Source organism: Pyxicephalus adspersus, chromosome 6 (genome assembly GCF_032062135.1).
Source record: "Pyxicephalus adspersus chromosome 6, UCB_Pads_2.0, whole genome shotgun sequence".
Taxonomy (NCBI): domain Eukaryota; kingdom Metazoa; phylum Chordata; class Amphibia; order Anura; family Pyxicephalidae; genus Pyxicephalus; species Pyxicephalus adspersus.
Window position 1 is genome coordinate 85,799,789 of NC_092863.1, and position 144,179 is coordinate 85,943,967.

Here is a 144,179-nt window from a genome sequence, read left to right on the forward strand (position 1 = left end):
TCCTGGGAGTGCATTCTACAAAATATATACAAACGGCAGCCAGCATTTTCAGGAGAGCCCAGTAATGGCAGCCAAAGTAATTTCTCTTTTAAAAATTAATAAAATGTCATAATGATTTAGGATTTCCTGATTGCTTTACTTTGTGATGTGTGCTCAGATATTAACATATAACATAGCGCACTATTCCTTTTCCGCGCAGTTCCCGCATTCGATGGCAATGTCGCAGGATGTTCAGCATTCCATGGAATCTTTTATCCACCTTCAATTGGGTGAATTCTTTGATGTCTTGCTCAACAATAAAAAACTGACCTGAGGGAAATAAAGATGAATCACAAATCGTTATGTACTCGGTTTGTTTATGTAACTGGCTAGGAGGAATCTGAAATACTCTAATGTACAAAGATTCCTGGGGCGCCACACACACTTTGGCTTGAAAAAAAACTTCTGCTGTTTGAAGAGTCTCTGTCACAAAGGCAATTCAGAACAAAATGACAACACCCCTTGACAATCCTCGCACCCACTTACACTGGCGCTTTCCCACTGCACATTCTTCATGCATGTTTGGATCCAGCCTGTGTCAGGTTGCATCCAAGCTTAGACAGAGTTGGCGCCGGCATTCATTTCCTACTATGTCGCTACCATTTTTTACTTTCCATACTCATTATATTATTATCCTGTATTTATACAGCACTGAAGCAGAGCTTTACAAAGTCCATAGTCATGTCACTAGCTGTCCCCCAAAGGGGCTCACAATATAATGTCTCTACCATAGTCAAATGTCATTAGTCTAAGACAATTTTGTGGGGAAGCCAATTAACCTAATGACATGTTTTTTGGAATGTGGGAGGAATCCATAGTACCCCATGGAAACCCACAAAAACACGGGGAGAACCTGCAAACTCCATGCAGATAGTGTCCTGGCCAAGATAGGAACCTGGGTGGTAGCGCTGCAGAGGCCAGAGTGCTAACCTCTGAGCCACTGTGCTGTCCGTATGAAGATGAACCAAAGCCCTCCTGACAAAGATGGTATGGCATCGGCTAGACTCGAACTTCTTACAGAATATTTTGTGACCTTCATCCAGTGTAAAGTATTGGCATTCACTACTCCACTTCTTCCTACAGTCAACACACCACTACATTATCATAGACAATACTTTTTTCAGTAAGCTGGATTAACGCTGGATATGTCCGGCCCTTTAGGTAGCTGGAAGCAGTTGCTGCATTTTTCCCCCCCTCTTAAACAAGAAAGTCTCTACTAATTTAGGAGTTGCTTGCCTATTTCCGGCACAGACTAGACATGACCTACCTTTTGTGTCTTTTGATTCCTCCTCTTTAAACCGTCCGAGCTGCTTCCTGGCAAAATTATTGAGAGTTTTTAGTGGCTGCTGCATGATTTTGTATTTACCAACAACGGCCTTGTTGATTTCCTCAATAAGACTGTTAATCTGATCGTATGTCAGACGGTTCTTCATATATCTGTCAAACAGAAACAAATTAAAAAGCAGGTATACTGACGGGAGGTGAATTTACGCATCAAAAGGTTTCAGTTTACTGCAAGATAGGCTCTGCCACAGCCTTGACTGCCTCACATCATATCCACCACGGGTTCATACACTAAGCTCAGGTGGTGGGCCAAGTGAAGATTGATGATAAATATAAATGATAAATAGTAAGTCTTCCCCACAGAAATCAGTGAAAGGCTAACACTCCCGTAGGTGATTTAACTTTTCAAAGTCACTGAAATCAGATTCCTAAAGTTAGGTTGGGCACATACTTCAAAAAACAGGTCCACCTAAATTTTTTTTTTACAAGTTAGGTGAACAGCTACTTTCCTGCTGTTCAAAAGTCTTTGCTTCATTTGCACCAATCTAAATAGAATAGAAAGCACTATAAAGCATCCTTTAGCAACTAGGAATGTTAACAGGTGCTGGATGGAAAAACTGACTGCAGATAAACAGTCCAGATGATCAGAGTCCCCTACAACTAAAGCAGAGGTGACCTGATGTCCTTTGGCTTGCTTTTACACACTGAAAGCCATCCAGGCTAGCAGAGAGCAGTATGACAAAGCAAGTAAGAGTAGAACGTGATTGGAAGAAGCCCTTTCAAAGCTTTATTAACAAACAGAAGGAGGAGTGAACACCAGAAGCCTTTACACCCTGAGATACTGGATGGCAAGCAAAAGGCAAGCATGTCTCTTTACGGATGGAGTTGCTGCTCTTTAATTTTTATTTCTACTTACGCAGGGACACCGTTAAATTCCTGAACGGTTATCAGCTCCATCTCCTTGATTACATGTTTTTCCTTGGTTGGTTTCTTTATTGGCTCTGGAGCAGCAACCTTTACTTCCACTGGAGCTTCTTCATTTGCAGCTGGACTGCTATGAAACAAGTAACAGAAAATATTAGAGCCATCAAGGTGTAAAGTGAATTATATGAATGGTTCTATGTACCAAGCTGCTGAATGTAATTACAAAGTAATAAATACTTGTAACAATACATGCATATTTACGTTCTATGTAAACTGCTGAAGAAAATTGTAAAATATTGCAGCTTCTTAGTCCTTGTGGTGGTGGCATTATTCCTATATTTTTCAGTTCCTTTATTTTCACCTAGTGATTTTGCCAGTTGCACAGTTCCTGTACTAGCGTGCTAATGCACATACACTGTACAGTATCTAGAGAGAAGACGTATTATCACATTAGGATAGAACTGCAAAATACACCCCCTTCTCCATTCAATAAAGGATGTGTTCTGTAGTCTTAGGGGCAACAGTGATAGAGCACATAAAGATATCATCTCTCTAGGTTTCTGTGAGGATCAACATGTATTTAGTTGCATTTTTTTATCTTGCTATATAGTTCATATAAATAAAATGTGAACATGCGTGCTATGTCCACTAGATGGCAGCAACATACATAAACACAATTGTATTTGTACCAAGCTGCACAGATCAATCTTGTGAATTCCTTGAAGATATGCAATATCTGTAGGTCAGACTGTCCATTCTTGTCATCTCTGCACTGCACTTTATCATCTCGTCAGTCTGAATAAATTAGTTTGGAAATATCTGTAGACCTTATCAGCTTAACTGTCACACTGTCAGCAAAGCTTGGAAAAACTTCATTGATGGCGCAGTCTTACTTAGCTTAGCTGTTTGTGTCATTAATGACTCTGCCATATAACATAGCCGATTGCAGAGTGGCCATGCCACATACAAGTCCCGACCGAAACTCTTGCCTTGGCCAATGAACACAGCTGCAGTCCCACAAGCAAATTTGCAGATGTCACATTCTTGGTGCATAGGTGAGTAGAGATCCAATTTAATGTCAAGTTGTAAAAAGTCCAATTAAATCTGCAAATATGATAATATATTTAGTGATCCTGCCAGAAAGGTCAAGCACTTCCCACTATAGTGTGATGGCTGTCTCTGAATTGTGTTCAGGTATTGTCACCCTGTCAATGTAAGACCCTGGTATAGACCATAGGCAGTTGTGCTGGCACAATGACATGATGGTAGTGTTAGAGGAATTGTATGTAATTTACAAAAGTTGAATGAGCATGGACATTGGGAAAATGTATTCTTAAACCATATCCTGAAAAAATAGATGGCTGTTTGTAACACACTGTGCTTTATCAAACTGAATGTCATGCAGATGGGGGGTTAAAGTACCTAAACCAATTATTTATGGTATTTATACAGTGAGAAGAAACAGTTACAACTGGAAGACACCTGGAAATAACCAAAATCATTTGTGGGAACAGAACAGAGTCCCATTGCTGACTACACAATTTATTATATTGGTCTCTTTCCTTTCATTATACCTGCTGGAGACTTTCTTAGGCAGGTGCACTGGAATGTTCTCATTCAGATGAGCTGCTTCTTTGAAATCTTTCTCAAGAGTGGTTTGTAGCTCCTAAATAAGGATAAAATAGGAAATTTTTACCCAAAAAATAGTAAATGTATAGCACTGGGTCCTTATATGCAGAATAAAAAAAAAACGGCATTGAAATATTTTCAGAAGATCACTGGCATAAATAATCAATTCACAAGATTTGAGGCTTTGTACATCCTAAGGTGAGGTACGATCAGATGTGAAGTTAGACTTTTGTCCAGCCCTAAGGGGTTCATCTGCTTCTGCAGTCCATGAAATGATCAGACATGTACAGTACCTCCGATTAGGATTTACCTACATGTGATTATGAGTTACTGTGCTGTAACATTATGTGCTTGTATTGTAGATGAGGGACAAAGCCAGCGTGTGACAGGACTTGACATGTGTTTTGATACAGGCCAGTGAATTTATTATTTTTAATATTACTATCAATAAACAGGATTCATAAAGCGCCAACATATTACACAGTGCTGTACATTAAATAGGGTTTGAAAATGACAGACGAATACAGACAGTGACACAGGAGGAGGAGAGGACTCTGCCCCGAAGAGCTTACAGTCTAGGAGAATGTGAGTATATGTGGTCTGTATAGTAAAACATAATGAGCTCCTTTACCATGCCAGCTTAGCCCCTCAGCAATGATGGAAACACATTACAATGGCATATTATATATTACAAGTCTGCGCGCTGGTTTGGGGTTTCTAATAATGTTGATCACAAAATCACAGCAGATCAATCAAGGTGTACCAGCCCTTGTTCCCTAAACACTGGGCTGAATAATTTTTAGTAACCATTTACACTTTTATTTCAATGGGGTTTTACAAACAGACGCAACTCACCTACAAAGCGCCTAAACCCAAAAATATTGAGAGCACCCAGAGGTGCCTATATGAGCCAACCAGGGTCACCATCTAATTCTAGCACCAAGATTTTGGCTCAGAGAGGTCATAAAAACATCAATCCTGTTTTAACCTTAGTGTTTTAAACAGCAGTTTAACCATTAAGTATTGATTTTAATTATTATTATCATTATAATTAAGCAGTATTAATATAGCGCAATATATTATGCAGCGCTGTACATTAAATAGGGGTTGTAAATGACAGGCAGATACAGACAGTGACACAGGAGGAGAGGACCCTGCAACAAAGAGCTTTCAATCTAAGAGATTGGACATATACATAATATTAGCTAAACCTGATAACCAGAAATTATCTTACCTTTAAAGAGTTGGCAACTGATTCTTGATACTGAACTTCTGTTTCTAGTTTATTGAGGAGATCACACAGTAAATGAAGTTCATAGGCCACTTTATTGAGTGTATTCCTCAGTGGTGGATCCTGTCCTATTCACAAGAAGACAAACAAGAAGATGAGAATAAATCAAATCACAAAGAGAGGTCCAAATGTATTCTAGAATGAACGTTTATTGCAAAATATTAAAAAATACGGTATGCCCTACTGTCATTGGTAGGAGTTTGAGGTTTTTTTCTTTAGAAAAAGCTGCAATTGAAATCTCTTTGCACGTATATTGCAAAGTACATGTCACATGTCAACAGAACCAGGGACAATGTAATTTATATGTGTATGCAGCAATTTTATTATCAGTGAATGCTCCATGGTTAAGGATTAGCATTGCTTAAAATGGAATCTTTGCAGGAGCAGCGGCTGGAGACTTTACACATCACCGATAGAGAAAGGAACATTATACTTCCCAGATGGTGGGCTGATATTTTTTATTTCCAGTTGGTACCAACTCTCAGATGTTTAGGTGGCTCTGTGTTAATAGTGATCAGATGATTCCCATTTTGTTCAGTGTTGCAATATAAAAGACTATTCTAAGGCTGCATTTGACCTGCTTAATAAAACTCAGGATGCACTGTGCATATTTTCATTGATAACTTAAGGTTTTAACAATCTTCATTTGTTTCTTAGGCTACGTACACATGTGCAATAATTATCATTGGAAACGAACAACTAACGACCAATCATCCGATAATCTTTAACAAAAAGAGTGAACAACTGGCCAAGGACGCCAATGAACGAAGAATGTCGCTGGAAACGAACGACCGTTACCGGCTGATCTGATTGGGCGACAATCGTTAGCTATCTGTTGTGTACAGTCGTTCAGTGATAGTGGATGGCTCTGCAGTACACTTTCTCCAGTACACGTCACTTCCTGCATCGTTTAAACAATCATATCTAGTGTGTGTATATTATTGGTGTATTATCTTTGAACACAGAATCGTGTACTATGTGATCATTCAAAATAATCGTGAATAATCATTGATCTGTCATTAATTGTTTATTTTCCAACAATAATTATTGCATGTGTGTACGTAGCATTAGACTACATAGACACGTCAGATGATTCTTGGATAATTGACTCAGTGCTAGTATCAGATGAGAATGTGACATATGTACAGCGGACGGCCTACGTCATTCATGGATGAAGATTAATTTAGGTGAAGGGGCAGCTCGGTGGCTCAGTGGTGCCTTTGCAGTGCTAGGTCCCAGGTTCGAATCCCAGCTGGAACACTATACGCATGGAGTTTGCAGGTTCTCCCTGTGTCTGTGTGGGATTCCTCCAGTTTTCTACCACATCTCAAAAACATGCAGTTAGGTTAATTGGCTTCCCCTCAAAAATGACCTTTGACTACAATAATCACGTATGACTATGGTAGGAACATTAGATCGTGAGATCCCTTGAGGGACAGTTAGTGACATGACTATGGACTTTGTACAGCGCTGCGTAATATGATGGCGCTATATAAATACTGTGTAATAATAATAATAAAGGGGAGAGAGCACAGCGGGGTGCCGCTCCATCGTTCTCCCTCCCCTCTTCTCCATAGAGCAGAACAGCGCTGTATGTTCTGCTCTATGGAGAAGAGGATCTTTTCCAACAACAATTATTGCACGTGTGTACCCAGCCTTAGAAGCATGCTAGGAAAACATAAAGACTTTAATAACAATGAAATATTCTGCTTGGATAAAAATCATACCAATGTGTCGGAGCTGTAGAGTCTTCTTGATAATAGAAATCTTCGAATTAAAATGAGAACACAAATCTTCCAATTCTGCGGCATCCATTCTCAGGAAATTCTGCAAGGATGAGGAGAGGTCAGCACAGAGGTAAATACGCCTATGGTACAATATATGGGTCAGTCCAAACTAGTGCCATATGTATTATAGAGTGAGCAGAACCATGAAAAACACATCTAGGTATTAAAGCGTACCTAAACTCAGAATTTCCACCTTACATAAAAGGGTAGACAACCCTTTAACCACCTGAGCGTTACACTGAGGTCTAGATTTCTGTACCAAAAGTGATCCACTGTTTTTCATGATTTTTTTTTTTTAAATTGTAGACCTGTAACTTACAGAAATATGTCCGAACAGGGGTTCTAGTAGATAATATGAATATAAAAAATGTATTTATAGATTTTTTTCATTAGAACACCGGATAGGGAATCCCCCTCCTCCGCAGTGTCCTGGGAGGAAGGGGATCCCCCATCAGAGATCTCCCCGCGGCAGCCAAAGGGAGCCACAACAAGGAGGCTGAAGAGCCGCATGCGACTCCGGAGCCGCAGGTTGCAGACCCCTGACCCCTAGGTAATGGAGAATGAATGGGAGTGCAGAGCCTCCCAGAATATCTACATCACGCATCCCAGGAGCCTCTTGGCTGCTCTTTCTGCACACGCCCGACCATCTCAGGCATGGGCAGAAAGAGCCTTTTTTTTCATGAAAAGGGAAAAAAAAGCTGATTTTACGCATCCGCAGTTTCGGGTGAAACACCGACATGTGCACAGCACTCCCCTGATCATCAATCTACATTGATATCACTGGATATCCTCCGCTGGCCACTGCGTCAAATGATCAGGACAGAGGTCTGTAACCATAGCGACGGCGCTCTTTAAATACATATGATTGGTTGCAGCTCTGTACGTTAGCTTTTAGCTGTTACTGCTTCAAACATCATCATTACATTATAAGCTGCAAATCTGTCATTGCGACTGAAAAGCCCAGGGGAGGGCAGACAGACCTTTTAAATCTGCATTTTATTAATAAAATTGGTATTGTTGGTTATAAATAAAGCATTGTTTATACAAAATAAGTAGCTACAGTGATTGTTCTAGTGACAGGGCCTCTTTAACCATTGACACGTAGCTTTGGGGAAGCTAAAGTCTGAATACCGAAATCAATCACTATTACCCGCCCTCCCCTTCACTCTATAGAACCGGAGAGACCTGTCACACGGAATTACCAGAGTTCCAGCACCGACCTGCCAGCCACAGCCTTCCGATACAAACAATCCCGCCAGTCACCTCCAACCAATCATCGTCACAGCGCCAAGTGCGACCACCAATCACCGCTCTCCAAACACCAGAGCGCCAACTGCACTACTCAAATATTGTCTCCACTACCGACTCAGCAATATAACCAGTCAGCCATCTTTGTGGAGACCAATTGGCTGGTTCTTACAAGGCGCACGCAAAGACAGTAGATGAGGACACCTAGATGCAGAAGTGTTCGATTTGTACCGTAACAATATAAAACGTTATCAAAACTATGTCAAACATTACAGTGACAGCAATGGCTGTAATACCTCACCCCTAAAATCATCAACAATGAATAATATAGCAGTAGTTTTTTTTTGTGGTCCAATGTTAAACTTTTTCAATTGTACTTCAGAAATGATCACTGTATATACAAAACTTGTATAAAACATATGTGGATTACATTACACACGGTATACTATAAACAGGTGAAGATAGCAACACTGGCCAAACTATTGATGTTAATTGTCACCACCTACGCGTTTTATATAGTATCTTCATCAGGAGGTGTGCATAGGCACACAAGGATTTTATATCAAATTGTGACAATTAGAAAATATAAGTTAATAAAAGTTTTTGAAATTGTCATTAAAAATACATTACATAAGTAATATTTTCTCTAATGTTGTGAAAAAGTGCACACTGCTATCTGTTCCCTTGGTAGCACCTAAAGACCTGGTAGGACAATCTGATGCCTGAGCCTGTCAGACTGTGCTACCTGCTCCACAATATCAGCTAATGGGCATGGTAGGACAATCTGATGGCCATATTTTTAATAAGTCTGTCAGATTGTGCTACCTGTGCCACAATATCAGCTAATGGGCATGGTAGGACAATCTGATAAACATATTTTTTATGAGCCTGTCAGATTGTGCTACCTGCTCCACAATATCAGCTAATGGGCATGGTAGGACAATCTGATAAACATATTTTTTATGAGCCTGTCAGATTGTGCTACCTGCTCCACAATATCAGCTAATGGGCATGGTAGGACAATCTGATGGCCATATTTTTAACGAGTCTGTCAGATTGTGCTACCTGGTCCACAATATCAGCTAATGGGTATGGTAGGACAATCTGATGTGCAGCAATCATCAAAATCATTAAATAAAATGTCAGATCATCCAATGTAATAAGCACAGATTGCAATGCATGCATTCCAAAAGATACAAATGTAACATATCCTAGTAAAAATGTTCAGGGTTTCCCAAATTTTATTACATTTTTTTTTCATAGCTCAATTCACTTGAAAAATACAATAAATTTGTAGAAAGAAGAGGAGCAGGGTAAAAGTTGAGGGTAAATTCTCCCCAAAGTACCCTGCAATACCAATGTCCACCTGGTGTCACTAGAACCACATTTGTATTTACACTGCACAGAAGAAATAGAAAAGAATAGGAAAGCCACACTAATATCAATGTTTATGGTTAAGGAATAAGCTAACTCCCCCAAAACAGCTATTTTCCCCCATTTCACTCTGAGGCCTGGTTAAGATTGGCCTCATAGCCGATCCAGCTGCAAGCTCCATACGCATATACATGGCCTAAAGTATTATTATTATTATTATTATTATTAATAATAATAATAATAATAAACAGTATTTATATATCACCGACATATTACGCAGCACTTTACATTAAATAGGGGTTGCAAATGACAGACAGATACAGACAGTGACACAGGAGGAGGAGAGGACACCACCCCGAAGAGTTCACAATAAATATGCAGTGATTAGATTTCCCATGACCTTCCTCCTTATTGGAGATAAAGACCTAATAAATACCTGAATAACTATTTCTCCCCCAGAAAACTACAAATAATACAACTTGCTTTAAACTGGATTATAATAACAAAGTATAGGAATGTGCTACTTACCCGTTATTACATGCTCAGGTAGCTGATGTATGTATTGCATATGTCCAAGTCAGGTTACTGTCCAAATGCAAAAATATCAGAACCAGCTAGGTAATAGACAAGCTTTAACATTAAAAACCTTTCATTACTTTAAAGTGAAACTTTTTATTGCATGCAATGTCTCTGCTGCAAAAACAACTTACTCGCCAGTTTCTGCTGTTCTGTAGAATGTACACTGAGTTTGGTGCTGGAAAGACTGCAGTCCTGTGAGCATGTGCAAAATTTGTTATCCTGACCTTAATAATCAAAATGGCTGCAGATCCCAAACCCAGGAAAGGACTGTAATTTACCTAAAACACATCAGGGTATTTCACATTTTCCCTTAGGACTGATAGATGGGTATATGTACTATACCTGGTACCACCTGTAGCACTAAGCATGGCACCTAGGTTTATTTATTGTCACTTTGAGGACCATTAGACAAACTTCATCCATTTCAGTAATTATTCAGTAAGTAATTATTTTGTCTTCATGTTGATCCTCGTACATAGGCTTTTAATTCTGTTCAAGCAGAACTCCACCCTCACATATTACTGTCCCATTGTATGATGCTTGGTATGATAACTGTGTCGCCCGTTCTCTTCCTTATGCACACTGAATTATGCAACTCCTCTACATTATGTTGCACAGATTAGTGTTTTATGTTGTGCTTTGAGATTTGGACTGCAAATACAGATAACACACCAAGCCTGATTTATTAAAGTTCTCCAAGACAGAGGATATATTATTATGGGAGGACCTGGGTGATCCTGCAAACCTGGACTGGATTTTTAAAAATCGTTTGCTATTATTTGGCAAATGTTTTCAATCCCAGATTAGATCCATTCTACATTTATTGAATCACCCAGGTTCATCCATGATAGTTTATCTTTTCCAGTCTTGGAGAGCTTTAATAAATCAGACCCATTGCATCTGGTTTACTGCCTTGTACTGTTAACATTAGATAACCTATGTCTCAATACAGGCTGACACAGAATCACAAAATGAAAACATTTAAAGGATGTGATTTGCATGGCACATGTAAAACTTTAGGGTGTATATGTTCAACATAAGCATGTACACCACTGATTTTACCCATTTAACCATTGGTATAACCTTGGCTCTGTATATCTTTGGTAAAATATTCATGTTTCTAAGGCAGAATTTGTCATTCTAACTTCTAAAATGTCATCCACATCAATAAATGGTGTAAAATGCTATTTAAAATACACAATTGCATGGTTGCTTCCAGACCATTCAGCTGCTGTAACAAATCACAATTTTAAAGTCACCTAAAAATAATATACAAGACAAGTTGTGCCAAAACATTCTCCCTGATTTGCAGAGCCAGCAAATTATTGATTTCAAACCTTTGTCAAGATAGTGATTGTGCACTTCATTGCCAAATCTTTTCATAAACATTTTTAAACTCACATATCACCTGTACAGATTTTTAGGAAGTTACAAATATTGGCTTTATAAAGTTTGTTAGACGTTTCACAAATTTAAAGGTTCTGTATGACCCTTTCCAAAGTCTTTTCAAACTTTTCTCCAATGTTTCCATAGGTTGAGATCAACAGATGCTACATTTGTGTCAGGAATGGTCAGCCACGGGTTTATTCTCTTCTCTACCTGTTTCCATTTGTCCATTGCTTTTTGTGGTATTCTGCTTCCTCCTGACTGACCCAAAGATAAATTCTTCAAATCACTAAATCCATTTGAGCACAGTGCTGAAATAGTGGCATTTGTCTGATGTAATTTGTAACAAAAGCAGAAGATAATATACCATCATTCTTCCATCTTTAAGTTTGGTGATCATGTTTTTATTATTTACAATCATAATAATCATCATCATATAAGTCTTTCATGGCTAACTATTATTCATGCAATACTACAAAATACCCCCGTTACCTTTTCTAATCTGCTCACTGACTGGGTTTGTGCAGTAGTGGAGAGCTGAATTCAAATTTGGATCACCTAGATTCCCCATGTTCTCCACAATGAAGCCTTGTTCGTTGATCTCCACATCTGATTGTGATCTTGATGTAGTAACTAGAAACTCTGAAATATCACTTATCATTTTCATCCCTAGGAACAAGGTTAGAAGTTTGTTATATATGTCCAGGATGTTCTGTGAGAGCTATTTCACTGCTGGAAGCACATTCTCCAGTGCCATTGTGACTACATCCAACTTTTTCTTCAAGTACTTGTTCCTTCTGATGATGGCCATGTCAAGACTGCACAATTCTCACCTTTTACAAAGCAGCCACTTTAGCTTCAGCTTTCCTCTTCTTTCTGTGCTATTCCTGTCTCTTCAGCACATTACAGCGATATATCAGTATCTTTAGGATTGTCTGAGGACACAGCCCTATAGAGGTTTATGGGGCTGTAATGTGCAGTGCAACCAGGACAGTTGACCAGTGGAACAGCGGCATTGGGTCACAACAGGTATACATGTACATACAAATTGCATTTAATCTACATGCCCCTATTTGCAAAAATGCAGTTATCCTTTAACACAATGCACCTTACCACACTAAAGATGTAAAGGGTATGAATGTAAATCTGCACATAAAACACAGAATGGCAAGCTTAGTAAGAATTGATTCATATCACACTTCCCATCAGGTTAATGCTACCAGAATTATTTCTAAATGTTTGCTTGCTGAAAATATAATTTCTCTTTTAATTTCAAAACACCACTATATACCACCAGAAGTTGTGTGAGCCCTGAGAAGGGCCATGGTGCAGAGTCTAAGCGGCATCCAGGTCTTCTCCAGAGCCTCTAGTGGTGAGGATGTTGCACTGCTGGTTACTGCCAGGTTGCGGTCCTTGGGCACAACAGGCTAGGCATGATAAAACATGGTACCAAATCACTAAGCAGAAGAATTGTCAAGGAAGACCAGGGTCAAGGCAGGCAGCACGCAAGAGAGGCCAGGTCACAAGCCAGAGGTCAAATACCAGGGATCCAGGAAACAGACACCAGTGACACAGGGGCTACTGCGGGCACAGGGAACACAGGAGACACTGGAAGCAACAGGAGGCACAGGTGACACAGGGATATCCAGAGACAGGGAGGAACACTGGAACAATACAAGGGAATTGGCTGGGAAACAACAGACTGGGCATTAAGGGGTAACACAGGAGTTGGAAAGGGAAAGCACTGAAATAACCAACAGATGTACAGAAACTAGATCAGCAGAGCTAGGGGGCTCACCACTGGTGGAGACACGTTCCATGAACGCAGAGTGCAGTGTCTGAGGTAGCTAAATAGCTAGAGATGGTTAGGAGGCTAATTCCTGATTGGCCGGGAGGATGGGCGAAACTGATAAAACTTGGAAGAGCAGGGGCACCTAGGGTCAGTACTGCCCGCATGCACAGGAGAGGCTTATCTGCGCTTTAGTGAGGAAGTGTGACATAGAGAGTGGTACAGAAGGGTGTTTTTTAACCTGATTAAAGCCATTCTGAATAAGGAAGAAAAACAGCATACTGGAATTAGGTTTAAAATATGTCTGAACACATTTGAAACATATAGAAACATCTAATCTTAGGAAATTACATTTGAAAAAGTAATTTCTCTGGATTTACTCCAGTATCTGGATAAATCATTGAGCAACAGCAGGTGTGTAAAGTGGTTTGGCCAAGGAGCAACTTTTAATGCAGCATTGAACAATAACCATTATATAGAAGCAATATAAATCCACCCCAGCGAGATAATATTGGATTGGTATTATGACACACCCCATATTGCTCACACAATATTATACAGACGTGTTTCAAATATAATAATATTAACATATATATATATATAGTATTACTAGTAAAAAGAAGGAATATTTTTATCTTAGAAAGAAGTTAAGTTAATTAAATCTGCCAGTTTGGAGATGACCAGTTTTGTGTTATTTCTGCATATTGTCATATCACTAACTGACCCTCAAAGGGCTCACAATCTAATGTCCCTACCATAGTCATATGTCATTACATAGTCCAAGGACAATTTTTGAGGGAAAGCCATTTAACCTAACTGCATGTTTTTTGAGATGAGGACCAGAGTAGCCAGAGGAAACCCTTGCAAACACAGGGAGAACATACAACCTCCTTTCAGATAAAGTCCTGGCTGGGATACACTGCATACACTGGCTGGGATACACCCCTCTCTCAACTACAGTATCATTTTTGTGGGATTAGACTACATGATCTAGCCCAGTGGTCCCCAACCTTTCCTACAGTGGGACCTGGCAACACAGCACACAATTTTGCCATGGCCCGGTATATGTACAGCCTACACCTCTCTGACACCCCCAACAGCTCTGTCTTCTGCTAGCACAGCAACTGAGAACAGAAGAGCATAGTAGGACAGCTGGCATGCTGTCAAGCGGCAGAGCCGCCGGGAATGGCAGAGGAGTGCAAGCCCCACATACTCTGCCACCTGCCAGGGGTTGGGGACCACTGGTCTAGCCCACACAAACCCATGCACACAAAAGTAAACTATAGGTACCCATGATCCGGCCCTTCCCTTAGCTATTTAGCTACTTTAGCTACCAACCAAAACATAATGAACATCCAACAAGTACTGCCATTGTGAAGATGCTCTCACACAGACCATTACAGTTTAGATCTTATGAAAATCACTTACCCATTTACCTTGTTTTCCTGCTTCCAACACATCACTCCTGATTTATAACCTTTATTACAGCTCTCCAATATTGGAGATGATAGACTATCATGGATGAACCCGGGCAACTCATCAAATCTGGAATGGATTAACTAAAATAATTTGATATTAGTTGGCAAATATTTTTAGATCATTTCCAGGTATACAGGATCACTTAGGTTCTCCCAAGATATCTATCTTCTCCAGTCTTGAAGAGCGTTAATAAATCAGGCTCATTATCTCCAGGAACTGACTAATATATCCTCTACCTCTGTCATTTGCGTTTGTAGCGAGAGAATCAATGTTAATTTACTTTACCTGCCAGTGATTTAATGCTTTGGCTTATTGGTGTATTTATCTATGAATTTAATTCTAAATGTTTTCTGTAATATATTTGTAATGCTCTACCCCGATCTTACTTTGTTTTACAAAAATGCTAAATATAATGTAACCACGAGAGCTATTGATCCTTTGAAGTCTTACATACTTCCCATTATCTGTTAGAAATATAGCGTGATTCAAGAGCCAGTAATAGACGACTCGATAAAGTGCAAAGAGCAATAGATAACCAATATGGTCTGAAGTCATTTTATGTTCTGTACTCACAATATATTCTATGCTGTTTTCTCATTCTGAAACTTTCTGACTGATAAAAGCAGCTGATGATCACACAATGATCAATTAAAGTTATAAACTGACTGCAGACATCTGCAGTATTGTTATTTTCTGTTATTTTGCAGTATTATGAACCCTAGGGAGCCAGCAACTGTCAGATATGTGGCTTCTGACCCTTGATACTTTAACTTAATTTGTGTTTCTCAACCAGAATTTCTGGGGTTCCTCCAGAGGTTGCTGGGGGTTCCCTGAGCAATAAGCAATGTGCACATCTCAGCTCAATCACCACTGACACCAATGATCTTTTTGACATTCTTCCCACTGACCACCACAGAAGTACTGTGAGCTGTGTATATAGTGATTAGAGCTGGGGTTCCCTGAAGACCCGAAAGTTATTTCAAGGAGATCCCCATGTTAAAGAGGTTGGGAAACACTGCTTTACCTAGCTGATCTCCAGCTCTGCATTCAGTCTTGCACCGTGGTTCAGTCTCCTCTGCTCTACTGAAATTGTTTACTCTGATTTCTCTGTGTGCATTAGAAGCTGCAGCTAGTCAAACAGGAGTCTCATTTCCTGACTGTATGAAGTCCAGCATCATCTAGGTCAGTGAGGTTCACAATCACATGAGGGCATTACCTAGATATTCTCAACGCAGCATGCTTAGGAATGCCAAATCCTTTAGACGGGCATCCACCCATTAAGGCATTTTTTGATATCTTTCTATTTTCTACCAAAAGCTAGCCCACTGTTCTGGGTGGAGGACTCCTGAATGGAGTGCTGAGATGCTATGTACAGTATCCTACTGCCTCTCTCATGACCAGCCAACATCTTAATAGATGAGCATACAAACCTGAAAAAAATCAATTAGCACAATGTTTTCCAGACGGGGATCTTTCAGACATTATAGGGGTTCTTGAGCAATGAGCAGTCAGTTACCACTTCTTTAAGACTGAATATTAAGTTGGGGATGTTGGGATGGACAATTGAAGAATAGCAGGCCTTAAATATTTACCTTTTCAAGAATAAAAGATGCTTCAGGTTCCTTCCAGTTCTTATTTACACCTGAAATCTAGCCATGTTATACTTCACTATAGGTTGGTGCATCATCCCCAGTGAGACTCCTTTTGTTACTGCCCTCAGACCCCTCCAACCAACATAAAATACCAGCTATGGGGTTAAAAAAAAAAATAATGTTCTGGCATATAAATATAATCAGCTGTAGCCAATTTTTATGTCTCGGGTAGAAGATTATTTCCTGTGAATATTGATTTGGTATATTGTTTGGTAATGTATTTGTTATCAGACACAAACGTTGCCATCAGCTTTGTGAATAATGATACTTTCACACCACATTAAACAATAAATAATCAAGAAGCTCAGAGTGAAAAGAAGGGTGTAAAAAAAAAAGTTCAGACACATTCATGAGAAACCTGGATTTCTTGCTGGTGGGTTAACTTCACAATGACCACAGAACAGCCCAGCTGTGACTTTGGGATGATAGAAACAAATGATAGACATAAGAACTGTAAACCTGTTTTTCCCTGCCAGTCCTCCTGCCACCATTTAAACACAGGGTGTTCCCAGTATTGCAAAAATATTGCTTGTATACAAAGCCTTTCTCCAGCCCTGTGATGTCACCACTGCCCAGTGCCAATGTAAATGATGGGTTGCCTGGCTTCTCATTAGATTGAGGTTATTGGTGATGTCAATTAGTCAATGAGGTTAACCAATGGTCAGGTCCGGAAGGCAGGACAGACCCTAGCATAAGAAGAATGCCTATACCTGTCACATACCTATCACTTTCTAAACATTTTAACATACGGGAACCCTTGAAATAACTTTCAGGTCTTCAGGGAACCCCTTCAATAATTGTATATTCACAGCTCACACACAGTAAATTAGTGTGGTGGTCAATAGGAAAAATTCTTCATACATTGATGGTGATTAGGAAGAATGTCACCCTTACAGATAGCCAAATGGATCATTGGTGTTATTTAACCTGACTTGAGAGGTCCTAATTGCTCAAGGAACCCCTAGCAACCCCTGGAGAAACCCTGATTCAGAAACACTAGTCTAGATCGAATCCCAGCCAGGACACTATCTGCATGGAGTTTGCAGGTTCTCCCGGTATCTGCGTGGGTTTCCTCTGGGTACTCCCGTTTCCTCTCACATCCCAAAAACATGCAGTTAGGTTAATTGGCTTCCCCCTAAATTGACCTTAGACAACATTAATGACATCTGTCTATAGTAGACTATAACTGCATAGTTATTTAATGTATTACCTATTTAATGTACAGCACTGTGTAATATGTTGGTGCTAAAAAAATCCTGGTTGTTAATATTATTATTAATAATAATAATAATAATAATAATAGTTCCTGAATCAACACCACTTGGCAAAACCAGCAACATGCCACCAGAGATCATCTTAGCTGACATTAAGGATGGCATTCAGATTGTCACTGTAAGGGGGACATTCTGATCAACTGACCATTTATCTATGGGGTATTTTTGCAACTAACACCCAATGCATTGGTTTTACCAGGGTTCCCCTTGGACCTGGACATTATTTTAGGGGTTCCTCTGAGTTCAAATGCTGAGAAAGTCTGTTCCAGGTCCTACTGAATTTGAGGCAGATATATATTTATTGCAGTTCTTTAATAATACATCATTACATTTTATAGGTGTCATTAGAGTAATTGCCTGCTTTTGAATTATTATCAGCCTAATGCAGTCCTATATAAAGCAACACTGAGATAGGAAGGTACAATATTTTGAATTAGGAAAGCTGCATGCATGCTTGCTGACAAAGAACATTCTGATAGGAGAGGAGAGCAAAGTGAGCAGGGAGATTACTTCTTCATTCTGTTACTGCTCCATCATTATCCAGTCGGCAGGCTGGGGGTGAGCAAATTGCACCACTGTGTCAGCTACCTGGCTGTAATGTCTGGCAGAGCTTTGTAATTCTCAGGATTGAATAAACAGAAATACAAATCCCCTAGAGCCCCTTATATGTATTTCATGTATTTCGCTGTAGCGTTCAGCTGATATACTTTTTTTAATCCATTTTGGAGCCCTACAACCCACATTAAGATATTTTATTATAGGAAGCTATACTATCTAATCTCATCCGGCAATGAAATGGATCCTGCCGCACATCGCAAAGCAATGACAGCGAATGGCCTTCATTTCTCACATTTTAATTAAGTAGAAAAATAATATGGCATGGGAGATTCTCTGAGGAAAAGCCTTCATGGTTTATACCCAGCCTGACTTGCGTGCAGAATAATAATTTATTCCAATCAATAAGAGCCTGAGGAGAGAGGAAAAGTAAGAAAGAGAAGTAACGGGCATTGCAGATGTGGTTTGTACCTAGGATAGTAACATTTCACCCCACAGAATGGACAGAATACCCAATAATACAGCTACAGCCACCAAAATGTCTTCACATGGGGGTACAGGGCACAACAGTTCTGGGTCAATGCTCCGTGCCAGGTCAGATGCCAACCAACCTTCCAGTTCTCTAAAATCCAACTCAACAGCCCAGACATATATAGACCAGCAAGCAGCATCTCACAGCTCTCTATCTGCATTTTTATTCCTTTGAGTCCCTTTTACTTGCAGGCTTGTACGTGGTATTCTGAAATATTTTGTGTCTGTGCCAACCTCTCAAATACACAATGCTGACTAAGAGCACAGCAAAGCTCATACTGCATCCTCAGCTGTAATTGTGTTATTTTACTGGTTCAGACCTGCTCAGCCATGACTTGCTGTGAATGAGCCTCATAAAGCTCTTGTTATTCTTCTATTTTTAGTTTAATCCGATTATATCTGCTTCAGTTTTGGCACTGGGTATTGGGTCCAAAAGGTCAGGCCATTAGGTAAATTAAATATAAATCCCAAATAAAATCTTCGATTCTGCCTTCTCATTTACCCTCATATTCAGAACATCTCCAAAGTCCGCCCCTAACTGTCCCCAGAGACCACCAAACTCCTTGTACACACTCTTATCATCTCCTGTCTGGACTACTGTAACCTCCTCCTCTCTGGTATTTCACTTACCTGACTATCTCCTCTACAATCTATTATGAATGCTGCAGCCAGACTCATCAATCCTTCCCACCTCTCCTCTTCTGTTCCATCTCTTTGTAGTTCTCTTCATTGGATTCCATTTCACATGAGAATCAAATTCAAGCTCCTGTGCTTTGTCTTCAAATCCCTCCACAGTTCTTGTCCCACTTACCTTTCTAACTGATAGAAAAATATTCCTATAGCCGCTCTCTCCGCTACTCCAATTACCTACTAATGACTTCCTCACCCGTAACCTCATCACACGCACGGCTCCAAGACTTCTCTAGAGCTGCCCCAACTCCCCGGAATGGTCTTCCTCGTCCTATTTGGCTTGCTCCTGCTTTCCGAACATTTAAAAGAGCCCTTAAATTCATCTTTTCAAACTTGCCTACCCATCTTCTTCTGTCTCCTCAAACCCTCACTACTTACCCACCATTCCATATCCCCCTTCTATTTTGTGCTGCTAGATTGTAAGCTCTTTGGGGCAGAGTCCTCTCCTCCTTGTGTCACTGTCTGTATCTCTCTGTCATTTGCAACCTCTATTTAATGTACAGCACTGCATATTATGTTAGTGCTATATAAATACTCTTTATTAATAATAATAGTTTTACCCAGTCAGCTCCAAAAAAGAGTTTAGGTTGAAGCATAAAGACTCTGTAACTTTGCCAGGAGCAAGGGTACAGAGGCCGTCTTTTAACAACTTCCTTCTCTCCATTGGAATCCTCAGGAAATGCCCAAGCCTTCCATGTGTGAAGGATCCCAAAGCTGTTATATAGGAATGAGAAGGAAGTAACGGACAGTTGTTTTTTCTCAGCAGTAAAGGATGTGAAAAGATAAAGGACACTCTTAAAAAATATTCATTTTTGTGATATAAATGTTTAGCTGTAAATTTTGCCTTGGGGTATTTATAATATTACATATCTTACACCCACTTTGGTATAGTCTGGGAATTGTCTGTGAATAGAGCTGTGTCCAGTGGAGCATAGCTTTTGGTGCATTTCAGGTTAATTTACACTTTGCTTTTCAATATCTTAAGATGGCCGGTATAATTACAAATATCCAGTACTCTAATTATTCCATAGAACCCTCTGCACGAGTCCTGCAATAACATTAATCATTTTTAGAGATGCATGGCTGCACACCTAATTACAGTCCGCTCTACAAGTGTCTTCCTCCCAGGGAATTGGGCTCTTCTAATGACTGCGCTGCTTTCTTTTATAGTACTGAGCTACATCAAGAAATGGCATTTCTGCTTTTATATTTTTTATCTTTAGAAAATATATTGTTATAAATAACAGAAAGAGAATACAGTGGTACCTCGGTATAAGTTTTGGAATAAGTCCAACTTGGTATAAGTCCTGTTTGGATACGAAAATTGTGCTCAGTATACTACCTTTGTGCTAGAAATTGTATGGGTCAAAATGAGTCATAACACCGCACACTACCCTTATTTACCTCTCAAAGCCACGACTGCCCACGAGGGTCAGTACGCCAGTTGCTACCATTCAGTGAACAACCCGCGCTATAACTCTCTGTGCATTACATAACATCTCCTCCTCCTCCCTTCTTAGCACCATCCTAGTAGGCACTCGACTCTTCTCAGCAAGGTAAAGTGAGGTTAAATTTTTATTTATTTAGGCTAATTGCTTTTATATTTATGTATTTTAGTATTAACCAGTGTTTATTTTTTTTTAACAGCCCCATCAATGTATAATATTACAATAACAATAGGATTTATTTTCATGGGAATGGATAATTCATTTTCCTTCTAGTTTCTATGGGAAATATGTGTTTCGTATAAGTCTTGTTTGGTATAAGGATCTGGATCTGGAACGGATTAGGGACTTATACCAAGGTACCACTGTATTTACATTTTCTGGTTTCCATGTAATGTATTTGGGTATGGTTCGATGTTGTCATCATCAGGAAATAATGTTAGGCTGATGCAGAAGCAGATGGAAAGTGATAAAAAGGGTGGAGGAGATTAGTCAAGCCGAAATGCAACAAAGGATGGAAAAACAATGGAAATAAATATTAATATTATTTTTTACTTTTTTTTTTTAGAATACACCAAGCTCTAACTAAGAGATCATCACACAGTTTCACACTCATCTGTCCCCATTTTATCACGAATGCCTCCCATCTTTTTCCTTTTTTGTTTGCAATTTTGGTTGGCCTGGCCGACTTACCTCATACAAGAGTTCAATCAGACCTGGCAATCACAGGGAAGGCTCAGCGATTGTGACAAATGAAGAGAGTGACCAGGCAGGTAAGAATGCTTTTTGCAGAAGGGACATCGCCTATTCCTGTCTGAAATAAAACCCTGCCTGGTTGCAAATTTTTAAAGTTCTAAATATTTATTAATATATGACTTGCCAGAAAGACAACATAAAAATCAAAATATTGCACCCCAGAGCTTTGCCCCATAGATTAATAATTCTGCAATCCAGTGCCAGTATTTTAAAGGCAAATAACCCCCCTACCACCACCACCACTTCTTGGCCTGGTATCCCTTTGGCAAATATTACACCTGTGGTTGTTTTGCATAACTGGCCACCATTCATTAATTTATCCAACAGTTGCAAGTTGTTTGTGTTTTGCCATTACCCCCCCCCCCCCCATCATTGGGATGCAAATCAGGCCAGTCTATAAACTCTAATTTCTTCACAGGTGGATTTAGCATTGTGCTTTGGATCATTATTGCATGATAAAATCAATTTACAGTTTAACCTCCTCTTTTATACAAATGACCTTGCATACTCCTCAAGGACACATTGATACAATGCAGAAGTTATAGCTGACTCCATTGCCTTAAGTTGCCCAGGCCTTGAAGCAGCAAAGGAGCCCCGGATTGTAACATTTCCACCACTGTTCTTTACAGCTGGCATGAGGAGCTTTTCCTAAAATGCTTTGCACCAAACATATTTACTATTACTGCAGCAAGCACATTTATATTTCATTCATCAGTCCACACCACAATGTTCCTGACTTTAAGTCTTTACCAACATGTTGAATAGCAAACTATAGCCTTGCTCTAATATTCACCTTATACACTAAATTATTTTTTATTGGCCTCCCCTTGTATAATCCCAATCCCGTGTCATTTTTGGGATTCTTGGACACCACTTGTAGCATCAAATGGTCAGCAATTTACTTAATTTGGGATTGCCAGACTCGGCACTTCTCATTCTGTTCTACCATGTCACGTTCCAATTTCATTTGTGTTTGTCCTACGTGCATGGGTAAAAAATATGTATTTTTCTGGCACTCATTTGAACTAAAAATATAGCCTGGACAGCCTATATAAATGTCCCTAACATTTGAAGAATATTGAATAATAACTACTAAAATACATACCATGAGCTCCTATACAAGAAAGCTGCATTTCTTGTCATCATTACTTGCAAAAGATTTCCTTAACTCTAATAATAATCCTATGGGTGGGGTAAAAAGCATTGTATATCTTGTGTATGGATTGTATCATGTCTCCATGTTTGTGGAACAGCAGCCCAATAATACAAACTTTTCCAAGTAAAGCTGCGTACACACGTCAGATTTTTATCGCCCGATAATCGGCATTGGCCAGATATCGGGCAAAAATCTGGCGTGTGTACAGTCGGCGTCGTCCATCGTCCGAACGACCGTCCTGGCGGATCCACGGACGATGAACGACGACCGATCCTAATGAAAGGGAAGGGGGAGAGTGCGCAGCAGGGTGCCGCTCCGTCGTTCCCCCCCTCCCCTCTCCATAGAGCAGAACTGTGCTGTATGTACAGCACCGTTCATACATCGTGTAGTCCTTTGTCGTTGGAAAGGATCGTGAAAGATCCTTTCCAACGACAAAAATTGCAAGTGTGTACGCAGCTTAAGGGACTGCAGATTTCTTGTATAGGTAATTGATATTCAGAGAAGTGGATGTGCCTTGTTGCCAGCATTAGCAGCGTGTTTAAGCTATTTAAGTCCTTGGCCAAGGTACAGCATAAGAAACCTCGCTGCAGCCACCGATACACAAAAACCTCTCCCAAAAAACCCCTTCACTTAAAACCATATAAATAAAAGAAAACCATACACAATACTTTGGAATAAATTGGCCACAGCAGCCCCTTTTATTAATACAAAATAACAGCTTTATTATGATGGTATTAACTTAACAATCTCTATAGGTCCATGAAAGTCACCACCCCACTTTTTCCACTGTACCCGATCTACCACCAGGCCCCCAGGCGCCCTACCCCGCCTCGGGGACAGTTAGCAGATCTTTTTACACTCCAACTCCGCCTCCACAACAACCAAGTGTCATGCCACCAATACAATCCTCACAACCTTCCCGCATTTTTCATATCCCCACGCATTTTTTTTTTTTTTTAACTTCTGACCCCTTTACCAACATTCCTCCACGTGCCCCCTGCCACGAGGCACCTTCCAGCCTTATGCTTCCCTTCACTTCCTTACTTGAACTTTTAACCCCCCAACCATGCTTGCTTGTCTATGCCCCCCCTGTCATGAGGCCTTTCGCCCATTTTTTTGCTTCAGGCCTGCTTTTTTAGCAGCACCTTCAGGATTTCTAGACAAATCATTACCTGGATAAATTAAAAATTTCACAGACAATTTCCTTTACTTTTTCATATGATTGTATTTCCTCTAATGTTATATAATCTTTATCTTCAGAACAGATTTTTTCCCACCTAATGTTGTTATTCAGCTCTGTTTCGTATTTTCAAGCTAAAAATATGTGACTTTAAAATATTTGGAAAAGACATCTGTTTTTGTTTTTTGTTATAACCAGCCGGTGTTAAAGCATACCTAAACTCAGAAATTTCACTTTACATTAAAGGGTAGACAACCCTTTTACATTAGGTAAAAATTCTGTTTGTTTTTTCTTTTTAGGTGCAACACCTTTTTTTTTTTTTAAAAAAAAGGGTGCAGCACCGCCCCTTAATTATGAATGGGAGCGCAGAGTCTCCCAGGTTACCTACGTAACGCATCCCAGGAGGCTCTTGGGTGCTCCTTCTTTGCATGCCAGAGCCTCCCAGGAGTGCAGAGCCTCCCGGAGCCCTCAAGGTGCCCTTTTGACAAAAGGAAAAAAAATTGCTGATCTCACACATGTGCAGTGAGATTGGCAAGTTTTTTCCCACCTACGTCACTTGATCTCGCGCCTGGGTCGGGTGATGTAGGAAGAAGAAGCCGGGGAAGGGGAAGATGGCAGCGCCCGGAGCGCCGGCCCGAAGATGGATGCCAGGATGACACGGGTCCCGATGGAAGAGACCCCTGAATTGATCGGACTGCCCTGTGGGATTGAAGGTAAGTGTGTTTTTGATGTTTAGGGGAATTTTGAGTTTAGTTCCTCTTTAAGTTCTGTGCTTTCAGTTATGCAAATCACTTTTTGTTTTTCATTTTTATTTTTAAGCAAAATATATGGGCTCTGTATACTGATACTAATACATGCAAATAGATTACATGCAAACCCTGATATATTTAGGTAAGCAAGCATGCACGATATTTGGTAAACACATATGCAGGATATCTTTGCTTTAGTCAGTTTGAGCTTAGTCAGCAAAATAATAAAAAAATGTTTAACACTGAAGGTAATGTCAATATTTCAATAAGGGAGAATGGTGGGTGACAAAGACTACAGAGTGGTGCAGAATTCAGAAATGCCTGGTTTTATAGGTTATAACTGCAAACAAACATTTTATAGAAATGCTGTCTGCACACAAGACAGCATGTAAAAGAAGAAGTAATATACTTACGTACATTTTTGTCAGCTCATATGTTGAAAGGCTGATGCACTCTAGTTTCTGCAAACATTCAACCCTTATAGATGTGTAGAATACCTGTTCCCTTGTCTCATGCAGTATAGCGGAAATGGTAAGCATTAGTGTTGGTTGAACAGCTGAGTGTTCGATTCAGCAGCTATTCGATTGAATGGGCCGATATTTTTCGGGTGATCGAATGCCGAATTCTAACACCATTAAAGTCTATAAGGGGGAATTCGGGTTTTCATCGGGACTGTGTAGAACTGCAAAAGCAATCAGAGGAGCGGAGCTGACCTGCTTTTGCAGCCCTAGCATAACTAGTATTTGTTCTTGGATAGAGATTCTCTATCCAAGAACACAGTGTTCTTGCATAGAGAATCTCTTTGACCGCAAAGTTCCTTACTTATCAGCCTGGTGACCGTGGGAACTGAACTGCAGATAAACTCTCAATGAAGAAACTCCTCCAGGACTGCAAGGGAATCCTCCTGTTTGTGATCCTCGGGCAGTTAATAAACCTCTAGTGCCCAGGGATCGCAGTGCAACTGCAGATGAACTCTCAATGGAGTTTCTCTATTGAGAGTTTATCTGCAGTCACAGCTGATTGAAAGCACTCTATGCCGCCTATCAACTGTGACTGCAAGTTCCCATGCTACCTTATCAATGACAAGTACAGCCGGGTGATTGTGGAAACTGAACTCCTTTGAGAGTTCATCTGGAGTTCGGCTTTCTTTTTTTAAACATATTTTTAAACATGAATTCGCAAAGTCGAAATCTGTGTTTTTCGGGTCAGGTCTGCCCGAATTCGAACCGCCATTTTCGGGTCGAATATAGGGACAACCCAGATTCGAACACCAACACTAGTAAGGATTTCTGATGCTACTTTGACTATTTTTAAGCAAGTTAAATACAAAAACATAGAATACTAAATATTGCGGATGTACAGGTAGCTTTGTGTAAACATTCTAGTCGGTGCCCTTGTGATCATCAAGTGTTCTCCTTCCCACACTTGTTTTGGTGGGAGTGACCTGAAAAGAAGAAAGTTGTGGTTGAAGAGAAAGAAAGCAACTGGTATACAAAATATAATTAATCATTACTGCATGTTTTTATTATAATATATTGTAACAAAGAGGTTTGGCCAAAATGAGCTAGCAATGGTCATTTAACAATCTGATAGGTGGTGATCAGTTTATATTTGTTAACTGCGGATATCATAGAATTGAGTGCTGATGATGACATTTTTGGGATAAGCATAAAGAAATGCCAACTTCCTCCCTAGAGGATACAAAAAACTGGCACTTTCTGGGGTTAACCTGGGACGTGTGATCTTGCTGCTGGAACTGTTGTTGTTTTGGACCATTGCCTGCATCCAATAAAGATAAGTACTAACTTTTAATTAAGCAGCACTTGAGTGTTTTTTTGTCATTTTTTAACCTTTCCTGACACTTGTAGCCCCACAAATACTTCCATCAATGGAGGATTTACATAAATATACATAAATACCTGCAACGGCCGGAGAACAGTGAATCAGATTTTCAATGCATACCAACCTAAAAGGTAATTAAATCGCTTCTTCTTTGACAGGCTGCTTTGTGTGTAGATGAGCCCCTCTGGTAATATGGTTTCAGCTGGAGCAAATAAGTGTTTGACACCAGCAAAGTCAGGGAAAGATGACCATGGGCTGGGCAATACCCAAAAAAATCTATAGTGTTCCTAGCACACTTTCAAGCTAGCCAGCAAGAAATAATTACCTAATCTGTTATAACTACTGGGTAAAAAACAGAGGTTTTAGTTCTTTATTGTAGATTGGCACCTTTTTGATAATTTTGGCCCTACCTATAAACTAAGTTCTCAGCTATAATTTACATAAATATATCATGGCAGCAGTAAAAAGAAAGTCCAAGTGTCGGCTTACTTGACGGCACAGCGTGCCAAGTTTTTGTTGGCTGGGTCACGTGCCGTGTTGAGTTCCAGATAATGGATATCATTGCAAAAACAGAGATCATGTTCACCTGGAGGCAGCCCTCTCCTTATTAAATGTCTCCAGATAGGTCTCAAGAATTTTTGTGCTCTTTTGTGTATTTGACCCTACAAGCTTTCCTATGCTATGGGCAGGACATCACCAGGTGTAAATTTATTCCCTTTTTACAGCTAGCCAGGTAAGGCATTTGACTGTGAAGATGAAGGTTTTTAAGACTGGCAGATTGTAGGTTTTGTGGTCATTTCTCTTCTTTTAGTGGTCTGGTCTATCTCTGTATTCTTGACCTCTGTAGCTTTTATCAACCCCTTTCCTGTAATGAAGTGTTTGCAATAACTTTAGGAAAGAGGGTCCTCTACCAGATCAATTATATGATTTATGTCTACAGAACTATCGTCAACTTTTGAACTTTCTGTGTAGAACAAAAACAGCAAATGGAAAAATGTACAAAGCACCAACAGGACATCCCAAATAGAGAACTGTATAGGGACCCATTTACAAGACCTGGGCAGCATAGTGGCTCAGTGGTTAGCACTCTGGCCTTTGGAGCACTAGGTCACAGATTCAAATCCCGACCAGGGCAATATCTGCAAGGTGTGTGTATGTTCTCCCTGTCTCTGCATGGGCTTCCTACCTGGTTTTCACCATATCCCAAAAAACATGCATTAAGGGTAATTGGTTTTCTCATTGTCCTTAGACTATGTTAGTGACCTATAACTATGATAGGGATATTAGATTGTGAGTTTCTTTGAGGGACAGTTAAGGTGCGTACACACTTCCAATTTTTATCGTTCCAATCGAACGACGAACGATCGATTGGGCAAAAAATCGTTCGTAAAAAAGTAACCAACGACGCCAACGAACGAGGAAAGTCGCTGGAAACGAACGACCGGACCGACGGATCGGATTGGACGACGATCGTTGAACATCGTTCGTGTGTACGGTCGTTCGTTGATCGTCCATGTTCAGAGCATGCGTGATGAACGAACGTCCGTTCACTTTCCTGTCGTGCACATAGTTCCTCTATCGCTCAAACGATCGTATCTATTGTGTGTACAATATCTACGAACGATCGTGTCGTTAACTCTATGTGCAGGATCGGTGCTATACGATCGTTCGTATATATCGTGCATGAACGTTCGTCGTTCGTTTTCCAACGATAATAATTGGAAGTGTGTATGTAGCTTTAGTGACATGACTGTGGACTTTTTAAAGCAGTGGTTGCCAACCATTTTGGTCCCACGGACCACTACAATTACCAGCTCCTAAATGCGTGGGGAGCTGGGTGTCACTCAAGGGGGGAAAAACTCCCTAATAATGATGTCACAATGGCATAACCCCGCCCACTTCCCATAGAAGATCTGAGCCTGCGATGGGAGAATGGGCGGGTTGTGTCCTGGGACAAACGGTTGGCGACCGATGTTGTAAAGCACTGAGCAATATGTCAGATCTTTATAAATACAAGGTAATAATAAGACACTGCTTGCTGGTTAGTAAAAACTTCTGAATGAATCCTCAAAATGAACCATCAGACATCTTCACCTGCTGTCTTATAAAAACTTGAAATATTAATAAAAAAACATATACCTACCAGACCAAAAAGACAAAAAAATATTATTAGTCTCAAACATAATCAGGAAAATATTTACCAAATCAATACACATTTCCTTTACAGCTCAACTCTAGGCAAAAATTAATGCAACCCTTTCATTTATCATATGTATTTTTTAAATTCAAGCAATGCTTGAACCTAGTCCCAGTTTTTTGCAATCTTCCATACATTCTGTACTGTAGAGCTCAGAAATAGGGAGGGAGAAGCAGCAAAAAGAAACAACAACAGGGAATAGAGAGAATAGCAGATCAGTGTGTTTCTTCTCATTTCACTACCTAGTCACTTACCACAAATAATGGCCACTTACACGGCTAATGATTGTTTCAGATATCTGCAGCTCCCTGTTGCCTGCTTATAACCCCTTCTCAAATGCTGTGTTACCAACATGTCACTTAGGCTTAGTCTACATGAGTGTACTAGATTGTAAGCTCTTCGGGGCAGGGTCCTCTCCTCCTTTATTACTGTCTGTATTAGTCTGTCATTTGCAACCCCTATTTAATGTACAGCGCTGCATAATATGTTGGCACTATATAAATCCTGTTTATTAATAATAATAATAATAAAAGCCAATGTTTGAAATTCCCATGGGCTAATCTATACCAGGACCTTTCCTTAAGGCACATTTATGAGCGTTATCTATGAGCAATCTCTGCTTGCAATGTTTAAGAAATTAAAATGTGGGGTTAAGCTGGAAAACACCCAAAAACATGGGTAAACGCTTCCATTAATTTCAATGGGGTGTTTCCTGCGTTTTTGGGGGTTGATAAGCACTTGTTAAAAAAACGGGAAAAGGCGGTATAGACGTTTTGGATGCTTAAGATTCTATCAGTGCCCTTAGCTTTGTGAGTGATCTAAGAATGGAGTCATTGCCGGTAGAACTGTGTTACTAACTTTAGTGACAAAGTTACTTTATTAACTTATTACGTATGCTCTATACGTTGAGCCAGGTCATTAAAGAACTCTATGCAGAGTATACTTTCCATTATCTCTGTGGTCTGCAACACTCTGGAGAGTATTTCAGTTACCAGATTATTCTACTGATAATGTGTATAATCCCAGCCATGTGGCTATTTTCGTTGGAAGATCTCATAGGGGAATTAAGGATGAAGGGAAGGTGATTACTTCACAACTGTTTCCAGCTTGGAAATTCCGGAGAAAACGTCAGAGAATTGTTCATGTAGGACAAATACAGCAAAATGATAGCGAGATCCACCATATAATAGGTAAAAAAATATTCCTCTGATTTCCAGAAAAAACTGGCTGATAGCATGAATGTTATATAAGGACAGCGGCAAAGCTTTTCCTGCAGACAGTACAGACGTTATAAAGCAGCGGTCGCCAACCAGCGGTTCGCGAGAAGATTTTGGTGGTCCACAGAAAAATTTGGACATTATTTGCAATTTTCATGTTTTATTAATAATAAAACAAAAATAGTATTCCAATATTTCTCATATTCTGAATGAAAATGTTCTCCTTTATATTGCACTGAATTCACAAACTGTACTAGAGACGGAAAAACAGGAGGCTCAGTGTGACGTCAGTGTATTGTTAAGTTGTATGAGGCAACCATTGCCGAGCTGTACGCTTCAGTATTGTTTCCACCAATACAACAGTCACCACGCTCCGCGAATACCGATTCTCATCCGATTGTTTTATTTTATTTGTTTATTTCTCAGATGATCTTTTAGGTAAGTATGACCTTAACTGTGTATTTTCTTTACCTGTTATATTTAATGGCATCAAATAGTTTGAGTTTGGTAACTATCATACATGGTCTTAGATTGGAATGAAATAGAAAAAGCAAACAAATATTTTGCATTTATTTAGTCATACCAAAGATAATACAACTAATGATAATAGCAACAATAGTAATACTTCAGCATGAGCAGATCAGTGAATCAGAGCCCCTACAGTCCTTGTCAGACACCATTAGGAAGATCATTATTTTACAAATGTATTAAACTTTAAACTTTAAACTTGGTCTACAGGATTTAAAATTATGAATTTAGTGGTCCGTGAGGTCCGAAAAACGATTTAAAATTTTTAGGTTCACATGCCTATAAAAGAAGCATTGTTTTTTTTGTTCATCAAAAATTGATAGTCCTTTAAAAGATAAAGAACAAAATAATTTTAGAGAAAAGCCTGAAGTTTAATTGAAGGAACTGAAGCCCCAGTAACACTATAACAAGTAGGTTGGCAGTTTAGTTTTTTATCAGCTGTGATTTGTGCTATTTAAGGTTCAGAACACAAGCAGATATGCTGCCAGTTTTTTGCTCGACCAAAATAAATGTTTAATCTGTTTGAAGTCCTAAAACATGGAACATACATGTACAATATTGTGCCCTCCTGATCAGGCAAATAATTATTCGAATTGATCTGATTTATAAATACAATCTAACGTGTGCACTTTTGATCACAAATTAAAAACACATTCCAAAATATGGTTGTTTAATTAGATCAGAAATCAGATCAGAAGTAAAAACTATATGTGTTAGGGCTAAAAGTGGAGATCCCAGCCTTCCCTGCCTCTCCTAGTAGTCTGAAACCACAAAAAGCAAACTGTACTGCACAAGTGTTGGGGAAGAGAAATATAAATACATAAAAATATAAATAAGCAGCAGGTTTGGGAGTTCTGCAGATACATGTTGTAGAGAACCAATGGGACCTTATAGCCATACTCCTGAGATCTGCTCCGGAGCCTGGTTTCCCCCCTATAACCTTTTCCATTTGCAAATCAATGATGAAGTGTAGTCATCTTTCAAGGACAGAAATACCTTTAAATAACAAGACGTAACGTAACTGCCTGCATAAAAAAAGAGAGCATTTTGAGGACATGCCCCCTTACTAAGGGGGATCTGTCATGTCTTGAATGTCCAATACATGTGATATTACACATTAGGAAGCTGTAAAGTGTTAAAATGTTTATTGTAACAGAATTCGCCGAGGGGTTATCACACCCTATAATAATCAGGATTGGCCCAATCCAAGGTTGGCCCATTAGGTTTTAGGTGGGATGGCATAGTTATGTGGAAGCGATGGTAAGCAGAGGCATTCACTATCAATAGATTTCCGCGTTTTTTTTAATCTCTACAACCTTCTAATTCTCTAGCTAGGTGAGTCACCTGGCAATGATAACTAGGGTCTGGGACATCCATATCACTCCATGTCTTGAGTAGGGTCATTAAGTTTTATGACAATTTGTTAAACAGAACATCATAGAATCATAGAGAGTCCATCCAATTCTATCCTAGATTAGAAACATTTAAAGTATTGAAACATTCATTTTAGAATAGCAGTTCATCCAAACTATGTTACCATTATCCCAAATTTATTTTGATTGGAGGAAGAAAAGGAGGACAGCTTAGTGAGAATACCTTAAGGCAAACTCCAGCCTTTAGGCCAGATAGGGCCTAGCCGGTAGTTCAATCCAGCTCAATGCCCCCTGGCCGATCTGGCCCAATTGCAGGCTGGAACTGCCAGGGGCCGTTAGGAACTGCCGGAGCTCCGTTGCCGCCTTTGTGCTGTTGCTCCCCTTTTTACCGTGGCCGGCGTTGATATTTCGCCGGTACGGTAAATAGGGAAGGCTCCTTGAAGGGAAATCCCTCTCCTCCGCAATGCATACGGGGACTCAGAGTCTGGCCTAATGTACTCCCGCTCACCCCTGAAATGGCCTAGTGGCTATAAAAGTTTGCCGACCCCTGACTTAATGGTTATGGTGGTAAATTTTGTTCCAAGGTAGGAAAGTGGCCATTTAAGAAAGATAGTAGTAGTCTAGATGAAATGAGTGAAATGTTTAGGAAATTTGATTTGTGAAGGTTTTTTTTTTTTATAAAAGATGAATTTAGGTTTGGTGACAAGAAATAAAAGGTCATCTGTAAAGACTGCAACTTTGTGATGATGGGAATATGCCTAAAGACATGTTATATTCTGGTTTATGTCTAAGAATAGATTCTAGTATGAGAACACAAATATTAGGAGATATGAAGCATTTGTTGTCTCATTGGGCCTGATTTTTTAAAGCTGTCCAAGACTTTCATCAGAAAAGCTGGGTGATCCAGGAAACCTGGAATGGATCTTGTCCAGGATTGAAAACATGTTCCAACAAATAACAAATTACTTTTGATAAAATCTATTCCAGGTTTGCTGGATCACTCATCTTCACAGATTAAAGTGTATCTTCTCCAACCTTGGAGATCCTAATAAATCAGGCCAAGTTTTATAGTGTCACTTTAACAACTAACATCATATAAATCAGGTAAAATTATGTATTGTTTGATATCACCCTTTTAACAGAAAAGGGAAACATAAAAAACAAAACAACTGTATTCTATTTAGCTCAATATAATGATTTTAATAGGAGAAATATAAGCTGTCTTTAAGTACAGTACAAAAACTCCATAGGTTATTTGAGAAAGAGATTGCTATATTAATGTTAAAAAATTATGTTTTAATTCCCAGCTGTGCTCTATATTCTCACGCACAGAAATGTTCTGGATAAAACAGATTGCACAATTACACATATACATTACTGACCCTCCACAATGACACACTTTCATGGGAAGCTGAAAAAATAATGCTTTGTAAAAGCACAACAAAGCGCATTTAGCCACCGAAGAATTTCAAACTGGAGCAATAGGGTAGTTTAAATCTGACATTAATCAAGTTTGTTTTTGTATAAAATGCCCTGTATGTCACTACATTATCAACTAATCTCATAGTAATCCTCTAGTTTTTTTGGCTAATTCCAGGAAAACTGGAGACATCTGGATAGCACTTTCTATACCATTAGGTCAGGTTTCATCCTACAATGAGTCTGGCTCTCTAGTGCAGCATTCACCATCACTGGTGGTCCACACTGGCTCTGGCTGGTGCGCCCCCAGTGGCGTCAGGAGAAGAACCCCGCTGGGTGGGGGTGCACCGGCCAGAGCCGCGGACCATGTCTCCTGTACAGGTTGCAGGCTCAGGGAGGGGGGCGGTTTACGTCTCTGGACACAACCCACAACTCTCCCATCACAGGCTCAGACCTGCGATGGAGAGCGGGTGGGTTCTGGCATCATGATGTTACTATGAGGGAAGTTTCTTCCCCTTTAAGTGACACACGGCTCCCCGTGCATGCGTGGTCCGGAGATCATGAAAAAAGTGGTCCATGACATCCAAAAGATTGGAGACCACTGCTCTATAGGATGAAAGACTGTTTGGCCCTGATTCATTAAAGCTCTCCAAGGCTGGGGATAATACACTTTCACCAGTGAAGCTGGGTGATCCAGCAAATCTGGAATGGATTTCTTCAATGTCATTTGCTATTTGCTAGCAAATGCTTTGAATCCATCCCAGGTTTGTTGGATCACCCAGCTTCACTGGTGAAAGTGTATTATCCCCAGCCTTGGAGAGCTTTAATGAATCAGGGCCTTTGTCTTTAGAAAATGTGAATATTTGTGTCTTATAATATTGTTACTAATTTTATATTAATACATATTTCATTTTTTTGTGTGGTTTGACATGGAACCCAACAAAGTATGGCACAATATTATAAATACCTTATGGCAGCGTTTCTCCACCTTTTTTTTTTTTAGCATGGAGGAACCCTTTGACGTCTTCAGGGACCCCGTGTTATATTTACTATATCCACAGCTCAAAGTACATTAGCATAGTGGTCAGAATCCCACTTACATTACTGGCAAGTAAGAGGAATGTCACCCTTACAAATAGCCAAAAATACCAACTGACCTGATAGAAACAAACTGCTCATTGACCAAGGAACCCCTAACAACCTCTGGAGGAACCCTGGGTCAGAAACACTGCCTTTAGAGGCTCTGTAATTTTAAAGCAGAACTTTCAGTAAAATAAGAAAATCACAATTACCTTTACTTCCACAGAGCCCTTGATCCCTCCAGGGCTGCAATCCTCCTTTGTCCTGGCACAGAGGTTGTGCCGGACATTACCATCTTCTTTCTTCTTCTGCTATGTCACCCAATCTCGCACTGTGCAGGCATGAGAACAGGTGATGTAGTCTGCTGTAAATGTAATAATAAGTGTGCCAATCTCACTGTGCATGCGTAAGGAGCAAGCAGGAGATTGAGCATGCACAGAAGGAGTAGCCTTAAGCCTCCTGGAATCCCAGGAGGCTCTGCGCTCCAAAATATTATTTTCTGCCGTGGCAGTAAATACAGAAGGGGAGGGGCTTAATCTTTTCTGTTTTTTCAGCTGGCCAACCCTTGATGGGTTTTGGGGTTGAACTTAGCATTGATAAAAGAGAGAAGCAATGTTCTAGTTATAGTTCTCCTAGATTGTAAGCTCTTCTTAGCAGGGTCCTCTCCTCCTCCTGTGTCACTGTCTGTATCTGTCAGTCATTTGCAACCCCTATTTAATGTACAGCACTGCATATTATGTTGGCGCTATAAAAATCCTGTTTATTATAATAATAATAGAAGGGCCTTTTGGACAAATCTTATCTTTAATGTGACTGTACCCCCTTTGTGTGATCAGGCTGTATATCCAGAGGCCATGCGTGTCTGAAAAGATTTTCAGAGAGAGCATACCTGTACCCCTTGTCTGTGCCTGGAAGGACACTAACGACCAGGGAAGAGGTAAAAAGATCCAAGACCAGGATATTATGGCCTATTCATTCCTCACCTCCATCAAACTTGTGCCCATAGACAATGCACTCAAAGATCTTTATCATCCTGCTAACCTTGATCCAAAGAGGCTTGAGGAAGAACATAGGTATGGACGGGTATCTATATGTGGAAATCAAGTTACATAGAATAAAAATAAAATAATCTTTACCTTAGCTATAAAATATTGGCCACATTATTCCACATCCACATGAATGTCCTAAATCTCTATTCTTGACAAAATACATTCCATTTGTTGTCATTTTCTTCTGACGTCTTTGCCGTCATTACGTGCTCATTACGTAAATTGCGTTACCTTCATAATGTATTCTGGCATCTAGAGCAAAATAAAGAGCTTCTAGTGTAAAGGTCAAAGTAGCAGCATTAATTCCCAAATTATAAAGCGTGGCAGGAATCTCTGATATTTCCAACAATGCCTGAAATCCTGAACCTGAAAACCCTTCTGACAGCCTTTGTAGCTGTGAATCCAAATTGACGCTTTTAAATGTCACCTCAGCCTGTCATTTCTCTTGTGCACAATGAAGCACACCCTCCTCCCCATGACTTGGTGCAAGCTGCCTATAGATCTGCATGTCTGATCATTCTTTCCTAGGAGGATATTAAACTTCTGTCAATGGGTCTGATTTATTATCAGCTCTCCAAGGCTGGAGAGAATACACTTTTATCTGTGAAGTTGGGTGATCCAGCAAATTTAAGAAATTTATATTAATATAAAAATTATATTATTAATAAAAATTAAATAATACGCACAAGATAACCAATATATCATTCATTATTATTATTATTTTATTACTATTATATATATATATATATATATATATATATATATATATATATATATAAATATATTAAATGGGATTTATATAGCGCCAACATATTACGCAGTCCTGTACATTATAATTATTAATTTAAAGTTAACGTTTTATTGTTGTTATTATTACATAGTAACTTTCCAATATTTACTTTATAAAAACATAAATACTTAAACTAACATATTGTATTTGTTTTCCTTAAATAATATTAAAAAGTACAGGCAGGTCACTAATTTCTATTATCACAGAATAATTTAATAGTACCTTATGAAGATATTACAAAATATTATTATAATTATTATTAAGAACTGTAAGGCCTCTATTTATAATGCAGTAAATGTGCCATTCACTGAAATTTTCCCTGATGGAGAAAGTTCCAGATCCACCTGTTTCAATGGTACAAATTAAATCTCTTCCAGGGAATGTTTCAGTGACTGTCAGAGTAACTTGTATTATATTATAATTATTATTTTTATTCACGCAAGTAATATTATTAATATTTATCATAAAGCATTCAATGTATAAATTGTGTTATTTTTGTTCATATGAATATTATTTTTACTATTTAACAACCCCTGCAGCTCTGCATAATATGTTGGTGCTATAAAAATCCTGTTTAATAAAATTAATAATAATAATATTAACATAATTTATTGTACTATTATTTTTTTTTTTTAACATACTATTTTCATAAAGTGGAATGTAATATTATCATTATTATTCATATGAATATTATTTTGAATTTAAAATAATATGTAACATTTGTTAATTATATGATGATGGGTATTATAAATAGTTATATTTTTGTTAGCAGCATATATCATTACTTGTATTATTATTATAAAATGCCTGTTTTATTTAATTTATAAACATATAAATATTTTAAAATATATTAAAAAATGTATAAATATACAAATATCTGTGTATATGTATGTTTGTATATATTTTTTCTTTATTTTGTTTGTGTTATTTATCGTTTGGTTGTTGTTATTGGTAATATTATCATTAATAATAATCAGATTCTTTTTTTTTTCATTATTTCATCTATGATATATCTTACGTGATATTGAGAAAATGAACTGATGTCTTTCAATGCTTGCAGCAAGAACAACTATTATTATAACAACAGCAGCAAGTAAAAGATTAAATTATGGGGTTTTCTTGTAAGAACACATTGGTTATGTATCATTCTCTCTTGGCTGTTGTATGTGATGATATTTCTAGATTGTAAGCTCTTTGGGGCAGGGTCCTCTCCTATTCATGTGTTACTGTCTGTCATTTGCAACCCCTATATAATGTACAGCATTGCATAATATGTTGGCTCTATATAAATCATGTTTATTATTATTAATATTATTATTATTATTATTAATAATAATAATAATAATAATAATAATAATAGTAATTTGCACCATAGCCCCAGTCCACAGTAGTGGTGCAGTTTGTGCAGCCTGCTTATTATTATTCATAATAATAATAATAATAATAGTAGTGGTAATAATAATAACAATAATAATAATGATGAAAATAATATTGCATTGCATGCATTGACCCCCCCGCCCCATGCAGCTCTCCTGCCCAGGTGATAGCTCTAGCTCTGCAGCTGTGTTGCCAGCAGTGATTGACAGCTGGCTGTGATGTCACGAAGTGGGCGTGTCCCAGAGGAGTTCCCTGGGAAGGCAGGCAGGCTGACTCCAGTGTGTGACCTGGGAGAGAATGGGCTGATCAGATGCTCATAGACACAGGAGCTGCCAGGCTGCAGGATCAGGGCTGCTGGGGAGGATGCAATGTGCAGCAGAGGCAGCCTGAAGAACAAAGCATGGATGAGGAGGAAGGGCTAGCAGCCTGGATCTGGGATTGCCACTGTCATAATAATGGTAAGTGCCAGATAAAGATGCTCTCCAGCCTTGCAGCACAATTACCCTGCTGCTACCCTGTGTACACCTTTCCTATTGTGCTGCACAATGGGATCAGCTGCAGCATCAGCTCCCAGCTAATCCTCCTGTGTTCTGCACAAAGCTTCATTTTACAGATCTGCAAAAGTGCAGTAACCCATGGCAACCGGTATTCGGCATCCTATAGGTCAGGACAGTTAGGAGGTGATGCCTGATTGGTCGGTTATGGCTTGCACTTTGCCGCTGGCTGACCCTCTTTGTAATGCACCTGAAAGTGTTGCTGACTATGGATAGATGCTGAATTTCTTGCTGATATTTAAGTACATAAATCCAAGGATAGTTTTATGCTGATGGTATTTTAGAAAGGTTGATTATTATTTATTAGTTTGTTGATCTACATGTCCATTTGTTTTTATAAATGAGTGAAATAATATAATCTAATTAGATGGATGACTAGAGAATGAAGACATTTCCAGGGACAAAGCGCAGAAACTTGGAGGGGTCCCTGGAAGAGTGGATGGTTACACATTGGCTGATTAATCTTAGTAATTGGTGGGATTCTTAGCAGAGGAACTACAAACACCAGCATGGCCTGTACTGTGACATGCTTGGAGTTGTAGTTCTTCACCCGCTGTAAATTGCTTCATTCACACCTAATCTATCATTTTCACTGATAGATGTCAATTAATTATTGGATCATCAAAGTTCTGATTGGCTGCCTGAATAAATAGAAAGCTGTCAGGAATTCCTAGAAATATAAGGAGGGAGATTTTACCAGGTAGGAGCTGGATGTGAAATGATAGGACAAGGAAAGGGAATTGTATAGGTAGCTCTATAGGTAGAACACATTACCTTCATGGCTGTACAGTCACCTAGAGAGACGGAGGATGGGGGCTGTCTTCTGACCCCTTCTGAAAATGATCTTAAACACCTATGCAGATCGGTAGATACGTTTTGGGTTGGACCCCTTAAAAAGCAATTTGCCTGAACTGGTCTTACTTCTGTAGAAGCTTGAGACATGCATGGGAAAAGTCAGAACTCCTCCATATGTTCCAGTAATTGACAAGTATTGAAGTCGGTGGATCAGTTTAACAGCCAGGTATTTTGCACCCTCCAGAGCTCTTCCTATTTTCTCTTTCATATAAATTAATGTCCATTCCTGTTCCAGGTCAGTGGCAGAAAATATTGAACCCATGACCCAGATGATTAGCATTTTCAGAATGTGATCAACGATGGCAGTCATGGTATTGATCACCATATACGTGCCCTTTAAAGAGACCCTGACACTAGATCTTTTAATTCGTCCCATACCTTACTCCATGCATGGTATTACCTGTAAAAGACTTGTAGACATCCACAAATCCTGAGATCGCTGTTGGGTGCAGAAATCTTGCATGTGATATCAGCAGCCCCAGCAGACTCAAATTATTTGTATGGCTTGGCTGACATGTTGGTGAACGTGTCTTTTCTTGGGTTCCAACATGGTAGCAATATTCCTTTTGTGTCCAAAGGTTCCTAGTGACAAGTGGGACAATTCATTTTTCACATTGAATAAATTGGCAACCTACAGAACCTTGAGACAGGTAAAGGATAATCATTTCAGAACTGATTATTTTTTTGCCTAAGCGTACAATATCAGATAAAGAAAATCTGGAATCGTGAAAACTTCCAGTGCCCTTTCCCTTATGTTTTTGCCAGAAAAAAAAATATGACCTGGATTTATCTCCATAGATAGACAACTTTAAAGAAGGCTGCCACTGCTGAACTCTTCATGAAAATACCCATTGCCTGGCTGCATGTTGATCTCAAGGCTTTATTACATTTTGGGTCACTGCCCCAGAACAACCATACAGATCAGTTGTTCTGTGATTTCACTAATCTCAGCCTTGTTCCAGGTCAGGTCCAGGTGTTAACCCCAGCAACTAGCATTCTTATAAGGGGTTCAGCAATGGGGGCCCATGCATTTCCTGGGCATAAGTTTTTTTAAGATTTAAAAATTTTATAGCGTACCTAAACCTAGACAACCCTTTTATGTAAGGAAAAAATTATTTGTTTGTTTTTTAAGTGCAACACCCTTTTTGAAGCACCGCCCCATAATTAGGTGCCTAGGTAATTGAGAATGAATGGGAGCTCTTGGGTGCTCCTTTTGTGCATGCTCGAGCATCTCAGGCATGCGCAGAAGGAGCCCTTTCGTCAAAAGGGAAAAAAAATTGCCGATCTCACGCATGCTCAGTGAGATCAGCCAGTTTTTTCCCCATCTACGTCACCCCATCTTGCACCTGGGTTGGGTGACGTAGGAAGAACCCGGAATAAGAGGAGAAGACAGCGACACCAGGAGTGCCTTTGTGAGATGCTCACGCATGTGCAGAAGGAGCACCCAAGAGCCTCCTGGGATGCGTGACGTTGGTAGCCCGGGAGGCTTTACACTTTTTACCTTACATAAAAGGGTTGTCTATCCTTTTATGTAAAGTGACATTTCTGAGTTTAGGTACCCTTAGAACAGGACAAAGTAACTTTGTTGCCATGATGTAGTTGCATGTTGTAGATGCATTCCCTATGGGGCTTATCATGTAGGGTGGAGGGCAGGGATAGACAGATTTTTTTAGGAAGTCAGGTACTGGACTACAAATTAGCTGCTATTTTATTGTAAAGAAAATAGGTAAAATGATTTAAGCTATGTATGTTCAGGCCGGAAATGGGAGCAAACTTTCCTATGTGGCTCCTGAGGGCAGGTACCTTGCCAGTCACTTGGCCACCCACTATGCTGCACTGGCACATTTGATGATTTAACCTCTCAATGCCACCTCTATTCATTCTATATGGGTGACCACAGGTGAGATGCTACATGTTCAGAGGTAACTGCATAGCATCCTCACTGCCAGTCTGATCACAACCCTAATGATTATTCCTACTTTTAATAATATATTCCTTCTACACCATATGGCCAATCACACCTATGTAAACTTGATGAACATCCCGTTTCACCACAAACCATGAGCATTGATATGGATTTGTCCTCCTCCCTATAATGCTACTATAGCCTCCACCCTTCTATGAAGGCTTTCTCAAGATGTTGGAAGGTATCTGTGGGGGATTTTTGCTATTCACCCAAAAAATGGTGAACTTAGGAACTGATGTTGTATTAGTTGGTGCTCCAATCTATTTTAAAGTTGTTGAGTAGGGTTGAAGTCAGGTCTCTCGAGCTCCTCCATACCAAACCCATGATACCATATCTTTATGGAGCTTCCAAGTCATACTAGAAGAGAAAATGACCTTCTTCAAATTGTTATCAGGTTGGAAGCTCACAATTTTCTGAAATGTTCTGTGTGCTGTAACATCATCATTACATTTCCTTTTGAAGACCTGAACACAATCCTTTGGCAGTGTTCTCCCCAGCCCCATTTAGCCGGGTGCACCGTTCAACAATTTTCAGTCATCACCCAACTGTTTTTGGGTGGTTACTGAAGAGTTGGGTCACAATACAGTGGGTTGCCACCCCCCTACTATTTCTTCCCACCCAGCTAAAAAAAAAAAAAATCTGGGTTGAACACTGCTTTTGAGAGGTGACCACCTATTTGGCCATTTAGCGGGTGTGATTGATGGGTGACCACCATTATTTGGCCGTATTATGTATTTGTACTGATGCATCAGGTACTCCATGTCTCACCAACAAATACCAAAAAATGAACATGTTGGGTTTTGTAGTTCTAAGGAAAACGGCTCCTGTGGCCTCGGCGCTCCGACATAATTACCTGACTGACGTGTTATCTCGAGCTCGTATCTCACTGTGTAGAATGTCAGTCTGCCAAGGATTTTTTTTTTCATTCAGAGATCCTCACCATTGATGTCTCTATTTCTAGTCTCTGAGTTATCTGTTTGTTAATCACACTTCTAATTAGATCTGTCATCAGGTTGATTCATCCAAGTCTACAGATTTGCGTGTGCGTTTGTTTCTTTTCTTTCTGTATAGTACGAGGACTAGAAACTTCTGAAGGGACGTCGTTGCTCATTCATAAACGGTTCAACGAGGAGATGCATTATGTTGTATGAGGATACATAATGCCTAACTCATCCATGTAGATGTGAAGAAAGACTACTGAAGAGGGTTGTGGCATTTTCATGCCAAGGGGATCAAGGTGAATTCCACCTGAGCTTTCGGTGGCAGCTGGTTATGTCAACAGTTGCTTATTATATCCAGGGGGCATTTGTAAGATATTGCTACTATATTTTGTGTTCCCAAGCCTTGCATATGACCACAGTGTTGCTGTCACTGTTTTGCAATGGCTTTGGTTTAGGCATTACAGAAAATGTAATATTATGATTATTAACCTAAAGCACACAGCACTGTACAACAAATAGGGGTTCCAGATGACAAACATGTACCTAAGAGGTGTGGGACAATAGTATACAATTAGAGGGGGTATGGAATATTGCCTGATTAGTGGTTGAGGCAGAGGACAGGTAGACAAATTTGAAAAAGTAGGTTTTAAGGGCTTGTTTAAATCTGCTAAAGGAAAGTGCCAAATTGTGAATTGGAAGTGGTTATAAGTGAGGAAGTTATTAGTAGGTCATTGGAGAAGTGGAAAGGATGGCTAGGGGTGTGTTTGTGTATCTGGTCAGAAATATAGAAGGGACAAGGGCTGTCAAATGATTTAAGAGCATTGAATTTTTTTCTTAGGTGGAATGGAAGCCAATGTAGCGATGTGCAGAGACACAGCAGGTGAGGAGGAGCAAAGGGAAGAATAGATACTGTAAGTGTACCTGCAACATTCATGATAGATTATAGAGGAGAGAGTTTGGGTAGTGGAATACCAGAGAAGAGGATGTTATAGTAGTCCAGACGAGAAATGATAAGAATATGTACTAAGAGTTTGATGGTCTCTGGGGACAGGAAGAGGTGTATTTTGGATGTGTTGCACAGGTGGAAGTGATAGGACCTGGAGATGTTCTGGATGTGGGGAGTGAAGGGTAAGTCCATCCACAAGATGGAGCCTGATGGAGGGAGACTTTCCTTGCTATGTAATAGAAAATGACTGCTCCAACCGTGAGATCCCTTACAACCGTGAGATTTTCTTATATACTCTGTCCATTTGGGTGTTGTGGGTGTTCTCACCCAACTTTGTGTGTCCAAGGTTTTCTTGTTACTCTTTTCATAATAATAAATCTCTGCAGTTAAATTAATTCCTTTCCCTCTTTTCCTACTGATCCTGTTCTGATAACACATCAACATTTTATGTTTTTACTTATTTCAGTTCCCAGTATACCGCCATGGTCATGGTCACCATGATACAAAGAAAGAATGAAACTCCTCAACCAAAACATAGTCAGTGAACCTGACATGGTTCTTACACTTCTATTCTCCATCCAAACCAAGGAAAAAGTCCCGGTTTATGATTTCATTATATCTAATTTATTAAAAAGCAGTTATAATAGCTCCTATTGAACTAATTACCCAATCAGAACGTGGGAACTAAACCGTGACAATTTCTTATGATCTCCTAGTCCACTTGCACTGTGGTGGTAGTAATCCTTGGATTACATTCAGGTGGAGGTGGAAAATATTATTTCTTTGGGTCTAAGGATTTGATATTGATGTACATATTTATAAATAGTATAAGAATTGAGCATTTAGCTAGAATTAAGCACATGCACACTTTTGTGTTGTTCGCTAGGCTCAGAAAATCCACAATTACTATTATTTGAATTTTTGATTTCAATAATGTTTTAATAAAATAAACAAGTATGCACAATCCAGCTTATAAAACAGACATTCTTACTATTATTAGAATTTTTTGGTTGTAGCGCCATACTGATTCCAACATAAATAATTTTCAATAGTAATATATTTGTATATTAATATATAGTAAAATTAATAGTATATAAATATATAATATAATATTAGTGTGCAACAATATGTTAACTGCCCATAACCTATACAATAGCAATGTATTCCTATTTGCTTTTTCTCAGATTTATTATCCTGGGAATTATAACAAGTGTGCGAAAAGTGTCTCCAAACCCACTGTCCAAAAATCCACCCCTACCTCACACATACCCCCATTCTCCCTACTACTCGGTTAATTTTGTATGCCACTTTATGGGTGAGAACCCTCAATGCCAATTACAGCATTGATAATTAACACACCAGTGTTAAAAGATTACAAGTTGCTGAATAAATAACTTGATTTTGCTCGTTCTTGGGTAGTCACATGACCACAAACCCCTGCAATGTGTAATACACAGATCGCCCGGTGACTGGTGAAGAAGAGTTTTTTTTATTTCCTAAATTACACTTTAATATGCAATGAATCATACTTGCCAGGAAAATAAATTAAATTGGTAATTTTTCCAAAATAGGTAAAAGACCCTCAATGTGCCAGGGGCTGGATTGGTCTCTATAGACAGCCAACGTTAAAGAAAATGCTGGTAATATTCCTTTTCTTGTTTCTGTAAGCAGACTTACGTGGGTGACATAACGGCTGTATAAACATCCGGGCCGGCTCTGCTGCCTTTTTCTTTGGTCTCTGCTAATAGAATAACATTCCCAACGCTTGTGACTGGGGCGTGTGAGTCAGTCTGTGTACATTTCCCTGCTATAGACAAGTGAGGGAATCTTCCGATGGAGTATGATGGGTGAGTGAGATACAATATTCAGATCAGTACAGTATATGGTTTGAATTATATCTGAAATAATGGGAAATTTAACAAGCCCAATGAATGGCTTTTACTATTCCAAAACACTTCTTGTGTGCTGTGTGCAACGTAGTTGTCTAAATCTGAAAGGCTTATTATGTAGAAAAGCCGTTTATGGGACGGTGTCTATGCCACCGGGAACTTCACATTGGAGTTTAGAGGAGTCCGTGCATGAGCTGGCCACAAAACAGGCCAAGCTCTGCATTGAAAATTCTATTTGGTTCTTATGCTGGTCCTCTGGTTTTATTGAGCCACTGACCCAGGACAGTCTCACAGATCTGTATTTTTGCATACATTTTAAAATAGCGCCACCTAATATGTTGGCACTATATAAATACTGTTTGAAAAAAAACGAATAATAAATAGAAGCAAAAAGGTAAGAATGAAAACCGGGCAACCAGCATTTTAGAGAGGTCAGCAGCGGCAACTTTCATGTTTTTCTTATAAGATGTTTCATTTAAAGCCCAAATGGACCCTCATGTTTTGGTTCTGTAATACAGCCAGGATCCATATACAATAATAAATCTGATTTACTTTACTTTTTATTAAACAGGTAGGTTCTACAAGGAGGGTAAAATATTTTGTTTTGCAGCATCCTAGCTAGTCAGACCGCAGCTTTCACAAAAAGTAGCGACCTGGCTCCCAGTAGTCAGACACTCCTTTACCCAACAATATAATAATCAAGAATGGTCCTTGGGTAGTGGGAATGTTGTTGATTGGTGCTCTGTTTGGGCAGTCATATGACTGTATCAGAGCCACAAATGTAATATAAGGTCATATTTATTATGGAATGTGCAGTGCGTCTTCAATAAATTAGCAAATTGTAGGGATTCATTGAAATGTTTAATGAATTTGTGAAAAAATATAATTTACCACTGTGTTTTTTTATGGTTTGGTTTTACTGTTTTTGGCGAGGAACTTCTTTTATTCTCCAGCCACTCTATTGATGAGGTCTGCTACACCTGCCGTTCCCATTATTTGGAAAATCCCATCAACCCTGCTTGATTTTGTATTTGTTTTATATTATGAAGGGTTATAAAGAAGTTGGAACACACAAAGGTGGATCGGAGGACTCAAAACTTCCAGGGGGACATAAGATAGGAAACAACGGCAGGGAGATCTCAGTGTTGGACCATCCAAGCTATATTGGAAGCCAAGGGCAGACACAACCAACCAAGGCCAACCTATACCCACAATATCCCATTGGATTGATGTGACCCTCTAACATCAGCACAGTGGCATTTTATAAGCTTAATTCCCAGCATGTATCAGTAAAGTTCCATCAGATCACGATGCAGAATATAAATGCATAAACTAGTAAATACTTGAGCGATGGACAGCTCCAACTCTGGTTTATTGTGTCTATTTCCGCCATAGTCAATCAAGCCTGTAACATTTTGTCCTCCTCCTCGTGTTGTTGGTGATATCTCATTATTTTTTCTTCTCACCTGTGAGAAAAATGTATTTGTGGCTGGCAGGCTTCCCCGGCTGGTGTTAATGGAAATGTCATATCTGGACAGAGTTTGTGAATGCGAGAAACCGATTATGTTTGTCACCCGGTACGGCAGACAATGCGGGGGAGAATATTTCTATGTATGAAAATAATTCTACTTTCCTTAAAGGATAAGTCCTGCCAAAATAGATTCAGCCTTTTTAGACCAGTGCCGGACAAAATCAATATTCTGATATGGGTGGTCTCCAGCAGACATAATGACCAATTATTCCTTTATCCTTTGAAAACTTTACGGCCCAGATTTCCCCTCTTGCCTTGGTCATGCACACTGCTACATTGGTTCTTAAAGAACCAGAATCTGCAGATTTGTCCACAGGCAGCAGTGAGCTGTACTGTACTGGTCACTGTCATCCCCATTCATCCTCAATAGGGCTGTTGTGGATAGAAACTCTTTGTATCATCTCCCCAAAGACAGCAGTTCACTGGTATGAGGAAACAGTAATCACACCGCAACCTTATTGCCTCAATATACAGTTGGCTGGGTCTTCTCTTTGGAGACATAGGTTGTGGGGAGTCTCCCTGCTCCCCACCTCCTTTAGGGAAGATGACTTTAAGAGGTAGGCTATAAACTCTATAGACTATAAAGAGATGTCTATTTTGAACTTAAATATAAAATTAAGTTTGGAACAAACAGTGTTTGTGAGCAATATTGCACCACAGGAAATTATTAAAAAAAGAAAATCAGAGCAATGTAACTTTTATGTTTAGACTTTAGATAAAAAAACACAGCATTTACAATTCCCTGGTACCTGGTGGCTGCCAGTAGGCACCCGGGAGTAGTAACCACTAGAAGTTTGTAAATACTTAAGCAGCTTTGCTTGTGGTTGGAAGCGGTGTGTGTTTTTTCTAACTTATAACTAACTTAAAACGAAAATTTTTCTAACTATATGAAATGACTTAATTATTCAGAGTAGAGGAGCTCATGAATATTGTATGTAGCATCAAAAAACCACATTGCAACACTACCACAATGAAACGCCTAAAAAACAATAGGGAAATGGATGAATCCATTCATTCCAATTTAAAATAGTCAACAGCAGTGGTACCACAGAAAATGTTCTGAATTTGGAATTCAAGTTCATATTAGAGAAAAATGAAAATATATATAGTACTTTTCTACAATCCATGCCCATATCTATGTGTTTTAACCTAATAAAAAACCCTGCAAGCGCAGCAATATACCGGTTGACCTGCCAGGAAAGTGCTCAGCTTTTGAGCCATGTTTTATCCTGAGAAGATAATGGATTTTTGTGCACCACGTTTTGTTTGAGCCCCTTATATTTTGCTAAACTACTTCATCACTCCAACTTAACCTTGCTGGCAGTATGAAAAATTAGTATTTTTAAATGTAAAAAAGTTACATTTAAAAATCCTCATTATTTTAAATTTCCTGCCTCATCCCGCCTACCTGCCCCATGGTCCCGCCATCCAGCCTAAGGCTCCCAAGCAGATGCCCAGCCGGCATCTGCTTCCCCTGGCCTTGCGTCCCCAACATTAACACGCCGGAGACGCAGATGCTAGACGGCATCTGTGTAGCCTGGTGATGCCCGGCCGGCATTTTCAGGTGAAGAAGAGGGCGCCAGGCATCGCTGGAGGGCGCTGTGGGCACTGCTGGAGGATGCCGCTCTGGAACTTGGTAACCAGGTGGGACTTTAAAACTCCCTGGCAATTCCACCTCCGGTGTAGGGTTACCACTTTTGGCACTGAAAATTATCCCTTAACCACACTCGGGAATACTGCCAGGGAGGTTAAGCTATGTACACATGGCAGATAGTAGTTGCCTAGAGGAACGATCATGATCACCTTGGGCCAAAAGTGGTCCCCTGGCCTAGTTCTTAGGTCCCCCACAGTAGATTGATGAATGACCAGTTGAAACCATACCCGTTTACTCCTATGTAGGAAAGCACAGCGGGGTGCCACTCGCTCATCCATCGTCCTCCCCTGTCCATAGAACAGAATGGTGCTGTGTGCACTGTGATAAAGGATCATTCCCTCATTCTGTAGTCCAAGATAAGACCTAGCAGGGGTCCTTAAAGTGGAATTAAACTAAAAACAAAAAAAACACTCACCTTTAGTCCGGCAGATCCCTCGATGGAGCTGGTCCTTCCCACAATCCAGTTCTGCATCATCCTGGAATTCCTCTTCATCCAGGTGCTGAGGAAACGTCGGGCCCCGTAATCTTTGATCTTCAGTTTCGTCTTCTTCTTCGGTCTTCTTTCTTCATCACCCGATCTTGCACCTGCGACGTAGCCACTCTGAAAAAGCAAGACAATCTCACTGCACATGCAGGAGATCAGCATCTCTAGAAGGAAAAATGCCCGGGATAAGGGCATGCACAGAAGGAGCAGCCAGAGCCTCCCGGGATACGTACATCATGCATCCTGACATCAGGGCATGCACAGAAGGAGCAGCCAGAGCCTCCCGGGATGCGTGACGTAGGTATCTGCGTAGGACGTAGGACTCTACCCTCCCATTAAGTCCTGATCACCACAAGAAAAAAACAACATTTTTACCTTACATAGAGGGGTTGTCTACCCTTCTATGTAAAGTAAAAATGTTGAGTTTAGGTACACTTTACGTTAACATAAGAAGTGCATATGGAAGCTCTGAATTTCTGACAAGCCTAACAACTTTTTTTTTGCACTCGAACATTGTTATGGTTCATATAGCTTTAAATATAAAGGTCCTTAGAGGAAATTACATAGCAAGCCAAGGTGTCAGTGAGTTTAGTTTCCTACATCATCCAAAGTCATCTTCAAACTGGAGAAAACTGTCATGAGCAGGATTTGGCAGATCGAAAGCCACAACAGAATCATAGGACACTTTCCCAAGCGTGCTTGCTGTTATATCTGTCACTACTTCCATCAGCAAAAAAAATGCAGTTGAAATTTTGCTAAATGAAATGATTCCATTCTTTATTTGCAGTTGTTTTGTTGATCTGTGCTTTGAGTTTAGAAATTAAATTGAGAAATCCACTTATTGTATTGAGAAATCGAACAAAAACTGGAAGAATTGGGTAATTTCAGAACATTAGACTGATAGTGTAGACTGAAAATGATATAAGGTCATAGCTGGTCTGAGATACATAATAACCGGCAGCTTAGATTGTACTCTCTGCGGTAATGGGAAACGATTAGTCACATGGCCTTAGTCACTGACGCTGCTATTTATTGCACGCTTAAAAGCACTGAAGACTTAAGTGCCCAGGATTAGATCTGTCACTCAGCCCTGGATGGCTCTGTAGACCATCACACCCTTTCCTGATGATGTTTTTAATGAATTTTCTTTTTTTACACAGAAATGATTTTCTATTGGTAGCTAATGAACTGTCACAGACAATTTTTGCAATGATTAGTTGTCAGGCTGCAGGAGTTAATGACCTGGTTATAAAGCCATTATATATATATATATATATATATATATATATATATACAGTTAGGTCCATAAATATGCAGACTTTCAGCTTTAATTCAGTGGGTTGAACAAAAAGATTGCATAAATGTGAGGAACTAAAGCCTTTTTTTACACAATGTGCTGTGCTTTCTAGACATGTTAGCCATACATATTACTTAGTATGTATGCACTTTAAAATGCTATCATGCCTCTTGGTATTGTACTGACCCTATGGTCCCAGTGCCTAAATTATTGGAAGAAATTGATATGGAGGTTTGTGGTTGTGGCATGCTGTACATATGCTCAAGATATCGAATCCAGTGACTGCCAAGCATCCAGCATTTTCAGAAGAAACTGACAAACCATTGACAGGCCTGCATTAAAATGAGCCCAGTGTGCAGAAAGGGAGTCTAGGTGTTGGCTGCCCATCTTCCATGTTACATGAAATTGATGCAGATGATAAATGTACTCTGCACTTTTCCCTGGCGTTCTCTCCCCTCCAATATATCCTCTTGTTATTAGCTGGGAGACGTCTGGTACTTGTAGCAGGAGCTGCGATAATGTCTACAAGCAATCTGCGTTCTCCTATACATCAGCAGAATCCATTTACATAGTAATTTCGGCTCCTCTTCCCAGTACGGCAGAAACATTTCAGCTTTAAACAAACTACCTTATTTTTAAAAACAATTTTTAGTGCATTTAATAAAAATGATTAACGACCCTTTCAGAAGTTTACGTTGCGGTAATGCAAATGTGCCATGGCACCACAATGCAGTGTTAGAGTAATGGGCAGCGCACTCTGTGTGTGTCTGCAATGCTAAAAATAGGGGTAAGGATTTCATGTTAAAGTGGAACTAAACCTATATGAGAAAAAATGTGATCATTACTAGACAAGCGATAACCCTTTTGCAGTGAATTACCTGTCTGTTCTTAATGGACACTGCACACGCCGGGTATTCTGGCATGCCTCTGAAAGCTGGGAATGAATAGACTCTCATGTGCATGCGTAGGAAATGCATTGTTCTAGCCTGATCAATCAAGAGGCCTAAAGATCTGGAACCTGGAAGAAGACCGGGTGAAGATGGTGGTTGTGCCTGCGCTGGTCCAAAGACTGCGAGCCGGGAGGTAAGTTGATTTTATTGCAGAAGAGACATTACCAATGTCACATCATCGCCTATTGCATGTCTTTCTTTATATGATTCTACTTTGTTCCACTGTAGCCTAGAAAGCAGAGATCATTTTCAGTGGAGGGTGCTGCCAATGTGGTTTCAGGCACTGGTGGGGGAGCTTTAAGTATATGTCTAGCTAAAACTTTTTAGAAACTCCTATTCGATTTGTATTGCATCCTCCTAGATTGATTTACTTTCTCTTTCTGGTCGCTATCACTGAATAAGTAATTAAGGGCAAATCTAAAAACTTTTAAGGCCAACTAAGATTTCTTCCTTGCAGTAAAGTGTGTGTTACTGTAATGCACATTACATACAATGCTGCAATTCGTATCTTAGTATAAATGGCACCCCAATCCCTATAGCAACGTACTGCACATTTCCTGTTTCTAGCCAATGAAATCCAACCAATTTCAAAAAAGCTTACTTAAATTGAGACTAAATAAAAAAAAAATGGAACAAAGCAGATCCTTTATTGCAGAAGAGATAGGCAATGTCCCTTCTGCAATAATATAACTTTACCTGCTCCAAAATCAGCAGCAGGACATAGTGGTGTCATCTTCAGGCTATAAAATATGTTGTTTGAATCACAAGACTGGCTAAACAAAATGTCTAATATTTTGTCAGGTGTATCCGTTCCCATATATGCATTTCAGCTTTATATTCAGATGCCTGCAGGAATTTCTACCTTAAAATAGACCTTGCATGAAAATACAATACCATGTAGCTCCCCAGGGGAAGAAAACACCAACTGAAAGCAATAAAAGAATAAAACATCTGAAAAATGTTGCATTTCTGTGAAACGGATCTGCTGGATGTTTTTTTACAGACAGCAGTGATATTACTCACTGAAGGATCCTGGTAAAGCTGAGGATATTGCAGGAATGTACAGGAGCAAATCTTTTCCGGATTTGAGGTCATCAGCTTTACCAGGTTTCATCAAGGCAACCCAGCAATGTAAGGTGCATAGGAGATTTTTAATTAACTTTTTTCTTGCTTTCGGTTTGCTTTTTTTATATAAACGGGGTGAGGGTATTGTTTACTAATACACAAGATTCACTAAATTCTCTCAATAGCTGTTCATGACAAATGACTGTAAGGGTAAAGTCTTGTAGATGGGACAACATACATACAAAAACGTAATTCATGTTATATTTTTAATATTTCGTTTTTTATGTTTTTATTATTTAAACCCAAAATTCCAACAATTGTCAACATTTTACATGCACGTATAAAATGTGCAAAAACTTGTAATTCTATAGATTTTATACATTTTTCTAATAAAATCGTGCATGAGCAGTATGTGAATTTCGGACCAGTTTTGTATTTGCTTTTACAATTCACTAAATGAATATATCACTCCCGCTGATCACCTGAATTTACTGTGCAAATATTATTCTATTGATTCAAATGGAATATGGCTTTTTCTGCTACAGTTGTGTTCAGGGAGCTCCAATGAGATGTCATAATAGGTGAGAAGTATTAGGAGCTGTATGAAATGGTAATAGAACAGCTGCGTCCTCCCCAAAGGAAAACAACAACGGATCAATAAATAGGGGTGCGGCTATACACTAGACCCAAAATCTATGAAACTAAAATTCTAGCATCTGTACACAGGATTTATGGAACTAGTTTACAGGATGCCATTTAGACTCTGATACCCCCTGTTCCTCCGCCATTGCTGTCCCCCCATGAAATGCCACTTGCCTGGCAGTCCATGGCTTCCAAGAAGATGAAATACATATATGAGAGATCCGGAGATATGACTAAGAAAAAATTTTAGCCATTGGATCAGCATGTTAGCCAGCCAACTAAGGTTTTGAAAAGGTAGTGGTGGGTGGGGGGGTTTGCGGTTGATATTTTCGCAGTGCCAGATTAGGTTGACCTTACATTTTTTTTTTCTTTTTTAGATCTATCATCTGTGTATTGTGATACCAAGCGGTTCATTAGCTAGGCCCTCCCCAATGTAGTTTTTTTAAAAATTGTGACCCATTAAACAAATGATTATTGTCAGTCTTCAAGGATGAATAACAATCATTACCATTCAATTCAATTTCTTTAGGTTGAGCTGTCATGAACCTACCCCTAGCCTATGACGGCACCATGATAGAGAAGCAGCACAGTAATTATCTCCATGTCAGCCTGTTCTCTTTTCCTATCTGCCCCTTTATGGTGTGCAGAGATTGGCTCTGTTTGTGGGTTTTTTTTCTAGCCGTGCCAGTATATTTGTTTTTTTCAGGGAAGATTTGTGGTCCTTTGTAACATTTGTCTTTAGCTTCAGTTTTGGCCCAGTGGCCCCGCACACACATGATACAGTACTGTAATAAGGACTAATAGAAGGTTCTAATGAGCAGCGGGTGAATGGGGGCCGGAGGCAGCTTCTTTAAAATAAATATAAGTGTAGATGAATGGAATCTGGTTAATTGCCATTACAACTCTGCTGTTATGACATGGAGTGATCTGGCTGCACCTGCACAGGTGATCTGGGTGCACTAAAACCATTAACGGAGAATGGCAGACAGAATAAATGTCCCAAAAAAACCTGCACTCAAGGTTGCACTTCAATTCCCACAAGATGAGGGCAAGTATCTAGTTTGTATATATTTGTGAAGGTGGCACTGTGTGTAATACTTTGTAGGAAACCTTTGGAGTAAGGATTTGGCAACACCCTGATTATTTTTTGCCATTTATGTCCCACTGGGGAGATTTGTTCTGAACACACACCAAGAGGATTTTTATTCATATGCAGAGAAATGCCTTTTTCCTATCACAGGAACAAGTATCACCATTGAAAACTCTTCCATGGAAAGGCAAGTGGACACAGTCAGCATTTTACCTAATGGGGGTTATACCCCTAATCACTTATTTCAATGTTAATAAAATAAAAGCTAAATACAGTTTATTAGAAAACTCCTATATGAGTATTCTGCCTATTAGCTCTGCTGAATGAGCAGCTCTGGAGGAATCCCTTGATATCTGCCATGATGTAAAAATATTTTGTGCACACTTCGACATTATGGTTACTTTTGGGCACCTGGTAAGTTTTGGCTATATTGGGCAAATGTGCAAAAGTGTGGAAGGTTAAATTCAACTTTATTGCACAAAAAGGTTCATATACTATGTTTTGTAAGCCATGGGCACTGGCAAGGTGAGTTGGGTGCCATTAGGAATAAACGGTGACACTCAAAACACGCATATTTGTGTGTGATTTGCATCTTGATCATTGAAAGTTCACATGGGTTTTAATGGCCTAGCTGAATTCTTCCTATACAATGGATTAGGGTCCCTAAGGCTAGGTTCAGACCCATCTCAGAATCTTGAGATCCTGCGTGGCTCCCAGCAGTTAGCACCTTGCCATTAACTGGCATTTTGGACTAAAGGGCTTTTTTTTTTATTCAGCAAGGCACTTTTTAGAGCAAAAATTGATCACCGTGTACTGTTTGACAGGTTATCTTTATGAGTCTTCAGTTTCAGCACCTGGCTGTGAAATTCTTATGTCTTATTCATCTACATCAGTCACTGTACACACTGATGGAGAGTCTGACCTTTCACTTCACCGGGATCTAAGGAGGATCAGGGTAGCCATGGCACTTATCAAAGCCTCTCCCTGATCTCCAGGCAGCACCATCCAACAAACTGCACGGAAAGCAGCAAAGATTAGATTTGTTGCTAAGAGATATAATCACAATGTGCAGAAGATTGTTTACTGATGTGTTTGCTGCTCAGGGTCCAGACTGGAACATGCTGGGGAACGTCTCCTACACATTATGCTGGATGCTCATTAAATGCTTTGAAGTCTTGTTTGTAAACCCGGTATTAATAAATGACCTGCAGAAATGGATGAGGGAGGAATGGAACGGGAGGAGTGTAACATTGGATCACAGTGTCTCCATCAACAAGACCTTGCTTTATCTGACCCCAATCACGGCATCCTACGCTACAACACAACAACTGCTGCTGAGCCTCTAGGGATAAAAATGAAAGTCTAGGAAAGCAATGTATCTGAAATTAAAGCTAAATACAAAGATTACTGGTCCGCTGGCTGTAATCGACTTTAATAAAGCAATAGAATCTGGTCTAGTCTGTTGTAGCGCAATAAAGGAGCACCCCCACCCCCCCACCCCACACCTCCTGTGAGTGCAGTCAATGTTAGACTGACAACATTGTGCAAAATATATAGATATATGATTGGGAATTGCACAAGGCTGATACCAAGTCAGAACCTGATTTTTCTATTTCTACGTAAAATCTATTTTTGGTAGGGTGCATGCTCAGTGTTGTGTTTGGTAATGTGACCATTAAACTGGAACTTTCACAAACAAAAAAAAAAATCACCAGTGAAAAGCCCTCAAACTATGGACAAACCCAACCAGGCAAGTCCCGCATTGTCTGAGCTTCCTTCTTCTTTTGCGGCACTGGGCAAATTAGCGTGTGCAGCCATCTTCCGGGTTTTTCTTCACCTCACCCAAACTCACACTGCACAGGCCCTTCTTTTTTACATTCCAGGAAAGCCCCTTGATGATGCCGTGCCAGATCATGAGCAGTTGGAGCAGACCACAAATATCCCAGGAGGCTGCGGGTTTTCCTTTCAGTCTTTATCAATGCAGCGTTAACGACGGAGGGGAAGGGGACATCCTCCCTCCCCCCTAAAAAAAAAAAAATAGGTTTATTGTAGGGATAGCCCCCCTTTTACATAGTTAAATGAGTGATGATAAGGCCGCTTTAATGCACTGCATTGGTGTAAATGGGCTCACAATGAACCTGTAACTGGAGTACTTTTTTTAAATCAGTCTAAAGCTCAACTTTAAGATGCTTTTACTTCTGCAAATCCACAAGAACCAGAGGCACTTTCATTTAAAGTGCTACTACCTAAAGGCCTGGACTGAAGGTTGGAAGAAAAGGGTGGAAGGCATTGGTGAAGTGGCAGAGGTTGGAGAGAGTGGCAGTGGCAAGCTATGCCCTTTAAGATCTCCCACATATACATTTATAAATAAATAGGGCTTCCTGTCCCTTCTACACTTCTTTCCTTGGGTGACAACACTCATTTCTACTGCATCTATAAAAGAGCAGAGTTGTCACTCTAGAACAAGACTTCAGAATATCTTGCCCTCTCTTTATTGCTGTAACATAAAGTGGAGGTGATCTTTAGTTCACAGAAGAAAAATTGGCAAGGCTGGTAACACTGAGATTGGAGGGCAGCAGAGTCAGTAAGCACAGCAAATTAGGAGCTCAGTTGTTTTATGATCAGCAATTCTTTTACATATAACAAAACGCTTTCAATTGCATACCTGTCACCTGTCATACCTGTCACCTCACCTGTCCTCACTCCATCACAGGCACTGCCATCTTCTTCCTTGTTTAACCTTTACCCATTGAGATTGGCTGGGCCGGATTGGTGTAACCCATGCAGGTGTGCAGGAGTTCATTGAGTCCCAGCAACTGCAGGGGAAGCCGGGATGTGTCGCAGTTCAGCGATTTTTAACAGATGGGGCAAGTGATCAGGCAGTTAATAATACTCAATGCAGAAGGGACATCACATGTCTGTTTCTGCTATAAAGCCTTGCCTGGTTGCATATTTCTAAAGTGTAACTTTTAATAAAAGTCTGTTAGGGTTTACATGGAGTCATGCTTTTGGGAGGTGGTGTTTAGTTTTAGTGCAGTTTTACGCCTGTGTGGTCAGATTTATTTGCTCAGTTTGCGGTACAAAAGCCCTTTGGGGTCCTCAGCTTTTTTGCGGTTAAAAATGAGGCTCCGAGAACTCATGTTTAGGGCCCACTGAAAATGATGGGATGCCGTATTACAAAGTATGTTGATGCAGCAAAAACAACCTATTGGGCCCCCAGTTGGAGCCGTATCTTGGTTTTAGTAACTGGGTAATATAATGTGAGGCCAATGATAGAAAATATAAAAGTCAGGTGGGCCCTCGACCTCCTGGGCCCAGAAGCACCCTAGACCAGTACTTTTCTGTGTTTCAGCGGTCTCGGATGCGGCCATGCATTATGTGCAGGTGCTGCGCTCTTTCTTGTCTCGTTGGTTCTCAGCAGATCTGCCTAGTGATAGCAGCCCCCTCTACACGCGGCAGTTGGCGCATCACCGCCATTGGTTAATTAACATTGATTTATTGTCCCCAGCCGCGCCGGTCTTGGCAGCCTCTTTCCATCCTTTCTCTTTCCAGTGTTTATTGCTTTTCCCTCGATTCCCTTTGTCAATCTTTCTTGTGTTTCTTTTCCCACCTCCCATCTGCGTCCTGCGCGTTCTCCAGCTTGCATACCATGCGCGTGTGTTATGTCACTGCCAGCAGCTGTCATGTTGCAAAGTTTCCTCCTGAGTAGGTGCAGCTCTGTCGCCTCACGTTCCTGGAAGGAAGGCTGACATATTGGCAGGTCTGCAATTACTTCGCTATTGATGACTCTGCTCGGCCAGACCACATAGAGTCATCTTCTTCCTATACAGTTTGCTTTGACAGCTTATGTCATATCGTGCCACCCATGGCTGTTACTCTGCGGTCATAATAATAATATGGAGGAATATATATATTATTTTATTATAGATAGATTAGAACCTCTGTGTGCAAAACACAGGATGCTTGTATTGTTACCAAAGGTGAGGGGAAATCTTCCAATGAGTTACCTGTCCTGGTGACAGCTGGAAGGGAATGTAAGAGGGGATATTCTTTGTCTTTGAAGAGATCTCTAAATTCCTCTTGCTTCTCTGGGACAGGAAGTACAGAGAAATCTCCCCAGGGGCCACAGACAAAAAAAAAATCTTATGGGCATCTTAATCATTCATACCAGTATATGGTGAATTCCAAGAAGATTCTGAAAGCCCAATTTGGTCCTTGTATGTATTTATTAAATATTTAGATCCCTGATACAACAGATTCGGGGAGGGGGTTGGCAACACTTTCTGTCCTGTTCCTGACCTCTCATTATGCCAGGTGCCCAGTGGCCATTGTGAATCACTGGCTATGCTACTTCCTGTGTCACTCATCCTGAAACAAGTATTCCCACCAGGAGATATGACTTCTTCCTGACTTGCATTCAAAAGTACTGAAGCTAGAGGATCAATATGACAGCCAGCAACTAGCATTTTTAAAAGGATCTCTGTAAATAGTGGCCTTAATTAAGCAATGGAGTCTGGATCAGTCTGTTGTAGGACATTAAAGAAGTAGCAGCTTTGTATTCCCTTAAGTGTGCCTTTCCTTTTAAGCAGGAGTGCAGCCTAATAGTGTAGGTATTTATACATGGGTTGGGGACCTAAACACCAGCCGTGAATGGAGCTCATGTAATAACCGTTCAATTCAGTGATTCAGGCTGTGATAGCACGACTCCCAAGGGGCAGATCCTTGACAGCCTAAGCTCAGGAGATGATGCTGGCTGTCATTGAACCAGGAAAACTGAGGACATCTAGTGTCCTGAAAATGAATAACTGCTTTTTTCTATTTTTGGACTTTATTTTTATTCAGTTCACCTTTATTTTGGACTTTATTTTTCATTCAGTAAATGATCATCAGCCATATGCAATGTTATAGCACCCTGATCAGCTCACATGGCATAGCCATGCTGTTCCCTGATTTGCATGATGTAGGGGTAGTTGTGGAAAGATTTGTTATACAAGCAGTCTTCCAGTCCTTTCAATATCTTTATAATTTTTCATATTTTCCTGGAGTCTCCTCTTTTTTTAGAATATTTCAGCTTCTGAATTACAAAACGATTCTTGAAAGGTGTCTGCATGAAAAGGGGTCAATCTCTGCTTAAAGGAGATTACATAATGTATTTGACACACCTGGGTAATCAGATCCCTATGTGGCTACTACTTTATTTTCTGGGCTTTAGAAACCAGCGGACCTGACAGCATGCTGCCATCCCTTGATTTCCTCATCTCTGAATGCTGATGAAAATTCAGTAAAGCATGATGAAGGATTTCAAATATTACCATTTTTTCTTCATTTTAATTTATGTTTGTATGAGGTGTTATTATTCAGACAAATAGGTGTTCTCATGTATGCTCATGTAATGCCATGAAACCATTGTTCAGTGCAGCAATTCTTGGAGCCAAGGGCATGTGATAGCACCGCCCCCAAGGAGCAGATCCTTAACAGCCTGAGCTTATATTATGACTGAGGACACCTAGGGACTTGAAAAGGAATTACTGCATGGGACAACCTCAGATAAGGGGTGCTACTTAATATTTATTGCACTTCAAAAAAATCACATCTTTTAAAAACTATTTTCAATATTTAAACAGCTTGATCAGTAATTGGTCATTTGTTAGAATTATATTGATTTTTCTGATTTATTAGTTTATTTGTAATGTGTGTGGCCAGGAAACAGTCGTTTTTTAATGCTGATGAGATGATGTTGTATCATTTCCCTATTATGAATTGTGTTATGGGCAGCCATATGGAAGGGATGATGCCTTGCCGTGTACGCAGAGATGGCACGTTTGTCATGATCTGCCCACCAGACACAGATATATCTGCTGATGAGTACTGACTGGCGCTCGGTCTAGCAGATGGCTGAAACTGCGCATTTATTTTGTGAGACACAATTTAATACGTCCGAGCAAAAAAATAAAGCCGGCCATGGGTGAGCAGAGAGAGAAGAAGGCTATTGTGTGATGATCATGGAAGGAGATGACCACATTAAAGCTGATCTCCAGTCTTAACTTCTGTCTTTCCCAGCTGTACAGGTTCCTCCGATGTACTGAAAATGCTTACTATCTGCACACAGTCAGCTCAAAGTGGCATTAGAAGCTGCAGCATGTCAGATAGAGGCAGCACATCTTCTGTCTGGAGGACATCAGGCATCATCTAGCCCTTTCCTTCCCAGCCTGACTGTCCCTGACCTGCCCTTTCAATCATTAGATTACTTTTCTTACAATATTAAAAGCTCCGCTTCGCATATGAGCATTACCTGCATGCAAATACAGTCTGCCAGGTAACGCCCTCTCTCCCTATTATGCACTGTGATATGTGGATGCCTCCCTGGGAACAGCTCTTGGGTGGGCTCTGATAGAGCTGAGGAAGAGCCCTGGTAATATTTATCAGGAATTTATATGTGGCACCCTCCCAGCAGGGTCAGGAGAAGGAGCGAGCTGGGGTGGAAGGGTGCAGCGGCCAGAGCCACAGACCATAATGACGTCACTCTGATGGAAGTTTCTTCCCCTTTGAGTGACACACAGCTCCCTAGACATGCACGGTCCGGAGTCTGTGATATTAGTGATCTGTGAGGTCGAAAAGGTTGCTGACCACTGGCTTAGAAAAGCACAAGGACCCAGCGATCCCATCACACTTTTTATCTTTGCTGTTTGGGACCGAGGCACAGATATCACTTTCTTGACGGAATTGCCTGATAGACTAAAAGTTTGCCTTTTTCCCTAAAACATATTTCTTTTATGTTAGTAGTTCATATCAGACTTGTAGTTGAAAACTGCACGTTAGCTGCTCCCAGGTCCAAGGTAAAATATGTAGTAAAAACTAAAAAACTAACGCAATTGGCATTTGCAGTGACAGTGCAGATCTTCTTCCAGGGAATAAAAAGCAACTGCACAGTCAGAAGCAATGCAATGTAACTTCCAGGAACTGTGCCACAACTCTAATGCAAATGCAATGCAGAGCAAGTGCAGGCACAAAGTGGATCCCAACCATTTCCAAACAGTTTAATGGAAGCAGTTAAGATCGCGGTTGAGCAAGGCTGTAAGGGACCTAAAATGCTAAACTGTCTGTTGCAGCCCACTGGCATTATGCACAGCGGTAATTACCAAACAGCATATTGAACCCAAAACAATTCTGGCTTAACCAATTTTAAAAACATTTTTCTTTCCGCTGTTTTTGGCTTAGAATTATTCATGAAGGCCCCTTAATCAGGTTCTTCTAATGAAGCCTTATCTACGAAACGCGACAAGAATGGAGCTGTATTGTCAGTAGTATTGACAACGAGTAATAGGATTTTATGCTTATGGCTTCATGTTTTATGGACATTTATTTTTTTTTCGTGATTTTAAGATATTTAAAGGAACATATAATCATATAAAGGTACCTGGAACATACCCTTGGAGGTAATATGCAAAAAAAAAAAAAAGACCTTGGGATGTGGTACGGTAATGTCACAAACTTCACCTAAAAACTGAGTTGTTAGGATAACACCTGAAGAGCCAATTATAAACTATAAAGGAAACAGCCTGAGTAATACCACGCACCCATTACTGAAATGCCCATGGACAGAAGGGACTGCAAGGACATGAAAAACTAAATGTCAGTCATTTAGGGCTTACATCTTCTTACAACAATGTATTGCTGAGTTGTAGCCAAAGATTTTGATTGAGTCCCAGCTTTATAAAATGTGTATAAGCAGTATATAGAAGTGTAATTGTCCTTATGGCCTCCCCCTGTATCATCAGCGTAGTCTTCTGATCCTTCGTGTGATCTACAACTCCCCAAGCTAAAGATAAGCAGCCTCAGGATAATACATCTCTGTCCTTTCCGGTGACACAAGCTGCCTGGCACACACCAGTGTCCCTGGTCTCCTGGTACAAGACATAAATAAGATTGCAGAGTCCCGGGGAGGTGGCACAGGGAGAGATGGAAATAGGACTCACAGGCTGCCAGCAGCTGCCAGTAGGATGAACATGAACAGGTGATTACCAGGTGGCAGCCAAAGTGTATAACATCACATGGTGGGGGACAGACTTCCTTATTGCTTCGTAATGGGGGTCACCACTGCTGCTGGCATTAGGAGAGAATACACAAATTAAATGCATGGATGGTGTTATTTTCCGACTGCAGCAAACTAACAATATTGCTGAGCAAATATATTCCATTTTAGTTTTCTGATGCCTGCTCATCCTCGTACTTTCAACTGCTATGTGACTATTATATGTACTGGATGGGACATGTGAGCTGGGTTTTGTGTTTTATTCCCGAAAAAAACACTTTTTGATATCTACTAAATAAGTGTGATAGCATAAATAAACCCCCTTCATACTCACCTGGCCCTATACCATCTCAGAGCGCTGTCATTTTCTTCTATTCTTGTGATTTTTGGACATCTTGATTGGCTGGGCTGGATGACGGAACTTCCAGGACTTTAGTGCTAGCAACTGCGAAAATATCTGGGATGTGCTGGGTATCCTTGCAGCTAGCTGACAGCTCTATGGAGCAATCAGGCAGGTAAGAATGCTTATTGCAGAGGGGACAACACCTGCCCCTTTTTGCAATAAAGCCTGCCTGCAAATTTTCACTAAAAATGCCTACTGCAGTTATTTAGGTAAATCCAAATGAATGGTTGGATCCAATTGAATGGATCCAAATGTTAATGTCATGTTTTTTTTAAGCAGCAAACAACTAATAGAATAAAAAAAAATCCTATGAAGGATCCAGTGGTCCAGAGGTCGTTTTCCTACCATCTACTGCATACTTACCTATTTACTTCACCCAAGTTACACTACATGACCAAATAAGCATGGACCCACAATAGTTGTAGAAATAGGAATGTAGAATCCTCTGCTAATTTTTTTCTTCCTAGAAGCCAATTGCAAGGTATTCTTCAGATGGAACATAGTCCCCATCACACAAGTCAAAGTCAACCATAAACATTCACCCTTTTGCTTCAGAGCAACATGCACCATATTTAGTGGCAAAAGAAAACAGTAAGACATTTCTGTCTAGAAGTATTCAGCCTAATTAACAACCCTATGAACACCCATGACCCCAAATACAGTAACTATTGAATAAAATTTTAGAAGGTATTCATAATCACTGTTTTAAAATCCTGGTTATCCCCTACAATTTGCATTGGATATACTGAATAAAAAAACTCATTACATTGTGATTGAAACTCACAAGCCTCCTAGAAGGTAGACTTATTAACTTAGAACAAATTTGGTCTTCAGGGATCCATAAGGACTAGACCCAGCTAATCACCCAAAGTATCATTGTTCCTATTTTTAACATGAGAATGTAAGAGAAGATGGACAATTCCAAAAGTTCTATAGGCACAGTCATGTGCACTGTCCATGGTGCTGATACTGTATTACTAAACCTTTACATGGAAGGAAGGGTTAGACAATGGGAGGACTATGTCCTTCTAGCTATTTTTGGAATAAAAGCACAACACACACCAGGACCTTCTAAATTGTTTTTTGATGGACAAATGTCACCGCCTATCATGTTCAGCTTTGCTTGTAATGAAGGTTTTTTTATGTTTTACTGCTTTCCATACATGCAATTTTTATAAGATCCAGGATCTGCTTAAAACAGGCTAATGCTGCTTAGGAGCTCAACTAGAGATCAAGTGAACCTGGCTGTGAATGATCCTAGAAGTGCCCCAAACTGTTCTCGGATACAAACTGAATGCACTGCATGTGCTCATCTACCCGAATCCAAATCTCAAAACAGGCCCCCAGTATCCAACTATAAAGAGGAGCGAGGTATGGAGCTCCTATGTATATTGATGCTGCACATAATTTAAAGCTGCATCAAGTTTAGGGTAATATTTCCTTAACCCAGACAGTGACAACCAAAGTCTTTGGGAAATTCATGATAAGCATTTAAGAGTTTATTTTTGTGTATAGAATGGTTCCTATTCTTGTAATTTGGTTCTGTGCAGTTATTGCAGAACATTTCACATAAAGTGCAATTATTCATTCCCAAAATCAACAGTCCCCCTTCCCAACCAACCAAAAAGATACTTAAGTTGTCTGCCCCTATCCAGATGTAAACCACGTACCCTAATTCTTTAGCATCCATGTCTATCCGCATAGACTTCTAAAGGACCATCTCCCAAGGCTGGAGGCAATTCAGAAATGGTCCAATTTAAGTCTTGACTGCCCAGGTGTGGCCAGAACAAAAACATTTCCCCTTAACCATCCCTTTCCCAATAAGAAAAAATGTCCAGAGCTGTGCACAACTCTGAAACTAAGTTTACTTAATTACCAAGAGCTTGATTACAGTTCTGTGCTCCGTACTCCAACTATTAACATTGATTGCATGAAGATGACCTTACTGGCAACAGTGCCTTAAAGATGTATTTAAAAAAACAAACATAAAGGTTAATAATAAAAACAGACACTAAATAAAAAGACACTTCTTAGTTTAACAGAATGGATTATATGATCTCTTCCTATCTGCCTCTATGCAATTATATGTTTGTTTCCCATGTTCTGTTTAATATTTTCCTATGAATGAGCAAGTGACATTTTCACCTTCGCTTTGGAATAAAGTTTATGCAAATATTTTATGTTTGTATATCAGTGCAAATAGGCTTTTTGAAATTCCCAAAAACTACCCAAGCATTTCCATAATCTTTGCAATTTTAGCTTTGCAGGTCTTTATTATCCAAAACAAGTAGAAAGAACTTTATTGGAGGTGCCCTGCACACAAATCATAGGTAACTTTACTATACAGGCTTGCAGTTTTAGATGTTTAAGCGCCTAAAAGGTGGCATTGATTATAACAATGGAGCCTGATTCAATAAGTCAGATCCTGGCTTCTTATTTACCTTTCATACTCTAACAGTGGAATCTGAGTGTCATAATATCCTGACTCTGCCCATCCACCTGGGAAGTTTGGTTACTCCATTCCTCCTTTGTATGTTTAAGCTACTCTTATTACAAATTTATAAAATATGCAGTAGGGATAGCGGAAACTCCTCATAATGTACCTGATTTCTTAAAGCTCTCCAAGGCGGGAGAAAATATCAGTGAACCTGCGTAATCCAGCAAACCTGGAGTCATTTGCTATTTGTTAGCTAATGTTTTCATTCCTGGACCAGTTAATTTCCAGGTTTGCTGGATCACCCAGCTTCACTGATGAAAGTGTATCCTCTCCAGTCTTGGAGAGCTTTAATAAATCAGGCCCAATGTGGACAGAATGTATGTAGACCCAGATACATTTGTGTGTACCAAATGTCTTTGCAGACCCAGATATATAAAAGTAGCAATGAGATCATCACTGAGCTCATTGTAGCTTGTACATAAAACAGAGCTGTCAGAGGGACCTGAAAGACTTATCGACTACAAAGGATTGGGGGTTTTAGTGGCAATCAGTAACTTTTGCTGTCTCTCCTTGTGCAGGGTGATTTGTATTCACCCCCTGAAATCTCCTGCTGTCAGCAATAACAATGCAACATTTCAGTCTAAAATATGGCAACCAACATATCATGTTTTACCGACTGTGGGCCCAGCCAATGCTCATTTTGCCTGTTTTACATTTGGGTGCAGTATATAGTATCTTCTGTAGTGTGATATGGCATGCTAATAATCCTTAAATCAAAGTGTGCAATCCAAGTCACATTAGTAGCCAGATTTGGAGGGCATATTACTGTGTTTCTGAGCAGATCGGCAGCAGCTTGTTAAACAAGTCTGGGCTTAACTGAATGTAAAATCCAACAAGGTTTATTCTTAAAGCAGAAATAAAGTAAAAAAAAAAGCAAGTTTATCTTTAATTCATTTTCCTCGATCCGGTAGTGCCATCCTGAAATTCTTCTTTGTACCCAAAAGAAGCGCCAGGTGCCGCCATCTTCTGTCCTCTTTTCTACGTCAACTGATCTTGCACTGCGTGGGTGCGAGATCCGGTGACTTAGCCCACTGTAGAGCCGATTTCACTGCGCATGTGTGAGATCAGCATATCCTTCCCCTTAGATTGGGTATGTGCAGAAGGAGCAGCCAGGCCTCCCGGGATGTGTGACGTAGGCATCCCGGGACGCTCTGCGCTTCCGTTCAGTCTTGATCGCCTCACCTTTAAATAAAAAGCGTGTAAAAATAAAGAAAAAATTAAAATTGTCCCCTCCTTTATGTAAAATATAAATGTTGAGTTTAGGTCCACTTTTAAGCAATCATGTTGATTGGGGTAAATTTGGAACAAATTAAAAAAAACAAAACAATGTGTAGCTGACCTTGGATGTAGTTGTGCACCTATCTGTACAGCCAGGACTTTAGCCTTTTAGTTTCCTGTTAAATGATTGACCAAATTACACACCATACCCTCTTGTACCCAAAAGTCCTATTCCTCCTCCTAAAGACACATGCTTTGCAATATAATGTAGGGACATTGGTTTCTATTGTTCTTCCCACTCCCGGTGTCAAGTAGTGTTATCTGACTGATCCTCCCACCATCTGAATTCAGAGATGAGAAGAAATAAGACGTATTGCAGTGTGCAATCACATTTAGCCCATGCACCAGATATAGTATTCACCACTTTACTTTGCTTTTATAAAGTGTTTGTGTTCACTTATAAACCTGATTGCTATTACATTTTGCTTTGTTTGAATTTTGGGCTTTAAAATTTAAGAACACTTGAACTGCAATTTTTACAAGCTTAGATTCTAAGCCATTGACAAAGATACTGAAGACAAAAGAGATTTATTAAATAGAGTAGTACATTGCAGAAGACTGATTAGGGTCAAGCATCAGGCAGAAAGAATAAGATGAAATACAAACATTTGAAGCATAATTGGAATCTATTTCTGTTTGGATCAATGTCCCAAGCATTGCACTTGATTAGGCACTAAACATTGTGTGCGTAATACATGTTTACTAAATTACAAGCCTATTATCTTGTTTCTAACAAAGCCAAATTCAAACTGCAGGTCCCCAATGCAACCAATAATCTTTCAAGAACTGGCAACCTCTCTGGCAGGCTCTTCCTGTTTTTCTGTTTGGGGACAAAGCATGAGACAATGGAATAATGAGGCTGAATGGCTGTGACTGATGCTCTCTTTTCTCAGAACACTCAGTCCTGTCTCATCATGGAATCTGTACAGAAAATATTCTGTATAGGTGTAGGGCAGCAAAGGGGGCCCCATGGGTCTCTTGTAAAGCTTAGCTAAACTGTTAAAGCAACAATTCTATTCATGAGCAAAAGTTAAAATGGGGTAGACTTCAAAAAAGAAATAAATGCAAGCAGTTTGGTTCTTTTATTGTAGATTGGAGAGGCAATGGCATTTCTGCAGTAAAACAAACTTGCCAACAGTCTGCAATCCTCTGTAATATACACTGAACTGGGCAAGTATAGTTGGCTTTCCAGAATAAAGTCTCATATGCATTCTTGGGCACTACATCATTCCAACCTGGCTAATCAAGATGGCCAAATATCCCAAAACCAGAGGAGAATCCGGTAAGATATGGGGACTGGCTGAGGAAAAGTGAGGAAAGGTAAAGTTAGTTACATATTTGTTACTTAAGAACTTTTCTGCTCTTATTTTTATGACATTTTTAAAACAAACTTGTGACTGTAAATTACCAAGACGTGTACTAGAGACTGATGACCAACACCTCTTTTTAGATGTTGTAATGTCCATTGGAGAATCCTGATTGCTCTCATTCATCCAGATATGTCCAATGGGTAGCTTTACTGGGACATATTTCTATCATTGCCACAGTTTTGCATCAGCATGCATCACATGGCCAGTGCCTTGACTTTGGTCATGTAACTAGTGAACATTGGATGTTTTTTAGAATAAAGTATATGTCTTTTTATATGTCTGCTTTATTATTCATTACTTCCATGATCATGATGGATATTTTTTTACTTTAGAGCAAATTTAAGCTAAATCTGGCTACTAAAATTAAGTATATGTTGAAAGGTCAAGCAGAGGTCTACAAAAAGGTCATTCTATAAATGCTTTACCAAAACCACATTGGATTTCATTAGAAAATGTGCACTTGAAATTTTTACCCATGATTCTTTGCCTTCAAATCCCTCCGCACTTCTTGTCCCACTTACCTTTCTGACCTGGTAGGAAAATACTCCCCCTGCCGCTCTCTCCGCTCCTCCAATGACCTACTAATGACTTCCTCACTAATAACCTAATCACATGCATGGCTCCGAGACTGTTCTAGAGCTGCCCCAACTCTCTGGAATGGTCTTCCTCGTCCTGTCCGGCTTGCTTCTACTTGCTGCTCATTTAGAAGAGCACTCAGAACCCTTTTTCTCACATGTGCCCACCCGTCTTCTTCTGTCTTTTGAACCCCTCACTACTTACCATAACCCCTCCTATTGTTTGTTACTTCCCCCACCTCCTAGATTGTAAGCTCTTCGGGGCAGGGTCCTCTCCTCCTGTGTCACTGACTGTATTTGTCTGTCATTTGAAACCCCTATTTATTGTACAGCTCTGTGTAATATGTTGGCGCTATATAAATCCTGTTTAATAATAATAATTATTAATTTATGTTTCTGATTTATTCAAATCTGAAAAAAATGTTTATTTTGGATAAAAGTTGGTGGAATCTTGAGTAAAAACATTTTACATAGTCTCCCTAATTTCAAAATGAACTCAATTCATAAATATAGACAGCGGAATCTGTATACAAATCTATTCTGTAAAATGGAAATGTCTTCTGTAAAAGTAGAGCTTTCAACGTGGTCAGTGGCCTCCCTATCAATAACGTTGAACCCAGTATATTACAAAATACCTAAGAAAATCTTAGAACTGCCTTTCTTAACCATATTACCCCAGATGAACCCTTAAAATAAGGTTCAGGTCTCATAGAACCCCTTTTAAAATATGGTGGTCTAAATTCAATTCCTATACACCGGTAAAAAATATATTTGCCATGTTTGTGGCTTTAGATCCTGAACTCTGCAGATTGAAGCTGCAGCTCAAGGAACCCCTGGCAGTCTCTGGAGGATTGGTTGAAATCAGAATAGCTGGCAGAGAAAGCAGAGCCAGGTACGCCTTTTACCAAGGAGTGTCAGGATCTGCATATGACTTCATCTTTCATTTACAAATGAAAACTTGGTTTAGTATGCAAAATTATTTTAACAGTGCACTCCAAATACATCAATAGAAGGACACTGTACCTTTGTCCTCCATTATTACAGTACACAATGCTTTCACAAAAATACCTCGGTTATGCACACAAGGTAACTTTTATTACACAATGTCTGATCCTAAAATAGTATGACTGACAAATGTTCTTGAGCCGTTCATTTACATCTATTTAATACCAGTCCCTGCCACCACCTTGAAGAATGCCCTTGTTTGGCTCTGCCACTGGCAGAAAACCTAGCTTGTGTAGCAGTATTGATGTTAGCATTTTGCAAAATTGCACCTTCAGGAACAAATATGAGACAGCTTGTAATTGTACCTGGGCTTAGACAAAAATCTGTTCCCTTGACAGCATTCTGATCTATGGAGCCATAGCTGCTGATTTACTAAAGGAATTTTAGCTAATCACTTACCAGGGAGAAGTATCACCTTACAGAGGATAATTCACTTAGCTTTGTGAATAGGGTGATAGTTTACTTTGTAGGGAATACTTAATTACTTGCAAGAAAGAAAAAATAGGATTTTGATTTGCACAAGATTGGATTTTATTTCATTTACTAAGCAAAGTGAAATATCCCTTGCAAAGGGGATCGTTAAAATCGTTGAGTGGCCAGCTTGAATTCCTTTAGTAAATTAACCTCTATTTAAAGAAGATCTTGTACATTATGGCTATTTCTGACTTGTGTAGAGCTACAACATTCTGTCGTGGGCTCAACTGTGTTCCCAACATTTCTTATTTAAGTGAATATGAGAGGCTGGGAACCATTTTTTGCACTCGGCTATGGCAGATAACGATGTGGTTCCCAAAAGCCTCATGTTTCGTTTGCCTGTATGGTGGTTCTTTGGACTACTGTAACATCCTCCTCTCTGGTATTCCACCAAACTGACTCTCTCCTCTACAATCTAATATAAATGCTGCAGCCAGACTCATCCATCCTTCCCACCACTTCTGCTGACTCTGTAGTTCTCTTCATTGGCTTCCATTTCACCTTAGAATCAAATTCATCTCCTGTGCTTTGCTTTCAAATCCCTCCAAAGTTCTTGTCCCACTTACCTTTCTGACCTGGTAAAAAAAATAACCCCGTAGCTTCTCTATCCGCTCCTCCAATGACCTACTAATGACTTCCTCACTCATAACCTCATCACACGCACGACTCCAAGACTTTTCTAGAGCTGCCTGACTCTCCCAAATGGTCTTCCTCGTCCTATTCGGCTTGCTCCTACTTTCTGCTCAATAAAAAGAGCACTCAAAACCCATTTTTTTCACACTTGCCTACCCATCCTCTTCTGTCTTTTGAAACCCTCACTACTTCCCACCACTCCATATCTCCCCTCCTATTGTGTGTTACTTCTCCTTCCTCCTAGATTGTAAGCTCTTCAGGGTCGGGTCCTCTCCTCCTCCTGTATCACTGTCTGTATCTGTCTGTCTTTTGCAACTCTTATTTAATGTACAGTGCTGTGTAATATGTTGGCGCTATATAAATCCTGTTTAATAATAATAATTTGCACCATAGCCCCAGCCCAAAGTAGCGGTGCTGTTTGTCTCTCCCGGCAGCAGCCTGAGAATGTAAAACGGCACGGATCAAGGGTCTGCAAAAGCCGTTACAAATTATGTAATAAAACAGAAAAAGTTCCCACCGTAAAAACTTCAGCACTGCAAACAACATAAAAAAAGTCCATTAATATAAACATATACATATGTATATACATATATTACACTCTCACTCTATATATATATATTATACCATAAAAAGGAAAAATATAGAATTCTTGGGATTTGCACACATCCTTCCCATTGCCCTGGCCCCTCTATTACACAGAGTTAGGTGTACAGATGGCATCTGCTGTACATCCTGTATGTAGATAAATGGCAACAGAGAGTACATATTTATTCTGGTAATAATACAATCAAAGGTCTGTTCTGTGCTATTTGTCATGTTACTGTGTACTGAAGATACATTTCTGGGACAACAAGGAAAACACAGCGCAGTGATTGATGGAAACATTTTGCCATGGGATTTAATTAGAGACCGATCAGAAGATGAAATGCATTACCGCGGCTGCTGTGTTTACACGCAAGGTCGGCCCAAGATATCTGTCAGAGAATGATTTTTATTTTAGTGCATGTTTAACAATTCACTTAAAAGGAACTCACAGTCTAGTCCACCCAAGTCTAATTTTTCACTGATTCAATTATAGAATGGTCTCCTTATCCTTTTGTCTCTCCAGCAATGGGGCCACCAAATGACTGATTCTGCCCCCGTCCTCCTGCTACATTTAATTCATGCAATATATACAGGTTAGCATTGATTTAAATGATTCTCTGTCCAATGCTAGACATACACAATGCGATTTTCTCCAAGTTGTCACAATAATATGATAATAATTACAATTTGAATTGATCATTGCAATCAACGTCAAGCATTCAGTGTACCATCCACATCCACATAAGTTTAACAATTGTTTTTACCATATCCAATTGAAATAAACAAAAATAGGTTTTGACTTTGATAGGACAGTTGACCATTCAACAAATAAAATACTTTGCCCAAATAATTCTTGATCATCGACATGTCCAAAAAGGATCATAAATAGTATTGCTTTATTTGTTTTTTGATTGATTCAGTGTTTCTATTGAAATGATTGTCTAATCAATCAAAAATATTCATTGCCAGGCATTGCTGGTGTTTTATGCAGTAACATGCCCTATCGGTGACGGTCACAGCTCCTAAAAATGCTTATTTCTGATATCATACATAATGCAGGAAAACACACATGAAAAGGTGTGAATCTAGCCTTCCACATCGGTTCTCATTCACACGTTTTCATTTTTGGTACATAGAACATGAGATCTGTGCCATGATATTGGCAGCACTAGAACTCTAAATATGAGACTAATTCCATTATAATTGCACAGATCATGAATGTTTATGAGCGATCACAATGACAATATTTATTTTATTATTCTGCCTTGTATTTATATAGCGCCATTATAATATGCAGCACTTTACAAAGTCCATAATCATGTCACTAGCTGTCTCCCAAAGGGGCTCACAATTTAATGTCCCTACCATAGCCATATGTCATTAACACAGTCTTAAGGCCAATTTTAAGGGGAAGCCAGTTAACCTAACTGCATTTTTTGGGGGGATGTTGGAGGAACCCAGGGTTCCTAGAGGAAACCCATGCAAACACAGGGAGAGCATACAAACTTCTTGCAAAGAGTGCCCTGTCTAAGATACAAACCTGGTACCTACTACCTAAAGGCCAGAGTGCCATCCAACGAGCCAACCGTGCTGTCCTAATGCCATAAATGCATAGTAAGAAATTAAATAATGGGGTAAATATTGGCTGTCATTCAGCCTAGACACCTGGGGCAACATTTGGCAAAGCAATACAGTGTGAGTGTGCAGTTATATGTTGCAGAAAAAGCTAATTATTTTATGGCCTTTTCAGTTTTTTTTATCGCAGTTCAGCATACAATAGACACTATTATAAACCTGAATATGGCATAAATAATATTTACAGCCTTCATAGGTCTCTGTATTATGTCTTTTTGACTTCCTTCAAGCTTGATTTTTAAGTAAACCCATTAAACAGTGTGGATTTAGTTACCTTGCAGCACAATTTGTTTTTTTTCACGCATAATAGTTGTCTGTTCACGCATTAAGTGAATCTTTGTTCGGAAACCTGATTACACATGAAACATCATGTGCTTTACTGACGTCTTAGTACAATCACCAATCTCTTCCACCAGCTGGGAGCCTAAAGTGCACCTATGATATAAAATAAATATACAGAGGGGGTATTCATACCAATAGGTATGATATGGTACTTCCAGTGTTAAGGGTGTGAAATCTCATGGTGAGATGAAGCAGGAAGCAAACCCAGTGTTCTTCCCAGCCCCTTTTAGCCGGGTACACCACCCGGTACTTTTCAGTAACCACCTGGTTATGTTTGGGTGGTTACTAAAAAGCTGGGTCAAAATACATTGGCTGCCACCTTTACAGCTTCTTCCCATCCAACTTAAAAAATATTCTGGGGAGAATACTGAAACTGTACCACGGGCAACCAGATTTTCATGCAGCCGCTCCTTTGCCATGGTACAAGTCTTCAAAGGACAACTGTGTGAGCAAAAACAACATGTTACGTCAAGATCTTCCATGGCAGCATTCAAAAAATGATACAAAAATGACTTGAATAAGGGTGGTTGGGACCGTGGTTGAGCCACTGGCAGAACATTACGGCTCTGAAACATAAATATGGGAATATCTTAAGGAAAAGTTTACTGTTTGTTCCTTAGCAAGCACATATACAGTTAATATTGCAACAGGCAAAGATGCTAAACTTCTGCGATCTCTGCCTAAATGCTCAAGGGCTGTTGAAATTAGATTCCGATCACATTAGGGGTACATTGGTTTTAGTGCATTGGCTGACTCATAGGGTTGGGTGGGTTGGCTGACTCATTGACATAAATTGTGGAAATCATGGCACTGCACAGACCTTCCCCTGTACTCAGAAATAAAGACATCAAAATCATACAATAATGTACTAAATAAATAAAACGCCACAACCAGATTGCATTAACTTGAATTATGTTTATTTGGCCATAAAACTAATTTGGAGTTAAATTATAATGATTTTTATATCTCAACAAACATAGCCATTTAGGCTTCAAAGCATGACAACAAAACCACCATTTGCATTACAATAAACTAAGGATCATCTGGTTAAGGTTGAGCCCCAAATGTTGGGATAGATATATCAGCATCCAAAACCATCTGACTGAGTGTGAGGTACGTTCCCTAGAGGAGGTTCTATTATTTCCTTTTGTGTTTACAGGACAGGAAGTGAAGATAATTCTACCTAATTGGACATAAACAGCTTTAAATATTCTTTATTGTAACACTTCAAACAAATCTGCAATATTGCCTAATAAAAATACACTTTAATGTAAGTGTATGTAACACATGGAAAACTTAAATATTAGTGTAACAATTGCCTAATAATAAGCACAACTGAACCCATGCAAAGTATTCCCCTTGTTTATTTGCTCATAGGTGTCACTATATGGCAATTATTCTCCTATGACTGTATGTATGTGAGTGGAGAGATGGTGAGGAAAGGTTCCAGGAACAATATGTGATCTGTGTCTACAATGTGCCAGTGTAATCAAGTATAAGCCTTGCATAATTCATTTACTCGACAGCCTTGACTGCATGCTGAGTGCTACGACTTTCCCATTCTAATTATATGATGTGATTACATTTGTGTTTCCTTCAGTAGTACGCTATAGCTGGGCCGGAAAGCCTTCGTGCTGCTGAGTTCTCTACATAAGGAGATGTCAAGGTTTGCAATGATGGCCTAGCAGAAACAGAACACGCTTGTACATTTGGTATGGATTAAAATATTTCTGAGTGCAAGTTAGGGGAACTATGAGTTATTAGAGACCCTGTCACAGCTCCCAATGGTCCCTTATTTAGAACCAATTCTCTCTCATTTTAAAACATTTATTTGGAAATCCAAACCTTTCATGCAACCTTATTCTATTCTATTTGTTATTTTAGGAAGCTGCTAAAGGAAAAGAAAATGGGAGTTTTAACCAATCATTTGATCTATTATGTCTTCATTGTCTAGGGTGTATTATGGGCAATGGGGGTGGTGGGGTTCCGTTTGTATTTAAAGTTATTCTCCTCTCAGAAGATTGGGGGAGTGATAAAACAAACCTCCCAAACTATTGATGATTTTGGGGGTTGTCTATTCATAAAAAAATTCCCTTTTTTAGGTTGTTTGCATTAAAACTTTCATCTACCCTCTCAATTAGCCATTTTCAATTCTGGGGTTCTTCCAGAGTTTGAAAGTGGTTCCTTGAGCTGTTCGTGATTGGTCTTTCTTTTGATGGTACCAGCATAGTCCCCGGGTCAACACCAGCAGAGCCTGTGGTATGATGCCAATGACAACAAATGTAAAGGACATTTTCCCCATTAAACCTGATGAATTGCATTTAGCAGGAGTTCACAAAAGTTTGTATTTCAAGGTTTCCGTGAGGGTCTCTCTTCCTTATCTCCTTTTAAAAAAAAGGGGTCTCAAAAAAATCCAATGCAGAATTCCCAGCAATAGAATATATATTACTTACTTCTCCCAACTCTTCTACCGCACCACCCTAAGGCTCTTCAATATTTGATATTTCTAGTAGTTTCTTTAGGATGCCTGTGTTTCTTGCATGTTGTGGTTTATTCCTCCAACTTCTATGTCGCCGCTGTGTATTGAAGTGTTGTACAGGTCAAATTATGAAAACCACAGAGTTCCCTAACTATAAGCATGAGTTCACACTGAAACATTTATGGTTTTGCAATCCACAAAATGTATTTTTCATGGAACTCCTTTCAGTCCTCCATTCTGCAATATTCTATTTCATGCAAATATTTGTGTAGTCACCATTTTTATTTTCCTGTAATCATTTAATGTCCCTGTTATACAACTGCTGAAATAAAACCTTAGCCAGCAGAGTATGCATTGATTTTATCCAATGGGACCAGACTGATAGACTTGCATTGGGAGCAAGAAGGAATAATGTACAGTCAATAAATTGATGAGCTGCCCCATGTACCTAATGATTAAAGTGTATATGAACTCATCAAATGCAAAGCTTAATATGATTATTCCTAAATACCATCTAATTATGAAATATTATTTTTATTTTAAAAAAAGTATTTTCACACCTATTTGCATTTTTTACTTTCATTGATTGATATCTGTGACCACCCGTGCTCTTTCCTTAGTACCGGGGGTGTCAAACAATTTACTTTTTAGGTTTTACATACTCTATAAAGACTTTACAAAATCAAAGTTTTCTGGCAGTTTTATTGTTTATACGTTAGCTTATCCTTTTACCTTTTTTATAGGAAAATATTTGAAAGAACTGTTCTTTGATAAAGACCCCTAATCCTTTCTCATTCGCTGTCTTATAGACAGAAATATTTTCTTTGTTCCTATAAATAGCTCGGTCTTATTTCGGTCTCTGGTTTCATCTTTTCTACTACGTCTGGTTCTTTTTGAAAAAATCTTTATCAGGTTATGTATTTGTCTGTCGGTGATGTCATATAAAGGAGAAATGACATTTATTTCCAGCACATTGTGACCTTATAGTCATTGTCTGTATAGAGGATGATTTGACATACAGAACATTACAAGCAGTCAGCAGTGAGCGCTATGTAATGATGTCTGGTGTCCCTCTCTGACCCTGACCAGCTGGTCTTTGAAAGCCATTTAGAAGTGTGAGATGACAGTGAGCCAATGTGGTCATTTTCGGCTTGATCAGACGGTGATATCATACTTGGATGAAGCTATTGATCAGGTAAAAATATTACTGACAGCCCTTATTCTGTGTAAAGATAGCAAATTTTAGGGCAAAGTGATAGGGTCAGTTTAAAGCACTGATGTTTGTATATCCTTAGTTTTTACATTGCAAAATATTCTGCGTAGGCTGGTGTTGGGGATTAAAAGGAACGGAGCTATAACTTGCTCATCATTGTTCATCACATAAATTACTTCTATGTACTGCAGAGCACTACGAATCCTTGTAGCTACAATTCATGCTTCGTTCAGAATGTCTCTATTTGTAGCCACCACATTGGACTGTAAAGAGTCGAGACTGCAAGTTTAAATACCCCACATCCATGATACAAAATACAAGTTTCTTAGAGACAGAAATCTGATATTGCAACCACTATTCTGCTCTTTAGTGTTCAGCCACACAGTGAAAACCGCCAGCAACCTCTACATATACTGACTGCATTAACAAAAACATTTTCATAGTAAGAACATTATTTTAAAATATATGACTCATATATGATTGTGTGCTTACCAATTTTTAATATTTCCCAATGTGAGGACTGTGACTTTAGATGTCCTTTAAATATATCCATCATTGTACCCCAGATAGACAGGATAGACTTGATCGTTTCCAGGTTTGCTGGATCACCCAGCTTCACTGATGAAAGTGTATCCTCTTCAGCCTTGGAGAGCTTTAATAAATCAGGTCCCTTGTGTTACGGAGCTAATTGGCCCAGTGGTGACGAAAGTTGTGCTCTTTCATACCCAAAAGTACTGGCTACTTTCTGTATCTCCTAGCCCTGAATGGAGTGATGGGGAGCTATGGAAATATAAGTTTATGCTGCAAGGGATAGGGGATAAAATAATTGGTTGGTTTTCCATGAATGAGCAAAGTTCAGGTTTACTTTATATCTTTCCACCCCCCACACCCAAAAAAAAAAAATTGCAAAAAACAATGTACCGATCAATTGCTAATACAATTTTGTACAGATTTTGGGTAGTCCTAGTAAAATTATAATACCATACTAGAAATGTAAATCACTAAGTGGCATATCTCCTGTAACACGTGAGCATTCTCTAACAGTCTGTTGTGCAATATCGGTAGTTCCGGAAAACCTTGTTGCAGGCACTAACAGACTTTAGTGACCTTTAGCCGGTTTCCTAATGCAGGATCTTGGCTCTTGCCTTGCTTTGTATTGGTAAGATCAGGGGGTTTCAGGAAAACAGATTGTAGGTCCACTGATCAGATGCCTTATACCCAACATTTCTTAACAAGTCCTTCATCATCCATTGCTGTGACAGCTCCGATCTAATGAAGGCTATTTCTGTTAAGTTCCTGTTAGTTTCTATATATAATTTCTTTTAGTAAAAAATATGTGGGAGCCTTCCAGCCCCTGAATGCTCTTTTATGTCTTGTATTTCCATCTTGCTCCTTCAGACGACTCCTACATTCAAAGTCAAGGAAAAGACAGATCACGTCACTGGGCTGAAAATAACTGTTTTTCGTCACAGACGTCAATGACAGAGCAGTGGTTTAAAAATTGCTATTGATGTCAGGGGAGCAGGGAGAGGATGGAGGTAACAGAGTTACTGGGATAAAGTGTGAAAAGGCTTGAGCACACATTCTGTCTTATTAAAAGAGGATGTAAAAAGTGCTAATAGGTTAGGTTGCTTTTACATTTTCATCACTTAGTACAGCTTCACTAATTGTTGCAAATCTTTTCACAATGGAATCTTTATATATATATTCTAATCCTCACCCATCCATGTACAGTGTTCAACCCAGGCATTTTTTTAAGCCGGGTGGGAAGAAAGTGTAGGCAGGTGGAAGCCCCTGTGTTATACCCCAACTCTTCAGTAACCACCCAAAAACAGTCGGGTGGTTACTGGAAAAGTGCCAGGTGGTGCCCGGCTAAAAGGGGCTGGGGAGAACACAGGTGTACTTTGTCATATACAAAAAGCGATGCATTCACAATCATTCAATGAAAAACCAGAAACACTAAAGGTAGTGGTCTCTGTGCAAAGGTTCAACACCCGTCCGGTCAGACCTATAGCTCTTAAATCAACAAGGTTTATGATTGGAGAGGCCTGGCTTTGTCTCAGAAGCCAGCAGGTCAGATTCCTCAGTGAAAGCAGTGGTCTCTCTGCAGAGAGCAAGGATATTTCTCTGCAACATGATGACAGGGGAAAAGTTTCCATATTCTGGCTGTTGCTGCTTTCTAAAGAAAAAGAACTATAAGACTTTACACACCTTTTATCTTGATGCCCCTGGAATTATTTACCTGAAAAGTTCATTTGGAATTTAGGCAGGGTTGACACTATTGTGCACACTTGGGAGCTGGCATACAGTGTATGGGGCCAGGCAAGTAAAGCTGAAGATCCAGACACAGATTAAACCCCTGGCGTTCTGATTTTGTCTGTTTTTTTATGGAAAAAGCAGTATATTGTTTTGCATGGAAATTTATTTTTACATTGTAGGCTATAATTCTTAGGCATAACTCACTTAAATATGTCCAATATTTAATAAATGTTATAATAAACTTTAAATAAAAAAACACAACAATCTGTTAAAACAAGGGTGCATAAAAATACGGAAACCTGTAATATAACTGTACAGTAGCATATATATTATATATAATATAAATATATATATATTCCATAAGGAATACTTTGAATCGGATTCAATACAATTATTTTGTATTGAATCCAATGGCCCGAGGACCTGCACAGACAAGCAGGATACGGAAGGATGCCGATGGGACAAGGTAAGTTTTTTTTAATGCTTTCAGCTGCCCTGAGTGTGACTGTGGATTACTTTTTTTACTTTTGTTACCCCCAGCCACTCAGGAACACTGCTAAGGGGGTTAATAAAAAAGTGAAATACTTCTAAAAACTTCTGGTAACACAGTATAGTTTTAATAATTGAATACTAATTTTTCAGATTCTTTTAGAAGTCCAGCAATGATTAGATCACCTATACAGTTTATTTAAAGCTATCTTCCATAACAAGCCATGTTTTCTCCAGAACTGCTTTCTACATCCCTTGTCCTGATGTCACAGGGATAGGAAATACAGGGAAATCTCCCAAGTGGGGTTACAGTCTCCGTGTATATTGTAATTAAAGGTAAATAGGCCAGGGTTCAGCTTTGCAGAATTGTAACATTTTAAAGTTATGACAACTTGTTTATACACCTATGTAAGTGCTGTAAAGCTCCATTGCCTGCGTTGCATTATTTCCTTTTAAATTTTAACACTTCTGCATATAAAGGTTTACATGGCAATAACCAGGGATAGTAAACTGCAATATCACATGTCCTATAGAGACTCCTATAAAACAATTCAGGCAGCAGATTTACATACCAGTTATAAGAAAATACACCATAAATCTGCAATTATAAAAAGTATACAAGAATAAATCTCATGATAAGGAACAGAGTCATATTAAATGCTTAAAAGGGAAACTTAGGGAAGCCTCTCACAAGACAACACATAGGATTCATTGCTTAGCACCATATGAAAATGCCTGGTGGATCCCCTGGCTTTAGTGCTTTTTTTTTAACAAGTATGCTGCAAGGGAAGTCTGAAAACATGATCTGCCTATGTGTTTAAGGTCAGGATTCAGAAAGTGTGACAGCCAGGCACCTGGAATTTTCAGACCAGTAAAGGTGTTCCCAGTTTTTCTCAACACGATCAAAACTACTTTCTCAAGGTTATGTTTGCAGGAGTATTACAGACAGACACAGAATCCAATTTCACATAGCGGCTTATTTGCATTCTGCATTCGGATGGGATGTTGAAATGTGACATTTGTAGATCTGGAGGTGTCAGTGAAGCTGGAATAGATGTGGCATTTATTTTTCTGTGTGTAGTTTCACCTTTAACCTTTTTATCTATTTTTTACAACTCACTGCTGCTCATATCATGCAGATTTCCACCTCCTGTCCACATTGCCCTGGATCACCTGACAACAACTAACCATGTCTGCACATGTAACAGGGTGACAACATCTGGGAAAATAGTGGTCACCCAAAAATTGATTTATTAAAAACAGATTTAAACAATTTGTAATCAGCATTTAAATTACATTAATATGGTAAATCTTATATAGGATTTTAGTAAATCGTGTTACTTCTGCTTTAAAATAAAAGTACACCAGGGAATGCATCGAGTTCAGTGTGTCAGCCGACACTGTGGGGAAGAGCATGAAAGCAGAGCCATTGGCCCCTGATTTATTAAAGCTCTCTGAGGCTGGAGAGAATACATTTTCATCAGTGAAGCTGGGTGATCCAGCAAACCTGGAATGAGCATTAGCTATTTGTTTGCTGGATCACCCACCTTCACTGGTGAAAGTGTATCCTCCCCAGCCTGGAAGAGCTTTAATAAATCAGGACCAATGTGTAGCACTGCAATGCAGGAAGGTGAAACTGTATGTAATGAACAAATATGGCTGCCCCCATATAAATATATACTGTACCATGAAACAAGTTTTTTCAACTTTTGACATAATTAAAAAAATGTATATCAAGCTGATCTCTTATCTGAGATGAACTCTAAATATATCATAAATTTTACCTGTATGTTGGCTTATAAGGTATAATTAAAAAGAAATATTCATTTTAATAAAATTGTTTATTTAGAGAAATATTTAGGCTGCTTTTGAAATTGCTGGGCTGTCTGTGACTTCTCAGATCCAGAACAAGAATGTAGCAAGTTCCAGATCTGAATTCCTGTTCCACTTAGACTCAGGAAACCTAAAAATATCTAAAACCAATGTTTTTTCTTACCCCTTTCAATTATTGTTTTTTATGTTATCTGTGCCCTAATGGAAGATTCTACTTCCCATTCTGCAAACTTAATAGGAAGTAGAAGGAAAGTTACCAAAGTGAGAATGAAACCCCCCCAAAAAACTACAGTCTCTCCTTGCGTAAGATGGACAGTCATGATCATCGGACAATCTAGTGACAGTGTTCCCCTGATCCTGTTCAGTGGTCCGCTATGGCAGGTCACTAAACAGACAGGGTCAGCTGTCATCATTTGCTATGGAGAAGGACGCAGCAGGGTGCCTCCTGCTTGTCCTCCCCCTTTCCCCTCTCTAAAAACTGAACAGCGCTGTGTATACAGAATGTGTTCATTCTATCTTTGCTGGAAACAATCATAAAAGATCATTTCCAGTGACACAAATTAGACATGTGTATGCAGACATGCATTAGACCAGGGGTGCCTACACTTTTTTGGCTTGTGAGCTACTTTTAAAATGACCAAGTCAAAATGATTTTTAAACGGTATTTGGACTTCATAACTCCTGTGCATGGTAGAGTTTACCATGATCTACTCCCGTTGCCTTTGTGATCTAACGGTAGATTGCACATTTTGGGCACCCCTGGTTTAGACAGTCGTCATCACCCATAGTAAAATTTACTCCTTATTCCTATCCTGGTGATATCTCAAAATGTTGCCATTGGTGGCCAGGCCAACATCATTTTCAGAAGCAGATACCTATGCAATTTTTTTTTATTGGTTTTTCTTTTTTTTGCATTTCTAAAATAAATTGCTTTGTTTCTCTTAAATAAACTTGCCTAGAATGAATGCAGAGCTTTAGGTGAGCACAGCTAATGAATTACCAAAGGTCATTGTGTGCTGTAGAAGTTCTTCCTATTAACCTTCACACAGAGAGAATTCACATTACAAGCCATTCACACTTATTGTCCTATCAGCTCAATCAATCTTGTGCTTGTTTTCAGAGGGACCGATAAAGCCTTGGAGGCTGTCTGCATACCACAACACAGGTCACTGGCACCGCTTAAGTCCTCTTTTCTGTTAAAGATCAAGGATCACTCGGAAGGAAATTGGAGGTAAAAATGATAGCAGGATCAGCAAGAATCTACCTGTATGTCCTCAACAGAAAGCACATTGCACCTATGTCCTGCTAACTCTATCACTTACCAGCTGCAGGGGATGAAATTTGCCTACGGTCTTCAGCAAACTCAAATCTCTGCTCATTCATTAATTATCAAACCGTAGTGAGGAGAGCAGGTGGCAAGAATGACTCTACTGTCACCTAAAGAAGATCAATAGCCGGTGACGTTAGCTTCCCCTGCACCTAATGGCACACCGGAGTGACATCACAGCCTCAGCCGTCAAAGTAATGATTACAAAGCCAGCATGCTATTTTTCTGCGTGACACCTATACACTGTAGACAAATTCTCAACTGCTGCAAGGTGGGGTGATGTAGCTAAGCCTTTGTTGCCAATGAAATATTTTTCAGGTTTGAAACAATTTATAAAAAGAACCGTTGCAAATGCTAACTTGTAACGTTTAGTTGTTTTATAGAATTTTGTCTATTTTTGCTGAAACTTGTTTTTATTCTGAATCTTTGAGGTTTGAAGATTTAAAGATTGCAGATTTTCTTTTTTTAATTTGGTTTTACTAATTGTTCCTTTGGGAAATCGTCATGGCGGAAAAGTGTGACTTCATTGCTAATATGTACGGTTATGACTTGGGAGGTCATTTTGTGGATTTTAAGCCGTTGGGATTTGGAGCCAATGGATTGGTACTGTCGGCTACAGACAGCAAAAATTCTCGGAAGGTGGCGGTAAAGAAGATAACGATTAGTGACTGTCGGAGCATGAAGCACGCTTTGCGGGAGATAAAGATCATCAGACGTCTTAATCATGATAATATCGTAAAGGTCCATGCTGTGTTGGGACCAAGGGGGGCTGACCTGCAGGGAGACATATTTAGATACAATGTGGTGTACATTGTCCAGGAACACATGGAAACAGATCTTGCTCATCTTCTAGAACAGGGTCCGCTTAGTGAGGAACATGCCAAGCTGTTTATGTACCAACTTCTTCGAGGCCTGAAGTACATCCACTCAGCCAACGTCCTACACAGGGATCTAAAACCAGCCAACATTTTCATCAGTACCGAGGACCTTGTGCTGAAAATTGGAGATTTTGGTCTGGCGAGGATTGTAGATCAACACTACTCACACAAGGTATGTCCAGATCTATTTTTATCAAGTATGCTTGTATATTGATATGACAACTTTGCTTCAAATCTTATTTTTCTTAGAAAGATCCCAGTGGTTTTTGCTCAGTGCCTTTCATTTAGTTCTCGCTGATGTAGAAGTGACCCAAGAAAGAAGCTACACTAGAATAATGTTACTTAAAACTGTTGTTGTCTGTGAAGTTTTACTTTTATCCAGGTCATTGTATATCTAGTAGAAGTTAGTCATATTCAGCTGGACTTGTTCTTATAATGTTGAAGATGTTTCCACCTTACAAGAACAGGTTTCCTGTGTCTCATGTTGAGATATTTAAAAATATTGTAACACAAATTGCAGAAATATAGCTACTGGTTGATAAAGGTTGTGGTCAACTTATTATCCAGTATAACCAATAGAATGTACAGTATATATCCAAAAGAATATGGAAATTAATATTATTACTATTATTATTATTATTACTAATAATAATAAAATAATAATAATAAAAAGGATTTATGTAGAACCAACATATTACATAGTGCTCATTAAATGAAATAGGGGTTGCACATGGCAAACATACACAGACAGTAACATTGGAGGAAGGGCCCCAAAGAGCTTGCATTCTTTCCAATTGTTGAGTTCAAAAGTTTCCAGTGGGAATAATATAGCATAGAAAGACATTTTTAACAACAAGCCAAATGTTCAATACTACAGCTTTTCAGGGAGGTTGTAGCACGTCAAGATCAGAGCTGCAGGCCACTGAAGATGTAGAATGAATTATTCTTGTTGTGCAGGGAACTTTTTTATGTTGGTGATGAATGTGTTGTTTTTAACTCAACACAGCCCTGAACAATATATATATACAGAATCTTGATGTGTAAATAATTCTGTATTTCATGCGGCCTGTAATGTGTGGAAAATATGATGTGACTGGAGAATCTACACATTTATCATTTTCAGGTATCCTGGGAATCCGTGCATTAGACTTTGCAGCAATCCTCTGTCCATGGATATATAGAGGGGAATGTATTAAGGTTTAAAGATGCAGAACGCTCCGTAGCAGGTCTTCCCTGTAGAGATTGTAGACACTGCTCTGTGTAATTTCCTCCCCCAGGGATTTTCATGTTGCTATAGTATAAGAGTCAGAGCAGTTTGTGTGTATATTTCTAATTTTTGGTTAAAAGAAGTCCTCTACCTTGTAGAACCTTGAACTTCCATATGAGCTGCAACACTTAATGATAGGTGCAAATTCCCACAAATGTGTGTCAAGCCAGTCACCTAATGCAGCTTCCTATGATGGGGTAGCAATGATGCTGCACTGTTTCTGAATTTAAAGCAGAGTTGCCAATTGTATTTCCTTACAAAACATTGTAAGATTTTCGGGGCAGGGCAGATACTGTCTGTTTCTGTCTGTCATTTGCAACCACTATTTAATGTACAGCGCTGCGTAATGTGTTGGTGTCATACAAATACTGTTTATTAATAATAATAATAATAATAATATTGTTAAAACAAATAGGTAGGTTGACCTCAGTCCCACCACCTGCAACTTTTCTTTTATCCCCCCCATTGCACCTATCTAGTAACTTGGAGCTCAAAATTAAAAAATACAGATGCACTTCACAAGAACATCATTCCTGCATTTTCCCTTCAGCTACTGTCAATATCCTTCCTGGGCCCTGTGACTGTAAATGTAGCGGATACTTTCTGATTCTCACATGGAATGTTGTCAGCAAGCCAGGGCATAAATTCCATCTGTCTGAGTCTAACATTGAGCTCTCCTTCATCTAGATCATGACAGGTATTTGGAACACTAAAGAGGAAATACAAATCTTCCTGGGAGTCTTTGTGCAGGAATTACCTTAAATATTTGAAATGTTCTAATAATGACATTTTATATAGGTTTTAGTGTTGTCTTTATGACTGTAAATCTTTTTTTATATTTGCACTTTTTTATGCCTATGAAACAAACCATATCAAACATTTTGCATGAAATGCTTTGATTCACAAATTACATAGTTGTATATAGTCACTTGGGTTGAAAAAAAAAAAGGGTATATGCCCAATGCAATCACCCTATAGTGAATTTAAAGCTTGTCTGAATATAGAGGATATTTTAAATTTTTTATTGTGTGTCATCTGATTTAATTTGCATTGTTGAGTTCTCTGCTATCTCCTGAGCAGTTCCTGTTCAGGGAACAGAATACCTCTGCTGTGTCCCTTTAATTCTGAATGTAGTTTTTCCATACTTTGGCCAGGTTTGGTAAAATTACCCTAAGTTTTTGCTACCTTGTCTCTGTTCAGCTACCCAGTTCTGACCACTAACACATGAGCCTCTGCCCTTAGCTCTTCCATACTGTATTTAGGTAGGGAGACCCTGGTTTGGGGTGAATACCATTTTTTACCAAAGTAACTAAATATAAGCATAAATGTGACCTATGACCTGACAATTGCCTAATAGAGACCCCCTACTCTTCATTTATAGAAAGCCTCCACTCATTTCCATGGGCAGTTTGCACAATCCTAGCTTTTGGTTGCTCCCAGGACTTAGTACTTAGGACTCAAGGATTAATGGAAGCCCAGGAAATCACAAAGCAGGGCCAAGAGGTCGCCGGAATGACAAGACAAAGGGCAGAGAAAGAGCAGGTCAAAGGTTGGAGCCAAAAGTTACACACAAGAGTCATAGCGCCAGGTGGAATATCCAGGGGCAAGAGTAGATCAAAATCTGGAACTAGAGTTCATTCAAAGGAGTCAAACAGCCAATTGAGATATCCAAGAACAGAAAGAGTTAAAGGTCAAAGGTCAGGGAAAGGGTCGGCCTAGGCGGCTGGCAATGAGACGTTAAACAGAAGAAGGTTGGCATTGGAGAACCAAACTGCTAACTCAAAAAGAAAAAGAATCTACCATGCAAACTCCAATCACCTAACCTTGTCTATGGATGGAGACCAGATTGGTTAGGAGTCTAATAGTTTTCTTTTTACATTGATTGGCCAGGCCGAAATGTCACAACTCCAGCTCATGTGCACAGTAGTTGCGTTCATTCTACATGGAGACATGCTGAAAGACCGCAGTTTTCTGTACATTCTACAGAAGTTTGAGAATGGTCAGGTCATCTTGTGTTTTTGCAGAAGAGACAGAGCATGTCTATTTTGTAATAAAGAGTCTGTCTATTCACCATTGTTTTTTTTATTGAATTGCACCTTAACATCTTTGTTTGCTTTATATTGCTCTCACTGTCCCCATTATTTTCATCTTTAGAAATTTAGAATAATCCCTCCAACAGGGAAACACAGACAGCAACAAAAAATTACAGATATCCTAACCTTTTCTTGCTTTAATGTTATAAGATTTGTGTTTCTGTTCTCTTTCAAAAACAAAATTAAAACATCTTGGGGTGAAAGAAAAAGTTCACAAAAAGGCATAAGGATCCTTTAATAAATATAGACAGGTATCTTCAGCTTAGGCCAATGAGGTTTAAAAGTTACTATAATGGAAAATAAAGATTTGTATTCTTTTCTAAAACTTCATTAATTGATTCTCTTGCATTCCGAGAAACATACTCGATCCATTGGAAGGCAAAAAAAAAAACCTAATAGGGAAAATACATTTTTCTGACCACTAAAAATAATCACATACACTACTAGGTTCACATTTGAATATGAACTATGCTGGGTCTAATGGACCTAATACTGGCATTTACTGATTTGTCTAAGCACTGAGATGAATAATGAATACATAATGTAGATAAGTTATGTTTGTAGTGTAAGAGTTACATTGCTGTGTATAGCAAATGGGAAGGGTGGGTATTTTTTTTGGTGCTGCTATAATACAAACTTTCAAAGTTTCACCAAACAGATGGCAGGACATCTTTGGGACTATGCTATGATCCAATATTTTCCATGTTTGACCCATTTTTAAAGCAGCACTAGTGTCTGCAAATATTGACATCATTTTCAGTAATTTGATGCTCATGAGCTTCCTTGCTGATGCCAATGTCTTCTCCTGGCTTCTTCCACATGCAAAGCCTTCGGCATGCTCGCAGGAGTTCATTTATCCTTTTGGAATTACATGCATTGTAGTAGGGGAGGACATAGGTAGGTGCAAAGAGCGTTGCTGCACGTGGACACTGGATCCTCTTCAGCCAACAAGGACCCCCACAGGGGCCCCAAGTTAGTTCAGCCTCAAATAAGTTTTACACAGAGGCCTGCTATTGGCCACATCCAGGACTGCATTGTATTGCAGGTGTAGCTCCATCTACAGTGTAGAGAAGTTTTCAATGGGGGAAGTAAGAATCCATTATTGTAATAGAAACATAATATGTCCCCTCTATAAATATAAAAAAATAACCTTTTGCATCCGAATGTTCTGAGACCACGTTTTCACATTAAAACTGACCCCCATGCTTCAAGGTGGAACAATTCCAATCGTAAGCCCAACTTTAAAACTGACACTAAATTTAAAGCTCAGCTCTGGGTCCCCTCCCTAAATTATTATATTGCCCCTTTCTGCACCTGTACAGGTGAATAAAGAGCACCGTAGCGTCCCCTTCTCAACATTTCAGGGCCATGACACCCTGCAATCACAGTATGGTCCTTGGTGTTCTTGGCTGAATGATGCTGGAGTCATCCATCCTAGAAAACTAGAGACATCTTGAGGTCAGGAAGAGGTGCAGTGGGGACAGCTTTGGATTAAAGGTGAGTATAAAGCTACGATGATATACCATGTAAATACAAATAAATTTCTATTTGCCAATTGATCTTTTTTACCTGCCAAAGGATTTGTATTTCTGTCCATCTAACTCGGAGAACTGTACAGTTCTATTACACAACACAGCCTGGCAGGCAGGGAGACCCGATTCTTCTCTTCTGCAGTTCAGTAACACTTACAGGTCTTGTTCCTCTCCCGGCCTATGACGGTACGATGAAAAAAGAAGTAGCATGATGGGCTCATATTTTGCCTCTGTGCCTTTTCTTCTGATCAGCATGTCGCTCATACTGCAGCACAACTAATTGGTTCATTTTGCTGCTAATCCTACCTATCCCAAAAGGATGAAAATAATTACGAATTGTGAAAGAGATTTGAAGGCTTTCATTTTCTAATATGAACATTGCTGTAAGATACACTTGTAATTCCTAACAATGCCTTAACAAAGCAATAAACTGTCTTTTCTGGGTCAGTTCACCCAGCTGCTGTGCAGACGTAAATCAATTCCTCATAAGCCTCAAGATTATACGCCGCTCAGAGAGATTTCACCTGTGCGGTCTGATAAGTTGGGGTATAATGTATACAAGTCACAGCCAGCTCCAGATTATTTGCCGTCAGCACACAATGGATGTCTTTTAAATGATAAATGTGGAGGGCTGCTTGTGACATTCCAGCACCAATGTCTGGACAGTGTGCCAACTGTGAAATATCTTAAATTGTATCTAAACTCAAGAATAAAACTGTAATATATTGCAGTTTAGATCTGGGAAGAGTGCATGAGTTTTCCATTTCTGTCTGGCTTTTTGTTTTCTTTTTTAATCTAATTTAATTAATTCTTCTAATTAATTAATTCTTCTTCCTAATCCATCTAGTAACACTACCTTACTCTATGGAATCTATACAATGGAAGGAGACAAATTGTGTAGTCCACAGATTTTTTAGATTTCCTTGCACAAAATTGCTATTCTTCACAATGAAAACTAAGTCCACCTCCACTAAGCTAAGTGAATTATTCCTTGCATGGTAATAATTCACTTTACCAAGTGAACAGCCTAAACTCCATTAGTAAATCAAACCCATTGTGCTTGGGAGTTGGGTTTTACTTTGGATAAAGTGCAGGAGGTGAAAAGGCAGCATAATCACGGTGACTTATCTGGTTTTATCTGGTGATGCCATGCCATAAAGATTTTTATAGTATTCTCAGAAAGCACAGATAAGATCCTTATGACATTGTAATTCTTTAAATACTATTTACCTCTGAAAATAGTTGTCACATTTTTGAAAAGAATAAATCTTAACCTAGTGCTTTAGCTGTGTGAATTGGGCTTATTATCAGAATTTATTTCATGGATTGAATATCGTTGTCCCTGTTTTATGTTTTGTAAAGCTTTTATGACTTTATTGACTTTCATCTTCCTTGCCAACATCATATGAACCTATTTGCAGATCTCAAAGAGCCCCTGCCGTGTGAGCATAATAGCTTCCTCTACCCACTCCTTGTATGAAGGACTTGTTATGTTTTCCAGCTGGGACGGAGAAGGAAACGAGAAAGGTGTTTGGGGCCTATATATAAAATGTGTGCTACCAAAAATAGCTACATGTTGCCTTTAGCAATCTATAGGCTTCCAGATGGCATTTCTGCAGCTAATGCGATGAGGATTCTGTGGTGGTTAGAACCGAATGTTAACGTTGACACACATTTCATTGGCTTAATGCCTTCCTATATATACCGCATAAAATTCCGTAATAATCAGGAAGGATTTTTTCACCTGTTGGAGCAAATTGTGCCAGTTTTTTTTTGCCTTCCTCTGGACCAACTATGTTCATTGGATTTTATGTGTGTATATGTGTATTTCCCTAGTGGTTGAACTTGATGGACTCATGTCTTTTTTTCAGCCTGACTTACCATATAACTATGTAATAAAAAACACGCAATACCAGAATATGGCATTTTTCAGGCCATGGCCAAATTCAACCAGTCTTTAAGACCTAAGCAATTCAGGACCTCAGTCTTATACACAGTGTCTGGGTGACATGACCCTAAAAATGTCAACCATGACAAGGGGGGAAAATGGGGAAGGGTAAGGAGGAAAAAGATCTGATTTGACTCACCAATCCACTGCTCCAGTGATCAGAGATCTCCCCCAGCAACAGCCACATCCCAGATCTTCCTAGCAACAATGAATAAACTCAGTTGTCCCAGGTAGAACCCAGAAAAGGCCAGGATCCATACTTACATAGACAGCTTTTTGTAATGTTTATATAGAATTAAGAAAATGGAATTCCAGGTGTGATAGTCCTTTGGGGCCCTCTTTCTGTGGTCCTCACATATACATATCTCCTATGTTCTATGTTGACCTGCATTTAGGGACAGATTAAGCTTAACTTCTTTGCCAAAATTCCCCCCCCCCCCCCCATTACTTCTCTCAAATAGCCATAGCAGCTGTTGATTACAGATAACGCAACCAAACAATAAATAACCATAACAGAACATCATAAATGGCAGTAACACAACAATAACATATAATACATATCACTACAATAGGTTTGCAGACCCTAATAGGCATACCAGCATACACCAGACCTGTAAATCTGGGGATCTGTAAAAATAGGGATAATATTGGTTCCCAGCTGCACTGCACCACCTTGGGAACAATATCAATTTCCTGTAGACTGTCCCAAAACATGACATCTTGGTCACTACAGTTTTGACTTCTTAGGAGACACCCCATGGTCCCCCACCACACCACACTACCAAAAACGACCTTCCTTGTTCCTCTGACCTTACTTTCCTTCTCCTAATCATCCTACACCTGAACTTCCAACCACAGCTCCCCACCACCAATCCCATGCTTCATCTTTCTTTACCCCAAATTTACCCTATGCCTATGCTTTCTTGTTGTCTCCAAATGTTGCCCTTGCATTTTCATTGTATAGTATAGGTTTCCAATCAAGACCACAAGTCAATGCAGATGTGGTCCACTGTTGTCACACTGGGGTGCATGTAAACAGACAGTGGCTGCAGATTTTGAGTGTTTGTGTTTTTAGGCATTTTTAGGTGTTTTGGGGCTTTTGAGTGGTGTTTTTCCTATTCTAACCATTGTCTACCACATATCTTGGTTTAAAAGTTTTAAAAAATGCTTGAAAACTCATACAAAAGCTGTATAGGTATTTATAGGATTTAAAATAAAGACAGTGTAGCCTTGATGAGCATTGCCACCATAGTACAGGAAGTGTGTGTGAAGTATCGGAAGAACATAAAGAGAAAATAAAACAAGTAAAGAAAATGAATGAACAAATGCAGCAAACTGTTCTCATGAGCTTTATCAGATGGCCAGTGATTTCATGCAATGCACTCCATTGATTTTTTTATTTTTTGTAATGAAATAAAAGATTATACAGAGAGCAATAATTAGAAAATGTATTTTTTTTTAATTACTATTTTCGACTGTAACACAAAGATCTGCAGTAAGCTCCATTTAGGTCCATGCTGCAGGAACTGTGCAGAGTTCCTATAGATCTGAAGAGGGATAAAGTCTGGTTTTCCCATGCAATCTGCAGGTTATGTAAAGCCAAGATTCACCCTGGTGAATGTAATCCTTGTGTTCTTCCTCTCCCTGGGCTGCATTCACAATATACCTTCTTGAATATTTCATAGGTTATAATGCAGAGCTGGCTGGCCACAGTAATCAACCCCAGGCAATTGTGATAAGACACAGCTATGTAATAAAATGTAGGTTATCTAAGTATGATTAACCGCCTTTATAATCTTTCTGATGCTTTGTGGGGTCATTCACCCAGTTCTCTCTGTATTTCTGCAATCCCATTTGGAGTGGAAACATTTTATCCCCTTTTTATAAAAGAACAAGAATAGCCTACGGATCTTATGCAGTGCTTTTTACAAGTTCAAACGCTTTTAGGACACAGAGGCATGGCGGCGTCTATTAACCGTGACATGGCAGTAACAAAGTTACATTTTTTTTATAAGTGTGGAAAAATATGCGGCTTTGCTTTTCGAAGACTCGTGTGGAGGGAGGTAGATGTGAGTCTGCAAAAGAACCAATTAAATTTCTGCTTCTAATTTCTATTGAAGTTTAAAAATTGAGTCATTTGATTGGCTGTTCATTTGCTATACAAACATATAAAGTGCTAGAACTTTTTATACAGCAATCAACCATTTGTACCAGTGTCTACTCCAAAGATTATATTTTATTATATTTTAGTTGTGTTGTTTGGGCAGAAGGTAAAGTTTAATTTTAATTTGTTTGCCTTCCCTGATTCCTCATTTTTCTATTATAAGCTAATGATATTTTTAAATGACACCTTCCCATTTTTATATGGATTAATACCTTTATTTAAAACCAGTGATCTCTCTTATCTATGCAAAGCAGATCATGGCTGGTGGCTGAAAACATCACCGCACCCCGGCACAATATTGCACACAGTAAGCTGGCACTTGTCAGAAGCTATGCAAATATCAGAATGCCTTGATGGACGGATATCAGTCTGGCGGTGTGTGCTTTTCTAGCCGGACTGTGCTTGCATCTATTGAGACTTCACTTATACGTGTTCACTTTGGCTTACTGTCAGTGGTTCATGATCCAGCAAGGCGTTAATGTTTTGGTGTAGAATTGATTGCATGTATTACCTTGCATGCAGAGTGCACTAGGTGAATCCCACATATGATGCTGAGCTTCCAGGATTAAAGAACTGAAATCCAATGAGTAATAGGTGGACTGGGGACACTCAAGCTGGGTATAAAAGGATTTTTTAATGCCTGGTGTCCTCAGTGCTCAACTTAGCGCTCTTTGATTTGCCAAAAAATCTATTGCACATTAAGAGATGTTCATAGTATACAGGGAAATCAGAATAAGGAATTCCAGTACAGCAGAAGAGCCAGCAAGTATGCATGATAAAAGGTAAGGCAAGGTATTGAAGATAAACCACCATATTAAGGAAAAGTAGTAAAAAAAAAAAAAATACTTTTTTTTTTCATTTTTTTAGGGTTCCCAAAATGGGGGCATGGCAGTGATGTGTTTTTTACCTACATATTTTAAACTAATATGTCTTTCCCCCTAAGGTAAAAGTTATGTGGATTCCTTCTATAAAGTATATTATCCTTGAACTCAACTTGTAAAACTTTTTACTTGTATTTATATCAGGTGTGTGACTTGTTTGCCATTATCTCTTTCTCATAAAGATTATAGATGACATTGCAATATACCTGATGTACTAAAAAGTCAACTTCAGCAATGAGGTAACTCTTTCCGCCTAGTCCAAGTAGGATATAGGTATTTAAATGTGGTCAGAACGACATATACAGGGCACATGCATAGGGGATTTGGTGGTGTATTCACCAACCTATAAAATGGTTCACTCATTTAAATAGCACATTTGTAGCACAATCAAAGGGTAAAGTAAAGTTCCCTGATATTTAACGACAAGTTTTCTTCAGTGGGAATGGGTCCTTGAGTCACATCAGTGCCATCAGTGCCATTTACAAAAGCATGAATGTTACATTCTATACATATTTACTGAAAACATTTTAAAATATCATTTAAAGATAAAGGTGCAGGTCAGGCTTTAAAAGGGTATTTCTTTGGTTTAATACCAGACCACTTATTAGCATCAGGGAGTGTCCCATGAAATTGGAAAGTTCTTCCTAAACTCCTGGGGCTCCATGACAACAGGCACTTTGCTCTCCTTCATCAGTCCCAGGGCCACGAAATGTGCTTGCTAAGAGAGAGTATGTGCCAACCACCAGCCTCATGTGTATATGGATGAGTTATCCATCATCCCATTTAGGGGTTCTTAAGGTCTTCAGTTCTGGTATTGATTCACCAAATCATAACACGTTTGCAGGTTAGGATACCCAGGTAATAATCAGAATAGTCTTAATTTGCTTACTTGTTCGTTACCAGTGGCTCTATTCCAACAAGAGGGTCAGCCAAGTGGCCAGCATTTACAGAAAGAAACGTCAGTGTCAGCTGTCTCTGTTCATTTCTTACTTTGGGTTTTCTTTGAACTCTCCTGCACACTGGGTAGACTAACCCTTAAAAAAAATTGGAAAGCCTTACACGTTTATAATAATTTAGAAAGACTTGCTTTTTAGTTCCTCCACTAAAATGTGTAGTGTGCTGAATCAGTCAGGCAGCAGAAAAGGGAGCATAAAAATGTCCATGTCATAATACAAGGCGTCATCTTGGCATCACCCTCTCTGACTTTCAATACAGGCGCACATAACGTGTTCTGTTCCTTTGGCTGCGGATACCGCGGTCTGAGTGCCAACTTGGCTGGACAATGACTGGAGAACAAATATCAGCGAATCAGCATTCATTTTGTATGCTGGCTCTCCGCTGGTCATTCGGTACACTCTTTGTTCTACATTCAGCCTTTATTACTCTTTGCACTTGATTGATTAGGTCATCATTGGCTGGAATGGGGCTCACAGACGTAGACTCTCGTAAACAGGTATTCAGAATGAGCACTGCTACCATTTCAGTTGCCAGAATTCAGTTTGCTGTAGGCAGAAGATTCTAAATAATGCTACAAATGTGTTATACAATTATCACATTTGGCAATTATAATGTTTTTTGTTTTCATGTGACTGTAAGAAATCTGGCAGTCTGGCATATTATCAGTTAAAGGGACGTTTCCACTTTGGGTATAAGTGGAAAAAAAATAATCTTCTCACCTACTTATTCTTACCTTCTCCATGCTTCCTAGCTGCTCCATCTAAACCTTTGGGGAATACCTGGTATCTGGGTGCATGTGACCTCCTACCAGGATTCAGTGCTCAGACCTAGGTGACCATTTACCAGGCCCAAACATTTGTCACGTGAGAGTGGGGAGGACATCATCAACCCTGTCTAAGCTATCCATCTAGGTGCATGGCAAAGATATATTTTAAACTGGTGGGGGTTATTTTTTAAGAATTTTTTAAGTCCTTTTTTCCCACTTATGTTTCATTGATACATTTTAGTCTGGGTCTTCCTGTACCTTTGTCAGAGCCTTTGGGGAACACCCAGTATGTGGGAGCATGCAGTGTACCCCCCAGACCCTTTTAGCCCAGCTGTTTTTGGGTGGTTACTTAAAAGTTGGGTCACAATACAGGGGTCACGGCCTACCTACAACTTTTTCCCACCCAGCTCAAAAAAAATCTGTGTTCAAGCCTGAACAACCAATAACTAGGCCCAAATATGGTCACGTAGGGGTAAAGAAGACTTCATCAACTCTGTGTAAGTTCTGCCACCATCCCATATGAACCTTACTTGGGGTTTGTGGTCCTGGCTCCATCAAGGTGTGATGTGACAAAGATGAGTTAAAACTGGCAGGGGTCAAATTTTCAATAATTTTTTTAACCTATTTTTTATTAATGTTTAATTTGTACATCCAAATCCAACCAAAAACCCAGCTAGAGCACGAGGACCAGCGGCGGTCTGCGGCTCTGGCCAGTGCACTCCCCACCGGGGTCAGGAGAATGACCCTGCTTGGGCGCTTGCCAGAGCCACGGACCATGTCTCCGATGCAGGCTCAGAGCGGTGGGTGTGTTGTGTCTCTGGAAACTGGGCGGGTTCTGGCATTATGACGTCACTCTGGAGAGAAGTTTCTTCCCCTTTGAGTGGCACACAACTCTCCGTGCATGCGCAGTCCGGAGTCCGTAGATTTAGTGGTCCGCAAGCTCTAAAAGGTTGGGGACCACTGCAGTAGGCCCAAATAGGCCCCTGACAAGATTAAACAAGTCCAGATTATATTAGGCATTTGTAATGCTATGGAAGACTCATCCTCAGATGAGATGAGATGAACTCAGATCATCAGAGTTCACGGAGATGGGCAAAGATTTTAATGGTGCTACAAGACATGAAATTGTTTTGTCATTCTTGAAGTGGTGGGGCTGGGGCAATGTGGATACCCTGGATGGTTCTGAGATGAGGCTGGAAAGGATACACTTTCATCAGTGGAGCTGGGTGATCCAGCAAACCTGGAATGATTTTCTTCAAAATCATTTGCTAGGACCAGATCCATTCCAGGTTTGCTGGATCACCTAGCTTCACTGATGAAAATGTATCCTCTCCAGCCTTGGAGAGCTTTTTTAAATCAGGGCCATGGAGTCATTATAGTCAAAAACATTCTGGCTGGTCATACACTAATGGGGAATAAGCAGCTAGGCAGGGAAAACTTTGATAGCTGGTTGTTGGGGGTGAACAGTAACCACCATGGGTCCACATTGAGCCCTTGTGGTGCAGATTACCAAGACTATAACTGCCATTACCCATGCAGCAATTTGTATATACAAAATACAGGGGAAATACATCTCTCTTTCTAAAATTTTTCAGTAAAAAGGCCAACAAAATGACGACGCTGATCATGCCGCATCGTCTAAAAATATTTTGCCTTCCTCATGTTGTAAAAAGTATGTTTTCATTCATTTTCTGCCAGCAAATTACATCTGCAGAGGGCATGGAAAACATTAGACTAATTTGATAACGTCGTGCTGCTCTGCTGATCAGCCGGATTCAGCAGTGCTAATGATAACAGGCAAGCAGTGAGTCAGTCTATTGGACCTCTTCCCAGATAATGCGTTCCACTCACACCATGTCAGAGAGACGGAGATTAGAACAATTGATATATCTAATCTATTAGTGATACTGTCACTATGGCAGGAATGTTAACTCTCTCCATTATGAGCTTGATGGAGAATTCCCTGGTTCAAGTATAGTAGTGCAGTCCACATAATTGTTGCAGATTGGCTGGTGAAAAGAATGCTGCAAAACACAGTCTCAAAGGACAATGGAGTACAGGATTTCCATAATGCCATTTGTAAAATTTTGGTTCATAAATTCTATTGATTGTCCATTCAGATCAGGTCAACTGGTTAATGGCACCTCCTCCTTCCAGTTCCTCATAGTACCTGGATCAAAAATAAATGGCCCACATCTTCCTGATTGGCCCAGTGTTGTTACATGGGGGTGATCTTCCTTCCTCTGGATGTTCTGACTGTGATTGGAGTTTACACATGGATTCTTCTGTTGGCAAATGCAGCAGCAGAGAAGTAATGAAAGGGTACTGGATGCCATGGGGCCGGCTTTAAAGTTTACCTGTTGCATTACCTTGTGTGTGCAAAGCACATATTTCCTTTAAGCAGAGATGCCTAAAAGGAAACCATGACCTGCTCATTCAGGATACAGTGACTGTACCCTCAGAATGCCCCACCTGCAAGGTATATTCACCGATCTAAGCTTCCATGTTGGGAGTTGGGCTTTAAAAACACAACTGTGCATCCATGTTATTTTGGTGTGCCATTTGCCTTTCTTTCTTGTTGCCGTTTATTGTATTGATTTTGGCACACACTAAAAAACGAAAATGGTGCAAGTGATGTTCACAAAAGTGGTAAAGGGAAGAACAAAATCATGGGTGCCCAAGGCTCATTGATGCATGGGGAAAGAGTGTGTTTTAAAAATTTTCTGCTATTAGTTTGCAAACATTTTCAATCCTGGATCCAGTCAAGGCTTGCTGGATCATTTAGGTTCAACTTTGATAGTCTATCTTAGCTTTATTAAATCAGGACCAATGTGTATCTCCTGCACTAAAATCACCTACGGAGTTGCCAGCTGGACTACAGAATTTGGTATACGTCCAATCTTCTCTGTCCCTCTCCACATGCATACGTTAATTTCTTTCCCATCAATACAGTTGTGTTGGCCAACAACCTGCTGACACACATGTGTAACATAAGGGGGTCTGGTAGAAGGCATTTTTATTATTAGGTTTCATATATATTGCACTTTAAGAAAAAATTACATTTTTTGTGGGCAACTTCCAAAACAAGCTATTGCCATGTAGCATAATACTTTTATTTCTGTGGACACAACTTTCCTTCCAGTCACTTGTTAGATATGTACATAAAGGCCCTGATTTATGAAAGCTCTCCAAGGCTGGAGAGAATACACTTCCATCAGTGAAGCTGGGTGATACAGCAAACCTGGAATAGATCTGGTCCAGGATTCAAAACATTTGCTAGCAAATAGAAAATGATTTTTAAAAATCCAGTCCATGTTTTCTGGATCACCCAGGTCACTTCTGAAAGTGTATTCTCTCCAGCCTTGGAGAGCTTTCATAAATCAGGGCCAAAGACTCCAGATATTATTAGTTATGACATTGAACTATGTACACTATCTTTTAAGCGGTTTATAATGTAAAGGCTGTACCGGTTTAATGATCAGGGTGGGCAAAGTTTATTGAAGTGTTGTCACATGCCTGCAACCTTTGCCTTAGACGTCGTGTACCCAGACATGCAACTGTTTACATTCATCATCTTTTTTTCCAGAATATAACATTTGGTGAAGTTGCCATCAGTCCAGCTTTACATATACTGTATGCACTGCATTATTAATGCCTGTTACAGTAACACACAACCACGTAAGTACCTCTGTGTGATTCTTTTTGCGTGGGACCAAACATATTACCCAGTGCACCATGTGTTGTGTGATGTGCTGCTTCGGCTAAATGGTGCAAGATGGTATTGGCAGCCTATCCAAGTGAAAACGCACCCAGTTGGCACATACGTGCATCTAAAGAGATGAAATGTGCAAGTAGGCTGTGTATATCAGTTATGGCAGGCACTGACTTACCACAATGAGACTTAACTACGTTAACAAATCTTGATAATGTTTTCAAAATCAAACTTTTTTACATGTTTGTCTAAAACAAACTTAAAAGACAGTACATTCCCCCTTAAGGACAAAACAGTCCATAATGCAGTATCCATTGCCCTAGTTCCTACCGTTTGTTGTTGGAAACATGTTGTATCCTCTGGTTGGCAATGTTATCCCCGTCTTTCTTCCTTCTGTGACTCATTTTGTTGGCTCCTGAGCTCACCCCCACAAGGAACCTGAATAGGATACAAAAGCACCTTTTGAATGGCATCCAACATAATTCACTATTTGCTGGGTGAGTTACGTACCAAAGCCAGCAAGTCATAGAAATACAAACTGGGTAGCCATAGGAAACTAGCAGAATGAACTTTTATGTGCAATATATCCATTACTGTCATGAACACTTACATTGTATATATCCTTCAAATTCCAAGAGCTGATACCCTATACCCTTTTATAATGCTATCTGGTAATTACCAATATATATGGGATTATTCAGAGACTATCACTAAAGGGCAGCGGGTGTGAATAAGAATATATAGCAGATCATTTAAATCACAGGGATGACAATAATTCATTATTTTGGAATTATTTGTAAGCCATGTCTAGGCCATAGGATTTTGACACAGGGATAACCGGCTTTGGTGAGGGATTGGGGTCCTGGATGTTAATATAACCTCTTTGAGGTAATGTTATATCACAGAGGATGATGTTTTATTGAGTGGATAGGGATTGTTTGATTTGGAACATCATTTTCCTATAGCGGGATAGTCCTTAATGGTATTCACATTTTACTTTTGTGTATTTTAGGGGGGTATAATAGAAAGTCTGGCCGGACACATATATGATTTAATTGTGTTATATTAATAATATACTTTACTTTTCCGACGGTGGCCTTGAGTATGTGTTTTTGGATGTACTGAACAAATGCTGCATTTATTATCTCTGCATAAGGGTCCTAATGAACTCCTTTTACTAATAAGAAATGTTGTGGTAATATATTAAATAGTTAGCACTGTGGACCCGTCACAAAAGGCAGGAGAAGTGGTTAGTGTTAATGTGACAGTAGCACAAAGAACCTACTAACAGACTTCCAGTAATGATATATCATCCAACATGGCACATAAATCATTCTGTTTTCCATTCTATTCTGTTTTACATTATGGTATATATTAAGGTATTACTAAAGTATTAAGAATTATAGTTCATAATAAACAAGGTGATGTTTTAGAAAATTATTTTTTAAGATTTGTGTAAAAAAAAAATTTATATAGCTGTAACATTTTTTACAGTCTTGCTGGTACATTATTTCATGATGACAAAGGTCTGTAGCAGCTGTTATTAGAATCTTTGTTGAATGCCTGCTGAGATAACATATTGGGGATACCGGTTGTGATGACAGTTGTCAAAGTTTAGAATTCCACTCTTTTTTGGGAAATTTTGGCAAGACGTTTCTTTAAAGTGGGCATACAGCCAATATCCCACTTCAGGTCTATTATACTCCTGGTGACCCACAACCATACCCAGACATGCAGCTTCACCCGTAGGAACGACATTTTCATTGGTGTGCATGCACAGTCGGAGCCAAGTGCACTTAGACTTTTTGGGTCCTTTATTGTCATTGTGACTAGGGTCCTTGATGACTTAAAGCCCAGACCAATTTAATACCATCTTTATGTGTCCGCTAACTTTTGTGATGTAGTTATCACATGCGGTGTTCTCCCCTGCCTTTTAGCTGGGTGTACAACCCGGCACTTTTCGGTAACCACCCAGCTGTTTTTGCATTTACTAAAAAGTTGGTTCATAATACAGGGGCCACCACCCACCTACAGCTTCTTCCCACCCTATTTGAGGGGAGAATCCCGACATGATTGGGCACTTGGTTCCCCATTACGGTTCTCTAACCACTGCCATGGTAAGAGAGAGTATTGGTGCCAGCTGCTAGTTCTGTAATAAAATGTGAATAAACTTATCCAAAGAAGGGGGCATCATGTTGAGGAACATTTATTTAGCGATGGTGGATGGGGAGGTGTTAAGAAGATTATATAATCCTATTTAAACATATTATTAAATGTTGCATTTTATATAGTAGTTGTCTCTACAAAGGATCTCTGTTCCCTTATTCTCTTTCCTGTATGGGGGTTGGTAGTCCAGCATTGTGCATTGACCATCCACCTTCTATTAACATCTACGTCCAAATCTTCTAACTTCAGGTTGCAGTGACGTTGCCTCTGTACCCCTCGTCAGTTTTACTAATTCAGCTAATCACCTAGAGGGCAAAGAAGGCTCCACTACTCTGCTGTGACCCTTAGCAGAACCCTCTCTACCTGCTGCTGCTTTGCCAAATTAATTGAACTGACAAGTGGCGTAGAGCAGAAGTAATGTAATAGGACCCCTGAATTTGGCTCTAAGTCATATGAGAGCTCACAAGCTGTATTTTCTAAGGAAAAAATGTTTTACCTAAAATGTTGAAGTTTGATAACACTGACATGTGAATCTTAATGACAGGTCCACTTTCACACCTGCACCACAAGTACAGCTGTCTTGTTTAGAGTTGGGAATGGCAGATGATTTACAGATGTGTTCTGTATTGTTCCAGGGTTACCTCTCAGAAGGACTGGTGACTAAATGGTATCGATCACCCCATCTTCTCCTCTCCCCTAATAACTATACCAAAGCCATTGACATGTGGGCCGCCGGCTGTATACTAGCGGAGATGCTGACAGGACGGATGCTCTTTGCAGGTCAGTAAATTATGTATTTGGGTGTAAACTTTCTCTATTCTGTTTCTGGAAGTTACAGTAGAACTGTATTATACAAATTATTAAACAAGATTTTTTATAAGCTGAATTGGGCTTTAAATTGAAGGGAATGTATAACAATTTTGCTCATATAGTACTTTTTTTATTGTGGTAAAAATTACAGAGTTATAGAGTGCCATCAGTTAGCCAGCTCTGTCAGAATGTTCTTTCCCCTTTGGGTAAGACCTCACAACCCCTTATCTGGCATTTGGGCTATTCTGAAGTTGTCTAAATGGCGTTTACCTGGTAAAAGCATGACCATAATTATATTTGATGGGCCCATTTCATTTCTATCTCTTGGGGTATTCCTCTATACAGAAGATTGTTCAGCTATGCATATATTCTTTTTATCCAAATGTATTTAAAAATATAAAAGTATTGCTATCTTTTCTTAGAGCAACTGTGTATATAGGCCACCTGGAAGTCTCATGGACTACCATGGCTATAGTTTCATAACAAAGCGAACCTTTTAAGAAAAAGATTTCCTGAATCTTGCATCCAATTTTCAATTTATTGGTGCATGGCCACCAGCTATATCACAAAAGACAAAATAAAAACATTTTGGGTGACTAAGATTTCTCAAGACAATGGATGTCCACATAAAGCTGGCGATCCTCATCACCTTGAGGAAGTACAGTTAATAACTCAAAATAATAATTTAAATGTTTTCTGCCTAATTAATTAGTTTAGTATTTCCTATAAAAAGAGTTTCAGGAACAGTAAGTAAAAGAATATAGGAGCATATATTTCCTATAGGCTGTGTGCTGAAGGAAACTCGGTCAGTTTGATGGAGGTTCATATGGATCTCATTCATGAGTAGACGTGGGTATGAATAGTATCTAAATTAGATTAGTAACAGTGGAAGAGATTGAAGATTGCTGGAGATAGAAAGCTGCCCATCTGTTGTTAGATTTGGGCACAGGCATGCCCTACAGTTTGGAAGCTTCCGCCAATCATCTGAATATAGAGTAAGAGAAAGTAAAGAGAGAATGTTTCTATCTGTGCCTTGTTGTAATGGGAAGTCTTTTTATCAAGTCCACCTTTTAACCTGACTCAACTAATGACTAGATAGATACACCCTTGTGGAGCAACAGTAATATTTGTTAATGACTAGCTTGACAAAGCACTGGACAACAAGCAGAGTGACCCACAAATGTCAATATTAAAGGAAAGTACTGTTTTGCTTTTGCATCCAAGCCTTTATTCACTACTGCTAAATACTTTATTGCTTATCTACACCATCCTAGCCTGAGGCCTTCAGTATTTTTTATAGTAAGGAACTGAAATTCTAAGTTCCCTATGTGCACCATGTAACAAGCCAGTTATCCAGGAAAAAGCCATAATGTACCTGCTGGTTCCATCAATAAAAACAGCAGTGGCTCTTCTCTTTACAATGAGGGTAGACTGTAAAACAGCTGTACTTACAGATCCTGACTGCTAAGATTCCAGGAAAGCCTCTTCTTCTTTATTGTATGGTACAGAGTCACTAATCATTTTAATCACATCAATGCCATGATGATGTTAGTTTTCAAGTCCTAAAATATTTCTGGTACACTGAAGTAATTTAACAAACAACTCCATCTACCTGCACTTGGTGTTTTTTTTATTCTAATATTTAACTGCTCACTTTGGTTACTGGAAACCTTATTCTTCATATGGCACCAAATCTGACCTTGTGATGTCTACCATGCATTATCTGGTTCTTAGCACTGCTTTCTTCTTATTCCGGTTACTTTTTGTCCACTTAGAGGTAAGTTTATGTTTTCATCAAAGATTCACGCAACTTTTACCTTCACATTTTTTACATTGGATTTATTTTGGCAATTCAGAACCCCATTTTAAGGCTGATGTCACACTGGCGATTCCATCACTGGAGACACATTGACAACTATACCAATGGAGAAGTAATGGAACAGCATCTTTTTACTCCCAGCAGTAATGGAGCAATGACGAGGAACTAGGGGAGTGGATTCTTACCAGCTTGGAACAAATGCCATTTATGCGTTTTAGACTTAAATGGTTCCCAAGTGAAGCACCATCATTTGTTTAGGGTGAATTCCAATCATTTTGTCCATGACAACGATCAAACTTTTCTTTTTTGTTTTTTAGTAACGAACGGGTTGGAACCCTATCATCTTGTTTTTACTGACTGTGGCCCATTCTGAAGGGTTCCTTTAACTTCACATCCTTAGGTTGCAACAGAAAATGAGAGGAAATCTCTCCAATGGTAACAAAACCTCCAGATGACAGAATTGCCCATAAAATAACTATTTCCATTTGTGATACCTTCACCACCCTTGTCACACATTTAGATTTTTTGATTTCCTATCACTTTTTGTCCAAAGACAGGATCCCAATATAAAAACAAGGGATGACAATCCTCAGCTGGGACACAGACATTAATATAAATCTGACACAAGTTTTAATACTTTACTTTTGTATCTAAATCTAAAGAAAAATATATATATATAGCCGTGAACCCTACCCCATGAGAAAATTCACCCTTTTATCTGTCCTGGTGACTATTGTTACTAAGACAGTGGGCTAAATTTATTAAAGCACTCCAAGGCTGTAAAAGTTTTAATGTTACACTTTAAACAGTGTACCTAGGTGATCCAGTAACCCGGGAATTAATTTCCTAAAAATAATTTGCTATTTGTTAGCAAATGTTTTCAATCCTGGACTTGATCCATTCCAGGTTTGCTGGATCCCCCAAGTTTACTAGTGAAAGTGTATCTTCTCTAGTCTTGGAGAGCTTTAATAAATCAAGCCTAGTGAGTCAAAAGTCCTCATCTGAGCCAGAGGTCAGGGAAAACTAGGGACACCTGTTCCTTATGTCTTCGTTCCTAATGACTTAATATAATTTTTTTAGATAGGAATTCTGTTCCTTTTGGATATATTTCCCTTCTGCAGTAGTGGCTCCAGGATAAGCAAAGAAATATTTCATTAGAATTTTCATTAGTAAATACATTAATTTCATTAGTAATTACTTGATAGGGCTTTTGGTCTTTCTATAAGAAGTCAATCAATTGTTAGCCTTAAGGATGGTAAACTGACTGTGCATGGTGGCCGGGAGATTTTTTGTGATGAGGCTCCTCGGGGATCTTCATGGTTAGTGGACAAGTAAGTGGAGGATTTGCTGGGGGAAAAGAAACCTTCATTTTATATTCTATGTAGATAGCCTATATAAAGGGAATATAGGGCACATACAAAGTTGTGCCTGTTCTCGCCCTGGTCTGATTAGAATCTCTATGTCATATATAAAATATTTACGGTTTCTTTGATTCAGCCTGTTAGGCTTATGTAATTGTTGTTGCTCTGCTATGGTGGATCTTTACATAAGCCTCAAACACCCGTTCTGTGCTTTCTTAATTGGTGTGCCGCATGTAGTTTTCCACCGCAGGATAATTAACTCCCCCATGGCTCATTACTGGCTGAAAAGGAATAGCTTCAGCATAGATGTAGATTGTTTTTTTTTTCTCACAGTTCATTGATACAGCTAGACAAATAGGTTAACCTTCACATCTTATTTAATACACAAAACTGTGCCCAACAAAAGATCAGGCTGGCCAAAAATTATTTTGATCTTTCTAAATTTGGTCAGCTTTTGGGAAACACAATGAAGACTTAAATATTTTACCAAGAAGTTTCTGCCTATAAACTGTTACTGTGTTATTTCTGTATTACCTGGCCCTTATTCATCCCTCAAACACCAATATTGTAACTTTATTTTAATTTGTTGAGATTAAGTCATTACCTCAACTTTAAGGTGGCCTGGCTGGCTGGTGGAGGGTTGGTACAAGATTTGTCCCTCTATACTTGAGAACATTGGCTATTACATCTATATGGGCTTGTTGAATATTTCCAAAACTATGGACATTAAATTGAGCATCCTTTTTGTGATTGTAACAACCTACTCATTTATGACAAGGCTTTCTATAAGGCTTTGCAGGGTGTCTAGGAAAATTTTTGCTTATTTAGAACATTTTTGTGGTACTAATGCTGGAAAGAAAGTTCAGTCTAGTTCATCCCAAAGGCGTTCACAAAGTTCCTCCAAACCATGTCTTTATAGAACGGGTTTAGTGCATAAATTGTGCATGGGTCGCAGTCATGATGGCCTTGCTCAAACTGTTATCTAATAGTTGGAGGGGCTTATTTGTCTTGAATGTCTGCGTATGATGCAGCTTTCCTGGTACCCTTCACTAGTAAACCCTGAACACATAATTTAGAGGGGTGTCCACATATGGCTATAAAATGTATTTTCAAACACATTGTAACTTTTCTTTTTGTATTTCTTTTTCTAACCTAGGAAGCCATGAACTGGAACAGATGCAGCTGATACTAGACACAATACCAGTGATCCACAAGGAAGATAAAGAAGAACTTCTCAAAGTTATGCCATCATTTGTTAATACCACCTGGGTAGTGAAGAGACCTTTGAGAAAGCTTCTGCCGGAGATGAAACTGGAAGGTGAGGTTTGATTCCTGCTTTATTCTGACACCAAAAACCCGCCCTGGTCCCTAAAGTTTTACATCAATCATAGACAATTAGGCAACACTGAAGGACCATATTCTTTAAGAGTCTTTTAACAGATTCCTAAAGTATAACTTATCTACCTTGAGTTCTAATGTTACGGTTACATTTTCTTTACCTTTAAATGGAAGAGTTTGGGTTCTACGATTGGGCGCTTAGACCAAAGCCCTGCATCTTCTGAGAAAGTGGAAAAGGTCTTATGCTCCCCCAGATAACCAGATGAATAGGATAGAAGCAGGGTATGGGAAAGGTACGTATTAGTAAATGGACAGATTGGGTCTAAGTTATTAAAGTTCTCCAAAAATTGAGAAGCTAAACGCTTGAAATACCTAGGCGATCCAGCAAGCCTGGAATAGATTTCCTAAAAATTATTTGCTATTAGTTACCAAATGTTTTCAATTCCAGTCCAGATTCATTTCAGGTTTGCTGGGTCACTCAGGTTCTCCCATGATCGTCTATCTCCTCTTGGAGAACTTTAATAAATCAGGTCCACTGTATTTAAAGATAACCAGTTGCCATGGCTGTACATAAAAATATAGTACGGAAAGCATCTAAAGAATGTAAAAGTTACACACAAGTCTCCACATTTCTAGAAGACAGTGGAGACCTAAAATGTTTTAACACTTTATAACGTTTATTGTAGAATTTCAGGCTCATGTAAACCTAATTTTGCTTACAGTTCTTCTTTATTTATGCTATACTTGCTTTTTACCTGTGGAGTTCTTTCCTGCTTAGTATCACTGCAAAGCTACTTTACTGTATTTTATATATCAGGGCAGCTTTTAGGGTTAGCTTATCCTCATTATGATTTGTTGAGCACAATACAGTGCTTGTTGGTGGTTAATATTGTATTAAATACTTTATCACCAGGACTTCTGCTTTGCATATACTTATACAACCTCTCTAATTTTCTAATGTTATATATTAATCAATTCTTAGCACAGGTCTTTGTAATGTACTGACTATGCTGACAGCTCTTCCGCTATCTTGAATTCGGCATAGTTTATACCAGTGTTTCTCAACAAGGGTTCCTCCAGAGGTTGCTGGGGGTTATAAAGGTCAAGAAACACTGCTTTATATTCAGTGTTAAAACCAATTACAATATTCTTCCAATTGAAACTGCCAGATATCAGAGATGAGTGGCTTGGAGCCCCATCAATATTTTGCTACTGGGCAACAATAATTCATACCTATAGATCATGAATTTTAGTTACTCTTGTGCACAGACAGCAATAAATACCCGATGGAGCTTCCAAACATTCCATATTCTGTCCAAAACCGAAGCTTTAGATATTCTTTAAATAAATTGGATTATGTTTGAAACAGCTCCTTCCTTCTTTCAGAATATATTAAGCATTGTTGTTTGTGATTCTCAGCTATTGATTTTTTGGAAAAAATTCTGACTTTCAACCCCATGGACCGGCTAACAGCTGAAGTGGCTCTACAGCATTCTTATATGGGTCCTTATTCCTGTCCGGAGGATGAGCCCATATCGCTGCACCCCTTTCGGATCGAGGATGAGATTGATGACATCTTACTGATGGAGGCCAGTCAGAGCCAGCTCTCTAACTGGGACAGGTAACATCTCTATTCATTATTGACTGTGTGATCATTGTTTTACTATTATATGAAAGAGTGAAATTAATATTTTACCATGAATGGAAATTTCAATTTAAACTTCGACATGACCACAGTGAGTCAATTCCAATACCTAATGAATGGACCCCTATGCATTTCTTGCAGTTACATTTAGGAAAGGGTGATTCTGCCACCCTTTATAATATACCATTTTTATAGTTTAGAAATTTGAAAAATTACAGTAAATATGCTATAGAGAAATATGTGATTTAAGGAACAGTTAAGGATCTGTATAAGGCAGAAACAAGCTACCCTGGTCACTGGTCTCTAATAAAATATTATGCCCTCATGTGACAGTTGGCACATCCTTCAAAATGCATACTGACCGGAATGTGTCATTGAAAAGCTACTTTTGTCACTTTGGAACAGTGAATTAATTCATTAGATTGTAGCCATATGGTCTCTTGTTTACTACGGGGCACAGCGATCCCATGCGCAATTAACCTGGGTATATCCAAGCATCTGTGTCCAAGTGATATATGTATTTCCCAAATCTGACATTAAACAGAAAATCCAGATAAATAAGGTATTTATACAGTGCTGACATATTACATAGCGCTGTACATAGTGTACTATAGAGTCCATAGTTATGTCACTAACTGTCCCTCAGGGAAGCTCACAATCTAATGTCCCTACCATTAGAAACATTAGAGATTAGCATTCCCATTTCAAAGAGTTAAAATTATAATGATGATCGGATAATTTATCTTTTGCTGCAAGTGTAGAATTTTTAGCATGAATTCTCATCATATCACAAATATACACTGGCACCATTGCAAGTTAATTACCCTGCCCCTGGGCTGTAACATATTATTAACATGTAAAGGGGAATTGAGATCCATAAAATATGCCCCAAGTTAAAAGAAAAGGAAAAAAGTAAGTTGTGTAGTCAGAAAACACATTTTAAGGCCAGCAGTGGTTAAACTTTTGTAATTTTACAATTTTACATGTTGGGAGTGTTGAGATGATACCACCGTCCCCTGACCACCCTAGCCACATCCTAAAATATTATGTTCAGGGGCTTTGCAATTAACTCAACTGTGTGGCATGTGCTTTAACAAAGTGGCATGTGCTTTAAATTTTCCCAACTATAGTTTAACTTCAATTTACAGAAAAACTACATGTGCATAATTGCCCCCAAACTTTTGTCACAAACTTTATCGCACATAATAATGTCTTTGCATGCTGTAGTATTAATAATACCCTTTACTAGAAACACCTGAATTCAATTTTTTACAAGGGTATTCACATATATCTTGGCCATATAATAGGTGGGATGTCAGGTGGCCACACTGCATTTTGATACATGAGGAGGACATTGATCCTCCATCAGATGCCAGTCTGGTCAATGAGCCTAGACACACGCTAAGCATGTCTGCACACACCACTTTTATTCTATAGCAATTGGCCTGGCCAGAATTCCTGTCTGTAGGCCAGATAGTTCTGGACACATACTTCTGGCTTGTCTAAGTACACACGGTCGGTTACTAAGACAAGGTCAGAATGTTAATACAACCACCATCCAACATTCGTTCTCCTGCTGTGTACACTTATAACTGGCCACTAGCCATCTAGTAAATAAAATTTGCTCCTTTTACTTTGGCTTTGACCCCTGCTGCAATCACAAACACTCATACAAGGTTTATTTGCATAACATTGTCAAATCATTTACACACAATTACTACAATGGGTCTAATTTATTAAAGCTCTCCAAGGCTGGAGAGGATACACTTTTACCAGTGAAGCTGGCTGATCCAGAAAACATGGAATGGATTTCTTCAAAGTCATTTGTTAGCAGGTTTGCAGGATTCCAGGTTTGCTCAATCACCAAGCTTCACTGATGAAAGTGTATTCTCTCCAGCCTTGGAGAGCTTTAATAAATCTGACCCATTTTCTGGCGTATGCTGCCGAGTACATTCACCCAAGACTACGCAATTCCTTTCCAGTCCATCAAAGTACATTCACGCTATTCTTGTTACTTTTATCCATCTATGTTCACACAGAAATATATTTAATTGAAGAAATTCCATATGAAAATTGCTTATAATTATACCCTATAGTGCGTATCAAATATTTTTTAGGAGTGGTCAGCTGTCTGACGTCCATGGGATATGGCTATAATGAGATGGATAACTAAAAAGATTTAGGTTTGTCCAGCACTCTCTGCAGCTCAGATACTTTAATCAGTGCAGACCTCTGCATTCAGCATAGCAAGCTATGGTCTCTTGGTATACAGTATATACAGTTCTACATAGCTGATAAGAATTGGGGTAGAACAGTGAAGAAATATTCTTAAGATAAATATTACTTTTGATTCCAATTATCCAAAAAATTTTAGCATCCACCAAAGCAAGTAATGACATTACTGATACATAAATGATAATACATATGCTGTATGCTGTCCTTTGGTATAGCCAAAATATGTGCTTGATTTAGTGATTTGTAGTGACATTTTCAGAAATCTACTGCTTTTTTTTCAAACTGTTGTAGATAAATACAGCCACTGATATGATTTGATCACCCTTTATCTGTCCACTGACTATCAGATAAATGGGCATACTTGGTGTACATCTGTGGGCATATTGAATATAGAATAAGGAAGTTCGTCCATTGCTTTTCTGTGGTAGTGTCAGAATTCAGGACAGGTATAGGGAGAAAAGCTAGATACTTAGGACTATAATTTGTTTAGTTAGTAACTAAGGTCCAGTTTTAAAGTGAAATATAAAAAAAAGAAGGAGCCATGTCACCTGGTATAGGGTTAGTGTCATGAAAAGCCCTTAGTGGTGCTACTTGTGTTTCCAAGACTTTCCTATTGCTCTGTTTGCTTGTAGTACTAGCTTGAATCTTTTTAGTAAACTAAATACCGGTAATACTTTTTTTTAATTGATATAAAAATTTTCTTTCTTTTTTTGCAGATATCAAGTAAGTATGTCTTCTGACCTGGATTGGAGACAAGGCCATAGCCATGCCATGAGCGATGTTCAGCGGGACCCACGTGCTGGATCAGGGTCTCTAGCTGAAGAAGCTCAAGTTGACCCACGCAAGTACTCTCAAAGTAGCTCAGAAAGATTCCTTGAACAGTCACATTCATCTATGGATCGGGTTTTTGAGGGGGATTGTGGAAGATCATGTGAATATAAAGTAGGATCACCCTCCTACCTTGATAAATTACTATGGAGAGACAACAAACCCCACCATTATTCTGAACCTAAGCTCATTTTGGATCTTTCCAATTGGAAAAAGACATCTATACCACCCTCGGGAGACATTGCTTTGGGAGAAGAGCCATCCAATCTGTTTCTGGAGATAGCTCAGTGGGTGAAAAGCACCCAAGTTGGACTTGAATGCCCACCAAGTCCTGTTTCTGAGATGCAGGAGGACCATCAACCTCCTCCGCACCAGGAGGAACAGAGCACTATTAACAAGGATGCCGATCCCTCATTTAATCTGGATGTTTTTATTACCAGAGCACTTAAATTATGTACTAGTCAGGAAGAAATACCTGACAATAAACTTAGTGACATCAACGGGGCTTGTATTCCTGAGCACCCAAAGGATATTGCACAGAAGAAAGTATTCCATAAGGACAGATGGTAGAAGGAATAGTTGGGCTTTAAATGGTGTGTCTTTTTTCATAACAATATTTATGATTCACTAACAGTATACCAATGGAATATTTTCCTGAGAACATTTTTTAGGCCTCTGATGTTTTTATCTAGAATACTAAACAATGTACTAACAAATACTTGCCAACAGTTCTAGACTGCTCAGATTTAGCTTAGAGTGGGGCTGAAACTGAAGGAGGTGGGGTGTTGATGGTATTTAGATGTTTTTAGGCTAAGTTGAGTTGTTTTGAAGAGAGTAAGACCTGCTTGGTGTTTCACATGTTCTTGGATTGTTGGCAAGTATACTGCGATGCCTCGAAAATCTCGCACAACTTTCGAGATTGAGGGTTGGTAAAAAAATTCTGTATTGATATACAGCTGATATAATCTCATTACATTGCAAAATCCTAAATGCCTTTAATTTAAAGGCTTGTTCAACTCACTGCTCAATATTTGAAGCCTTACACTACTTGAGAGGAGAGTGGAAAAACCCATACCATAAAAAATCATATACATTGATCCTTTATACACCAGTGTACATATTAGAATTGTAATCAGATGTCATTATTTTTATTCTTTAAGTGCACCTGTTATCTAGAAAAAAGTGTAATGATGTAAAGGAGGAGGGCAGAGATTGTGGATGCTGCACTTGGTGCTCTTTGTGACGAATAGGTATACTAATACGCCAAAGGTTTGTTGACACCGGACTATCGTACCTATATGAACATGTTGGAGATCCCCTATCCAAACCACAGGTATTAATACAGAGTCCCCCATTTCTTGTGGTTATAGCAGCCTAGACTATAATAGCAATTGTTTCCACAAAAAGAAGCATTCCAATAAATTTTAAAATGTATAGTAGATATGGGGCTTATTTCAGGCTCTCAGGCTTATTTCAGGCTTGAGCTTCTTTAAACTGTTATCACACTGGGCCTGATTTATGAAAGCTCTCCAACACTTCAGAAGATAGACTGTCATGGTAGAACCTGGGTAAACCAGTGATCTTGGAATGAATTTGGGCCAGCACTGATAGCATTTGACAATTATCCATTCCAGGTTTGTTGGATCACCCATGTGTCTCTCTTGATAGTCTGTCCTTACCAGTCTTGGAGCTTTAATAAATCAGGCTCAATGTTTTAGATGCACAATTGTCTAAAATATATTTGCTGTATCATAAGTAAGCTTCACTGGAAATGCCCAAACTCATCAATTTTGGAGGGGTGGCCACTTTCCTTTAGTCAAATAGTGTAATCAACCCTTCTTACAACATATGTTTATTTACCCCATGCAGAGCTAAAGATTGCACTACAGGAGAAGTAAAAAGCAATATAAGCCTTATTGTAAGCATACAACCAGACCTAAAAAGTGCAAAAAAACAAAAACATTTTGAAGAATAAATTATATTTAGTACAGTATTACCTCGGCTAACGAGTCACCCTGTTAAGAAATATTTCAGCTAACAAAGATTTTTTTTCCCGCTGCGTTTTAGCCTTGGCTAACAAAGATATACTCGGCTAACGCATGCATTTTTGATGTACGATAGCAAACTGAAGCCGCGGTGAGCTGTATTAGGCTAAATTTTGGTTTCATTTTGGCTAACGAGTCTAATTCCAGAACAAAATATCTTCGTTAGCCAAGGTATCATTGTATTGCATTCATTCCGGCACGTGCCATCTTTTGCCACTAATTGGAAAAAATACTTAATCTTCACAAGCACAACAGTAATAGCTAGTAGTGGGTGTGTTAAAACATCAGTGCAAGTGTGAACTAAGCTTTCCATAATCTAACCCCATAGACCAGAGCATCATAAATAAGCAATCATTTATCTGATAAACCCAACCTATACCTATAAAGATCTGGCAGAGAGAGCAGTTCCCACCTACTCAGCCCTCCACCTCTTCATCATATTTTTTCTGCTATAACAGGTGTAAATGTAATACTGTAAAGAGTAATTGTGGCCATATACAGAAGTAAACAATGTGGTTGCTGATAAATCATGTGAAGCATAAAGTTCTATGTGTGTCCAGGCTGACCATCAAAGTTAACATTTCCAATAAAATGTAGAATATAAAGTCTTGTCAAAATTTCCAAGTATTTTAGCCGCATACTATAAATGTATTGCAAACTAAAGTCTTACCATTATGCTTCCAATTGCTACCCAACACCAGCACAAAACCCAAAGGCTCCGGGGAAGGACTGTTGTTCTTTATGTTAGACCAAGTAGTCTATTTGCATTGTTCCAACACATCACCCTCCCCAGGTCAGACCCAGTGCTCATGATTGCAATACTCCTTTGGATTTTGGGCTGGAGAAATTGAAAGCCACACAAGACATTGCTCTGTCTTCCATCACACCTGTATGAGCTTGTTGGGTGTCCCATTCCAAAACCATAGGCATTAATATAGAGTTCATTGTATGAACCACCTCCATCCTCCACTATGGCAGCCTTCATTCTGGTAAGGCCTTATACTTCTGAGAAGGCTTTCTATCAGCAAATTTGGGTCTATTTAGATCAGGTACTCATGTTGTAAGAGCATACTTGGATATCCTTATTCTTTCCAGTGTACCCAGAAGCCATTTAACTGGATGGAGGTCAGGGCTTACCCTTCCCTTATATTGAGTTTGCTTTGTGGACAGGGGCACATTATTGAAACGGAAAAGATACTTCTCCAAACTTTGTCTATAAAGTACAAAATTATGTCTAAAAATACAATTATCTAATATTTTTTGTGTTATATAATTTACAATACAACATTTAAAAATAAGGAGGGATGTCATTATGGTCTGGCCATATAGCAGGTTTGATGGTCAGCTGGACACATACTTCTAGCCATCTAGTGTACATCATATGCTGTAAAAATCATCATAACTCAGCAGACAAATTTCGGAAGGTGTGCTGACAAATGCCCCTCCTGCATAATCATTTAGATTCCTTTTACACCCTACAAGCTGGGTAAAGTATAGAGGATAAAATAAGCAAATATGTTTACAACATTCAAGTATGTACACCTTTCTGTATATAATATTTTTAAATTGTAATTTGCAATTTAAAATATTATCCTTTTTTTTTTTGCACCTTTAAAAAATAATCAAATATATAAAGCTGATGACACTGAAAAAAAAATCTGTGAAAATTACTGTAAAAATAGCAACTGATATAATAATTATTGCAGACTACTTCTAAATTTTAAATATCAACAGGGTAAGTGTTAATTATTACAAAAATAGATATTTGTTTTTTTATTTTATTTGTAAAATTATTTTAAAAACATATAATATTATATATAGTTTATCTAATTATTATTATTATCTGAATTATTTTATTTGTGAATTTCAAAAATGTTAGGGATAATATTTTATTTCCTGCTCACATCATTCATAATTACCATTCTAATAAAAGAAATTGATTAGGCTGGTTTTGTAAATATTGTATGGCTTTTTACACAAGTTTCACTACGCTTTTGCTGACTTTTAAAAAAAATGTTTTAATTAGCAAAAATAGAGAAATACCAATAACCAATTTTCAATATAAGTGACCTTTTGGCATGTCACTTCATTTCTATGGTAGTATAACAAAAACAACTTGTTTACCATACTGACGTTGTATGATTCTGGTCATGTTAAAAAATTAAAAATGCTAAATTTCAGAGTGATAAAATATTTTGTTAAGCACAGAAACTTTAAATGATACACAATAACCCTCTGATAGGCAAGATGTCAAGTGAATGTTGCTTTTTTTAACCCGAAATTTAGGAAAAACGTTTTTTTTGTAAAATACAAGAAATCAATGGAACCTTAGGGCTCCTCCAAAGGTTACCTACAAGGGTTCCATTATCTGTGGTTGATTGACCTTCCATTTCCTGGTGCCTGCATAGTTCTTGAGCCACCACTTGGCAGAACCAGCAGCAAGACTCTAGAAATCCTTCCAGCTTGATAGCATTCAGACCATCAATAAAAGAGGGCCACTGACCACCATTGTATGGGCCTGATTTATTAAAGCTCTCCAAGGCTGGAGAGGATACACTTTCATCTGTGAAGCTGGGTGATCCAGCAAACCTGGAATAGATCTGTCCAGGATTCAAAACATTTGCTAACAGCAAATTACTTTAAAAAAAAAAGAATTTCCTTTTTTTTTTTTACTGATGAAAGTTTATCCTCTCCAGCCTTGGAGAGCTTTATTAAATCAGGTGCAATGTATTGGTTTTAGCAGTGTTCCGTGAGATCTGGAAATTTTTAGGGGTTCTTCTGAAGTAAAACGTTTGTCAAAAAGTAAACTAGATAGACAAATCTTGCAAACAGTTTTTATCTTGTTAGATGAGGAAACTTTCAACAATTTGTGATAAAATCAAGTTTTGTTGCATATATTGGCAAATACATGTGAAGCCACAGTTCTGCATCAAGACTCCTTTTTTTCCTCTTCTTTCTGATTTGCAATCTTTTGTTCACAGTCATACAATCAAATATATTTTGGGCATGGTATTTAATAAGGAACTTCACCTGCAATGTTCTGTGGTTAAATATGTTCCTGATTGTTATAATTTGGCAACCTGTACATAAATATTTTTCCCTTTCGATGAGCTTGAAGACAATACTGCTTTGAGAAGTTGGGCTTCTCATCTAGGTTCCAATAATCTGACAAGCAGAAAGGAAAATAACTGCACAGTTTGACTGATTTGTCAGCATAATTGGATCCGCTGGTGCTGTTCAAACTATTAGTTACCTGCTTTTTACATTATTAATTTGAAGGGCATCTTGCTAGGCCATTTCAGGAGGTCATGAAGGCACACTAGGCCAGAAGAAACAAGGTGTCCAAGGTAAAGTTTTTTTCCAACCGTGACTGCAAGCGAGCAGCCTCAGTCTTCCGCTCATCCGCAGTGTAGTCTCTGTAAATGTGTGCATGCTTGGCATCAAAATGCCCCTTGAGATTCAATTGCTTGAAAGTGCTCTTGGTGTCGTTGCACACTAAACACAGGGCTTTGTTGCCGCGCTGGGCGAAGAATAATTCATCAGTCCATTCGGGTTGAAGACACGACGTTCGAGGTCAACCTTTCCGGAGACTGGTAGCTGCACGTTGCTTCTGCTCTTTAGGCATAGTAATTTGGGTTATTGTGTGGGAACTCGATGATATCACGGGAACTCGCGATAATGCGACAATTCAATTAGGCTGGATCCAACAATAAAAAACTAGGGGGGGTGTTTGGCTAGACTGGAATACTGGCTAGGCCGTATCCATCCTAAAGGCCAGAGTTTGCCTACCTCTGTGCTAAGATGATCACGAGGCAGTAAATCTCTGCTGACTAGCCCATTACTAAAATGTACTCAACAAATTCCTCTTTTGGCTTAAGGGTTACCTTCTAAAGGCATATCAAGAATCATACACACGTTATCTATGGTTGGTTATATTATTCAAACCATAATTTTTCTTTAAATGAGTTTATGTAAGTTCTGAACAGAGAGTGTGGCGTGTGATCCAGTGAAACTTTCTGTAAAAATGAATCCACGGTTCTCTCCCCTGTTTCTCCTCTTGTTATTACACCTACTGCTGCGCCTGTGAAAATGCTGTTAGAATTCATACTGCAGCCTGGCAGGCACAGCAATAACAAAAGACGAGGGGAGGCGATCGGAGGAGCAACTTTTTAAGGAAATTTCCTACAGCAAGTCTGTACAAAAGTAAATATACAATTCATCTCCAAGAGATATAGAGAGATAGAGTCATATTACTTTCAGGGAAATTGGTTAGCCCTCAAATACAGATTTCAAACTTTGCCATGGTCAGAGTTTTGCTGTGCATTCCTCAATACTTGCATTGCAGGCCTTCAAGCACAATATTAAAACTCAGAAATATGTGCATTGATTGATGCAGATATTAGGAAACAGTGGCTTCCTATAATACATGTCCTTTGTAAGATGAACCAAATTATGGGAAAAGGTCTCTTTTTATATGTTCATGCTTATCACGGACTATGAAGGAAATGGCTTTTAGCTGTTGGGGGACTACAAGTCCAAGCAAGCTGGGTTTAGCAGATTTAGTACTTCTGTTAATAGAAAGGCTTGTTCAAATGCTTGAAACTTACTGACAAACCGGTGTAAGACTGTAATACCATAGCTACCCTGTATGGAAGAAGAATCCTGATGAATGTGAATGTATTTTGTAATTGTACAGTGTTCCTGCCATTGTTGTTTCTGTTTTTTGTGGTTTCATTTACAGTTCTATTACTTTATAATTTTGCCCCTGGCTCACTTTTTTTGAGGTGCCCTTCTAGGCCTAGCACAAGTTGATCAATTAAAAAAACCAATTGCAATGCAAAATTTAACAAGTGTCTGTGTTGTTTCTTTATTATGTAAGATCAGGCTTAGTCATTAGCAAGTTCTATTATAATGACAAAAGTGCTGTAATGCAAATTGATCATGTTTTATTTCTTCTGTTACTACTGTAAATCTATTGAAGTTTACATATAAATACAAACATCATACAAAGAGAAATGTAGAACCAGAAATATAGACTAAAGTACAGATATTTAGGCAATTTACTGTGAGGGGGTAGAAAATATGGCCAGATACTCTTAAATGGGTACCCATGCAAAACTAGGCAAGTACGTTATGTATCAACAATATAAAACCTTGATCATGAAAAGGGAAGCAATCAAAAAAATTGGTCAGAATATTCTAAACATAAATAGGAAGGGGGAAAGGTGGTCTAGGTATTGAAGGGGAAAAACTTTAAAGGAAAAGGCCAAAGGTGTGGCACACAGTCTTTTGCCAGTCCAGCATTCCAACCATAGTTAGACTACATAGGAAAACAAGTGGTACCATAGACTCATACCTTAAGACCTGGTCAATAATAACAGGGTGGGTAAAATCAATCTAGGGCTGTCACACCCACAGAAATTTCTTTTATTTATCCAACAACATGGCAGTAAGTTTGTTCTTCACAAAAATGTCCTGCATTCGACTTCTCACCTTGGCAAATCTGAGTGTTGAGGACTCCCACACCTTTGCTATAGTATGCTTACCAGCACTAAAAACAGGAAAAAAGTGTGTAAGAATGTTTGTGAATGACAGAAGGTTCCCAAGGATGAAGTTGGAATCGAATCAATTTAATGGTAAACCTTGGTGTTGGATTCACAGGCCGGACCGCCAGGTGTGAAAGATACTGAAAAAACCGCACACTCTGAATACTAAGCAAGGAATATAGTGAGTGAATCCCACCGCAGGCCTACCAACAGAATCTTGCTTGTTCCTGCAAAGGAAAAGGTTGGTAGCCTATTATCCTTGCCAAAAAAGGTGAGCAAGATTAGGTAATGGAGTCCCATGCCATCAAGGAATATTGCAAAAGTAGCCCACTAGGTCTAAAAGAAGACATTATCCACCAAAGGCAGGGAACGGAGACAGGGTGGCAACCCATAGTGGAAGTTTGGAGTGGCTTGCATTTACGTCAAGGGGGATTCTCGGCTGCTAAAGGGTTCCAGGTCTGGGATGAAGGAGAGGAAAGAGACCAGTCCAGGACAAAGAAAACTCTTCTGATGATTTATAAGTATAGAGCAGTCATAAGAAAGAGAGAGGAAAAGAAAATGTTTCAAGTTTGGAGCAGATAATGAAGGAATTGTTATCTCTGACCATTAGAAACAAACAACATAGCATTAAAATAGTAAACAACACAAATTGCATAATACACATGAGCATAGAAGCCGCAGAACTGCACTATATTGATGTCTATGTGATTGTATATACATCACTATGAGACCTGGCCTCCAGTACTGTGTTTGTTCCATCCCCGAGTACAGTCCATCACCGTTATCAGTAATATTGGAGCTGGATATTTATAATATGCGTCACCTGCCTTAGCAATTTATCATCCCTGTCACCATTACTAGCTGACTTTTTGTCAATTTGCTACAGTTTTAGTGATTGAAGATGAAGATAGCACACATAACCTGAGAAACAAATACATTGGGAAGGCTGATCAAGAGTTTTGGTAGCAGTGCATTTAAAGCTAAACTAAAGAGAAACAAATAGTACAGATACATAAATCATAAAAATGAAACGTAGGCAAAGTCATCATTTTTTAAGTGTTAATTTTGTCAAATTTTCATTGCAGAAATAAAGTGAGGGCCAAAACAATGATCATAAAGTCAAAGAAGATATGTAAATTCTCCCAATCAAGATAACAAAATAAAACAGCCAGTATTTTTGGGGGGCTGCTGAGCTGAGTACTCCCCCTTTGTGAGGGCTTACAACTGCAATTGCATAGAACATGCATCAATGGTATTCTAGTAATATTGGATATCTTTGTGGTGAAAAGCTTCAATGCTCATATACATGACAGCAACACTAATCCTAACATAACCCCCACGCTACTCTGTTGTAAGAGCATACTTGGGGTCTGTTAATATAGCTGTAAATCTTCCCTGGTGGAGAAAAGATTACTGCCATTGAAACATGTATACCCAGAAGATTCTCAGTCAGATTCACTGCTTTATAAATAGATCCCTAACCTCCTGTTTCCCTAACTCTAACTATGCCTGTAACCCTGCAATTTACTCTAACCATAACATTTTTTAATCCTAACACCAATGCCTACTCTCCCTGTAACTCCCACACTACCCCTCCCTTTTATCATATCACAACTGCCCCGTTATCCTTGGCTTTGATGACCTCTATTACCCCCAGTGCCAGTGTCCGGGTGCTATGCATGAATGGGCTCTGCTGGACTGACGGGCAATGTGCAGCTTTAAGCAGTGGTAACCTGGGAGCAGAGTTTTTCTTTTTCTTGCGTTACATAGAGAGAATATTAAAGTTGGGAATGGCATTCTCTTCTTCTCAGTAATCCTCAGATTACTCCCCCGCTGCTGCCTGCTAGAATACATTATTGATGATTTTGTTATTGTAACACAGAAGAAGAATTTCTTTAAGGCAGAAAATTTCTGCAATAAAACAGCTTAGACACAAAGCTAATAACAGCGCCTGGGGCAGGAGGAGACATTTCCAGCCATGCACAACAATACACAGGGTGGTTATGGTGTATGGGATCAGACTGACCACTACCTGAAATAGGGAGAGGAGCAGAGAGCAGTAACCTATAGCAACAAGCAGGTGTTTATCATTCTGATTGGTCTACTTTAAAAAGAAATCCTGGCATAGATCACACATTTTCAATTATTTTGACACTATTCAGGTCACCCAGTGTAATGGGATCAATTCTTATAATATAATGCCAAATATATACTGACATTTCTGAGTAGGCGTGTCCTACTGAGGAGCTGATAAGCAGGGGTGGGATGACACTCTCTAATCAACCAATGAGCAGCCAGCAGGCGGGGCAGTGGCACATACCGATAGAATGCAGAACTGCTGTGCTATTGCACTGCAGCCTATCATTAATACAGGTCAATCTAAGAAGCATACAGCAAGCATTTGCCAAAAAAAAGAACCAACATAAAAATATTACAGCTGTGCTCACAGATAATAAAATGTAGTTTCCATTTAAGTTTAATTGATTGCTAAGGGTTATCTTTTCCTGCTGTGTTCATGGCCCTACTAAACACAACTTTCTCATTGCCTGTAGGTAAAATTGGCGATCTTTGACCTTGAGGAGGAGAAGGGAGGAGAATTGCTCACTGGAAATGGAATAAGCGTACATTCAGAATGAGCAGAAATAAGATGATTGCCTGAACATTGGTATTGATTTACTGTTCCATTAAGATATGCAAATAAAGAAAAGTCTATTATCAGGACAACATTATGAGCATTATTTACAGGAAATCAAAAATCAGGATCAGATGAAATAACATCTACAGGAGGCAGGAGATCTCATCGTAACGTCCATCAGCTTTGTATAAAGATGTGTTCACAAGGTTTTGCCACACAGTGTTTTCTTTCCATATTCTTTTGGGACCCCCAATTCAAATACTGAAAGTAGTATCCTGTGTGTTTCCGTCCTTTTTTTTTTGCATATGTTTCAGAAACATACATTAATTTCTTTCCTAGCAAAACAATGCTGCTGTCTTGACTTCCTAGAGTCAAATATACACTATTATAGTGCAAGGGATCCTAGGAGATGTAGTTCTGGGGGTGTTCATATTTTAGTAGAAACTGAGCAGCTAACACCCACCTCTGCATGCATTTTACAAGCCTGATGATTCTGCACTTAATAAAAGCTTTGGCTTGGTAAAAGAAAATGCTGGTACATGCTCTCAGGGCTAGATTTGTACTTTTTTCTTCCCTAGGCTGCCTACCTTGTGCCCCCCTCCCCCAACTGCCTTGAAAGCAGGCTATTAAGGGTATGTATATACTAGCAGTAAAGTTGCGGTGTTGTTACTGCTTCCTCATGCCTGGGAATCTCTGCCTTGGGGGAGTTCTTTAGGAAGCAGTGCTGTAACGCGAGCGACCAAGCCGGGAACCCTGCAGGATCACTGGATTCCAAGGCAAGTCTGAACCTACCCTAACTGTATTTTAAAGATGAATTGTCCAAATAGGGTGCAAAATATAGAAGAGCTTATTGTTATTATTGTTATTATTTCCTGCATGCAAACATAGGAGGGGATGAGAGAGAGAGACAGGAGAGAGAGGAAGAAAGGGTGAGGGAGTGAGAGGGAGAGAGAGAGAAGTAGAGAAAACGCGTCAAAGAGCTGCCAGCTGTAGCATTCTTGCAGGAACAGCCAGCAGCTCCCAATTAACTAATAGAGAGATTGAACAGTCTGTGCCTGCCAAAACAGTGCATTTGGAAGGGTTGGGAGTGCCCCCTAGTGGTCATACCGCCCTAGGCCATTATCTGGGTGGCAAATTCAGAAATCTGGCCCTGCATGCTTTGGAGAAAGAAGTTTAGGGGAGAATTAGTATAATTCCTGAGTATACCCTTACAGGAGGAAAAAATCATATCATTCAGAATTTTTCCTCTAAATAGGTTATCAATTAGATAAACAAGTGCTTTCACTGAAATGAAACAATTAGTTCTTTCTTGAGCAATGATAGGGATGATTTGGAACCTTTCAGGGGTTTTTACTGTCACTGGTGTGGCTGTCTGATAGGGGTGTCTATGTCACACTGACTGATCATATTTACAAGTCCTTGTACAGCAGTGGCAGACATAACCAACAGTGGGCTCCTTTGCAGCACTGACTTGGGGCCCTCCTTGCTGAACCGACATGGAACCCGTGGGGGACCCTTGTGGTTGAGGAAGGTGCAGGGCCCTTGTGCAGTGGCACACCTTGCACCTCCCTATGTCTGTCCTCGCTGAAAGTTCACAATTTACAGCCGGACTGTTGGCCTGGAGTTTAGCTTTGGAAGGTTTGCTCCTATACTTATTATTATATTTCTGATACCTAGAGGACTGTAAGATACAAACTTAGAAAGCACTACATAAACCATGAACTCTGGCCTGGATGTTTTCAGATATATGGTGATTTAAGTATCTATAGCTATTAAACATTATACCAGCAGGTAGGTTGTCTCCTACTTAGATGTCAGATATGGACTTTTATCTGCAACGTATCTTTTATTATTTTAGTAGTAATATTGTTTCATGTAGATCTGCAGATATCACAGCAGCTATTCAAATCCAAGACACGGATCAACCTTCTGCAGAATTTTTTGTCAAAGCTGTTTGTATTTCACTTGCTCTTGTCTATTTGTCCTAGGAAAGTGGCCCCTCAGTGTCTATTCTCTGCAGGATCCCCGAGGAAACAGATTTTTGGCAGCTCTCCACTGCCCATCCTTGAGCTCACTGGCAATCTGCATGTAAAGCTTGTTTTCTTCACTGGATGACGGAAAGGACAAATCAGTTATCTTCTCTGTCTGAAACTTCATTTGCTTTATAGATCTTGTGCTAGGAGCCAAAATGGCTGTAACCCAAATTGAAATTTATGTTTCACCCCTTTGACTTTAATCACTTCTGCTCTAGTACCAATATACTCCTTTATAGACCAAAGCAATGTTTGCATTTGTGCTATGGGCCTGTTGATAAAGTTGTCAATACTTGACAAAAGCAGAACTTTCAATAACATAAAAAAATACCCGCCTCGATTTGGTCCAATCCTGGATTCTTCCTGGCGCTGCCATCTTTTTCCGTCTTCTTCCTTCCTCTGCCTACATCACCAGATCTCACACTGCACAGGCCAGAGATTGGGTGACATATACGGCTGTATAATCTCCCTGCCCATGTGTGCCTGGAAAAGCCTCTTCTGAGATTGGGCATGTGTAGAAGCAACAGCCCGAAACCTGGGCTCTGCACTCCCATTCAGTCTTTACTACTGTAAATAAAGGAAAACAAAAATTAACAAGGAAATGGAAAAAAAAACCAAAGGGAAAAAAAAGGAAAGCTGTGTAACAGAGTAAAAAGATAAATCTAAAAATAGGGTTAACTACTGTCTCTATTTATAAAACAGGGAATCTGACAATCACCTGGAAGATTCACACATGTGGAGGGAGTGCCTGTTTTATAAATAGAGCCCTAAGTGTTAATGTAATAAATCATTATATTTACCTTTTTTTAATCACTTGTAATGATCCTATAAGTATTTTTCAATAAAATAAACAATTCAGAGGAGTCTAGTTATAAAGCAGCAAATCTGACATTCACTGAATGTGTTTCAATGTAATTGATTCTCTTCCAAGGAAATGTCAGATTTGCTGCTTTATAAATAGACCCCCCTAAACTGTTTATTTTTTTGAGAAATACTTAAAGAAGCATTGCAAAATAATTATAAAAACAGAAAAAAAAGTTAAATGTGTCTAGTTAATGCATTAACACTTTAGGCTCTATTTATAAAACAGGAAATCAGACATTCCCTCAAACATTCCCTTCTGGGAATATTTCATGTCCATGTGTTTCAATGGCAGCAATTGATTCTCCTCCAGGGAATGTTTCAGGGAATTTTTAGATTCGCTGCTTTATAAATAGATCCCAAGTGTTAATGTACACACTGATTGGTTTTTGTAGAAAATCTCTTGAGGAAGTGGACGGTTGTGCCACGAATCGCGTTGAGAATACTGGATCAGCGGAAGTTCCCATTTTGTCTGAAATTATACACCTGCTTTGGTGAAGCTTTTATGTTGATTTTAAAAAAAAGGAAACAGAATAAATGTTGTGGCATGTGGCATTTGGCATTTGGAAATCTGGTTGCTGCATTTGCATATCATGACAAAGCTGACTATATATTTTCCTTTTTTTATCAAAACTATGTAATGCAAAGACTTTCCCAAAAATCCACTAAATTGTCTGCAATCAGAAAAACACTTGCAGCATAGCTGTCAGTAGATCTGAAAGAGACAGTACAGCCATACTTTACCTTGCATATATATTCTGCTGAATATTGATCCATTGAGTGGTCTGTTCTGCTAATGCTCAGCGTGTCTGCTCACAGGAGACATATTCACTGAGTGAATTTTTAATACAGCCATGAAGATGCAGAAAACTCAGATTGCTGTGATTTTATGGAATTTCACAATTAACCTCTGACAGTCATTGTCCTTATAACTTTTTTTTTTTACTATGTTCTGCATTGTTTGTGATATACAGTACATGTAATAGTGAGTCTTTTCATTGATGGGACATAGAAACAAATGCATGTGTTACATATTTTTTAATAAGTAGGTATTATTATTGACCAGCCTTTCAAAGGGATGCTCATTGTTTTTTTGTCAGTTAGTGTTAATATCATATTATTGTTAGAGAAATGTCCAAGCGGTGCTTTGAACAATCTAATCCAGCCTAATTATTAAAACACAAAGAAGAATATATTTATTATTATATATTCAGATGGATATTCAGATATTCTTCTAAGAAAATGTTTTTATGTGAATGATGTGTACTAACCCAACATGCAACTTTTTTGTGTTGTTTTTCCACCCTACTGCAAGTCTGAATAAATATTATTGTTAATAATATCTCCAAATAGATATAAATAAATATATCTATAATATCTATATATTATAATTATGATAATGGGATCTAAAATTTGTTATTGAATTGTTATTGAGTTTTTGTTTATTGTAGCATTTTGGACATGTATATGAGAAACCTTAGTATATTAAAACCATCCCATATTAATCATTGTCCAACTCAGGAAGTACCTGGTATCACGCTGCCATCTAGTGGAGAAATTGGATATTACATGTCAAGGGGCAAGCAGATTAAAAAATCAATTTCAGGCCTTAAAACTACTGTAAAGCCCTCAAAAGACGGCGTTTACAGATATTTATGTCATGCAAAGCTTGCACAATCTCTTTCAAGTACTTAAAATTATTTTGCAATAAGAAATACAGTTTGATTTTATTGCACACATTACAATTTAATAACTTTTATTGTGACATTTAGATAAGAACTCCTGATGTAAATATGTATGGCCCTACAACAGTACACACCCACAAAATATAAAATACCCAAAACAACAGGCGCAAACAGACAGCTCAACAGTTTACAGTTAACCTTGTACAATGGGCCCACAAGGTTCTTCTTCTTTGGGATTATTTACCCCCAAATTATTATTAAACTTTATTATATTACAGTGCTGTACAATAAAAAAGGGATAGCAAAATACAGACAGATAAAAACAATGATGCAGGAGGAGGAAAGGACCCTGCCCAACAGAGTTTATAAGAGGTGTCAGTGTTTACAAGGGGGTGCAGAGAAGTTCCTGGCTTTGCCCCCTTCCAGATCAAATAGAAAAATGAGTGCGGGGGGCATATGACAGCCTATTATCTTAGTATCTAACTGTGCAAATATCAGGTCTTTACAATCCTTAAACAGTTTTTCTTTTAGTGAGAAGCTGTGATAGCAGAGACACAAGCAAGTTTCACCTGGATTTACGGGCCGTCATAAAATTTTTTTTTCTCCAGAGAAAGTCAGCCAAGGACATTCACACTGAGATGTCACAAACACTGGAGGAGAAGTGTCCTTCCTACAGCACTGTCATACCTGGATATCTTGTTTCAAGACTGGGCATTTCACCGTTGAAGATGAGCCCTGCAGTGGGCGCCCCCCAACCTCAACTGACCCGGCAACCTGCGATGCTGTCCATGAGCTGATTATTGAGGAATAGCCACAAAAAGATAGCCCAGATACTTGACATATTATGGGAGCGTGTTGGGTCTATCACCATTATCCAGGACATGCGCAAGCTTTCAGTGAAGTGGGTGTCGAAATGTTTGAACAGTGATCAGAAGAAGGAGCGAGTTGAAGCATCTAAAGCCGTTTTGGCCCATTTTGGAGCTGCACGGGACTTTTTGGCTAGGTTAGTGACTGAGGATGAAACCTGGCTCCACATCTATGATCCTAAAACCAAGGAACAGTCAAAGGAATGGCGCCACAGCAGGTCCCCGCGGCCGAAAAAGTTCCAAAATTAAAAATAAGTCATGGCTTTGGTTTTCTGGGACAAAGACGGTATTCTGTTGGTGGACTCCCTACCTCAGGGCTCTAGTATCACCGGACAGTATTATGCTAACCTCCTGGACCAGCTGAAGGAAGCAATTAAGACGAAACACCATGGAAAGTTGACCAAAGGAATCCTTTTTTGCAGGACAATGCACCTGCACACACGTCCAACTTTGTGGCTGACAAATTGAACACCCTGGGTTTCCAATTGGTCCACCATCCCCCCTACTCACCTGACCTGGCCTGATCCCTTCGGACTAATACCCGTTCCCGAATTTGAAGAAACACCTGAAGGGGAAACATTTTGAGGACATTTCTGACATGAAACCTGCTGCTGAGAGCTGGTTTGCGGCCCAACCAAAGGACTTTTATTGAACGGTCTAGAAAAGCTGCAACTATGCTGTACCAAGTGCATCAGTCTCAGGGGGAATATGTTGAATAAATGTGTTATTTCATAACTCCGGCTCTCTTCTTTCTGGGCAAAGCCAGGATCTTCTCAGCATCCCCTCGTATATACAAACACTGGTGTGCATATGAATATTTTGTGTGTGCAAGGTTCTTTTGATTTTTTTGTGTTTTTTCTTTTTTCTAAAAAAAACTTGGATTTTTTTTTTTACTAAACAATATTTGTTTCTCAAGGGAAATGAAAGCCGCCATGTGATAGCATTGGAGAGGGTTGACAGGTGCTCATTTAGGGATTATTAGACCCCTGATCCCTGATATTACCCCTGCCCTTTATTCTAGCAGATGTGTGGTACATTTAGAGTCCCTGAAACATCAGGGGTAAAGGTGCTTCTAAACAAAAAAAGATGATATAGCCATCAGACAAAGACATCCATCAGCAAAGTAATAGTTACCGGACATTCAGAAGGTTGTAGAGAAGTGTGCATACAGTATGAAGTTTGTGTCCCTAAAAGAATGGACATGCTTTTGTTCCAGTTGTAATCTGTGTCTGGTAATATCAGTCCTCCTGCTTGGAGGAGGAATGCCTTACCTCATCTGTTGCAACTAAAGAAACTTTCCAAAGCACTAAACTCCCAGGAGCATCAATCTGCAAATGTAATATATATCTATATAGAAGCCTAGATTTTACTGTATGATGGCCATACCCCCAGCTCCATAAAACACCCAAAAATGCATGGAAGGCAATTTTATTTTAGAATTATTTGGGGGTTTTACATTTTTAAGATAAACATTCTTTATACCACATCAGAACTGGAGCATCCACAATGCAACCCTAGGCAGGAGCCTAGGACACGGTGAATGTCCAGGAGGTTCAGTTACAATTTTCAGACTCCTGCAGTAAACCACAACACCTCATATATTCACAAAAAAGAGCATAGACTTGTAGAAAGGTGGTGTCTTTAAGGACCATACTAGTGCATACTGTGTCCTAGGCTCCTGACTAGGGTTGCATTGTGGATGCTCCAGTTCCGACATGGTATAAAAAAGCAGTTTAGGTTTATCTTGAAAATCTAAAACCCCAAATAGTTCTTAAATAAAATTGCCTACCATGCATTTTTGGGTGTTTCATGGAGCTGGGGTGTATGGCCATCATACAGTAAAATCTTATAGGCTCCTTATAGTACAGGAGGGTGCATTATGGTGATCACAATGGTTCTGTGTGTGTGGAACTAAATAACCCGTTGTTCCTCCATGGAGATAGTTTGGATATGAGAAGCTAGGACTAACTCTGAACCTTACAAGGAAACTGAAGTTTAAAATATTATTTCCACTGCCCTTCCCTCAATAACAGGTTTTCTCAACTCGTTAATATGAGGAAAAGTCGGTCTTAGGGAACCCCTGCTATAATAAATACTGTATACACAGCTCACATAAGTGTGGTGGACATGGGAAGAATGCCTATTATATTGCTGGCCAGTGAGACAAATGTCACCGTTACAGACAGCCAAAAAGATAATTTGTGCTTGTCATATGGGTTTTGAGAGGAGGCTACTTTAAAGTGGTCATTTCAACACACATTAGGCAGGTATACTCCACTGTAGGCAGGAAGTGGCTTCAGAGAGTTCCAGGAGCTCGGCAATACTGAAATTTCACAAAGGATGAATAATCTGTGGTATATTATTATTATTATATTATTATTCATGATAATAATAAACAGTAATTATATAGCTCTAACATATTACACAGCGCTGTACATTAAATAGGCAAATAACAGACAGATACAAAAAGAGACACAGGAGGAGGAGAGGTCCCTGCCCAGAAATGCTTACCATCTAAGAGATATGCATTTTATTAAAAGAAAGACAGTTGTTTATGACAATACAATGCTTTAGCAAACTGAGGAGTCTTTTTTTTTAAAGTTTCACTTGGCCAAAATTTCCAGGTACATCTATGTATGGGGTCAAATTCACCCAGAGTTTCCTGCATTTATACTGCCAGCAGCTGTATAGGGGAACTGATGATTTCTGTTGAGAAGTGGTCATCTTTAGTACACTTCCTGCTAACTAAGAGCCAGAGATTTTTCAATCTGCAATGAGAATTAAAACAGAACTAAACCCAGTATACTCCCCTGTCCCCATTTTGTTGCAGGCACTGCCATTTTCTTCCTTTTCCTCATACCTCATACCTGTTTGCAGTTGGGCTCATTGCAGAATAGAGGGACTCTCCGTGGGTCCTAAATTGTCCTTAGGGTCATCATTGGAAATTTCTAGACTCCATACTAGATAAAATTACAGGGCCTCTTGTAGCCATGTCTAAAAGTTCCAGCATTTCAAATCTCAAGCGTTTTTGTTCAGGGCCTGGTATAGAAGTACCCTCTGTCCCCCCACTGATAGGTCTGCAGAAATGTGGGGGTGACACAATATTTTGGCATCACCAGAATCACATAGTTCTATACAATGGTGCCAAATGGACTTCACAAACATGGCTCATGTACAAATAATAATAACTGAATATGCCTTCATGGACCAAGACACAAGTTCCAGTAATACCACAATATCAGCGCAGCAAAGTTGAAGGTGTTTTATTATCACTCTCCAAAGTTCTAAAGCCTCACTACTCCTCCATATTCCTGTCTGCAGTGTTAAGAATCCTGTACCCCTGTGTGTGTTAGCAAAATGTTATTTTTGAAATTGGGTTAACATCCAATTCCCCAACCATGGGAAGTAAAATGCTGTTATATGTAACCCCAACCACTTAAATCACCTATTATGGTAATAAATATTTCCATAGACATTTTTAATATTTTAAAATATGCAGCTTTTAACATAAATCAAACCTCCTTAACCTATTTACCCCAAAGGAACCTGTGTATAATTTTCGGGGAGCACTTACTAAAATGAATTCATAGGAATCAGTATATGGCCCTTAAATTCATGGTAAGTGGGAAGAATGCAGCCCTTACACCTGGCTAAAAGGTCATTTGCATCTTGCAGGTAACACACAGCCAAGTGGTGTTTAACTTGAAATCATGCAGGCACCATCAGATGAGAGGTCACAACCCATGGAACCTTTAGCAACCTGTGCTGGAACCCTGGTTGGAAATGGCTGATTTCCCTGGAAATTCTGCCATGAAGGGGCTTGTTCAGGCACTTTCTTTTAAAGGGTATCAACATTCCGTCCTTTTCCCCCAAATGTGCTCCTCCACCCACACTCCCCTCCAAAGGAGGCTAAACAAATTGCACAGACACGGTCCACTGTTGTCACCGTCATGTAACCTGCCTTGAGAAATGCTGTGCAGCTTTTGCAGGAGTGCATGTAAACCTTAGGGACTTGGAAAGAGTTTGGAGAAGATCAACAGTACTAAGAAATAGCATACAAAAATGTACATTTTATTTGGAAATTGTTTATACACAGGTACCATTTTTTGTCATGTAGAAAACACCTACATGAATCAGATAAATGAATCAGATACTGGTCAATGAATACAGGTAAACGTGCAATATCTTCCTGATATAACACATTAACACAATCAAGTGCCACAAACTCTATTCACCCCCTGTTAAGTCAGACTAATGTGAAACAGCAGGGGGAGCTACCTAGGAATAGGAAGCCATTGTGAGAACTCCAAGCTGTTTAACATAAATCCGCCCCTACCTGTCCCCAGAAACCACCAAACTCCTGGTAGATGTTCTTATCATCCCTCGTCTGGACTACTGTAACCTCCTCCTCTCTGGTATGCCACTAACCCGACTTTTGCCTCTATAATCTATTATGAATGCTGCAGCCAGACTCATCCATCCTTCCCATCGCTCCTCTTCCATTGCATCTCTTTGTAGTTCTCTCCATTGGCTTCCATTTCACCTTAGAATCAAATTTAAGATCCTGTGCTTTGCCTTCAAATCCCTCCACAGTTCTTGTCTCACTTACATTTCTGACATGGTTAAAAAATACTCCCACAGCTGCTCTCTCCGCTCCTCCAATGACCTACTAATGACTTCCTCACTCATAACCTCATCACACTCACAGATACAAGACTTCTCTAGAGCTGCCCCAACTCTCTGGAATGGTCTTCCTCATCCTTTTCGGCTTGCTCCTACTTTCTGCTCATTTAAAAGAGCACTCCAAACCCATTTTTCAAACTTGCCTACTTGCCTTCTTCTTCTGTCTTTTGAACCCCTCACTACTTCCTGCCACTACATATCTCCCCTCCTACTGTGTGTTAATTCCCCCGCCTCCTAGATTGTAAGCTCTTTGGGGCAGGGTCCTCTCCTCCTGTGTCACTGTCTGTATTCGTCTGTCATTTGCTACTTAATGTACAGCGCTGCGTAATTTGTTGGCGCTATAAAAATCCTCTTTAATAATAATATTAGGATACTTACCATTTATTTACATTATATGTGCCTGTAGGTGTCTGGGGCCAGGGGTAGGAGTGTGCACATGAAATTTACCATGCTCAATTAAGTAAAAACTGATTAATGTATCTACTAAATTTTGTCCAAGCATACCTACATTTTCAGTAGATTTTCATTAGATTCAATATTTGTATCCAATCTATCATTGCACAGCATAATAAATGACACAAATTATAACTTTTAAAGCAGCGAGCACAGGTTTTATCTAGATAGGATCTGTCTGCAGCCATTCCAGCCACACCAAATACAAACAAACAATTACAAGCTACATGATCTGCATTAAACTGGTCATTTGCCTTGGGGCATACAAGGGTGGGAAAAGAAATTTCAGTTTAACTGTGAAAGTGACTATACAGTGGCTAGGCTTTGTTTATTTCAGTTATTCCAAGTTTCATGTCTGTTTTAAATTGTTAGCCACCCCTCTGGTGGCTGATATGCATGAAAATGATTTGTTTCCTGCTGCTGGTTTAGAAAGTTGTAGCTCTATGTACATAACAAAGACCCCAGTTACTCATCCACTTACATATTGACAAGATGTGTTGCCCATTGACTTTGAATAGACTATCAGCACAGCCCAGCCCAAAACTCAGCAGCCCTGTTTTGGAATGCAAAGGTTGGCCACTTAGTTTCATTCATCCCTGTGTTTCATACTAAAAATACAATATGATTGTGTACAGGACAATGCTTTTCACTAGGCATGAGAACCTCTGTATAGTGGTTGGGGTGCACAAGCAAGTGCAAGAATCACCTTTCATAGAAAGTCAACCTATGCACAGATCTTAGGAGCTGGAGCAGTTAACAAGAGGCGCAGCAAAGTACAGGAGGGGGGTAAGAGTGCAAAGGTAGGTATAGAGAGGCTTCTTGAAGTACCGGTCCACTTTAAGAAACTAATACACAAATCTATTACATGTTGGATGAATGCTGAATTTGTATACAATTTTATGGAATAATGTGATTGTTACAGTTTCAGTGGCAGTATTTACTGGCGGTGCATATTTAGCTGTGAAATGTTTGGTTTCTAATAAATAGCTTGGCTTATAGACAGTAGCAGCTCAGTCCTATTCATTGCATGTAAAAAAATCCTTTTTTATGTGGGTAATAAAAGAATTTGTGTCACCTGTGTATGATATTTTGAGGTTTTTTGAATATGAAACATGGTGTCTTGATAAAGACCAATGAAAAATATAAAGAAAAAAAAATAAAAGCATACATGTCTATTTAGGTCAGACTACAAGATAAAAATGTTACACAAATCATATTGAGCAAAAACATACATATACATATATACTGTATCAGTATTGTATACGGTATTATTATTATTAATAAACTGTATTTATAAAGCTCCAACATATTATGCAGTGCTGTACAAAAAATAGGGGTTGCAAATGACAGACAGATACAAACAATGACACAGGAGGAGGAGAGGACTCTGCCCAAAAGAGTTTACAATGTAAGAGGTATAAGTAAACATAATCTGATATATATCAGTCACCTATCCTAGACCTATAATGTCCATCAATGAGCTATGAGTAAAAATGTCCCATACATGTTCATCATTGTATTGTCTGCAATATTTTTTCAACAGTAATAGGGAACATCCAGAGGACAGCTATATTCACAATATTTAGCAGAATAAATGTAAATAAAATGTATTGTATGTAAACTTTTTTTTTCTTTTATGTGCCTGTCCCTGTCTTCCTGCCAGTTTGGGAAGTAATAGGATGTATGCCTAAAGCCCTGGATCTCAATCTGCCGTAGCGGATTGCTGAAGGATATTGGAGAACCACTGTACACATCATATTTTGGCCTTAACTTTATTTATCATCCAAGGCAAGGGGAGAACTCAGGTTGTTGCAATTGGGTGTAAATTGCTTTAAAAACATCAATATGTGAAAACCTGCTGCCAACAAACCAATTAAAGAGAAAATAAAATACAAATGAAAGCACAGCAACTAAATAGCAAACACAAGTGTTGCAGATGCTGACACTCACAGGGACCCAAAAAGTAGTAGTAAAAAGTACTGTTGTGTCTGTAAAATGTGTGAACACGGGACGAGAAGGTGGGGGGCACACAAGCGAAGGTAGAATAACACAGCAATTCACACACAGAAGGGGCCTTGTACAGCACTGGGCATGGCATATCACTGTGTGTCTTTCCACTGCCTTCAACTCTTTGCTCCTCCTAACACAAGACATATGGCTGCCAGGAGCATAAGTCTTTCTAATGAGGGGGCACAGACCACATAACACACTGTTGGCCATTGTAGCTCTGCTGACCAGAGTTTAAAGGTCAGGTGGTGCATTTGGGCAGGGAAAGGTTTCTCCAATGCACCATTTCGACCATTTTCAATGGCCACCCAATATTCTTTAGCAGTATTTCTCAAGCAGGGGTTGTTAGCAGGGGTGTAGTGGGGTGGGCACGCTGTCCCCTCACTTGTTTCGGGAATGAGGCGTTTACATAACAATGATGCACATGCATGCTCGCCATGGATAGTACCATGCCCCCTCTTCTTTTTTTTACTACTACACCCCTGGTTGTTAGGGGATCCTTGAGCAAAGAGCAGGTCAGTTACCACTGACTCCACTGATCTTGTTGGCTATCCATAAGGGTGACATGCTTCCCACTGGCCAGCAATGTAAGAGGCATTCTTCCTACTGACAACCACTCTGATATACAGTGAGCTGTGGATATAGTAAATATAGAAGAGGTTCCCTGAAGACCTGAAAGTTATTTTAAGGCTTCCCCATATTAAAAAGGTAGAGAAATGCTGCACCATGACAAAAGTTTATGTCTGCTTTTGGTCCATTTTGGTGGGCAAATTACCTGATGAAGATCTACCCCTCCTGCATAGCTCTGGTTGCTATAGTCACCTATCTCACATTTTACCCCATAGACCTGGGGACTCTCAACCCCCTTCCTTGGCCTATGTACACACATGCAATAATTGTCGTTCCAAAGGATCTTTCACGTTCCTTTCCAATGACAAAAGACACACAATGCATGAACCAGTTCTGTACCTACAGCACCGTTTTGCTCTATGGAGAGTGGAGGGGGAGAATGGTGGAGCGGCACCCTGCTGTGCTCTCTCCTATTCACTTTTATTACGATTGTTTCTCATTCGCTGTCTATGGATCCACAAGGACGAACAACGGACGATGAGCACTGTACATAAACCAGATTCTCATTCAATATCAGCCCTGAGGCTATTATTGGACAAGAATTATTTAACATGTACGTAGCCTTCAAGGATGTAGTAGGGTGGGCACACATGGACACGCCATACCCTCATTTTTTCGGCTCTGCTCCCAGACCCCCATATAGGCTCTCCCTGCATGCTAGCCATGGATAGCCTGTACTATTACCATACCCCCTCTTCTTTTTTAACGACTACACCCCTGGTATTCTTGGGATCACAGCAGAATACTGCATTTAGGATCATCACTGGGGTTGTTAAAACACATTGCACTGAATGATTTTATTTATTTTTTTATACGTAGGCATGTGTGATTATTTTCAGCAGCCTGTTGGTGTGAACAGAAGGCACAGAACATGCCCTGGTATTGCAATTAGTGTGAGCGAGCTCTAATAAAAAGCATAAAAAAGCACTGAACTTTAAAATACTTTATTTTTCTGCAATGTTTATGTTGGTGACAGGGTCTCTTTAAATTTAGGTGAACCACTTTATAACATCAGAAAGTATCGCAGGTTACTATGGGAACTGGCTGTGCGGGGAGGCTCAGCAGCGCAATTAGTGGCCACGCATGGTAATTACACTCTTCTCCTATTATTGGCTGACAAAGACCAGGCGGTGTTTTGTCCCCGCCTCTTTTCTCCTCCCCTGGGTTCTGTATGGTGTAGGGATGACACTCCAGCTGCTGTCCCCGCCCCCTTCCTCCTCTGTATTGCTGCATGCTCTACACGCCGGCAGTCGTTCTAGTTTGGAGTGGAGCAGTGAGGACGGATCATCATCCTCATCATTTTCATCATCCTCATCATCCTATAGCTGAAGGTAAGATCTCCCATTACTGCGCTTGTAGGAAGTGCTGCCATCTTTATGGAGCTGATCGCCCTGTACTCATGTGCAGGGTGGCAGATAGAGGTGTCATGGTTGTATTGTGTGTGGTTACATTGTTTCTATATCTGCTATGGGCCCCAAGTCCACAGGACAATATAATTGGATATGGATAAGTCTCATATGTACTCCATGTGATATTTAGGATAATTCCTTCATAGAACTCATTTGTGTCATAGACTTCCATTGCTGCATCTTATTCCAATAATACATAATTATTGGAATTTCCATTTTCTGCTTCCTATTGGTCAGTAAGGGTCACCTGACTTGTGTTTAAAAGGAAGCTGAGGACTGGTGCACCACTATAACCCATCTGTTTGATGATTGGGGTAGAGGGATGAGATTTGTGTCAGGGCTAATGTCCCAGATCAGCTTTCTCAATTAGGAAATGCTCAAACCCCCCCCCCACTGGGCTGATTTCGCTTAACTTCCTGTCTGCGAGACACAACAGGAAGTGGAAGATTTTCTGCAAATGTAGAAGCAGGTACTAGTGGAGTAAACAGTATATACAACTTAATTTATCCCTTTGATTGCCAACCCTGGTTATACGTACAAACTATGCAAAAAGGAGAGGAGAACAAAGAGGGGTTTTTTTTGGCAAATTAAAGTGTAATATTCAAATAGTAACACATTAATGCAATAGTATACTGCTACATAGGCAGAACGGTCAGTGCAGGACCTCAGTTTCATTGGTCCCTATCCTAATCAGAAATATTTTTGCTAGACATCAATCACCTACTTCAATATTTGTATGTATTTTGTTGTTGACATCCAAATATAGCGAGACAGCTAATCGCCGACGCAGAGAAGCGAAGAAACCGATATTCTGTAAATCACCTGATATCGGGCAATTTCAGACCCCTATGCAAACCCCACAGTGCATGGAGAATGTGATGTCTTGTGAGATGTGGTCACTGATTGGCCAGAGTGTCCATCCCGCCAGGTTATGTAAGCGGGGATGTTCAAAGCTCATTCAGAGTCGTTATTTGTGATTTACAATGAAACTGGTTTCCTGTGAAGCTGTTTTTGTCCTCCATCTGTTTGTGTTTATCTCAGATCCATCTGCCGGTCACAGATGTCAGTAAAGACCTGGAAGTTCTATCCCTGTTAGGGCCCATTGACACCCATGTGTGTGCTTTACCATGTGTTGCATCATGTATATTCCTCATCCATGGACCCTCCTGACGCTGCTTGTTAAAATAGAGACCCTAAAATAAGAAGGCATTTCCATACATCTCCTGAACCCCCCTGCTGTGCTCAGTGGTTTCTCCCCCGACCCATACACTATTATGGGCTGGCGGACTGAACCACTTAGGGCAGCAGGGGGCTATGGACCTGCCACTGTAGGAAGTTCCAGATTCTGCAGGATGGTCAGCTAGCAATTTTTACCTTTTTTTTTGGTTTTACTTTTGCAAAAAAAGCTTCTATTTGCACTCATCTCTTTTTGATCAGCACAGGGTAGTGGTTCCATGATGAGGGGAGCCCTATTAGAAGTGAATAGGATTTCCCCCCAAATGCATGGTATGGAGCCAACTTCAGAGCTTGTACACACCACAATCAATCTGTTCGTGTTGGGCTAAAAAGAACCAAAGTTTGTAGATTTGTCAGTGGGCAGCAAAAAGCTGTACTGAACTTTGTATTGATGCTAAACTTCTGTCCCTGGAATCAATCTTTTTGATAATTTACAGTGGAAGAAGATCAAATACAAATATTGCTGTGCAGTTCTATGAAGAGAGAAGGACAAGCTGGAGTCACCCCGCTGCGTCTGCCACCGCAGCGGATGGGTGAACGACCGCTGTACAGTCTTTGAGATCAAAGCATAGTATTGTGCCGCTTCCCTTCCCCATTTAACAGAATAACTGTGTATGTATAGCGCTCAGTCATTCATCTGTCACTGGAAACGATCACAAGAGATCATTTCCAGTGCCAAACCTCTGATCAGAATAAAATGCAGTAAAAGCATTCTGGGACCTGCGGTCAGTTTTGCCGATTGAACACAATTTCAGCATCACAGACAAGTTTTCAGATGTCAGTGTCCTTGAACACTTCCTAATTAGAACAAAAAATAGTAAAATGTTTTTAAACTATTTCACAACAAAAGTGTTGAAATGAGGAACCGTAGGCCAAATCATCGTAATGTGGTAAGTACAGAGCAGTAATAAGGTGTCTCGGCCATTGCTGTGATCCCGAATAACCCATCACACACTATGCAGGCCCTCTGTAGGGTGTTTGCGGGGTGACCCCTTATTTAGCATTACTTTTTTTAGGCCTGACGTTTCTGTGTGTCAGAGCGCAGCTGAAGTTATATAGTTGTTGTGTTGTTGTCTCCTAGATGTATACCAAACCGCTCCCAATGTGTATCTGAGCTAAATATAAATCCCCTGCAGGTTTTACATTGCTTTGTTTCTCCAGGATAGAAATCTCCACAACTGGGCACAGGCAGCAAGAAACTACGGGCTTGTAGTTGTTCGACTTCATTCATTAACTTAAAAAAATGGCTTCACATAGATTTTTGTTTTCTGGCAGAAAACTTAGATCAGCCTAAAGTTTATTTGGTGATAGAAGGGGGTGCATGCTATGGTAATAGGTGGGTGTTAAAGGGGGGGGGGGGTTCTTTTTACCATGCACCCAGTACAAAAGATGGCTTAGACTTCCGCACAGTAAAACTATGTACACTGTTCGAAAATAATTGCTGGAAATGATCATTAGTGATGGTTTCCAGTATCCGGAACAAAGAACGAGCAGTGTACATTGGATGCTGCATGGCACCACTTATATATGAGGAATGAAGGATGAACTGGAGGCACCCCGCTGCATCCTCCTCCATAGGAAATGGCAATGTTTGGTCGTCGGCAGGTTCGGGCTAAGCTTCACACACTAGAGTTTTTTCCCTAGTTGATCAAAAACGTTTATTTCAGGCAGTGAGAATCCAGTATCATATATATGTACAGTGACATATTTTATATGTTATTAATATTATCACACAGTGTTTATAGAGCACCAACATATTACATAGCGCTGTACAAAGTCCATAGTCCTGTCACTAGCTGTCCCTCAAAGGAGCTCACAATCTAATGTCCCTACCAAAGTCATATGTGTTATGTGTTAATAAAGTCTAAGGGCAATTTGGGGGAAGCCAATTAACTTAACTGCATGTTTATGGAATGTGCAAACTCCATGCAGACGGTGTCCTGGCCGAGATTCGAACCTGGGACCTAGCACTGCAAAGGCCAGAGTGCTAACCACTGATCCACTGATATATGTATATACACTTGTAGTTTAAGGGTTACTCTGTCTGATCTGTCTGTTATTCTATGCAGTAAAATCTATTTTAGAATAAACGTTAAGCAGACAGAGGAAGTTCTAAGATTCTAGAGAAGTAGTGCCATGCAGACACAATAATGGGTAATAATTTATGCCCAGCATTTCTAAGACCAGAGAAATATCTATTTATGCAAAATAAATAGATGATGGGAAATGCACATAAAATGTTAGATGTATACTATGTAATCTTCTTAATAATTTCTGATCAGGAAGTCTGCAATTCCCTCCAATCATTAACTCGGTGAAAGCATTGATCTACCGATATGTCTGTGCTGACTGGATATGTCAGGATCAGTAAAGCTCGCAGGTAATCTGGATTTAATAAGCAGCTCTGTGGGAAGGAAATACCTTGCTCATCTCTATAAGGAAGGGAGTACGTGGCCTAAATTGCTCACAGCAGCTAAAATTCATCAATGGGTGGAAAAAAACATCCCTGACCTTGTCCAGCCTGTTCCTTTGCTTGGATTTTGGCTTATCTGGGTATCACACAGAGCCATCTGCTGTCCTTCAATCAGGGGGCTAACTGACCGTCACATTTGCCTATACTTGGACATTCTCTCCAGACTTTATCAGCACTCTTCCATAGCTCTTGGAACAGCTGCCATCATAATGGCTTAATGGGACCCTGTAGGTGATGTTAAAGAGACCCTGTCACTTTCCCAGTTCTCTTGCTGCATTGTCAGAGCCCTTGTGCTGCTTCCTAGTATGAATATATATATATATATATATATATATATATATAATCACACACACACACACTCAATTCTACACCCACTGTATAAACATGTCTGACAATTCCATTTCTAAAATAAAGCTGGCATTAAATTGGGGTAGCCTGGGGTAGGCTAGATGTAGGATTGATCATATATACCATCGGACTTTTGTGGCATCCAGGTCATTAGTTGTGTACTTTTATACTGCTCAGCTATAGTAAACCCTGCACAGCAATAGGAAAGATTCCCAGACCCCTCATGTGACCGCTTTTGGGCTTGACTATTGGCCACTCATTGAGTAGAGGGGTGCAAAAAAACTATGCTTGTACCCTGTGCCTGAACTTTCTGGGTACTTTGCCAATGGACTGCATCAGGGAGAGTGGACAACTTTACCTGCCTTATGGTGCAGTGTTTTTTTTTGTATTTTTTATTAAAAGAATGGAAAGTGGTTATATTTATAATTTTTATAGGCTGAACAAGATCATACTTGATTGGCTAGCTATTGTCCCATGACTGCTGGGAGATATTCAATTGTTTTCCAAGCAGCCATCAATAGCCAGGTTGGACATATGTTCTCTTTTATGACACCTTTAGTGCTTTTTTGAATGAGTATACAGCACATGGAGGACCTTTCTTTGCCTAAAGCCATCAGCTGTTGCTGCATCATATGGTGTGGAGGATCCTTTGTGGATATGGTTACATCTGCTCCCTATACGCAACAATGGCTCCTTGTTATGTAGATGAACCTGCTGAACTCTGGTATTATCCAAAGGATTGTCAGGGATATTCCTGTGATCTTAATCTACCTAGAGACAAGCCGGTTATCTGCTGAGGTCATTTTACAACCAATCTGATAGTAATGAGTCCTTCCCTACCAATTACTATCCATTCCAATGCAGCGGAGCCAAGCAATAGGGGCCTAGGCTACGTACACAGGTGCAATATTTGTCGTTGGAAACTAATGACTAACGATCGATTGTCCAATAATTGCTAACAAAAGAAAGTTAACGGCTGGCCAAGGACGCTGATGAACGAGGATTGTTGCTGGAAAAGAATGACCCTCCTGGCAGATCTGATTGGATCGTTCGCTATTTATGTGTATGGTCGATTAGTGATCATGGATGGTTCTGCGGTACACTTTCTCCAGTACTTGTCATTTCCTGCATCGTTCAAACAATTGCATCTAGTGTGTGTACTTTATTTGAACAATCGTATCCTTACAGCATGTACAGAATTGTGCACAATACCATTGCTCAAAATAATCGTCGATCTGTTGTTAATCATTTGTTTTCTAATGACCATTGTTGCACGTGTGTACCTAGCCTTATTCTACACTACGTTCGGCCTTTCCCCAGGGACTTGTGTAGGCTTCTGGGGCCGGTCAGTCACCCCAGGAGTCAGAGAATCCACCGAAAACTTTATCCATGGCATATCAGTCAGGTGTCAACTGGCAATTTTTCTGGCTACATGGCGGGAATAATTTGTCCAAATCTTGAAATGGCATTTACCTGATTATTATCATTATGTATTTGTATTATCCTGCCATAATATATAGCATTTTTAACAGCACATAGCCATGGCATGTCTAATATTGCTACAGTATTAAGCTGGATGGGAAGGAGCTGTAGGTGGGTGGTGGTCTCTGTATTATGACCCAATTTTTCAGTAACTGCCCAAAAACAGCCGGGTGGTTAATGAAAAGTGCCGGGTGATATGCCCAGCTAAAAGGGGCTGGGGAGAACACTGAGCTATCATGGTCATAGTCTATAGTTGAGGTCCTTAGCTTTAGTCCTTAAGTATCCGCACATTTTTTCTTTATGGACGGCAGTGAATGGAGTAAGAAATGGTTTACAGGTTTAGAAGGTGTTTTTTTTACCAAGATATAGCCTGTTTGTGGCTCTCACAGATTGTAAATGAGGAACTATGGACCTCTAACACAGTCTAGGAACAATGATTGAAGGGGAGACAATTACTTACCAGCATTTTTTGGGGATTTGTTAGAAAACTGATGTGCCCAGGGAAAACCTGAGAATTGATGGAGCTGCTAAGCTGCACTTTATTAAATAGGTTTATATATTTGCTGTAAAACTACTCTCTGTTTTATCCAGAAATGGATTAAACTTGTCACGTGTAACCAATATCCAGAGAAGTAATAGAAAGCGTGCGGTTCCAGTTTAGTTCTGTTAGAATCATCAGGACCTTTCTGCCCGTCTTGTTTGCTGACATTGTTCCTGTCTCCTGACTTAGCTGGTTTCTGTTCTCCGTCACCCTTGAGAGACAGATAATGACTGAGTCTAAAGTTGTTGTTTCATGTCACAACATCCCATGAGAGACTTACTAAACTAAATCCACAGCATGCATGCCAGACATCATCAATTAAATATTGTTTTTACAATCGGCACTGAGCAAGCACAGGACTAGATTTGTGATGATAGATCTGGTTATTATCTTTTTACCATGAAAATATACTAAATACAATATACATATAGTAAAAAAGTTGCTTTGAAAACTTTTCTTGTAAAATTTGTAGTAATATGCACTACTAAAGCGTGTTATTACTCCTCCTGTTGTCTTAAGTTCAGATATTACCAATTAATTTAAAGTGGACCGTCCACGTTGGCTGAGCCCCATGCCAGTAGGTGAAAACATACAGAGAAGGATAAGGGAAGTTGGAATAATGCTAACCTTGCCTGTGTCTTCCTAGTTGAGGATGGCATCACTGCTGTTCCAGGGAACATAAAAAATTCTAATGAAAAAATACTCTTGCAATGGTTTGGAGCATCTTCTTGCAAGATTGTATTCCACGGGACTCAACCTAGAAGGATGCAAAACCCTCTGTCTGCGAGAAGTTGGTGATGCAGAAGTTGGGTGCAGGGTAAATATAACTTTAAAGTTAAAAAGTTATAGGTATGTGTCTTTTTTATGACATTTGAATACATTTCAGGTGCTTCCAAACAAAAGCAGTCACAGTCTGTATTGCAGACCAGTATTGTCAAAGTCTTATTGTTATTTAGGATAAAGCCACAGCTTGAGTAGAGAAGGCTTCCCCCTGCCATCATGCAGCAGAGATGGACTCTTCTATGTGTGGGAAAGCAGTGGTCGCTCTGCAGAGGTCTGTCATACTCCCTGCTAGATCAACGCTACGACTATTCTATCCGCAAATCTCATCCCTTTATCTGGACAGCTCCAGCTCTGATACTGCAATGGGTATGATAGACCTCTACATAGAGATCACTGCTTCCATATTGGTCCTCCTCTACATGGCTAGCAGGGAGCAGACTTCTCTACTCTGTGGCTTGTTTCTAATAAACTGTCAGGCTGCATACACAAATCAGATGATCCTTATCCATTAATCGCCTTGGCTAGTATCGGACAAGATTCTGCCGTGTGTACACAATGACAATTATTGAACGTGTGTACGTAGCCTTAGACTTTGACTTAGCACCTGGAATACGTTAAGCCGATTTAAACTAAAAGTTCAATTGGACTTTAAGTATTAACCTGCAATACCTCTGAAGATCAGGTTAATATTTTATTACACTTTTAGCTAACAGGTTACTATTGAATTCTTTGTTACTTTATTAACTGTGAAGGTTGGGGGTTGTGGGTGGATTGTGTGTTGGAAAGACGCTATCACACTGAAGCTATTTACTTATTGGCTGCTTTCCCAATTGTACGACTTCCTGCATAAAAAGAGCAGTCACTTCTCTGCTCATATACCGCTAAGTGCTGCAATCATCTGCTATTTGTAGCCAAGAAGACTCAAGATTGGGCTGCTGGATCTTCCTCTTCTGCTCATTTATATCTTTCCTGTCCCGGGGTATGGTAATTTGGTAGAGATTGTGAGCTGTTGATGTGCATTTACAAGGGCTTAATCTGGAGGCCGATAATATCAGCCAGTGCTTCTTGACGATTATTTATCATGGAAGATAGTTGAAGGGGTTTGGAATTGTTTCTTGTGTTTTTATTCAAGGTAGGTGTCAGTGATGGCTGCAAACATACATGGTGCATGCACTGGATATGTCAATCTTCAAGAAAAAATCCAGGAAACAGTCCAAACATAAATGGCAGCACTGTGGCTATTGCAGCGCTGGGTCCCAGGTTTGAATCTTGACCAGGACACTATCTGCATGGAGTTTGCAGGTTCTCCCCGTGTTTGTGTGGGTTTCATCCAGGTACTCTGGTTTCCTCCCACAAACCAAAAACATGCAGTGAGTTTAACAGGCTTTCCCCCAAAATTGACCTTAGACTATATTAAAGACATATGACTATGGTAGGGGCAAAAAATTGTGAGCTCCATTGAGGGACAGCTAGTGACCTGACTATGGACTATGTACAGCGCTGCGTTACGTGTCAGCACTGTATAATATTAATAAACAGTCTTCCATAAAGTGGGCCTGTACTGAGAAATGATGGAAGGTGCTATTGATGAACTCATCGTACAGAATCCTCATTGCCTGGATGTAACTCTGATAATTTGGAAGAACAAGCGTGGAACATGCAGATAAGTGTGCAGATGTGCAGCCATTAACACCTCCGCTGCAGACTTATCCTAGGTCAGTGATTGGGAATGTAATAAATTAGAGGACCAGTCAGGCCAGCTGTATGTTTTATAAATCGCAGCTTGCATTATCTCTTAGTATAAGTCTGCTTTAAAGGTGACTTTTTTAAGTGAAACATAGAGGCTGCCATTGCTGAGCTCTTCTTACAGCTGTCATGAATATGCTTTGGGTTAAATGGTCTCTGAATTGGAACAAGTATACAGATAGGAAATTCTGTCATTTTTCTGAAGGCGCTGGGGTCAGCATTCAAATAAACTTGTTGCTTTAACATGACCAATATGGATGCAGATAAACTTGTACCAATAACTGTGTGGTTTGGGTACCACCGGTGCCCCCCTCACCTCTCTATACAACTCCTTATTGCCTATTGTCTCTGCAGT

At 39.4% G+C, this 144,179-nt stretch overlaps 3 protein-coding genes across 6 annotated transcripts in view; 2 read left to right on the forward strand and 1 right to left on the reverse strand.

Annotated features, from left to right (window-relative positions):
• SKA1 (spindle and kinetochore associated complex subunit 1) overlaps window positions 1-8,250 on the reverse strand; it is an 8,548-nt gene extending 298 nt beyond the window's left edge. The window contains exons 1-7 of one of the 2 annotated variants that reach the window (XM_072416462.1): window positions 8,157-8,250; window positions 6,895-6,994; window positions 5,111-5,235; window positions 3,822-3,913; window positions 2,240-2,377; window positions 1,307-1,476; window positions 1-309 (exon numbers count right to left, since the gene is read on the reverse strand). The exon at window positions 1-309 is cut by the window's left edge and continues 298 nt beyond it. In XM_072416462.1, the coding sequence (XP_072272563.1) occupies window positions 161-309; window positions 1,307-1,476; window positions 2,240-2,377; window positions 3,822-3,913; window positions 5,111-5,235; window positions 6,895-6,982 (762 nt within the window). In that variant the 5' untranslated portion in view covers window positions 6,983-6,994; window positions 8,157-8,250 and the 3' untranslated portion in view covers window positions 1-160. The remainder of the gene's footprint in view (window positions 310-1,306; window positions 1,477-2,239; window positions 2,378-3,821; window positions 3,914-5,110; window positions 5,236-6,894; window positions 6,995-8,156) is intronic. The other variant, XM_072416463.1, reaches the window with a different exon arrangement.
• Window positions 8,251-37,934: 29,684 nt separating this feature from the next.
• On the forward strand, window positions 37,935-117,249 carry MAPK4 (mitogen-activated protein kinase 4). Its single transcript, XM_072416464.1, has 6 exons — window positions 37,935-38,127; window positions 81,756-83,012; window positions 100,962-101,106; window positions 105,473-105,634; window positions 107,074-107,275; window positions 110,251-117,249. Exons 2-6 carry the CDS (start codon window positions 82,467-82,469, stop codon window positions 110,930-110,932), a joined length of 1,737 nt encoding a protein of 578 aa, XP_072272565.1. The 5' UTR covers window positions 37,935-38,127; window positions 81,756-82,466; the 3' UTR covers window positions 110,933-117,249.
• Window positions 117,250-135,021: 17,772 nt separating this feature from the next.
• Window positions 135,022-144,179, forward strand: part of ME2 (malic enzyme 2) — a 24,942-nt gene continuing 15,784 nt past the window's right edge. Inside the window, exon 1 of one of the 3 annotated variants that reach the window (XM_072416466.1) lies at window positions 135,022-135,137. Coding sequence is in view for 1 of the 3 variants with exons in the window: in XM_072416465.1 (XP_072272566.1) it covers window positions 141,987-142,112 (126 nt within the window). In the remaining 2 variants the exon portion in view is untranslated. Of the gene's footprint in view, window positions 135,138-141,951; window positions 142,113-142,909; window positions 143,058-144,179 lie in introns of those variants that run through there. The other 2 variants (XM_072416465.1, XM_072416467.1) reach the window with 2 other exon arrangements.

What these genes read in the sequence shown, in the direction of transcription:
- MAPK4 (XM_072416464.1), top strand. Translation starts at nt 82,467, where the DNA reads ATGGCGGAAAAGTGTGACTTCATTGCTAATATGTACGGTTATGACTTG. An exon ending in ATCAACACTACTCACACAAG is followed by an intron (nt 83,013 to 100,961) that starts GTATGTCCAGAT and finishes GTATTGTTCCAG; the next exon opens with GGTTACCTCTCAGAAGGACT. An exon ending in AGGACGGATGCTCTTTGCAG is followed by an intron (nt 101,107 to 105,472) that starts GTCAGTAAATTA and finishes TTTCTAACCTAG; the next exon opens with GAAGCCATGAACTGGAACAG.